At 39.9% G+C, this 100,978-nt stretch overlaps 1 protein-coding gene across 4 annotated transcripts; it reads left to right on the top strand.

Annotated features, from left to right (window-relative positions):
• Window positions 1-820: 820 nt before the first annotated feature.
• OTUD7A (OTU deubiquitinase 7A) lies at window positions 821-100,732 on the top strand. Of its 4 annotated transcripts, none has more exons than XM_088172430.1 (17): window positions 821-910; window positions 36,802-36,877; window positions 41,841-41,958; window positions 42,484-42,589; window positions 56,881-57,013; window positions 63,096-63,252; window positions 64,353-64,507; window positions 74,380-74,562; window positions 76,432-76,650; window positions 83,380-83,481; window positions 84,872-84,999; window positions 85,695-85,807; window positions 91,264-91,391; window positions 92,940-93,089; window positions 96,985-97,099; window positions 97,345-97,429; window positions 99,189-100,732. In XM_088172430.1, the coding sequence occupies exons 7-17, from the start codon at window positions 64,423-64,425 to the stop codon at window positions 100,620-100,622; spliced, it is 2,742 nt and encodes a 913-aa protein (XP_088028556.1). In that variant the 5' UTR covers window positions 821-910; window positions 36,802-36,877; window positions 41,841-41,958; window positions 42,484-42,589; window positions 56,881-57,013; window positions 63,096-63,252; window positions 64,353-64,422; the 3' UTR covers window positions 100,623-100,732. The 4 variants fall into 4 exon arrangements, with proteins under 4 accessions (XP_088028556.1, XP_088028558.1, XP_088028555.1 ...); XM_088172432.1 differs by having other exon boundaries at window positions 99,192-100,732; XM_088172429.1 differs by lacking the exon at window positions 821-910 and adding an exon at window positions 998-1,123.
• Window positions 100,733-100,978: the final 246 nt, after the last annotated feature.

Here is a 100,978-nt window from a genome sequence, read left to right on the forward strand (position 1 = left end):
ACTATCAACCCTCACTTGTTTATGTTTATGAAAATGTATATCTGCAAAACTGTCTTCACGTGTCACCAAATCTACTTATTCCGGTGTGATGGTGCACAATGTATTACATTGTTTACAGCTGGTGTTTCTTACTGATTTAGGATTGCTGTATCTGTCTCTGATTGCACATCATCTGTAGCAGGCTGATTCCAAGTGAGAATTCTTGGCGTTTCTAGATAACAGGTGTACCTGTTTCTTGAACAGGAACAGGTACAGCTGTGACTTTTTCCCATTCTATCCTACATATTTTGCTTTGTTCTCAGCCTTGGATGTTTCTGGTTTTGTCATAGTAAGTGGAAAAAATGGAGTGCTTAGTTCTAGTTAAGTTCTAGTCATAGTTCTTAATCCATTTCCTTTTCAACTCTAATGTTATTGGAAGAGTAGCAGTGAAAGGCTGCTTTGGTGTGGAGGAGGTAGATTTAACCGAGTGAGACAGAACGCACCTGTGTGCACACTGGAATAGCTGGAACCAGGTGAGTTGAGAAGTTACCGTAACCTGAGGTAGACTTTCACGTCGGAACAGAAGGCACATCCAAAGCAGTAACTCATTGTAGCGCACCCCACTTTGCAGCGGGCAAAACGAGGCGCGGTGATTTCCAGAAGGAGGATGGAGAGGCAAAGGAATCAAGGCTTCCCCTGTCCCGTGCGGCGGGGGCCGCTCCGGGCCGTGCTGTGCCGGGAGCCCGGGGAGCTCCAGGGCCGTGCGGATCCGGGGCGGGCGGCGGCCCCGGCAGGGCTGTGCCGGGGGCTCGGCGCCGCTGCCGTGGGGGCGGAGCGGGGCGGAGCGCGGCTCCCCGGGCCGCTGCGGGCAGCCGGGGGAGGGAGGCAGGGCCCTGCGGCCGGTGACTTCATGGGAAGGAGGCGGCGGGAGGTGGGTCTCGCTTTCCGCTCCCGGTGCCGTGTGCGGGGCGGGCGAGCGGCGGGCGCTGCGCCGGGCAGCGCGGGCGGGGGGACAGCGGGGACGGAGAGCGGCAGCCGGGGGGGGACGGCAGCGCTGGGTTGACTCCCTCCCCCCTTCCCCCTCCCGGCCGGAGGAAGATGGAGCTCGGTTAGCCGGGGCTTGCGGGAGGAGCGGCGGGAGCAGGTAAGAGCTGCCGCTCGCCCTCCCGAGCGGCGGGCGGGCCGGTGCCGCGGGCGCAGGTGGCCCGGGCGGGTCCGGGCGCTGCCGTGTCCTTGGCCGCGCCGCCCCGGCCGCGCGGGTCCCCGCTGTGCGGAGCTGCGGGCGGGCAGCCCGGGGGCAGCGCCCTCGGCCGCAGCCCCCGAGGGCACGGCCGGGCGTTCCGAAAGCCGCTGCCCCCAGCCTCGGGCTGCGGCGCCGGGGATGCGGGCACGGCTGTCGGCTCTGCCCCCGCCCCGTCTCCCCCGGCTCATTGATGAGCTCCGGGAAGCGCTTCTGCATTGCAGACTGCTCCGCTCCTGCATTCGCGGCTTCAGCCTGCACAAGGAGCCTCTTCCTGGCCGGGGGGTTCGGTGCTGCCTGGGCAAGAGGCCGATTCGGGCAGGTGGTACGTCCTTCTGTGTTTCTTGGACCATGCCAGGACATTTGGGGGGATTGACCTCATTTGATAACTATTAGATGCACGTATGATATTTGTTCTCCTTCTCAAACAGCTACAAAAGGGTATCTGCCTGGATTTGTGCGAATAACGCTCATTAGGAGTTGACAGGGTGCAACGTCGTGCAGTGAGATATAATGTGTATATAAAACATAATGCAGTGAGGCACACGACCTTACATAATCTAAATTGAGAAAGCTCACTACCCCTACGCTTACCCTGCAGGTTGTAGGAATATGTCTGTTCTAAGCTTTCTGGAGACTCGTTCGGTACCCATCTGACATAAAGATGCAGCATGCCCTGTGAGCCAGTGCTGAAAATAAAGGAATAAATTGCTGGCTACTTTGGCTGTAGTTGTGTCACAGTAAGTTCCTCGTTGCTGGTCAGTGTCTCACACACAGTGATATTTATTCATGGCTGCATGGGCATACACAGCTCCCACAGCCAGAGGGAATGGTCTCTTCTCTTGTCCCTTGCGTGTGCCTTTAAATTGACCAGCTAAAACACTGTCGTATTTTAATAAACTCTTGAGGCTTCTCTCCCTAGGCCTGAATAGTGCTGCATTTTCTAGCATATGGATATAAATTTACTGTAAACAGAAATAAATCTTTCACACTTTCCATTTAACCTTCACCATCTCAGACAAATACTCAAAGCTGATGATCAGGGGAAGTATTTTGGAAAGGCCTGGTTTAAAATATGTTGCTGGATGCAACATATGCGACTCATACCATATCTAGGATGACACAGAGTCAGTGTTCTGATCTCTATATCAAAGGGAACCAATGTCTGATAAATTTGGCCCACATTTTATTTTAACTCAGTCCTTACAGATGACATTGAATTTAATAAAGGTTGCTATGACACAGATTTAAAGCAAATTGTATTAAGCTTCTGGAATTGAAACTGCTGTTGATAGGAAGAGTGTTTTGTTATTGACAGTCTGTTATTAAAATATGAACGTGTTAGCTGTTGAGGTTGGATCTGGTTCTATTTTCTGCTGTTGGTGTGAATTGACTAAATGGTCTCCTTTCTATGGATGGAGGCCAGATTTTTCCCTGGTGTTACTGTGCTGCTCGCACAGGGGCAAGCTAGACTTTTCCCATTTGTATCTGGAATATAGATGAATATCAGTGCCTACCAGCCTCTGGAACACTTGCTATTACCAGCTGCATGCTTTTGCTGGAGCTGTACCCTTGGTGTGGAGGACAGAACCTGTGTGGGCTGTGTGTGCCCACACAGCAGCAGTCGTGGTGTGACATGGGGCAGCAATGGCACCTTGGAGAATCTGCTTCTTCTGTCGTACGACATGGTCATGTCTGTAGTTTTTACAAGAAACTCGGTTACCTTCAGGACAGCTTAATTCAGGTATAATATAACTGTTAGGGGGATGAGGCTGGGTAGGAATCAGGTCTTGTTTTTGTGGATGTATAGTGCAAAAGTAGCCGATTGTTTGCTTAATCATAATGTATCTGTTTTTGGAAAAGGTTGATTTGTTGGTTTGGGGTTTTTTTTACCAATGGATTCTAGAGGATTTTAGTCTTGGTTTAATCAATATAAATTCCTGTAGTGGTGATGGTGGCTGAATGTTACAGACTCCAAGGAAGTGTGTAATGAGCAGGTAGAAGGGTATTTAGTCCTTCCCTAGTAAGCCTAACTCTGCATCTTTCAGTGTCCTGGCACATCTCTCTTACTGTCATGCTGGCAGACTCAGCAAAAAAGCCATTCAGTGAATGGCCTCCAGGTAAGGAATTTCATAGAGCTGTGCACATGCAGCCTATGAACACTGACTGATGTTACCACTGCAACCATTATGCTAATTGTTGCCATAGTTGCCCTTCGTGTTACTTATTTTAAAATTAGGGATTCTATGTTTTAATCAGTACTATACGTAGTACATCTAATTTAAATTAAATCTGTATGTTTTAAATATAATCCCTGTGGTGTTTTCAAATCATTTAGAGTCTTGTATGAGTTCATTGGTATTATATCTGTGTTATTTGGGGGGAAAGATTTTTTTTTTTAATTTGTTATATACTGCATAAATTCAAGAACTTAAAAAATGTGTATATCATTGTGCTGTCACATACTGTTATTTTGCCTGTTATTGCCCTTAGACACAGTGACCCTCTGTAGTCTTCATGGGAGGAGAAGAACCTGGCAAGGCATAATTATATCTTGAGTTATACAGGAGAGAAAGTTGGACCTGAGAGAAGGAAAGGACTAAGGGAACTAGCAGAATGTTTGTTTACAGACAGTCTATACAGTTTTTAATGAAGTCTCCCTCTGTTTAATATTTTCTGCATTTCAAAAACATAATGAAATCTGATGCACCTTTTGACTCAAATTTTGTAACATATCTTGGGATTCATATTAAGCAAAAATTAAATATAAACTTTTAATTAAGCAAGTGGTAAACTTAAAATACAGGTGCAACTGTTATTAAATTGAGGACTGAAAATAGAAAAGGCTTTGTTGTTGACGCTTTTGTATTCTACTGATTCATTTATCATTGATATGACTATGCAAGCATTCATAGATATTTAGACTAAAGCATGGAGCTACATGCTATGTGGACCTTCTAAACAAATGAATCAGGTTGTGCTAATGAAAAAACTGGGAGATTAACCTGGCTGCTTAGATGGTCTGAAAATTCAGCTGTATAGACTTCTACAAAAGTGGTTTACCAGTGAGGTATAGTCCAACTATTGCATGGGTATTATATTGCATTTTCCTGTATTTCTTTATCATTGTTTTCCTAAGGCAAAACATACAAAGCAGAGAAGTTGAGTAAGATGGCAGAGCTGTTCTCAAATCCTAGGTGGAAATTGATTGGTTTTATTTTAAAGGCAGATTAATCAGTATATACATGTCAATGTAACAGTAGGACACTTTCACTGTAGAATATTTTCTAGAATTTTTGTTGTCCTTCCCTAACTACTGACCCAAGGGAGGAAAAGTTGTAAATCTGAAAGCATGGAGGTACTGGAGATAGAATAATTCTCCTAACATCACTGTTGCTGTGATGATTTCTGAGTTTAAGTAGTTTAAAAAGATAAAGCTAGTTGTGATGTATTTCAAGTCTCATTCTCAGTTTACTTAAGTTTCTTGCTCTTCTATTTGACGTTGGTGTTATACCAGTGATTTTTAGCCATAGTGCTTTGCTGTAGTGTTTTACTGTGGATTATTGGCATTATCTGTATTTATTTAATATGTCTTGAATGGACCCTTTGAAAAGCTTTAGGCTTGAAATAGAGAATTTTTTCAGCTTGCTTATTAGCTTTTATTATAAGGGTTTATAAATTCATTTATTTAGAGTATCTCAGCCTTTTGAAATACACTTTCAGTAAAAAAAACAAAACCCAAAAATCTCAGGACAAAAGTATTCATTTGCTCCAAGTTAGTTTGAAAATGTATTTTCTTATGTATTTTATGGATGACATGAAGGATTGCTGTTGCTGGAAGTATTTTTCAATACTTGCTGGGCATTTTTCAGACTGAGCATATTTGCAAATGCTTCATGATATATTTAGTAAAATTAGAATGGTTCCCGTTGTACATTGAAAATACCTTTGGTCAGAACCCTGAGTGTTGCTGCTCTCTGCTCATAATTTTAGTCTTGCATGCAATGCTTCAATTTAGCCTGTACACAGAACAAAGTATGGGGGTTTTGTACAAAGGGTAAAGTAACTATTTTTATCTGTCACTGTTTTGCAGATACTCTGTTCTCTGCAATGATTTTTTTTTTTTTCACTTGCACATTCTCTTAGGATCTGCTGAGTAATCATTTGCATTGAGTAGTTAATCAAAGAAGAGGTAAAACCCATGTAGAAACTGAGCAAGCTGTGGAAGAATTTTGATTCTCATTTTGGTCACAATGATTATATTTCCATTATTGTTTTCAGAATTAGAAGAAGGAACACTGAGAACTTGTTCTTTAATTAGATGCTGGAAATATCACATTTCTAATCTTGATGTCTGCTGACATGAGTGGCCTCTGTCCCATGGAAATGTACAAAGTGGTTACTGCTGCGTGTGACCAGGAGATGTAATACTGTGATGTTATCAGAAATGTGTTCAAATGCCTTTGATTAAAATGGCTAGCTGCCATGGTGATAGTGCCATAGAAACTGGTAAAATAATCAGTGCCTATTAGGAAATCTGAATGAAAAATTCTTCTCTAGTTTTCTGTCTTTTATATTTCAGCACCTAAACAGGAATGAAACTCTGCTGATGTTATACTTCTGACTGAAAAACATACTGAATGAATTCCTTTGTATTACACAGCAGACCAGGCTCAGGTTGTTGTATTGGTACTGCTGAAACATGAAATGCAAGAGTGACTGACAATTCAGTCATCCCACAGATGACTTCAGTCCCAGGAACAAGGGCACTGGGTAGGAGGCCTTTCTTAAATTGTTATTTGTTCTTAAGTCACTTAACTTTTTTCCATTATATTTACTTTCTAAATAGTCCAATAAGAATAATTTCCTTCTAAAACACTCTTCAAGCAAAGAAGGGCTGTGACTGTGTCCCATAGCCAGGGTCTACATAGACACAGCACAGGAGTGAAGAACTTTAATTTGGGAGCCTGACTTTGTACAGGGCTTTTCTGTCTCGATCTATGCAAATCTTGAGTACAAGAATGCCAAATAACATCATATAACACTAATATCTTTACTGGCTTAGCTTTTCTCATCTCTTTTGAGATCTATTGCAACAAGAAACAAAGTGCAAGGAACAGTGCCTGGCTAACATTGCTCTGTCTCTGGTTGGAATGAGTCATTTCACTATTACTAATTAGTGATTCTGTAGGGTACTTACACCCCGTTGGAAATTGCTAAGCAAGGACATGGAGGGATGAATCCAGATGTATCTGTCTAGCTATATACTGATTAAATTTCTGTGCAAACACTTATATTGCCTGCAAAGTTTCTGAGGTAGTGTGAATGAACTTTTATCCTGTGTTAAATGGTTTTCCCTCTTAGTGCTGAGATCAATGTAAAGGGCAATTCCTTGATGGTGGTGAACTTGAGTTTATTACCTAGATTCACCCTGTACTGAGCAGCAGACAGTAGAAGTAAACACAGACTATCAAGCTGTACACTTGGATACAGAGATGATAACTCACTTTTTCTAGTCAGGATAACATACCTGAGAACAGAACCCAGACCAAAGCATTGCAGATAGATGTGTCAGGAACAGTTTCAGACCTGCCATCCCTTAACATCTTCCCATCTCTTACCTGAGAATATTTAATATCCCAGTAGCTTCTATTTTAAGTCCTAGAGCTGTTCCATTGTCAATTCCCATGAAGAGGACATACAGGTGTATTAGATAACATTATGGTAATGAGTTAATGTCATGTTGCAGCTAGCCTAAAGCTGCAGGACCGAACTCAGCCAGCCTAGAAGTCAACAGGTGCCCAGGTGAGTGCTGGTAGGATAGGTCTGAACACATTCAAGGGATCCCAGCCAGTTCATTGACCCCTAGGTGCAGATGTGTCACTGGCCAGGGAATGGGCAGTCCCAGCTCCCAGCCCATAACTGTGATGAGCTGGGGAATTCAAACCCTCTCTATGAACAGTTCAGAACACACTAAAGCAAGATTTTGTCACGTGAAGAGAGTTGTGTCTCCATCTCCAACTATGACCCCGTTTAACTTTATAAGACTGGATTGTTTTAGTGTAAATAAAGCATTGATTTAGCAAGCTATAATTAGTGTGGTGCAATGAAATCACCTCCATGTCCTTCTAAGTAACTCTTTACATCTTTGTCGTCTTTGAAGAGTACAAGTGGTTTAAAGGAAAGGCAGATTTATGTAATATCAGTAGAAAGAATGACAGAAAATACAACCTGTAGATAAAGTTCACATGTAGGAAGGATTCAGATAGTAAGGTGTGTTCATCTGTTCTGCCAATTACAGCTGAGTTAAGAGCTGGAGACAAGCTTCCCATCACAACAAATTAAGAGAGTAACATCTAATGGAGAAAGCCACAAGGATAAGGTTAAATAAAATCAGGTTGATACACAGTTTGCACTTTGCTAAATTGAGGCTGTTTGCTGTTAAGAAATTGCCATTGAAAAATAATATCCTTTTTTGTTACCCTGAGTAACACGCATTTACAAAAAAGGCATTAAAATTGGAGATTGATATCAATCATTTCAGCTGTTGTGATTTTTCATTTAAATTCTGAATTTTCAGGTTAATTTCACAATGTTGATGTTTCATGTTTGGTTTTTCAGCAATCATAAAGAGCAAGGTTCAAAATAAAATTATGGGAAGGCATGCCAATGTTAAGTCGTTTAGGGTGGCAGTTCCAGGTTTTAGTGACAGTTTTCCACAGATATTTGAGGCCCTAATGAGCTGCTCTCACAGCTTCTTATCATGTATAGTTTTGATATCTCAGGATAAAAAAATCAGGTATTCTACTACTGGACTTTTTGCAGCGTCTCTTCCGTATTGAAAGTAGACCCATGTGAAAGAATGAATTTTTGAGCCTTGTAGTTTGGAGTGTCTTAGTGGCTGATGAGAACTGTAGAAGCCAAGTATTTCTTAGCAATAGACAGTTTATCCTTTCAGGTTTCTTTATATGAATGCATATGAACCTCAGATATACAGAACTCACATCTATGTTTATAATTGAAGTTTTGTTAGATGTGTTGAGGTTCAGTTCATTGCTCAGTTCTTCAAGACAGAGTTTCCAATAAAGTAGGAAAAGTTGCTTGCACTCATAGGAGTAATCCTCTTTCTCTGAGAGGCACCCAGAAGTGCTTTGCTGGTTTGCTCTTGCTCTCATATTTCTCTCACTGTGTATAGTCACACTTGAATCTCTGCTCTGGCATTCCAACCTGAGCGTGCTTAGTAGATAAGGACTGTATAACAGTTTTGGGCAGCAAATACAAAGATATTCATTAGTGTATAGTCAGGCTGTAAATGCTTAAAGCAGAATTGAATCAGGATTATTAAAAGGATGCCTTTTCTTGGCTGTGAAAAAATGTTATATGAAGGTTCTCTTGAAGAAACCCTGTATAGAGATCTGTATTGTCTCCTGGGCAACACAGTTTACATTTTTATAATTCTGGATTGTTCAAAATTTCTTCTGACATTGACAGATAAAAGCCCATGCAGAAGAAAGAGCAGCATGGTAAATCTAGAGCTGTGTTGTTTGTAACAATAAATCACTGTGTTGTCTCTCCCTGGGCTGCATCACCTTTGTAAGAGGAGATACCTGTTTCCTGTCCATCCCAAATACTGTTCTGAGTGCTTTTACCTTTCAAAGGGAAAATCCCTTTGATTGGCAGAGGAGGATGTGTCAAACTGTGGCTAGTAGCTGGAAATTGAATCTTGGTACTTGTGACTGGGAGAATTAGTAAGAATTTTGTAGTAGGGTCCAAGTCTATTTGAAATGGTTTTGTGGTTAAAAACAGATGCTACACACTATTAATTACTTGTTACACATGAGGGAATCTTTGAAGCAAGGCTGTGGCACTCACTGTCACGCCCTCACTGCTGTGATGTGTTGCTCATGAGGCTTGGTAGCACTCTGACTAAAAAAAGATGATATTCTCCTATCTGCAGCTAAGCATTGTGTACTCACCCTGGAAAACCTGATGCATCTGCTGAGGTATTGCTGCTGCTCCCCCTCAGAGCTAATGCAGATCAGGTGCTTGATTCTGAGCACACAGGGTAGACCTCAATTAGCACGGAAATACAAATCAGTGTCTTTTGCTGCCACCAGAGATGAATACTCACTCAGCCTGAGCAGCTCAGTTCTAAGTGTCTGGAGTTGATGACATGTTTGCATCTACCTGATAATCTCTTGATTTTCTTTGATACAGAATTTGAGAAACAGAGATGTTATCATTTTTCTTCCTCTGGTTTTGTCTCCTATAATACGCTTTACATGAGAAATGGGCCCTTCAAGAGCTGTTCAAAAGTTGTTAGGTTTCATTCCACATGCCTCTCATATTTAAGATAAAATATTTTCCTATCCAGTATAAATAGAGAGGTATGTACTCCTGAGAGAACATATCTCTGAAACCTTTTGGTTGTCGTTAAATGTATCTTTACAGAAAGAAGCATGAGAAATATCTTGCTAATAAAGTTTACTTCCATAAAAAGTTACTTTATTATTGTGAGATAATGACTGAGGGAACACATAATTTTACTGTATATTTTGAGTAGTAATAGTCCTATGACTAGCTTTACCCCAGTTATTTTCTTACAAAGATATAGTAACATGGCTATGTCTATTTTCTGTGCACCATTTTTCTTCTGGGTCTGAGACTTATCAATGGAGGAGAAAACAATTCTGTAACAAATTCCTTGAGAATCAATCTGCCATGGTCTTTAGGAACTGGAGAAAAAGACTTCTGGGGCTTTAAAAATGCAAAATCAATCTACCTCCTCCAGGCCACTGAAATGAGCCTTCTCTCCTAGCAGAATAAGGCCAGAAAAAAGCCTTTGTGGAGTTCTGGGTATCTCTGGCAGAAGATTACCTCAGAGGGAATCATTGTGGCAGTAAAATACATTTTGACCTGAAATACTCAAAGAGTGGATGGACAACAAGTGGGTTTAGTTTGCTGCTATTACCATTACTCTGTTCAAACACATATGACTCTCTTACTGTCAGAGAGCTGCAGATTAAGGCCCAGATATTTTAAAACATGTCTCATGACTAATATCTATGAAAAAGTCTATTCTGAGCTGTTTGAAACGATGCCATGTCAGTATATTCACTTTTAAAGTGGGGTGAAATGTAAATGGATAAAATAGTTTGCCACATAGGTGTGATTTCTGGTGATATTTTATCTCCAAGCCATATCTTCCTTGGATAGGGTTATGGAAAATACATTATCTTTAGGGAGAGGAAGAAAAAAAGAATAGATTTTCATGAAACCTGTAACTTCATCACTGTTGTGTATTTTGTGGTCTTAAGAGCAGCTAATTTTAAAAGTGATTCAATGCTGTAGAGTAAAATCCTGAGATCTAGGTGCAAAAATGTCTAGTAAGTCAAACTCTAATTATAGTATCTTGTAGTTATCTTATTTGTTTTTATTGCTATACCATGATAAATTTAACCTGGTGTTAATTGCAGTTTTGTTATTTGAGATAATGAGCACTGCAGACAAGGGTTCACCAAGTCTTGTGAAGGTGGAAATGCCAAAGTGGAACTTCCCTGTCTGCACAGCTGTTCATGCAAAATGTGACCCTTGTTTGGTCTTCTAGGTTAAGTTACAAAGCAAACGAAATGCAGTAGCTGTAGATATAAAACTATATGTTTATATCACAGTTATAAGGGGCTTTCACTACTTTTGAAAGAAAAGGCAGTTGAAGGTTTATGGATGTGTTCTAGAAGCATGAGTTGTTGTCAAATTGCAAAAATATTTCCTGTAAACCTGTAGAAATACTTAAGCATTGTAAAATTATTTTGAAGTAGGGAACTAGCTAATCCTCCAGTAATTTGCCAGGGAAGTTATGTGGGTTTTTTTTTTTTTTTTGGTTAGTTGGTTGATTGGGTTTTTTTATTTTAATTTTTAGAAATTCCTAAGCAGCCAAATAAGAAAAAGCTTATGGCCTGTTTAATAAAATATCTGGATGGAGAGAATTGCTAATAATTTGCAGCAGTCCTTCTGTGTTGCTTTTTCACATCCCCACTGCTTGCTGGGCTGGAATGTAGTAGTGTTACATATTTGTAGATCTAACAGCTCTTCTTCAAGCCTTGCACTGTAGAATTGGGTCACTGCATATAATGCATGTTAAATAAGACAAGAGGGCTTGTTGTATTTACAGAAAAAGTTAGCAGCAGGATCTCACAGTATTTACAGTAAACATATTTTGGTTAAGAATAAGCACATTTCCTTTAAATACATTACTAGCCCTTCACAAAGTGTATTCTTCTGGAATGTTCCTCTGTATGTAAATGGCTCAGGATTCAATCAAGTTGACCAAATGTAGCAAAAAGCAGACTATAGCTCTGAGATCCAGTGGTTTGATAGCTCTTTTGTTAGTGTTTTGCAATAGCACATTTAAGTTTTGTGTGGGAATAGTTGAGATAAATCTGGGGCTTTTTTTTCAGAGACAGATTAAAATGAATTATTCTATATCAGTAACCATACAGAGAAAATTGTTTTAAAAGTTTGCAATGCTCCTTGCCTCAGTTGAAAAGCTGACTACAGGTCTTTAAGAGACAACATGACTTCTTTTAATGGGATTTAAGCTTTCTAGGTTATATAAAGTACTTTTTTAAAGTTTATTATTGCCCTGGTGATTAAACTTCCAGTTAAAGTTGTAACTTCATTAATAACCAAGCTGTAAATTCAATTCAAAACACTGGTTCTGTGTCTGAAAAAGCGGAGTTACACCTAAGTCCCAAACATTTGTGTGTTGTCTGTTCTTCAGCACTGTGCAACAAGAAATGTTTTCCCAGCTCTTAGATATGCCTGTTTAGTACTGAACCTGTGGGTGTGTAGTTTTTGGGAAGCTGTGGCAGATGCTCCAGCATTCCCTTCCAACCTTTCCCTTTCTGGGATCTCCTAGAACTGCTCTAAATCCATGTTGTCCTATAAATCCCATGCTTGTCAATCGTAGGGCTTACACTGCTTTGTGAAGAATGATTAGTCATGTAACAAAGTTTCTAAAATATTAATTTTCAGTATCTCTTAAAAACCCCATGAAATGAAATGCCCAAAGAATGGGCAGATGTACTACTACTATTAAAATTTGCTGTAGTGTTAAGGGGACTAGGGCTTAAAAGTTGTCTCTTTTTATTTCAGAATGTAGTTTCTATGTACCAAAGGGTAAATTCTTCAGAGACTTTGCATCTGTTGTGGGGATTTAGTATTTTGATGGAGGGATGTCTAAGATGTGACTCCTTTTTCTGAGTTTTCTGAGGCTGGTGGGACATGTATGAGGTTTTATGGTCTGAGCTCCTGAAATCACTCTAGGTGTAGAACTCAGCAATGGAATTTCTTCTCAAAACTCTGTAGGTCTTGTTGAACTCTAGCATCCTTTTCAGAAAAGACTCCCACTCCTGATTTGTAGACTCTTAAGTCATTGGATGAATATCAGCAGCAGCCTGGGACACACGGGTTGTACCTTAGTTGTCCAAAGAAACCCTTTTGTATTGCCTTTTCTTATGACAAAGAGTGAAGTTGGATGAAGAGTCTGGGTTAAAACAACTAAAAGAAAAGGATTTCCTTTTGTATGCTAGCTAAGTTGGTGTTTCAATTAAGCAGTAAGTGTATGCAGATTTTAGAATTGTGGTGACTTATACAAAATAAACATCCTGTATTTGTAAAAGTGATCACAGAATGTGAAATGTTTTCTGCTAGGACTTGCTTTCTATTTACTTGCATTTCATAAATTTATCTTATGATGAAAATCTCCTGTTGGCTTTGCTGAGACCTTGGCTTGTATGCAAGGTCAGAATGCAGGGCAGGGTGGAGAAGCTGCTACTGCCACTGCACATGTTGGCACTCAGAGTATTTTACATGTCCAGAATAGTCCAGTGCCAGTAGCAAGTGTTTGGGGAAAAAAAGTCTTTATTTGCAGAATAAGCTAAGACAGCTGTTAAATTTCATGCTTAGCTGCAGAGCTCATATGTGATCACTGAAGATGAGTATCTGCCTTAAATAAAGGAGCAGGTCATTAATCTTTTGAGAGCTGTTCATGCAGTCTTTGCACATACAGAGACCTTGGGGATAACATAACTTCAGTGGCACAGCCTGCTAGCTCTTGTGTCTCAGGGTGGTGTTAATTGGGAGAGAATTAGAGTAAGCTTGCCTGCTTTCTAGCTGAATTGTCACCAATCTGTTTAAAATATTTTAGTTGCCTTTCTCAGATCTTTACTGTTAATGAAATTACCTCTAAGATTTTATGCATCTAAAAAGATGCAATAACAGTGCCAGAAATGAAATTAATATGCCATGGGAGCTTTCCTAATGAAATTAATATGGTATTTATAACCTTTTTAAAGAGGCTTTACACCAGTTACAGCATAAAATGAACTCCCAGGAGAATAAGATGCTCTTTCTTTATTCAGGCTTTTATACTCCTGCCTGCTTCTTTCCATGATACATGAAATAGAAATCTTGAAATAAAAATTAATTCTTTGATATCCTTAAATGGATTCCTAACCTTTTTATTATTAATTGTGAACTTCAGTTTTAGATTAGTGTTTATTTTTTAATCTGTTAGGCTTGTGTTTTCCATGAGGTAGCAGCAACTATCAGTATAAAATTATTTTTTCTTTGGTTTGGAGGAGTTAGATGTATATATTTTTTGCCTTTTTTTACTCTTTATGTTTTTATTTTGCAAATGAAAAATCAAATGTGCTTAAACATCTACAAAACAGGTAGTATTATTATTAAGGTAGGCCACAGCTTGCCGAGGAGAATGAAGAGGAAAGTGAGTATTGCTGCTGTCAAAGGTGAGGCAGAGCTAACACCAGCATGAAGTGGGTTTATTGTAGAGCCAACACGAGTTAGGCTTTTATAACATTGTGATATCCATCTGGGATAGCACTCAGCTGCTCTGCTGCCAGCACTTTGTTCAGTGGGTCACTGCTGGGTTGGTTAGAAAGTTACATTGATTTGTGCTGTGCCTCTCCTTGAAGTTACCAGTCTTGGAAAACACTGGCCGGGGTTCCTGGGCATGCCCTGCATTGATCTCCGTGGATCTCTGCTCTCTAGAGCAAAGATCATCATCTTGTCATGATCTTTGCTGCCTTCTTTCCTTGGCCTCTTCTTCATTCTGAGGCTGCTCCTCCTTTCAGGGAACCCTTATTTCCAGCACTCCCACTCCTGTTTTTCCCCGGTTGAAACAGTCAGTGTGCAGAAGCACAATGTGTGTGTGTGTGTGTGTGTGTGTGTGTGTGTGTGTGTGTCTGTGCTGGAGGCAGACTCAGGCTGTGACCCTGTCACACTGAGTAGGGCAGCTGGTCTGAAAGTGCAACCTGAAACCCAGCCAGCCTGGAAGCAGGCAGGTGCCTGGGTAAGCAGTGACAGGATGGATTTGAACAAACACAGAGAATCCCAGCCAATCGATTGGACCCTAGTGCAGATGTGTCACTGGCAAGGAAATGAGTGAGTGGGACCATAACCAATCACATGGGAGTGCCCAGAAAATTCAAGCTCTCTACCTAAGGAGAGTTCACAGGACTGAAGTGCTTTTGTCCCTTGTCACATGAACCACAGAGTGTCCTGTCACTGTCTCTGACCCAGCAGCAGTCAGTGTTACACCACCCTTCTGTTTAGTCCAGGTGTCACCGAAGTTTACAAGCTGCCTGAACAGACTTCAGGGAGCAAGTTCTGAGAGTTCAGAATCCATTGTCACTCAGCCCAGACCCACACACATCCCCTGCTCTGCTGCCTCAGCCTTTGCTATTGAGCTGCTCTCTTCCCTGATGCACTCATGCCAAAAGCTGTTTGCTGCCATTAGGAAAGCCTTCATTCACACTGTCACAGTGTCATCTTCACTAATGTCTTTGCAGCATACTTCTACACACGGAGTTTCTAAGTTAATTTGGTTCAAAAGGAATCCAAATGTGGATTGGTGCTAGAACAGGAGGGACAGCATATGACTGTCATTTTGCATCTCACACGACAATTTCAAGGTTTACTCTATGTGAAGACTTTATATAATGTGAGAACTTTCACATGCTGCAGTACTTGACAACTTGATATGATAAATTTCAGGTGGTGCTGTAGTCCTTTAATGATGCAAAAGACTCTTCTATTGACTGTGAGTGTAGAAACGTACAGGTAAAATTTTTAAAAATTAAGGTGACTTTGTTCGTATTGCAAATTTTGATTATTCCTTTCTATCTTTTCATCTGGCTTTGTGTTGATGGCCTTTTTCTCTGGTGCTTCCTACATGGTTAATGTGAGGGGGGATTGGGAGAGGGTCACATTTCCCCTCACTTTTCAGAGTCAGGAGCCCAGTGGATGCTCTCTCATGCCTGGAGGCAGTTGACCCCAGAAACAGAAAGTATTTGGGGGCAGTCAAGGTCAAAAGGCATCACTTGTACATCTAACTGTTGGCTGTCCAAAATTTTTTTCAATTACTAAGGTGCTTATAAATTTGAAAGAAGTGTTAATGGGCTTCCTTAAATTGTATTGTTAGAAGCAGCAGAGCACTTTCTCTGGCTGTTTTTTATTAATGCTTCAGGATATATTGGGGAGAAAGCATTTGGAATATGAAGAACAACTTCAGAGATGAGGAAACTTGTTATTTTCTCGTGCCATAGGCCTTTCAAGGAGCAGATACTCATCTCGTGTTCTTTCCTTGTAGTGTTCCTGTAGCTTTTGGTTCTGCTGATCTGTTTTAATGAGAGGGTTATTAGCACGTCCAGTGTTCCCAAGAGAAAACAATATGGAGCCTGATTGTTTTTTGTTGGTTTAGCATCCTTCCTGCTGCTGAGTATCAAATTTAATGGCAAGGTTTCAGCCAGCTCCAAGAGCTGTGCTGCTGACTGAAGCCAAGGAATAGTAGCAAAATGTGTGCTTGCCACTGTTCTAATCTAAAGCACTTCTGCTGTTTAACTTGGAAGGAAATTACAATGTACTTCTTGGGCAGTTTTCTCTACTTCTGTGGCAGAACTGAAAGAGATGTCTTAATATTTTTTAAGTTTATTTTTCATTTAATCAATTAGAGAAAAGGGCTGAGGAACACTTAGAGATGTAAAATATCAACCTTTATGCAAAGATAATACACATTCTAGATGGGAAGCCTTCCCTGTATTTGTGGTGGAGAAAGATGTTTGCCACACATAATCCCCTGTGTATTTATTCCACACTGTTAGGGTGGAATAAATATTTGTACATGTGTGTGTACATACATGTATTATGTGTGCATGTACATCTAGAACAGGATAGTTTCTGTTCCTGCTGGTCCCATGGTCTTTTCCTTTTTCTTTCACCTGTCTGTCCTAGGCTTGCAGCAGGGAATGCAGGGGATGTCGTGTGCAGTGGAGCTCTGGCCATGCTGGCTTCCCAAGGGAGATGATTTGGGGGGTAATGAGATTTTTACAGAGTGAATGATGCAGGATTTTTTTTATGCTTTTCAGTATGTGTTTTCTTTGAATTTGAGTTTGTTCTATTCTTGTCCTGGGGACATTTTTGATTTGGTTTTTTTTTTTCCTTCTCTCACATATGTGGCTTAATATAAAGATAATTTACAGTGAGGATTTGCAATGTAATTGACAGAGACACCACCTCATTATTTCGTTCATATATGACCTGGGATGAAAATAACCTCCCAGGTGCAAGACAAGATTGAACTGTCACAATCTCTGTTCCTACAGCACAGTGAATGTTATGTACAAACTGTGTGAGGTTTGTTGCTGCAAACCTGGCACTGAAAGGGCAGTTGTGTTCCTGCTGAGTGGCTGTGTGGTTATTGACTCATCAACTAAGATCTCTTGTTACTAAAACATTTCCTGCCCCATGAAGAGCATGTGCAAAATGATGTTATGATAATCACCATCTTGATGGCTGCATCAGGTGCTGAGGTGCAGACATGGAATATTAACAGCACATCTCTCCCCAGTCTGAGTTACAGTCAGGTGCTGTAGCCAGAAGATGTAATAGCCCACTCAGAAGTGTATGTATTTTGTGGTTCTCTTAAAAACTTCTCAAAGATGCAGAAGAAAGGATAGTTTTGTTTTTTGGTTTTTTTTTTAATGACCCTTTAAAATAAAATGCTTCTCAACTCCTATTAACCTGTCATTGCATCTTCTGGCAGCACATTTTTACCACTTCCAATCATTCTCAACTCCAGTTTACTAAATATTTGGAAGATTAGCACTCAGATTCTGAATTGTACTTTCTTCTTCCCTTGATAGATCACTTAATGGGGGTGGGGAAGTAAAGGAGTGTATAGAAGACAATTGCCAAATTTGTAAAAACTGAAGGGAACAGCTGATTAATACATGTGTTAATCAACTGTATTACTGCCCAATGCAAGTGAAGAGGGTGTTTGATATTCAGAATACTATAAGCCAAGAAGCCCTTGTGTCTCAGGCAAAAGCTTTAACTTTAGGGAAAATCAGTGCATAGAATACAGCAAATATGTTAAACCTGGGCCCTTGAACTTAGGGCATGAGCTTTGTGATTTGAGTCGGGTTTTTTCCTTCACACAATTGAGTAATTATACAGCTTCTTAAATAAACTGGAAGATACAGACTGTTGACCCCCTTAGGCCATTTTAATTTTAGACACCTAAATTTAGAGTTTGGACTCTGGTTTAGAGCACTGGATTTAAGAGATTTGGACTGGAACCCAAGAGTTTCATCCTGTCCCTACTTATATTAGTGTCATCTCTCTGAACCATTCCCTAATACTAAAATTCATAGAACTTCTTTCTTTCTTGAGACCTTCTCAAATTATTTTATTCATTTTTTTCACTCATTTTGCTTCAGAAGGTATGTATGTTGCAGTTCCTTTTATTAAAAGCAAAATGTGAAGCAGATATGGAATGTAACAAGTTTTTTCACTTACAATTAGAAATTTAGAACTGTCTGCTTTAGGTGAAGCTTACCGTGGAGCTCTACAAACAGCTGTGCTACTTGTTCTGTCATAAAATGAATTAATAGATTCTCCAAAAAAAGGTAGCTTATTATGGTTTATTAGAGTTAACTAATGTATTCCCATCATTGCCTGGATTGTAAAGTAAAAGTTACAATATATAGTGGATCTTTAGGATTTCATAATCAAGAAAGCATCTTCAAATAAAAAGAAGTTACTACATCTATATAGAAGAGAGACTGACAGAGATGCTTGTGTTTTGGAAGGGAAAATAGTCTTTGATATACTCAGCACAACTGCATATTCAATCTGTTACTGCAGCTCAGCACTGGAAGTCAGACCCAGCAGGTTCAGTGCTGGGAGGTGTTAAAATCAGATCAGTGCAGCTCTACTGAAACCATCTCCAACTCTACAAACACAGAACTCAAGTCTATCAGCCAGATTTCTGGCTTGGGCTGTATGGCAGACACACACTGCAGTTCCAGAATCTGTTAGGGATGCTAATCTATTATACTATACCACAGAACCAGTATTGGAAGTGACTCTGTATTCCTTTAATCACTCTCTTTTATTCTTAGCAGCTCAGTGGAATTAAGCTTTGGGCCAGACAGTGACAGCTAGAAGCCATTTATGTGAACTCTGCAGAAAGCTGCCATCATGAAGGGTTCTTTATTTTTATGTGTAATTTGGGAAGAGACTAGTGTTATTTTCCAGTGCTTTGGAGAAACTAATATACATTTCATGAACCATTTTTCTTTCATGCTTCAATGCTATCCAAGTGCAAATGTCAGCAAAATCTCTCATCTCCCACCTCTGTGAAGCCATAAACAACCTCAGTGGTGCCAGTTCTGAGATTTGTTACTAATGCAGTCTTTTTTTTTTTTTTTTAAGTTATACATATCAACAGCCGTACAACAATTCTGTATAGTCATTAAGGCACAAGATACAGAGATAAAAATGTGACTTTCATGAGCCCTGTTGTGGGCAAGGCCCCAGAAGAAAGCAGCAGTCTTGTGTCAGGAGGGTGAAAGGGTAAGGAAGCACAGCCAGAGAATCCCTTGAGGCATGTGCTGATGAACACAGTCACTACACATTTCCCAGATTAACAGAAGTTAGATAGTAAAAAACATGCTCACAGTTCATCAGGGGTAAAAGCTTGCTTTTTCCCTGAAATCACTGGTATAATTTTCATTTCTTCCAAATTATGAGAAGCAGTAGGGTTGTTAAAAGTTCCAGCATGCTGCCTTTCACACGACCTTTTTATCGTAGTTCTGATGAATGGTTTTTAGCAGCAATATTTCACTTTTCTACATGTTAGAAAGGCCAAAGCAGCTTGATGTGGATGATTTGATACAGCTTTATCTGAGGAATATGTATTTCTGTCTAATCAGAAATGCTGTTAATGGTCTACAGCTATTAGATGGCAGATGTGATATCCAGTTTGGGTTGTGTTCTACGTAACAGAATAAATAGACTATATAGAAAATTGTTTAGGACAAAATTAATGGTGTATGTTTCATAGATATTCCATATTTTGGGTGGCTACATTAAGACTCAGTTTGAATAGTTTATTTTTTTCCAATAGGCCAGATTATACAATCCAAAGGAATTTTCAAATACTGAAAACAATAGGCTTTCTAATTGTGTTGGTGTGTTTTTCCTTTAGAAAGAGCTGTTGAATTTGATGAGATGCCTTTCTGAAAGGCAATCAGCTTTGGTATAGGAGATTCCATGTATTGGAGAATGAAATGTGATAGTTAAGGCTAAGTGAGAATTGAATTCAACAGATATTCAAGGAAAAAAACTGAAAGTCAAAGCAGCTGCAGAATGCAAGCCCTAATACTGTAGCTTTCTGAAAGGATGCTGTACAAAAATAGTTGTAAAATATGTTTGTAACAGTGGGAAACAAATATTTTAAATAAACAACTATAAATTTATGACTGAGTCCTTTACTATCCCCTTTTCTGTGGAATTCAAAACTTTCCAGAAGGTTTTGAAAATAAATTCTGGTTTGGTATGTCATCCAGCTAATTTTAAAATTAATTTTATTATTCAAACAAGAATCATTTTGTAATGCAACACCTTAGGCTGGGAGTTTCAGACAGAATTTACTGAATTTTTCAATCTAGTGTACTACAGCAATCTGTGCAACTGTGTAGTTAAAGATGCTATACAAATTCAATAATTAAATGGTAACAGACTCATTTTACTAAAAAGCTTGCTCATCTGTCAGAAATCATTATTTTCCTTTTCTTGGTACACACATACATTTTGCCTACAGTGTGTGGGGGTGGTTTTGCTGTGGGTGTCTGAGAATGTGCTTTTGATTGATGAGCTGAGCTGTTTCTTCAGGTACTGAAGCAAATAACTTTGGATGCAGCACTCCAGAAAGTGCTGCTCCCAAAGAGAGAGGCAGAGAGAGATGCTGCTCCCACAGTGCTCCTGCTTTGCCTTGGGAGCTGGCATTGCAAAAATACCTGCAGCTTTCCACTGCAGCACTGTCTCCAAAACCTGAGCCATGGCTGTGATCAGTGAAAGGTGGATGTAATACAAAAGTAGTGATTCTGGGCTTTGGGGACTGTAAAATGGGATCTTTTAGAAGGATACCTAATAAAATACTCACATTACTGCAGTAGCTTTGATTTAGTAGCTGTTGTGTTTCAGGAAGTTTTTTTGCCTTGTTTTTCTCTAGGAATTGGATGGAGGATTTCCTATAAATAATAATGATATATCTGTTAACTTTCATAATTTGACATAATCTCCCCTTTCCTGTTCTTTTGTTTTCTGTGTCTCAGAAGGATTTCCTCAATAATTTGGTTGATGGAATGAAGGCCAACAAGCTTTTGGGACTGTACAATTGGTAACTTGGTTTACCAGTTTATCTTCAAGAAATATTTTCACCTCTGGCAGTATATTCCCTATTTCTGTCTGTGTTACTCGTTCACCAAGACAGCAACTTTATTTCTCTGGCTATTTTACTGTTAATTTTAGAAGGTGTTTTCTTCTCTTCAAGCTTGAAATATATTTTGGCAGCTAATATCACTCTAAAAGAGAAAGCAGGAAAAATTGGAACATGGCAGAGAACATAGCTGTAGCATGCTGTGTTAAGTTTTGGAATATCAGGAGTCCAAGCAGCTTTTGTCATGTTTGCTTCCTGAAGTTGAGATGAAAAGAGGCTTTTGGTAAGGGTGTGAAGAAATGAATGCTGTGTATTTCCAAGGTTTTCAGCAAAGGAGCACATAAAATATGTGAGGAGCCAGAAGACTCCTGGTTAATCCTTTTCCCACTATCCATTGTCTACAGGCTGGGGAGAGGGGCTTCATTTGGTGCAAATTTTAACAGAGCTGGTTTTCCTTGCATCAATATATTCCTATTTTTGGAATATTTGTCACATGGTCCTACTACCATTTAAAGGAAAAGAATTTCAATAATCGCTCCTATGAGCTATGATCATGAAATTAATTTTACACTAAATTATAAGTTTCCCTCCAGGCTTAGGAACAGTTGACTTTGCAGCTTTCCCAGACAATCTTGTCCACTGTTAGAGAGACAATTGAATCTGCCAGATACAGTACAGTATGCTAAATATTTTGTTATTTAGACACTGGAAAACTCCTGTTAAACTTTCCTAAGTTTACTAGAAGGATGTCTGCTTGCAAAAATCTCATCATTTCTAGTGTCTGTGGTATCACTAAAGTTGCAGTTATTTTGCTCCATCAGTCATTGAGTAAAAAGACCTCTGCAAAAGAGGCATAAACTGCTGTGCCTTTCATTTTGTCAATATCTGTGGGTGTTGGAGGGTTTGGGGGTGTTTTGTTTTGTTTTTAAATTTTATTTTATTTTTTCCAGAGAGGTGGATGCTTTAAAAAATAGCTGGGCTGGCTGTGATAGGGACTCCCTATTTTAGGTGTATATGCAGTGTCAGCATCTTCAGTGAGCAAAATCCTCCTTCTGTTCTTTTCATTTGTTAATATTTGGAAGCCAAGTTACCTGCAGAGCCTGGGTCTCACTCACATCCTCTGGGAGCCAAAGCCTTTCTTTGCAAGATCAGTATTGCAGCAGCCATGCAGCTGTCCAAAGAGCTTTGCCTCTGACATTGAAGTGTCTCATCTAATGAGTCCTCCAATTCTTCAGAGGAGTGGCCAGGAAATAAATAGATTTTTTTTCTAAAAGGAATCAGCATTTCTCTTCCTCTTTGCAGTAGATGGTAGACAAAACATGTAGGCTGATTTTGTGTGATGGGAAGATGTGTGTCTGCTGAGGTGCAGCTCTGCCAACAAACAGAACATAGCAGAGGGTTTTGTTGCCATTTTGACTTCAGAGAGAGAAAATTATACAAGGATCCATTTCATTGCTTGCTGGATACCAATGAACATATTAATCCTTTCTGGAATTAAAACCCACTAATTGTACTCCAATGTTGGGTTACCTGCTTTTATCAATAGTTCCTATTTATATATCAGTTTACATAAGACAAACTTTCTAGGGGTTTGCTAAAATCCTTTTTGAGATGATTTTTCATGCAGTTTTGTTGGGTTTTATTTCAGTAGCACAAAGAAATTGCATATTTTCAGAATATACTTGATAATGAAAATTCACCTTATATTTCCAGCAGTTTGACTGAAAACTGTGTCATGTGTGTTATGCACACAGCAAGGTAAAAACTGTTCTGAAAGTCTGCAGTTGATTTATTTGTACAAGAAGCAAACAATACAGAAATCCATACTGCAAGAGCTACTTTAGCAGAAGACTATGCTTGAAAACCCAAAGACTAAGAAATCAGGAAGTGATAAAAGAAAATTTATCTAGATTTGTAGCTCAGTGTCTTATGTTTACTTATTACAATGCAGCCTGGTAATAGTCACTTATTAGGTCTCAATTTCAAGGTTATAACTTGAGCGTTTCTGACATATCTAAAAAGAGTGACTCCAGAAGATTTTTCAAAATAGAAAAATGTTTTTAAAGATTAACTGACTTTGTTCATCAGTTCCTCTTCCATATCAGTAGATGTGGGGTTTTTTTCTGTTCTGCAGATACTCTTTAGAAGTTTTGCTGGTACTGGTTTAAATAGGAAGGCCCTTGACAATCTTGTTGGGGTTTGTTTAGGAAAGGTTTCTCTGGGGTCAGAGGTCTGTGAAGGCTCACAGCCCACCCACGCAAATGTGAGGGGCAACATTCTGCAGTTTAGAGAGCTCTGTATTTATAACTGGGCTGTTTTCTAGTCAGAAACCCTTTATGAATGAAAAGGAAATTTGTCTGACAGTCCACAGGCTAAAACAGGATGGGTGAATATGTTAAACTTCATTTAATGGTGTCAGTGTGCACACTGCCAGTGAACACTGGGGAATGGAAAAGGAGTGGCCCTGGCTGCCAGGTGTGACTACCAGGGTGTGGACATACACTTGAGAGAGTTAGAAAATTACAGCCTGAAAAATATTCCAGGCTGGAGCTCCTCAGCTCTGTTCCCAGCCTCATAAGCTGGTCCAGCTGAAGGTTAGGGAGAATTTCTCCCAGGGTGATAACTTGGTCAAAATAAAGAGGAATGAATAACAAAGATAGAACAGCTGTTGTGGTGTGTGACCAGGCCTGGGAAAGAGGTGTCTTCTCTGAACCACTCATCTCTGTTCTGCCCTTGGAGTTGCAAGTCATGCTATAAAAACAAGTGTATTTCTGAATAAAATCTGTCTCTCTTTCCTATCATGACAGAAGACCACGTAGCTGTGTTTTATTTCTGCTGCATCTAAAGGGTTAATGCCCCTTTCCACGGCTTCACCAGGGTCCCTGTCCTGACTGCTCCAATGTCCTGTACTGTCACACAGAATCCTGCAGCACCAACCTGAGGCTTTACTGAGCTTTGTAAGACACTTTGTAAAAGTGTATTTTTAAAGCCTAGGGGTAAATCTCATTTATTCTTTTGAACCTGGGTTTCAGTACTGTAGGAACACTGATCTGCCTATATGGGAGGTGAGAGCTGAAATTTCTATAATCTCTTCTTACAAGACAAGCTTTGCAAAAATCATAATTAACTATTGACTTGGTGGGGGGGGAAGGGTAAGAGGAAATTTAATTGTTGCCTAAAATTACCAGAACAGAGAAAAAGACTAATGATAGTAGGAATATCTTTTTAAGCATAGTCATGGTATAATGAGCTCCATGACTTAGAAAATGGAGCTAGATAAAGCAGAATGGAAGCAGATGATGAAATTCTCAGTGGCAAGTTCAATTAACCATCTGGAATCTGGGGAGTTTTCCATCAGCTGAAGTCTTTTAATCAGTGCTGGTTGCCTTCATAAAATCAATGTTGTAGCTGAAATGAATAGAATCATAGAAGTCTTAATGTTGGAAAAGTTAATCAAGTCCAACCTTTGACCAAACACCACCACTTTCATTAATTGTTTTGTGGAGTGCCACATCTGCTCATTTTCTGAACTCATGCAGGGATGGTGACTCCACCACTTCTCTGGGGAGCCTCTTCCCGTGCTTAACCACTCTGTCAGTGAAGAAATTCTTAAATTCTTCCTCATATCCAGCCTGAACCTCCACTGGCACAACCTGAGGCCATTTCCCCATGTCCTGCTGAGTGTTATTTGAAAGAAGAGGCCAGTTTGCTCCAGGGCCACAGTGTCCTTCTGGTGACACTGCCACCCAGCCTGGTGTCATCTGCACCTGGAGTGGCCCCGGAGCTGAGCCCTGGGGGACACCTCTTGTGACCTAGGGGACTGAGCTCCATTCAAACTGCAGCCGTGGGTGTCGTACAGAGAGGTCAGAATTAATTTCTTTGGCTTGTCTTGTGCAAGGGCTAGGCAGTCAGAGACCCCGAATTACATTACTAAATTACTACTTTAACTTCAATTTCATTCTCAAATTTATGAGGCTAAAATGCCAATTTTAAAAATTATATATTTGGAACAAACTTAATTAGTCAAAACTCTAGTAATAAAAATGTCTTGTTTCATTTTTTCCCTTTGTTCATTACAAAACTCTGATGAACCTTTTATTAATCGTTTTCCTTAAAATATTACATATTTATATCTCTAGTAAATGACAGAATCTACTTAGTTTTGAGAAAAATGCAGTGAAGTGGGAGGGAAAAACCCCAGTAAACATCTTTCTGTTGCATCTTTTCAGATGTCCAGGGTGTTGGACATCTACAAAATAAATATTTTGGTTTACTTATGATATGAGTCCAGCTGTAACTTTAATTGTTCTGGTTTATGTTCAGTGAAATTTCAAAATAACAATTCATTGTTAGTTCAGGTTAAAAAAGCAATGTTTGACCAAGTTTTCAGAGTGGGTTGACTGCAGTTCCCTACTTATGATTTTTTTTGTATTATAGATCTTGACAACTGAAAGAACAGTTTTGCTGTTTTCTGGAAACTTTGTATTCCTGTGGTCATTGCACTGAATGGAAGAATTAAGACAAAAGTTTTTTCAGCGTACACATCATTCCATGTGCCTAATTGGATGAGTAAGGAAATTTGTGGATGTTATTTTCAGAGGAAGTGTCTTATGGCATGAGTTTGTTGATGTTGTAAATCACAAACTATTGCCCTTCAAGGCAGCCCATGGACACAAAGCTGTGACCACTGGAGCCTCTTGCAGGACAATGTGGAGCCTTCTGGGCTGTGCAGCTCTGTAGTTGTTGACCCCTTTTCTTTTCTTCCTCATTTTTGCACAGCATTGTATGAATGTTTCTCCACTTGCATGTTTCACCTTCCTTATTCGTTGTGGCAAATTATGGCTGCAATTGAAGAGAACACAAGAAAGAAGAAAAATTCCTTCTCCTTCTGTGTAAGAAAAAAAAATTATTTATGAGAGTGTATGAGAATATGCTAATACATGCTTTCTTTATTTATCCATGCTTGTAAATAGACTTGATTTTTCTAAGAGCTCATTCTTGGCATAGACCTGGATACACTGGAAAAATATACAAGTTCCCTATCATGCAGCTGATCTGTGATTTTGTACCTTGCTGCCATCTGTCCACTGGCACACTGAATGGATAGAATAATAGGGGAAAATTCCAGTTAACTGTGAGCAGCATATAGCAGATATTGGTGGTTTTCTGGTCCATGGAACAGCATCAAGTGCTCTTTGACTTCTTAAAAAGCTCCTAAAAATCTTTTGAGCTTTTCTTCATATGATATTGTATTAGTTCTAAAATATGTTGCAATAACTAAACACAGTTTTAAACTGAATTTAAGAAATCTCGACTGAAATTTGGAGAAAATAATATAAAAATGTAAAGAATGTGTTACTTATCTATATATAGAGAGAAAGAGTATCTACATTTTGCCAATTATCTGGTTTTCTACACTAGTTCAAGGGTTCAGCAGTGATCATTGCTGAAAGCCTCACTCCAGCAGGACTCTTCCATAAGAAACTTTGTGTTTACAGTCAGCCAGCTGACTTGCACATCTGGCTGCAGCTCTCAGGAGCCTGCTCTGTGTGAGCTGTCCGAGTCAGGCAGCACTGCAGCATTTTTGGATGGGAGTGCTTACAGCCCTCAGCTGGGTGTGACAAATGCCTGCAAGGCCAAGAGGAGCTGTGCTCAGGTGGATTTTGGGTCTGCAAGCTGTTCCTTTTGGCTCCAATTGTCTGTGCATTTGGAATAGTCCATGGGGGACAGGATTACCAATGGAGTCAATCCTGGCCCTCTCCAAGTACAAATTTCCATGTTACTACTCTGTGCTGTCTTCATTCATTCAGCACAAGTGTCTTAACTGAGCTCCCAGACAGTTCTTTGCTTATTTTGTTTGGAAATAATTTGCAAACCTTTGTTAGGAAAGCAAACCAAGACAGGAAATGTAGCTAAAACCATGAGGGTGCATTAGTGGGGGGAGTTTGTAAAAACCCTGCTTAGACAGCTGCTCTGGTGGAAGTCCATAATAATCTGCACAAATTCAGCAAAAATCTTGTTTCAGAGTATAATTTTAAAGTTTTCTTTTTCTAGTCCTCTGGAGACATAAAAATACTTTAGGGAAGAATTGATTTCAGTTAAGTTCAGTTTGTCCCCAGACGTGTCTTCAGTGTTTATTCCTTAGATAACACCCCTCTGTTCAGTTCACACAGGGTGGTTTGGTGTCTTTGGCTAATATTATTTATAATGTTTTTCTCCCTATAAACAGGTCATAGAATTGAAATGATGATTTCTTCTGGATGTCTTAGATGGAACATGCAGTTATAGAAGCAGAATTTTGTTTTTACTGTGGCATTGACAGTATTCATAAAAGTCTGTGGTACACAGATGTACACCCTTAAGCTGACAACTTACAGACAAAAAAATCCCTTCTGAAAGATGGTAGGGTTTTCTCCCTTCTGCAAAAATTGCCTTCCTGTGGTTGGGAAATGTTTTTATAAGGGACATGGGGATAATCTGAATCGGGAGCTCACTCTGTCTTGGAATATTGGTCAACATCTGCTTCAGCAATAAAATAACATTTAGAGTGAGAATTTACAAAGGATCTGGAGAATACTGGCAGCCTTTTATTATTTATTTTTGAGGATGAAGCTATAGAGAAAAAGTGGTTTTATTTTCTTCTCTTGGTAAGCACACACAAAAACTTCTAAGTTTTAGGGAAATTAAAACCAATCAATTAGCATTGTAATACAGTGAATTTTTCCATCTGTGTTCTGAAGATTTTGATATCCTTAGAGTGATAATTCTTCCCTTCTGAAGCCATGCCAGAATGACCAGTGCTTTGGAAGCTCAGCCTCTGCCCAAGAAGGGCATTCTGTCCTGCTCCAGTGATTTGTTCTGTGGGTTTGTGTGTCTGGAACTCGTGTGAGCTTGGTTCTTATCTGGTGCTTTGTGAAGTCTTTGGTGAATTGCCTGGGAATTCCTGCCTGTAGTGACTCTAATGAAGCTCACTTGGAGGCACAGTTCCTCTAGAGATGCAGAGAAATCCTAGATGTGGCCAGCATATGCTCAGCTCAGATGTACCATGGATGTGCAGGAGGAGAGATTTGCACATGGAGAAATTGCCTGAGATGGGAACTTGGTGTCCTGTCTGACCTAAATATTCAGTCTGTTTTCTGACAGGACAATCATAAATGGCAATGGAAGTAATTAAAGCTTTCTTCCCATATTCAGTTTGCAGTGCATCAGGTTCTGGAGAACCTAGGTAGAGATAATGGGGTGGGGAAGGGACCACACTGCAGAAGGCAGCAGCTGGACCAAGCCAGTCTTTACCTGTTACCTGAGTAATTGCAGAGCCATGATTTAGAGATGAAAAAATTGCATGTTCATCTAGAAACCTCTTTTTCTGGAAAAAACTCCACAGATTCTTGAGAAGCACAGTGCAAATCATGAGGACAATTTGGGATCCCCATTCTAGGTTTTTTGTTCTGAACTACTTGGTCTGCCTTGAGCAGCATCAGACATCAGGAAAATCTGGCTATTCTATTCAAAGTTTATCTCAGCTGGCTCTTTGCTGAAGCTATTTATGACTTTTGTAAACGTTATTGCAATGATGATCTGCAGTGTGTCCTCACATCTGCTTGAGTGTTAATTAGTTTGTTGTTGTATGTAATGTATTAAAAGCTTTTCTGTTCCATTTAAAGTTTAAAGTGTAATTCAATTCTTATGATGCCCCACATGGAAGGCAGAGTTACAGAGCAGGAGGTTGGGATGTGCTATCCCTTTCCACTGTGTTGCTGCCTTGGCATATTTTCTATTTGACATCTTTGGTACATGAGTGTCAAAAAGAGATTGAAAGACGACAAAGAGATTTTGTTTTCTCATCTTCTGTATTAGGCATCCCACTCTCCTCTTATGGTGGGTTTTTCTGTTTCAGTTTGTGTCTCAGCAGGAAATATTCCAATTAACTTACATCACAGATGTACCTTGTTGAAGATGAGCGTTCATTTTGCCAGGCACTGATGCAGTTTTATGTTTAAGTTTTTTTAAAACAGCAATGCCCTCTCTTTTTTCAATTTAATGTAAAAATGCTGTAACTCTGTAGTAATTGAAACTGTTTATAGTCAGTTGTGGTGTTTCCAGCCTATTGCTCAATTCCCTTCCAGCTGTAACCCCATTGTATTTTCTGACTGCTGAAATTGGGGCTGGTTTTCTCCTGTGCTGCTCAGTGTCCTCCCAGTCAGTGACACAGTTGCTCAGTTGGAGGTTTAGGCAGGCACAGTTCTGTTCATGACTTGAACAGGTTTTTACTTCTGCAGGATGACAATCTTTCTATTGAATGTTGGCCTGTGTGCACAGTGCATGTGTTTCTGCTTTGTTCACATGTAAAGATGCTCTGCCAGTATCACTATGGAACATCTTGATTTTTTCTGGAAGAATATTTTGCTGATATTTACAAGTTATATTTAAGTTGCTGTATATGTGGTTCTTCAGTCAGCTGACAACAAAGTTTTAGTCTTTTAACTAACAGAAGATTATTTTTCTTTCAATGAAAGGTAGTGTTGATGAAACTTTGCCAGGTCAACCTTGGAAATGTTTTGTCCTGGAGTAGTATTCAGTCACTTGTAGTCAAGGTAAAGTTACTTTATATTCCCTAAAGACTATGGAAATATCTAGATTATGAGGCAATAGTGGTTTTATGTTGCACTTTCTGTTCTTTCTAAACAGCCCATAACTCATCATTCTCCAACTGTCTTGCTCACAATATGCATTTCAGACAAAATGCAGTCTAACAAACAAGTGCAAAAAGAGCTTAGCTTGAAAAGGTAATAGTAAACATCATACTCAGTTTAGTTTTTGATGGATTTCTGCTGTTGGCCAAGCTGTTATGTTGAAAAGTTGAGCTTCCTTAAATTACGTTACTTACATCTTGTCATTGTGTTTGAATCACTGTGATCTGTAGTTCTAGTGAGGATTTTGTTCTCTGCTTTGGTCTTTGTGCAGCAGTTCAGACTCTTTACTTTGTCTAACACTATAGCAAGTGAGTGTATTTTGAAATGTTGTCTTTGGTTATTTGACAGACTTCATGTGTAGAGTCTTGGGTACTTCCAAAGTGCCTCTGTAAATGGCTGCTTGCCCTGATAGTAATTGCACATATTTTGGGTGTGCAGCAGGAACAAACCTGAGTGGGGTGGAGTTCAAGACACCTGGCAGTGTTCCCTTTGTCACAGTGCCAAGGGGACAAGTGACAGGCTCACCTGGCCTGTCAGTGGAGCAGGGGAAGCTGTGGCTCTAAACACTCTGCCTTTTGTCATTTCCACCTCTGTCACTGTGTGTGTGGGCTGTCTGGGAAAAACCCTCTGAAGAGTTTCTCAAGATATTGCAGGTTAAATAAAGGCACAAAATCAATCCTTCTGGAAGGCTTGGGAAGTGAAATGGAACCTTACAATCATTTTAGGGATTATTGTAATTTTTTCTCATTGCATTTTGTTGTATACTGCTTCATGCATGGGATGTGACACTAGAAAGAGCTATTTGTCTTCTGTTGCATTTAATATTCTTTCTGCTAGAGGAGGAAGAATAGATAGATGATAAGTTCAGGGGGATAATATGGAATGTCCTCTGGAAAACTTCATATTGGTTTCTGCCACACATGGTGCCATAACACACACAATAATTTTAAAATAAAAAGAGAAAAGAGACAAACAGAGATACAAGAATGGTAGAAGTACTACTTAGGATATATATTTTTAATTAATGCCTCTTATTTTTTGATGGAAATTATTAAAGCAAGGGCTGTTTGTTATAAACAAATTTCCCATCCCCCACTGTAAAAATGTAGAATGTCTTTCTCTTTCTTCTGCTAAAATATCTGAGGCTCCGTGAAATCAGCCTGTGGAGAAATTAAATGAAATGTTACATTTCTGTCTTGTCAGATGTCTGTCAGCTGCTAGTAAGAAAAATATTGAATAAATCCTTTAGGCTCTAACTGCATGGTTTACCATAGGGTTAGGGATAAATGTGTGTCTAGTTCTCTGTTTTAAATTGACAGCTTCTCCCAAATGGGGAAAAAATGGTGGTAGGGATGTTAAGAAGAGATCTATATTATCTAGAGATAAAAGTATGTATATTTCTATCTATAAATATATCCATAATACACAGGCATATAGACAACATAGATGCAGTATAGATGTAATCTACTTATATGTTGTATATGGATTCTATAAACATGTGATATCTATATACATTTTAATGTGTACATAACATTTTCTTTCTGTCCATAAAAACTCACTCGTATTTTTTATATATATATAATGCCTTTAGTCTAATGCATTTGATTTCTACTTACTAAAATATTTGCTCATTTCTTTGCATGTTACTTGATAAGCTGCTCAAAAATTATAGCAGATGTGGGGGGGATTGTGCTCCTTTTTATTAATGGATAGAACAGTTGGCAAATAATCAGTTCTAGGGATTGAAGTAGGCAGTTCATCTACAGAAAATAATATTTTTCTTACTGTCTACATTTTCTAATGGAAAATATGGAAATAATTTCTCTGACTTGAGCTGAAGAATATATGAAGGAGATAACATAAGAAATCTGTGATAATCTTACGTACACAACTCTCTAACATGACATTTAATTTTTTCAGTTTATTGCAAGGTTACATTTCTTGCAGTTTGCATTAGGTGCTTCATAATATTGACTTCCTTAAATCTTGCAAAAGACTTAATTCAATGAAAAAGTAAAAAAAAAAATTTCTCTTTATTGGTTTCTCCTAATAGTTTAAAATATGAAAGAAGAAGTGGAGATTGGGGAATTGTTTGGTTAATAGGTTGGTTGGTTGGTTTGATGGTGGATGTTTTTTCATCTTTTTAAATGAGTTTTGATACCAACTACTGTGCCAATACATGTCTGTGGGCTATACAGCAGAGCAGATCCGAGGAAATTCTTAGTAGGAAAATTTACAAAATGTACTCTGTGTTTGCTGGTAGGCTTTAGTAACAGATCACATTTGTCACTAAGCTTTACAGTACTTTCCATGTGTAAATATATTTTCTTTAATGCATTCTGGCCTAGAAGTTGTGTCTCAGATGGGAGAATTAATTAGGTGGGGAATTCCAGGGCTGGAATAGCAATGTAATGTCAATGGCGAGTAAATCGACTTCTCTTCAGCTGACGTTAAGTTCTTTTTAAGATTAGTATAATTAGTCTCATTTTGTAGAAGCCGATTTGGAAAAGCAGAGTGGCTTGCATGGGTTTGTAGGAGCCTTTGGAAGCACACGTGGGCCGTGCTGGCAGCACCGGGCTGTGGGTGCCAGTGAAACCTCCCTTGCCATGGGGCAGCTCCGGGCGTGCCACTGTAGGAGCGCTTAACATAGGGATCCACGCCGTGAATTCATGGCCCCTTTACTGTGTTTAGATGTGCCTGGCATTTCTCTTTCCTTCCACTTTTTTTGATGTTGTCCTGGACAGCTGGAAGCATTGAGGAAAAGAGCGATTTGAGGCAAGTGTTGTTTTGTGTCCCATTGAAACGCAAGTGGCTCTTAATGTGTCAGATGTGCAAGCAGGAGGAAAAGAAGAGAGAAATGTGTGAGCAGAGGTGAAAAACTGTCATTGCTCTCCACTACTCAATAGGCAGAGTAGGCTGATATCATTGTGGCCACAGGGACAAAAAAACCCCAGAGAGATGCTAGGCTTGATTACATCACTTCATAAAATGGGCTTTGCTTTCCTCTCTGCACTACCAGCTTTGATGCAAACGCTGATGTAATGCAAGAACACTTAGCAGAAGTGCAAAACAACCATGTTGTAATTTTTTTAGCTTCAGAGAGGATTCTTTGTTATTGAAGGAACGGTGATTGTGTCACTCCTTTCAGTAAGTACCTTTTATAAGAGTTGACTCGATGACATTCAGCTGGACTGGCAGAGACATATTTTCATTCATTGATGCTGTTTCTAGCACAATCCGGAGTTGAAATAGAAAATTTTGCTTCTTCACCTTCTTTTACACATACACAGGAACTTGAATAGAGAGGAATGGATGTCCTGCATTATTTTAACGCACTGAAATATGCAAATAGACTTTCTTTTTTTGTTGTTGAACTTCGTGCTTATTCTGCCAATATATATGAGAATTTGAATGGGTCCTACTAAGAATGCTTATCGAAGCAGGGTTCCCATCTTGCTGCAGTGGATTTGGCTCAGTTAGAGCACCTAGATTGGCCAATGTTGAAAGAGCTGCCTTTGCAACTTGTTTCGGGAGCATGGGTAAATAAGGCTCTGTGCCCTTACTGAGATATTTGTAAAATGAGAGCTTAAATGTGTTTTGATGTAGATTAATGATACACAAGCACATAGATAGTGTAATGAACTTACCTTGCTGTTTAGTTAGCATGTTAATTGTGTTGCAGGACTCTTTACTGTCTTTGTAAATGGTAGCTGTCAGTGTAAAATTGGTTATCCTGTACATCACATCTGAATTTCATACTTTACCAGCATGGTTTGAGAAATGTTTAGAATGTGGTTTTCACAGGGACTGAGAAGATGTGTACTGGGGAATGCCCTTAATAAAAGGGAGCCATTAAGGGTGTTGTGAAAATAATATTGATTTAGCACGTGAGAAATAACAGTAACTATACTATTTAGCATAATAAAAAATGTGGAGGAGGAGTAGGAGGGTAATTTTTGGAGTAAATTTTTCTTCACATTGTGAAGAAGTGAGTGCATCCTGGGTCATTTTGCCAATTAAACCCTATAATTGTGTAAGCATAAAACATCAGCTTGGAACAGTTAATCTGAAATGTTGGGCATTTGTCCCTTAAAACTCTGTCTTGCCTGCTTTTGGAAAAGTAGAGTTAGGCAGTTTAAAATTTTGTTTCTTGTGCTATAAACATAGTTAAGGACTTTCTGTTAATATCGTACTAAAAATCATCAGACAGTTCTGTTGTTAACAAGATAAAATATTTTTTTTATGTATTTCATTCTCATATGAGGAAAAAGCTCACATCTGCCCACAAAATTTACGGTTTTCCAAAAGATATAGGAAAATGATATTAAGAAAAAAGAAAAGGAGGATGGGTGAGAAGCAAGCATTCAAATTTCCATGGAAGCTCTGTGTTTATGTAAAGTACAGCAGCTGCACTGCAAATTCCCCTCTCTGGATGACCTCAGTTCTGAACAAGACAGACTGTTCTGGGTGCAGGTGTGATTACTGAATTATTTGTTCTGTTTTAGTGTCAGTCAGTTACAGAGAAGTATTATGGGTAAAATTTGTATCCACTGAATAAAGTGAATTGGTAGATTTGGTATTCCACAGTTCACTATGTGCCTTCCTGCTATTGCAGAAATAGTTTATTTTATTCTGTTGAATTGCATTAGTTAAATAGGACAGACAAGAGGAAGTGACTCCAGCAACAACCTCTGAATACATCAGGCAGGCAGAAAGGCAGGATTGCACTGAAGATGGTGCTGGACATAAAAGACAGTTTTGACAGCTGAATTAGGATTTTTTTTTCAAGAGGTTTGTATATGTTGTTGGAATTGAGAATTTTAAGTTTCTTCTCCATGCTTCTTGAGAAGCAGAGCTGTGAGAAATGCTCACTCCTAACACATGCATCCATTCAGCCTTGGTTTGAATGTGATTATTCTTGTGAACTTGCCAGCAGTGTTCTGACCTACCTTAGATCACATTGGTCCTTGCCAGGTGTCTGTATTTATTTATGTTCTGTGTGCTTTTTATCTCTTACCAGTTTATGCAGTTTTATAGGAAAATCCTTTTCTTTCATTCGTGTTTGGTGTAGCCTGCCAGAGAACAGGACTAATGTACTGAAACAAGGCTGCTTTTCTCACCCTTGTCTCCAAGCAGACAGGTGCAGTCCGACTGGGGAACCTGGGTTCCTGCACTCCTAATGTGCAGCATGTCAGCTCTGCAGGGTCTTGGAAGGCTCAGCACAGATCTAGAACCCACAAAAGCGAGTCCTTGTAGAAAAATGGATGTAGTTTTCTCAAAAAAACTAGCAAATTCAGTCTCTGCTTTGGCAGCCATTTAAGAGAACTATTCCCTGTAAGATGTGTGACTTCAGCAGCCAAACTTGCACTTCTAGGAGGTTCTCCCTTTTGTTGCTGAAAGGGCAATAAAAGGACAGAGCATTTCAGGTGAGTGGTAATCCTGTAAGGGTTAAGGAGTGATGGCAACGGTGCCTTTATGCATCCACTCTTCTGATCCTGCTCTCTTCAAACATGGTCCTGACAGGGCTGGCTTCGTGTGGGGCACAGAACATTAGTACAGAAACGTGTGTGAGAATTTGGAAACGTTTTTTTGAAAGGAGAGGAGATTAAGATTCCTATGCAAAAAAAAAGTACTCATAAACACTTTTGTGTTGTGTTTAATGAGCTTGCCATTATGCTATGTGCTTTAAGTAAAAAATAGATGGAAAATGGAAGGACATTTGCTGAGACTGATTTTAGATACTGATCTTGTTTCTGATCCAGTGCAGTTTCTTTAAATGGTCTAATTGAAGGCATATAGAGAACCAGATCAGATATCTTTGAGGATTAACAAGGGTTTTAGGTGAGTAGTGAATGATAAAAAGGTCAAAGGAAGGTGTAATCCAGTGCACTCATGCTAAGCATGATTCACCTGAGCATGAGAATTGCCTATTTTTCTCTTAAACCATCTGAAGCAGATAGATCTTCCTCATGAAATTGGTAATGCATTCATGGTGGGACTTGGAAACACATCAACATTTCTAATGGTGGGAAGTAGTGGAAGAGGGATTTGGCAGGGTCGAGGACAGCTCAAACACCACCCACTGCTGTTGGTGTTGGGAGTAGTGAGACACTGTGGTAAACAGCTGGGATTTCTCTGAGTCATTCATTCTGCATTCCCACCTCATCCCTCTGTCTACCTGCGTGGGTGGCCAGGTACGTTTCTAGGCAAGAAAGTCATTAAAATTGATGTCACATCTGACAGTCACGTTATGGGGGAGAGGGGACATGATTGCATCTTTTTCTTACCTGTTTTGGAGCCATGTTGCACTCACCTGCATGTTGTACGTGACCATCAGTAAACAGGGTAGGGGAGCAACACAGAGATAGCCAATTATTGTCCCTTTTGGGGATACCATAGCTTCTATCTTCAGTCTCACCTGTCTGTGGCATACCAGGCACTAGGCTGCACATCCCTATTAAGGTGCAGGAAGGGTCTTTTTCAGAAACAGAACTGTGAGTATCTTTGTATCGTTGTATTCATTTGCCCACCTGCTTTCTGCGGGGTGGATGGTGGTTTTAGGTCCCCAGCAGTTGATCTGAGCAAGGATATAAAGATTAGGGGTGGTACAATTGGGGACATGTTAACTTGAGCAGGTAGGAGGGCTTGTGCTTGAATCAATTGTGCCTGCTGCTCAGAAAAACTGGTGCAATAATAAAGCGTCAAGGCTGGGTGTCTTGGAGCTTGATGAAGGTCACAAGTCAGAGTTCACAGTGTTCACTGACAGCCTGTGTCTGTTAACACCAGGGCTGGACATTTGCTTCAGAAAAGGCACCTCCATGTAGAAACTTAGGGCAAGGTTGCTAACCTGGAATAGTATTTTGTCTAAGTGTTCTTTTGTTAGATGGTGTAAGGAAGAGCAAAGGGTCATCCTGCTTCTATTAATAATAAAATCTGACTCATCTGAGCCCAGGAAGGCCAGCTGGAAGAAGATACTGAAACCCTCTATGTAGCATTCAAACAAGTTATATATAACTTGAGATAAATAAGAATTGTTTCTTTGTGATCCTTGAACTTGTTTGCATGTTTCTCATTTGTTCTTTCAGGTAAGACAGTGAAGTCTTTAACTGCTCCAGAAGAAGTGAGTCTTGAAAGAAAATGTCTCTGGCAAAAAAGTACCAGGTAACACTGGTAGTGGGGAAGCTTCTTTATTTTAAAAATATTTATCTGAACCAACCTTGATGAAATGAGTTACACCTGAATTTGAAGTTACAGGTTCAGAGGAAGGAAATCTTGAGCTCTTAGTCACTGAAACCAGAAAATTGCCTGCTTTTCGTTTTTATGTAAAGTGCTACTGCTTTTGATATGCAAATGGTGCACTGTACTCTGTAACCTCAGTCTTCTAGAGAGCAAAAGGAAGGGCAGAGAAAATGCGTGTGATGCAGGAATTCAAATTATATTGAGACAGGGTTCCTACTCTCTTTCACAATGCAGTCCTAAATTCCAATAAAGCACAAAGAGATCAAATCAGCTTGGATTCTGAGGGCAAGGATTGTCCTGTGTTTTAAGGGGCATTTGATAATTCCTGCGTGCCATGAGTATAAAAGGTAACTGACATGACTGAATGGTAAAGTAGCTGGAGCAAGCAGTAATAGATCTGAGTGGGTTGTAACCGAGTGACAGCTCATCATATAATCATCATGTTTTCCACTTAGAGCATCTCTGAAAAACAAGAAAGATGGTTTAATTCTTTTTGGTTTTCCTCTAAAAAGAGATTTTGAGTAATTGTCTTTTGGAAAACCTTCATTGACATCTGGGCTATAGGTACCTATTTTGAGTGATAGAAGAGTTATTGCCTGTGGTTCAAAATATATTCTCTCTCACACACACCCCCCTCATTAAATCATAGGGAGAATTTCCCTTAGTCATTTTTCTTTTTCCTTAATTGCCTTCTCTTGCACAGAGGTCAGGCTGGCTCTGCTGGCATTTCACAGTGCAGAAGCAATCACTGAGGAAAGCACAGATTTGTGCATGTTTTGGTGTTTTTGATGTGCCATTCTTCCTCCTGCCCATGTCTCACCCCTGAGGAGCTGCCAGAAGAATCCTAGGTGGGCACAGATGGAGCAGCTGAGTGGCTCTTTGAGGGCAGCACCCATGGCTCAGCTGTACCGTGGTGGGGAGCCCAGCCATTGTCTCCTCTTCTCCCTCCATCCTCAGTTCCAAGAAGCTGATTGAGAGAAACAATGGCTCTGTGATTATATATAAAGCAGTAGCAGGTTCCCAGTTTTTACAGGAAGCTCTCACTAACCTCTTAAGTCAGTCTTTTTTTAGTATTATCAGGAGAATGGCAACTGGGAAATGGCTTTATTAGGTGAAATAGGATTTAAAGGAAAATGGGTCTCATGAGATGAAGCGAAAATCAATAGGAGATTGCACTTTATGCTGTGAGTCTTTAGGAATCCATATGTCCTGTGTGGTCTGATTTTGGGTTGGGATCTTGTCAGATTTTGTATCCAGATGTGTGCTTTGCAGTTAACAAAATACGATTCTTTTAAAAGTGAAATTGCATTTATTATTTGTAAAGGTGAAGCTGTCCCTATGAACTTGACGAAGTGTTGTAAAAATGTCTTGAAGGGTGAAGCTATGGCTGTGTTTTCCTGTGAAGTCAGCAAACTGTGTGGTGGATGCAGTGTAAGAGAGCAACTTCAATTGTTTGCTTTTGTATTCTTTCAGAAGGGGTAGCTCTGTTAGCAGCAGTGCATTCCTCTGAATTGCTAAAGTTTGTGCAGCTCTCTAGCAATAGATTTTCCTACTGCAGCCCATCACTGAAGTGTCTGTATGACTGTAAATTGCTTTGTTGATGGCTTTCAGTGACTATTGAGAGGGTTGCTTGTGTATAAGATTCAGAAATTTAGGGCAGATAAGTTAGCTAGAAACCATCAGAAATTAGGAATATACATGTCAAAAGTCATTCATCTTCTGCCACTTAGGAATGAATGAATGAATGAAGGACATACATTCTCATTTAATGGAGAATTCTGAGCTCTCAGTGGCTAGGGGGGAAAAAAGATACTTATTTAATAGTGTTTTTAAAAGATGAATATGTTCAATAGAGTGTAGGTGTTCACAGTACTGGGGAGGCAAAAACAGGCTTTATGATCTTGTATTTATTTCTCAGTCATGTTTACAGACCACTCAGACAATCACCAGAGCAGTTATCACCAGGTGGCCCAAACCAGTGCAGAGAAGGAAGAGGAATCCACCTGTTCAGACCTTCTGGGTTTTAGCATCATCTTTGAGTCAGTGCAGATGACTTTTGCTGCGAAATTGCTATAAGGCAGATAGGTGGAGACTGGGAATAATACCCGTTGTTTGTTCAGTTCAGATTGTACCTATTTGATTTCAAAAGATCAATGTTTATCAATAATTGATAAACTTGAGATTTGATATCTTTCTAGCGTGGGCCTGGGAAAGTGCCTTTGCTTTTTGTGATAAAGATCTATGTGTAGTGTGCAAGGTCTTGATTAAAAAGAGAGTTTTCCCTTGTAAAAAGGTGTCTCTAGCTTTTGGCCAGTCAAACATTTGCTGTGTTTTCTGTGACTTGATGCTGTTACTACAGAGGCTGACACATAACCAGAGAGCTGCCTCGAAGTGACACATGTTCTGGGAGCTAAAGGGACTGTACAGAAAACTTCTCAATGTCTTGCTGATACTGCTTCTGTCACCAAAACCTTCATGAGTCATCAGCGATTGTCACATTTTGGTTATGCCATAAACAAGACGCAGGTTGAATTTTGAAAGTATTAATAGGAGCTTACGGTAAATGTTTCATGTTCTTTCCAGAAAAATATTCTTGTGATCGTTTCAGTTTGACTCCAGTGCCATTTGTTTTTCTTTCGTTATGGATGAATCATCAAATAGCTGAATGTAGAATTGAACACTGAGGTCAAATTCATTGCTTGTATTGGCAATTGCAATTCATTTAAATCTGCAGTTCACACTTGTAAGAAGCTGTGGCTTTTGCTCTAGCCTCTTCATTGAAAGACACGTTTTGTATCTCCATGCCCATTGTTTGTGCTGCCATGTGAATTAAACCCAATTAGGATCACACCAATATGCTTTCTCTCATTTTCCTGACCTCTGTTTTATTACCCAGTGGATGCATGCAAACATCCAGGGATGGTGTTAACAGGAGGCAGAGAAACTACAAAACACTTTTCCCTGCAAACCTTTATGTATTAATTTTTCCCTTCGGGTTTTCCTGGTATCTAGAGAGAGATTTGTTCTGGCTATCTTTTAACTTCTGCAATTGGAACAGCTGTTTTTATTGTGCCTGCAGGGAGACCAAGGGGCACTTTGGGGGACAGTGACACTCTGAGCAGACACTCCTTCCATGTGTGCTGTTTGTGACTGAGTGCTGTGAGTGTGCAGCAGCTGAGCAGGATGAGAGGGCACCAGCCCAGCATTACTGATGCACCACTTGCTCTCAGTGATGTGTGTAATGTGTGTGTGTGAAGGAAATGCTGCTGTTGCAAAGATGAATTCACAGATCTTGAGCACCATTTTTTCACTGATGAAAATTTTGGAATAATTCTGTATGCTTGTACAATCTGCACCTAACAATAAAAACACTACAGTGAAAGTGAGGTGAAGTTTGGGTAATGTTTCGGTCTAGAGGTTTGAAATAAAGACTTTGGCAAGAGTGAAAAAAGTATCTGCACCATCTCTTTAAAATGTCTAAGTTTTGCTTTTTTGATTAATTCCTGCAATGCTGAGAATTAAAGTTCTCTTTAATAAAAAATATCAGTAATATTTTGCACGTGAAATTCTGTACAAATTTGTTAAAACGTGCATGCAAGTTCCCAACAGCACGGAGTTGTATCTTCATTTTCTAGATCTTCAGTATGTTGCTTTTGTGACCACCACCTGGAAATACTCTGTGTATGAATATGGAGACTATTTAGCTCTTTCTGGTCAGGTTACCATGGCTGTTTTCCCTTTTCAGTGCAGTTCCACAGAATAGTGAACTTTTTACTCTAGGTGGCTGACATGAGTTCACCAGTGAGCTCTGCTCAGCTGTGGAGCAGGTAGTGTGTAAGGGCTTTAAAAATGTCCAACAAAGGTGTGTTATGTTGAAATAAATTCATGCAACAGCATATACTTGGAAAAAATACAGCTACGAGGGTGGAAAAGGAAAATAGAAAAGAGTTTGTTAGTCTTTTTATAAAAAAAGAAATACATTTAAACAAATATGTGCATTTTCTTACACAAATACATAATTTTGCTTTTTCCTTTTAATAAAGAAGAAAGTGTAACTAGGAGGTATATGACTTGAAAGAATTGTGTGAATTGACAATTCGTATTATTAGTATTTCAAAATTTTAAGAATGAAAGCCCCAAAAGCTTTAGATTATGTTTTCAGACTCTGATTAATGATGCACAGACTAAATAGAGAAACAATAGTCAGTCAGTGTCAAATTAAAAAATTATATTTGGTCACAATACTGCTAAACAGGCTGTAAAAGAAGAGAATGTGCAGGTCATTTTTGCTCTCTTATTAGGTAAAGCAGATTAAAGCTACATAAACTGCAGTGTGCTCACATATCCAGTCAGGATGCAAAACACTTGAGATAAAGCTCATTAAATCACTTGATTTATGCTTTATGGTTAGTTTAATTAATACTGAGAATTCTTTTAGATCAGTCTGCAGTGTTTGTTGGTTTTGGAGTTATTGTTTTTTTAAATCACATTGCTTGTTTGAACAAAATGAGTAGTTTTCAATCTGCAGGTGAACTTTTTATAAATAGAAAGGGACTAAATATAATATTGGATCTACTGGAATATTATACTCAGTTCTGCCACTGACAGAACTTGTCAAACTGGTAGAAAACCAACCCTCTCAACTGGATTTTGATGTGTGTTTCTTCTGTTTATCTAAGCCAAATGGGAAAGGGGCTGAATTCCTAAGAAACTGCCATCTGATGTAGACAGCACAGAATTTTTTTTTTCCATAATAGTGCTACAGAAAAGTATTCCAGGGTCAGAGTGTGTAGTGGGTATGAAGAATGGATGCAGAACAGTAAATTAGTGTCACTTTTGGAATAAAACAGTAAAACTTATTCTATTCTTTTTTCCATCCTCACAGGCACATGATACTGCAGAGACTCAAAATCAGAAGTAAATTAGCTGGACAGTTGCCTCCTGCCTTCCTAAATAGGCAAACATATTAGAAACAGCAAAAGGGGCCTACCTACCTCATTCCTGTGAGTACCTATAGACACTCCCTCCACCCCTCAAACCAGCATCTGCCACGTAGTTGTTTTGGAATGCTGAGCATAAGGATGTGGTGAAGAAAACAAAAATGTTAATTTCTTTTCTTGTTGACAACAGTGAAGTGTAGCCAACCAAAGAAACCAACTAAAATTATTAAAAGGCTACTAGCATGCCTATTGCCTGTGGCTACAATGAACCTTTATCTGTGCTTCCTAAAGCTTGGATGCTGCCTAACTTCCTAAAACCATCCATATCGTTGCCATGTAAAATGGATGCTGCAATTGCTGTGTCACTGCAGAAGCTGTTTGGGGCTTTTTTCTTTGCTGTTGTATTTCTTAGCAGTTCATTCTGTAATGACATGGTTTAACCCATTGTGAGGCTTGAACAGAAGATCCCCAGAGCGACCCCCTTGGTCAGGGCACTGAACAGAGCAATGTTTGCTGCAAGCTGCTGTGGATGGTATTTACCTGCTCTGAGCTGCCTTTGCCTTGCTGACTTCTCTGTCCTTTCTGCAGGGAGAAGGTGGGTTTGCTGGTGTGGATGCCTGCCTCATTTGCCTCACCAAAATGAGTTAGGGCATGCAGGAGAGAAGGGAGACTTTTGCAAGCAGAACCTATCATGGTGAGTCAGATTGTGTCACTGGTTTTGCTGTAGAGCTTCAGTGTCACCACATGGCTTAAACCAAACTGTTGACACAGAACATAACATTTCCTTGGTAGCAGTGCTGGATTGAGAGGTTCTTCCCTACTGCTTTTGCCTCCCCTGCCACATGAGGTCCACAAAAGTGCTTGGAGGGACCTTCAGCAATTAAAGCAGCAAATTGAATGGAGCTGAAAATAATTACTCTCTACCATGTACACATGAGAAGTATGAGAAACTGTGGTCTGTAGCTTTGATTTGGAACCACGGCATCTGTCTTGAACACTATCCTAAAATTAAGTATATGTGAAATGTATTTTTAATTTTGAGTTGCTAAACACCTTCTAAAATACCTCTTAGAGATTAATTCTCCACTACCACAGATTGTTTTCCATCGTTGTTCATTGTGATTGTGAGGGAGTCCCAGCAGAACTCCTGGAAGTCCATACCACTGCAGCATGGGCATTATATCTGCCCTGGTATCTTCATTTAATGGATTTGTTTCTAATTTAGAAGCTTAACCTTGGGTTTGATATTCACTGCAAAGAACTTTCTCAACAGCAACAGGGAGAAATGACACATAGTTTGCTATGGAAGCATTGCCCTTCTCCCTCCTCCTCACGATGATAATTCTGCCTCATGTCTTGCCTTCTTTATTGCCTTCATTTCTCCTGGTTTTCCCAGCTTCCCACTTCTGTGTTATCTCAGTTTTCACATCATCTCTGCACCTCGTACGGATGTGTCAGGTCAAGCTTCTGGGCAGAGGGTTCCCACATACTGCACTCAGATAGGCCTAAGCACTTGTGTGTCACAAATGTGACAGTTTTGAATTAATTCAGGATTAATTTGAACAAAAACAAATACAATATCTTCTGAAAAATGTTTACTTTCAAGCAAACCTTCATCCCAAATACGTGTAAATGGACTAGATTGTGTGTGGATAAGCAAAAAAGCAAAGTTAGAATTCACAAATCTTTCTTTCCTACTTTCAAGCATGAATTTCTCCAGTTCCTGTGTTGCTTTGGGGGCGATTTTTGTTTTTTATTCTGTTTTGTTTTTGTCTCTGACTGCCAGAAGTCTCTGCTTGAATGTAGATTCCATGTCTGTCTCTGCTTGAACACAGATTTTGTCTCTTCCTTTCCAAAGTGAGACTTTATGTTCCAAACTGTCTTAAGGCTCTTGAATTATTGCTGAGCTCATCACTTCTCTCTATAGCTGATGCACCATTTTTTCCCAAGCTCCACCCTCCTCTGTGCATGCTGGATTTTATTTAAGCTTTCGAGGATTAAGTATGGCATTAGTAAAACCTTTGGGATTCTTTCTGAGAATTGTATTAGTACCACTTTGATCACAGAGAAGCAGCTGTATCCATGTGTTGAATATAGAATTTTTCCTCTGGAACTGTTGTCACTTCAGAAGTCCTTGTGAGTTTGGACACTGCACTCAACATCTGCGAGTCCTTGTCTTTCTACTTGGGTGTCAGACTGCTTTGATTTGTCCTTGCCAGATCACCAGCACTGAGCAGATTGCATTGCTCTGTTCTGCTGGGACAAAGTCAATCCATGTTAATGGCTTCTTTAATCTTTAAAAGTGATTATTTTATTTGGGGCAGTGGCTCCAGCCAATTCCATTCTCTTGCTAGGGATAGTAGTCAAATAGAGATAAGCAGTGCCTGCATAAGACAAGTTAGACTCTAATCTTGCCTAATCTTGCCTTTTGTGCCTAATTTAACTGAAAAAATATCCTAAACTTGTTTCTCAGAAGTCGTAACATTGCATGGCTTGTGGTTTAACTTCTCCAACCTTGATTTCAGGTAATACTGTTAGCCCTGTATATACTATTAACTCTTATGTATCTAATCTAAACCACATTTATCCAGTGTGTCGTTTGTACATTTGAACTGTCTAATTCTACTATATAAATCTGTTCAGATTTGGTTTTCAATGTCCAGAAGAGGGAAAAATTAGAGTAGACAAAGGAACCCGCAGACTTGAAGAAAGTAGAGGAAATTCAATTATCTATTATTCCACCATGCATAATTTTTTTTTAATGGTATAAACTTCTTCTAAGCTATTGATTGTTCTTGTAAAAATAGTTCCTTCTTGGATATGCCTTTTACCAACTTCACAGAACTTATTTCTCTGTGTGTCCCCTGATGCCCTGGTTTAGATGGTTAAATCTTCAAGTCACAGGTGCTGTTGTGTTGCTGTCTTGAACTGTGGGAGCCCTTCAGGTCCTACCAAAGCTCAGTGTCTACTTGAGCAAGGTGGGGTTCTGGCTTGTAAATAAGACCAAGCATCTCTTACCCTTTCTCTCAGAGCTTCCTGGTTGCTCCTCCTTTGCAAAGGAATTTCCAGGTTCTGGTTTGTTTTACACATCTGCATTAGGCAGCTGCTTTTTCCAGCAGGGCTGGTGACAGCATCACCCAAAGCACAACAAGCTCCTGCCTACGAGTTGTTAGGAAACTGCCTTCTTTGGGATGTAGGCCATGTCCCAGAACTTTGCTGTAGTGAGGAGGTGGTTATCACTTTTAATTTTCTGATGCAGTTACTATAACTTGTAGTCAGAGTGGTAAGACACAAATGTTATTCCATTTTATTTAAGTGCCATCTTGGTTGTTGCTGTGGTAGTATTTTTATAGAAGCTGGCTTATTATAGAGTAGTGGCATTTGGTTTTGCAAGTAACTGGGACACATTACCTGCCACTACAGGCAGCTTACTCTTGAATTTATCATCTGGTGGTTACTGTTCATTTTAGGCTGATTTAAGATGATGTACCATCTGATTGTAGTCTGAATTTCAATATTGAATTTTTCCTAGGAATCCTCATTAAGATACAATTAATATAGATTAAGTGCTGCATTAGGATACTTGGGCAGCTCTGCCTAATGTGGGTGGAAGTAGAACTGTGTTGTAATTACAGGCAATGCTCTGTCATTTTGAGATTTAATTTCTAGTTGGATTGGTTATTTAATAGCTGTCTATTATCAGGCAATTATATTACCCAGTAACAACAATATTGTTATGGCATGAGGTACATACTCTGAGTGCAGCCCTGGAGATGTAGAAAACATAAACATTCCAGTTAGTGCTCTTTACCTCTGCTACATGCCTTTACAGCTTTCATCACTTATTTTGTCAGTGTAAACTAAACTAATTTACTCAGTTCTCATGAAAGCAAAATACTTTTGCTATATATTAGAAGTAGAGTAAAAACTTCTAAGTCCTATTCCAGAGTGAGAAATGAGAGGAATTCTCTTTTGCACCGTTAAAATCTGTTTCTTACCACTGAATCCATGTCTCTAAAGTGCAAACTTCAGAGCTTTTCAGGCCAGTGTATTTCTTCTCTTAGCCAGTACTGTCCAAGGTAGTTTCTCATGGAATTTCAGGAAGTCTTTGTTTGTCTTGAAGATTTCTTTTTCACAGGAAACCTATTTTTCCGAGATAGGTAGTTCTAGACCTGCGTGGAAAGAACGAAATGTATCTTTAAAAAAAAATGTTCTCACTGGACAATCTAACCATCAGTATATAATTTAATTTAAAAATATGAACTGGTCATTCAGAGCAAGATCCTATCATTCTACAGAAACATATCTTAATCCATGAAAATTACCAATATAGAACAGTAGAAGGATGCAGTTTAAATATTTGATGCAGTATACTTTAATAGTATTTATACACTCCTTTTATAGTTATTTAGCATGAAGTCCATGAGAGTTTGTAGTTCATTGGTTTACTGTTAATAATATGATGTGCATATCAGCATGGTGTCTGCAGACAAAAATAGAGACAGTGGCTGCATGATCAAAGTATGATCTTTGTCTCTCTTGCAGTATTATTATTGTAGATAGGGTGGTTAGAAACTCTTTAATTTCTAATGTGGTAAACCTTTAAAATCAGAATGGTTCAAAATAAATACGTCCATCTGTTCTAGATGCTGCATGGGTTCTGTAGTAGAGTTTTTGCATTGCACAACTAAATTATGGCCCAGCCCAAGCTTGTTCAGAGTCATATTTACAAGTAAATTCGTGTGGTTTTAAATTCTCTCCTGCAAAGCCAAAAAGGATTTCAGTAAGTTAGACAAAAGCTTTCCATACCTGATCTCTTGGTGTTTTTAAGGTACATAAGGGCAGAGTCTGGAGAAGCTGGCACTGTTTGTATTGGTAAAAGAAGAAAGGTCATAGAGAAGACTGGGGGATACCTTGTTTTCAAGTAGATTATCTCCTCTCACATTCTTTTGAGCTACCTCTGTATATTTAAAGCATGAAAAACTGACGTAATTTGTTTCACATGGATGTTTAAAATCTTTGGAAACCTTACACAGAAAGAATAAAGTTTTGAGTAACTACAATAAATTACAGTGTAAATGAGACCAGCAAGATTCTAAAAGCATCTCTTCATGGAGCAGTTAATTCTTTGCAGAGAACTAGAGGAGCCTTAACACTCTTATAAGCTGAAATGACATTTGGCAAATAGTGAATTTCAAGACTGAAAAGGGTCAAATAAATACTGTGGTAAGGTTCCAGATACTTATTTCCTGGTCACATTTTGCTAAATTTGGAACTGAGTCTACATCCTTTGCAAAATGTGTACTGCATGTAATTATATTCCAAATATTGTTTCACTGGAGGCTATGAGATTTGACTGTTTGATTTGTGTTTTTTATTGTTGCTGTGTTACAAAAATGAATTGTGCACTGTTGGTATAATAAACTACCAAATGTCTTATTTGTCTTATTAAACAGGCAGGGATTAAAAGGATGCCTCATAAAAATGTCTTGGTTGAAAAGTTATGTGAGTAATTGGATAAATTTTAATGTCGTTATATTTGGCATTAGATAGATGAAATATAGACTTCTTTAAGCAGTGAAAAAAGTCTGTTATCTATAGCTTTGCATTTATCAGGTTTTTCAGAAGTATTGTGTCTAGTTGTAATTGGTTGGTAACTAGCTGGTATCCTGTTTGATTGGTTAGTTTGCTAGAGGTGGTTATGGGTTTGTTAGTGTCTGTTTTTAGATATGTTTGCATTTTTCTCTTAACGATTTAGGATAGTTGTTACAGGTGCTGTTAACTGTTAGAGTTTTAGAATTCTTTCTCATGAGAATAAGTAGATTTTTACTGTTACAGGATTCCATTTTTCTGAAAGTTGGTAGGTTCTCACAGGAATTTATCAAGTTCGTTGTTAGCTTAACTGAAGTAATAAGGCCTGATTTTACAAGGCCTGTCTTTTATAAGGTTTTATTTATATGTAACATTTTTATGGTGAGGTATTTTATTTTGTGAAGGAATGACCTTTCCCTTTGTGGAGAAATTAAGGGAGTTTTACACTCTTTTCAGCCATTGTTGTTAACAGAGATTTTACTGCATATAAGAAATCGTTTCAGCATTTTTTCATTGATTCTGAAAGCATCTGCTGGATTTTTCAATGCTATGATGAAGCAATTAGATACAGTTTTGATTCCTGTGACAATTAAAACACTACTGAGAGGAGGTGCCCCCCAAGGGGAAGCCAATTGTCTCTTGTGTGAAAGTTTGGCTGCTGGAGGAAAAAATCCCTGAAATTAGCACAGTACTTCTTTTTTACACTGTTTGACAGAACTGCATACACGTGTCTAGGCTAACTCTGGTATGTGCTGGTGGCTGCACAAGTTGAGGGTATTAAAGGACAAAAACCCAAAGAAAATTATGCTTCCTTGTCTCTGCTGCTTGCAGAGCAATTTCCTGCAAAGCTGATAGGATTCCCAAGCAAGTTTTCTACACATGGAACTAGTGTTTCATTCTGTGAATTCATAGATATTAAGTGTGCTTAGATATTAAGTGCTTCAAGAAGCATGCTGATCCTTGTGTGTTGTTATTAACCCAAAGTAGATAGATGGGTCCAGATAAAACTGAAGAGATTGGCACCTTCAGCATTGAGATCTGCCTTCTATTTCTGAAAAAATGTTGGAGCTATTTATAAATTTGGAAGATCACAGGACTGTATGTGGCTTATCATGCTTATGCTTGTTAGTTCAGCTTCTGATGTACTATTGTAATTAACTTTATTCCTAGCTTTCACAATCACAAAGCTGTTTTTCTATTTTTAAGGCCTTCTGCAAGAATACTGGATATTTTATCTTCACTGAAGCACTGGGGCACATTGCAAATGATGTATAAGGCTTAAGTATTTCTCTTTATTTCTCTTCAGAGTACATAGTCTACACACTGTGCTGTTTGACATCATGGCTAGCTTAGTAATGCCCAGGAGAAAGTTTCCAAGGCCTAAGAAGGGAGAGCAAAAGTACAATAAAAGCTAAACGCCAAATTTCATCTTTACACCTCTACCTACAATGAGCAGGGAGCTGAAAAAGTTTTCAGTGGCTTTTTTCAGGCTGTTTAAAATAGACATGCAGGAGAAGGAAAAAGACTGCAGTTCCTCCCTGCTCCTCCTTTGCACGTTTTTCCTGCTCTGCCAAGGCATGGTGAGTCTGTCGACCTGTCTACAATCTTGCCATTACAATCATTGCTTCATTGCTGCTCTTCCATGTTAGCAAGGTCAAGTGATATAGTTCCAGCACTTCAGGTATGTTCTCAGCCAGGTTTCTCCTTTTTTGTCTCCACATAGAAAAAAAAAAAAGGCCTTTGCTGAAGCCTTTGCTCCCATAGATGTGTGTGCCTTCATCTCAGTGTTTAACAGATGGATTAGTTCATAGAAAGAGCTGAGAACAATGTGTGCAAATCCATCCCTTAGTAAATTCTTGTAGTGGTTTGTGGAAGGCCTGATAGGACAGGAAGATTCCCAAGGTCAGCTTTCAGGGGTGGCACTGGCTGGAGTGATGTTCTATGAAGTGTCTGACTTTCCAGAGGTACAGTATTATGGGAACATTTACTGCTTATCTCTGAGTAGCAACTGCAATTATAATATAAATTCTCTGTACATCTTTCTGTTTGAGAGCTTAAATTCTATCATCTGAATTACAGAGAAGGTACAGAGCCAGATTTTCAACCTCCTGCTGGAGATTGTTTTTATAACTTTGGGCCATTTGGCTGTGGCTTTACTTCAGGAGACTGACAGTATAATTTAATCAAGCAGATGTGGATTTGTATATGTGGAGTTGATATTCAGTCACATAAGCTGTGTAAAACTTGACAGGTCAGGTTCAGGACTGTTGAAGTTGCCCAATTGCCCAAGAAGTTTTTACAACTAAATCTCTTTTGGATGAAATCTATTTATGGGGGCCCTTTCCTTACTTTTATTTAGTCTCCAATCTATAGAGATCATAATCACAGAAAACGTTATTGTTATACATAAGAAAATAGTAGTTGCAGTGTAGTTTCTGGGTTGCATATATTACAATGCACATAAGCAGATCCATTTCTGTATTGATTAAAACACAAATGCTAGTGGCATGTGCTTAGTTCTGATCCAAGTTTAAATATTTGACGGTTTGGTGGTGGCTTCTTTTCTTGACACACCACTTTTACTTTAAAGCTAGTGCTTGAAAAAACAAATTATTATCAACTGGGTAAAGTTCAGCTTGTGCCTTTTTACATTTTCAAGTATCATGATCTCCCCACAGATCGTTTGCTTTTCAGTGTGTACTGACTGCAGCTCCCAGAAATGAGCTCATTCTGTCTGTCATGAAATGGAGAACAGTGCTGGTTAATCGACTGGTTCAGCAAACAGAAAAGCAAGAGGTTTTTCCCAAATATTTGTACATAAGGGAAAAGTTGACTTGAGTGAATATTGCATGTCTGCTGGTTTTGGCTGGGCTAGAGTTAATTTTTTCACACTGTCTGGTGTGGGGCTGTGTTTTGGATTCACGCTGAACACAGGGTTGATGACAGAAAGATGTTTTTGTCATTGCTGAGTGGGGCTCACACAGAGCCAAAGCCTTTCCTGCTTTTCCTTCTTCCAGGCTGGGCTGGGACCTGGGGGTGCACAGGAGGCTGTGAGGAGACACAGCCAAGACAGGTGACCCCACTGACCCCAGAGATATTCGAGACCCTGTGACATCGTGCCCAGTATAGAGTGGGGGAAGGAGGGGACATTTGGAGTGACAGTGTTTGTGTCCCCCAGTCACCTTTCTGTGTGATGGGGCCCTGATGGCTGAACACCTGCCCAGCCATGGGAAAGCACTGAATTGATTCTTTGTTTTGCTTTGCTCTCCCTGTCTTCATGTCAGCCCAGGAGTTTTCCAGCTTTTACCTTTACCAAATCTCACCTGGGTCCTGCTGGAGGGGGAGTGGCCAAGGAGCTGCGTGGGGCTGGGCTGCTGGCTGGGGTTAAACCACAATATTGCCTGTCTGACACACTGACTGATTGAGTGCAGAGTGACTGACGTAAAATATCAACCCATCATTTTTTTTTCAAATAGGTTTCTGCAAAGCTAAGCAGGGAAAGTGAGAATTCTGCTTCTTGCACTGTGGTTGGTCACTCCTTAAGCCACCAATTTGAAAAGCTCATATAGTTGGGTTTTTGCAGGTGATGGAAGAACATGGTTGCAAGCAAACTCCTTTTCATTTGTTTTGGTTCTTTTTTTTTTTTCTTGGTTGGGTTTTTTGTTTTGGGGGGCTTGAGGGGTTTGGGTTTTTTTGTGGGGTTTTGGTTGGTTTTGGTGGGATTTCTTGGGTTTTTTAAAACTCCTTTTGTGTGGTTTATAGTCTTGTCTATGTGTTGGGGCATCTGTCTTCCCTAACACTACTGATCTTTTGGTGTGGGACCAGCTCCCTGCATCACATCATCATTTTCTCTCTTTCCCTCCCTCCCATACAGCCATTGGTGCTTCCTATAAAACCTAAATGAACTTGAGGATCTTCATTGAAATCATTCCTGCTCGACATCCACAACTTTTTATTCTGAGCCAAAAGGAACAGAATTCTCTCTCTCCTCCTTGCATTTCTGGCTAATAAGCAGCCCTGCTAGTCAGGCAGAGCCATTTTCTCCATGAGTTTTTGAATAATTTCTAATAAATTGACAGTGGGTATTGTCCAAAGTGCTGAAACATTTGTTTCTAAAAATAATCAGCAACAACTCCCAATCAGCTCTGCTATGCATCTGGCTTCTGATCTGCAGCAAAGCAGAGGACTTTGATCAATGTCTTTAAAATAAAGAAAAAAAATTAAATGTTTAAAAGAGAATAGTTTTTTGGATAGCTTAAAGGATTTTTTTTTAATGTATCTGTCAACTTTCCAGGGCATTTATGACAAAATGCAGGGAAAAATACAGGTATTTCTGAAGTTCTTTCAGAATCCAATTTAAGATGTTTAAAAAATATAGAAATATTTTTCTCTGCAGCAGATTAAATTGAAAGATATTTATATGCTGAAGCTTGCAGTAAGCTCTACAAATATGTCCTAATTCCTTGGAGTGAGGTTGTCATCACGTTTGTCAGCTAAGGCTCAAGGAGACTGCAAATTCTTTTGTATTTTCCTCTCTCTTTTTCCTGTCTGGGAGTTCATGATGAGCTGTTTGTTTCAGAAGAGATTGTTCTTCATTCAGTTTATGGGTGCTCTTTTCATATGTGAATTTGGTACATAAGTTTAAAAAATGCAGACACAGTTGTTTTTTTTTTTTTTTTAAGCTGTTGCCTGTAGACATTAATATTCAGTGTAGTGAAGGGTTTTATTCTCCTACCCCCAGGCTCTATTTTGCAATCAATAGCCTTTTCCATATGTTTTTTCCTGGCATTATGAATTTCCTAGTTTGTACAGTGCTATTTAATTCCATGTCCTGCTTTTCTATAGAATGTAATAATAGATGATGACGACAGTGGCAATTAGAACTAATAGGCTACTTCTTTGAGATGCTGAATATCAATTAATCCTGTTGAACTTGGTCAGAAATTAGGCTATTTTAACATCAAACTTAGAATATCTGCTAGTTGCTGTTGCTTTTTTTGTGTGTACAATTCTGCTGCATGTTTCCTTATGACACTTTCCTTGATTCATCAGCTTTTAGTTCTACTTGTTTAGCCTGAGTATTTCCTATTAATTATTATTTTTCATATTGCCTGAATTATAGAAAAAATCCTAACTGTAGAGGTAGTTACAGTTTATTTATGGCTAGAGAAAGCTAAGTCTTTTTTACTAAATTGATTTGACTAAATGAAAGGGATTTTTCTTACTGTTTAGGGTATTTATGTAAAAAAAAATTGATGAACCATTCTTAATACTAGATAATTTCACATTCATTTCACTGAATGGCTTTCCTACTGCAGGACTTTTCAATTACTTACGTAGTCTAAGTGAAACACACAATTGCTGTACTTATGTATCTTCAAAATATTATGAAATTAATCATTCTAGAAGCCATGTCTCAAATCTTTATTTCCTCATTTGTATCTCTAGCTGTTTTAAAATCCTGGAGATGATATTAATTGATAGGGATTCTTTTAGGACAAAAAGGAATTAAGTCTTCTATTCTTCTTAGCTTCATTTTCTAAACTAAATGCAGTAACTAAATGCATGATGAGGAACATCATGTTTCACAGCAATAAGGGTGGGAGTCTCAGGGTTGGGGGGAAATTACCCAGTTCTGTTTTGCTGCATTGTGTGTGTGTGTGTGTTCTTCCCTGCTGGAGCTCATTTAGCTCAGCACATACCAAGCTGATATTCCAGCTTCTGCTGAATCCCAGCACATTACACCAATGCCCACTCTTAGCTTGCTATTCTTTCTATCTCATGTGCACCTAAGGACTTAGAAGGATTTGCTTTCTTGTAAATAATCTGAATTTCAGAAGTCCAATCCTGCTGCTATTTTTAGAGCTTTTAAGAGAGAGAACTTTCTCATCAGTCTGTCACTGAAGCTGTGGGATGAACCAATTGAGTGGATCAGTATTTTTAAGAGTAATGTGGAAAAATCACCATTGTATGCTTTGCCTTGATGTGAGGAGCAATGTAACGTGCAGAGTAACAGACAGTGAAGCCTTGTGTTTAAAAGAGCAGCTGAATTGTCTCTGTCAAGGCATGGATGTGCTGCAGACTCCATTTTTAAAGTCTATACTGAACCCTTAATCTCTGACTGTGCACTTGACATACAATTAAGCATTTGAGCTTTCCTCTAATCTCTGTGTACAAGAAGATAAAGGATGCTTGGAGACTTGTATCAGTAAGACTATTTATACAGAGCTCATACTGCTAACACTTTTGATGTCCTTTAAGCTTCTGCCTTCATATCCCTGTCAGCTCATTCCACTGCACACATTTTCTGAGTCCAAGTGGCATAAGCTGGGAAGGGGAGAAATGCGTTCACATGCAGGAACACTGGTCACAGTAAGACTTTTTTCTAGCGGGAGGAGAAATCCTTCCCTTCATCAGTAACCTGTGACAGACTCTACAGGCTTAGGACATAGATAAAGCAATAGGTGTTTCTCATGCAGTGATTATAAAGAGATTTCAAGTGATGAAGGTTCAGAAAAAAAAAGAAATTGAGTTTGTGCCAGCACTTCAGACTACACTCAAGAACTTTTCTTTGAAAAGTTAGATCACTGAGGTGCAGCCTTACTCTGGGGAATGACAACTGTCACAGGGATCTGCAAGAACATGAAACATTAGCTAGTCCTGGATCTCCTGTAGCTGAGCTGTAGAGAGATGCTATGTGTTAAATTTTGTATTCTTCCTCCCACAGTTTTCAACACAGACATCTGCAGGACACAGATAGACACAGTTCCATAGCTAGAATAGAATTATCATTTCTTTGGTACTTGTCCTGTGTCTTTAAGAAGATAAAAGTAAGTACCAATAGTGGCCATCTTTATCATGAAAACCCCTTCCTACTGGTGATCTTGTTATTATTTCTTTAATATGATTGCTTCCCTGTTATTAGAGATATCTTTTCCCTCATATGTTGCTTGAGCTAAATTAAATAATTGCAAAGAACCAACGATCAGTGGGCAAGGCCTTGTACTGAATGTAGAACTTGCACAGAAGAAGCCAAGTCTTGACAGAATCTAAGCACAAAGCTGATGTTACAGAAGGTGATGATTTATGTCTGGACTTGCAGCTACTTCAGTGTGCATGTATGTAACAAAAATAATGGAAGCAAGTACACACTTGAGATGTGCTCACACTTGGGGAGATGCTGATCCACAATCAAGAGAGTATTGGCAGAGGTTTTCAGCACTGAGCAGCTGTTCCTAAGCTGCTGAGAAAATTGTAGGAAGTATTTGAGTCCTGTGGCAGAAGCAGAAGTGGGAAATGGAACCCCTTTTGAGTTCAGAACAAGCAGTGCATGAGAGTCTTGGGAGAGAATTGAGGTATTTCTAGAAACTGAGTGGAGGAAGCTTCTTCAGCTCTTTGTGAGTGACTACTTTGAAATGTCAGATAAAAATAGGGGAAAATGAGAGTTACTGTGGATATTCATTTTCAACAAAACATCTCTGATCCCTGGCCTCAGCTGATTTTGTCTCAGATTCTTACCTTCAAAACACCTGTTGGAGATTGAGTTCTTTGGTTTGCAATATGTATGTAGCATCTTCAGCCTGCATTTCATTTTCTTTGCTAGCTTCACACAAAAGCTGTTGCAGGGACCATGCAAAGGTAAAAAGATAAATTCAAAAATTCTGCTCAGAACGATGAAAGAATTGCAACTGAAATTCCATCCTGAACCTTTTCGTGTCTCATGATAATTTTATTTTGAGCTGTTATGTCTTTGTGTATTTTTACAGACTAAGTTGGGATCATATAGGGAGCATTCTTCAGTTTCTTAGCCCACTGTACAGGGGAATACAGCAGAGTAAGCAGTATTTAGGGTTCATCTTAAGCTGCTGAAGTTCCAATGCATGTGTGAGAAAGGCTGAAAAGGGCTGAGCTATGTGCATGTCCTTGTGCCCTGGCCATTACAGCATTTACAACCACAAACTAAATGGAATAATTTTTATTTTAGTTTAAATGGTAAATTGTGATGTAATAAAAAAAATTACTGCAAGCTCATAAGTTGAGTCCTCTTTCAACAGAAGTGGACTGAGTGTTGGAAGTGTTTATTACTCTGTGCAGCAGATGTGTTGAACAAAACTATAAATATGTTTCAGTCATTGTTTGTTAGTGTATCTTGGAAAAAAGGAATATACTTTGCTTGTTTATTTCCAGGGCAATGATAAAAGTTACATCTCCTTAGAAGAAGCATCATCATTTGGTTTTGAGGGCTGGATATCAGAGTTTTTACTTATTTCCCAAGAGCTAACAGGAGTTTCATAATGTAAATATTTCACTTTGTTAATATTGTATAGCTGGAAATGTGGAGGCATATTCACACTCGATGATTATTTCTATCCCCTGCAGTGCAAGTACCCTTGAAAGTATTAAGAGTTATTAAAAGTTGCTTCTGAAAGTTGAGGATTTTACAGTTGTTTTTTTTAAAGTTCCCTGAGGGTGATAAAGAGAAGGTCAGAGGTGAATGTGGTTTGACTGCATTTCCTTTGCCATGTATGAAATTCAGCTTTCTGTGCTTTACAAACTTTGAAATAATCTGCTTCAGTATGAGGATATCTGTGGTGTGTTACATCCATAAGTGAGTTCCAAAAAAGAATTGAAGATAATACTTTGGTCAGATTTATAGTTCTTCCATGAAAATATGTCAGGGTGAAGAAAAAAAAAAAGGTAATCTTATTAACTCCTATATGTTAGTTCACACACAGCTGAGTTAGAGTTGGGTAAGTTAACACTTGTTAATTTAGGTACTTAACTCATGTTACAGTTGAGTTTTCACACAGACAGCTGGGAGTTTTTGCATAGGAACTATTATCTACTGAGATTTTGTTAGTTGTGTATGTATTTTAGGAAATAACAAGAAATAATGTTATGTTCTGTTTTCATATTCTAATTCTCACAAGTCCATAAAAATTGTGGCCCTTATTATAGTTTTGCCTGTTTCAAAAGCATTATCAGAAGAAATGTCTTCCATCATAAAAAGATTTGGGCTGATAAATCCTGATTTTGGTGGGGTTGTGCCCAGTTACAACTATTCATTGCTTCAGATTTTGGAAGCTTATGAGAACTTTCAAATCTGTATTTGATGAATCTTAGGACAAAGAACTGTTAAAGAAATTCCAAGTGTAAGTTGCCATTTTCATGTAGAAGAGCTATGAGGATATTTTTGTACAGTCATAATTCTTTTTTTATTAATTGTGTTGTCCCAAGTAATATTCTTAATGCAAATTACTGTATGTGGTAATTTATCTGTATTAAGAGTAGTATCTATAAGGCTTCTAAGGTAAAGTCTGTTTTGGCAGTTATTATTCAAATAGCAGAAGTGTAATGATTAATATACTACCACTTTTTCTTTTTTTCTTCCAGATTTCTCAGGGGACAAAACTTTGCTTATTCATACCTTCTACTGTGGCAAAAATGGATTATTTTCCTCACCAAAAACCAGCAGCATAACACCCATCCAACACCTGCCTCAAGGAATTCTTATTTAAAGTCTATTGTAAGTCAAATTAACCACTTGCTTACAGGCAGTTTTAATCAGCTGTGTGTCTGTTTACAGCTCCGGACCCAGCAGACTCCCCAGGAGCGCTAATCCGAGCTCCGCTGCAGGGCTTGGGCTGAGCCTGCCCGGGCTGCGGGGCTGAGCTTGGGCTGAACCTGCCCGTGCCTCCCTCTCGGCACCGAGCTGAGCTTGAGCTGGGCTTGGGCTGAGCTTGAGCCGAGCTTGAGCCGGGCCTGCCTGCGCGTCCCCCTCAGGACCAGGTTGAGCCCGGGCCGAGCCTGCCCGCTGTCCCCTCAGGAGCGGGCTGCGGGTGTGGCTTAGGCCGAGCCTGCCCGCTGTCCCCTCAGGCGCGGGCTGCGGGTGGGGTTTAGGCCGAGCCTGCCCGCTGTCCCCTCAGGAGCGGGCTGCGGGTGGGGTTTAGGCCGAGCCTGCCCGCTGTCCCCTCAGGCGCGGGCTGCGGGTGGGGTTTAGGCCGAGCCTGCCCGCTGTCCCCTCAGGAGCGGGCTGCGGGTGGGGTTTAGGCCGAGCCTGCCCGCTGTCCCCTCAGGAGCGGGCTGCGGGTGGGGTTTAGGCCGAGCCTGCCCGCTGTCCCCTCAGGCGCGGGCTGCGGGTGGGGTTTAGGCCGAGCCTGCCCGCTGTCCCCTCAGGAGCGGGCTGCGGGTGGGGTTTAGGCCGAGCCTGCCCGCTGTCCCCTCAGGAGCGGGCTGCGGGTGGGGTTTAGGCCGAGCCTGCCCGCTGTCCCCTCAGGCGCGGGCTGCGGGTGGGGTTTAGGCCGAGCCTGCCCGCGGCGCCGGTGTCGCTCAGTGTCCCCTCAGGGCCGGGCCCCGCTGATGTGCGGTGCGAATGAAGGCTCGGCCTCGTGTTGCTGTGACAATTGATTGCAGAGGTGGCAGCGGAGAAACAGGAGGGCCAAGAGCTCAAAATGTAGGGAGTGCAGGGGGCTCGGCTGTGGGGCTGGATGTGCGGCTGGAGGCTCCTCCTGGTGCCCGCAGGCCCAACTGGGTCACTCATCATGCGAGGCTGACGTGGAAAAAAGTAATGGAACTCCGTGTTATAAATACCCAAAAATGGCTGCTCAGGATTCATGCTTTTTGTGCGCTGGAGTTAATTTTATGCAGACAGAGTGCGTGATGGATGTTTTGGGAGAGAAAGCTGTGTTAAGAGTAGAGTTTTGGCCGGCATGCCTTCTGTATTATAAAGAAAAATGGCATTTGGAGGAAGATAGTCAATATTTTAGTATGAGATCTTCTTGCTGTATTGGGACAAATTCATAAATGAGGGGAAAAAAATTCCGAATGAGGAAGCAATCTAGTTTGTTCATGTTGCTTCTTTGGAGATGCATTCTAGTAAAGAACATTCATGTTACTTAATGAAACTGCATTTAATAAGAGGCCTCAGATTAACATCTGAAAGCCTAATTGTCATCTTTCCAGTGCAGTGTAATACTGCTTACTTCTTTATCACTCTCAAAGATAAAAGAATAATTAATACTTGAATTAATTTTAAAATCAAGGAATTTGTTTCAGAGAAATTCTGACTTTATCATGGCATTACATTTATCCTTTGCACAGCTGCTTTCTGTTGGAATACAATTACACTATGAGGGTCCTTGTGAATAAAATAAGAGAAACGTTGTAATTGACTTACACTCATTCTCCATATCTTGTTTTATTTTGTTATCTATGTCATGTTTTCTTTTTTGAAAAAAATTTACTATAGCAATGGTGGTGTTTTATCCTGAAAAAAATACTGATGCAGGGATGTAGGAGATCATTACCTGAAAAGTCTATGTCTCTTGTTTGATTTATTCCAGTTCAGGACCCCTGTTTCCATGGACTTCTTGTTTATCTGTGACATTTTTTCCTTCTGAGAACGTAATCACTCTTAAGTAAGAAAAATAGTGTTGTGAAAACCCTCTGAAGCTCCATGAAAATACAGTTGTAAAAATCTCATCTAAAGATAATTTAGTTGTGTCCTTCATTATAACTCTAGCTTGAAACAATTTAAATATGTAAGTGAATAGTAGACACTTTAAATAACATTTCTGAAAACTGAAATCTAGCTGCATTTTTAAAATACTTCCTGTTTGGTCCCTGGACCTTGATGGTATTTTTCCTAGAACTGGCTGGAAATACTTAAGCAGCTCTCTTGGACAGCTCTTCTTTGGTGGTTCTCACAGAGCTGAGGATTCTTCAGCATAGCTTCTTTCTTTCTCTATTTTTTCCACTTCTGTGTCTAATGTATCTGCTCAGGACTTGTCTATACAAGATACCAACGAAAATTGATGCAAATCAACTGAATGTAGGAATTAAAAGAGGGCAGCTTAAGTCCCACCGAGTCCCTGTGTGCACTATCCCATTCAGAATTAAAGTGGTCTCCAGTGAATTCAGTTTAACTCACTTCGAAGGCAAGTTGAGCTAAACCAAATTAAGGTCAGCATTTTATTTGCAAATGAAAGTGTTTGCAAAGGAATTTCATGGATATAGACAAATCCAATTAAATTAATAGGGTTAATTTTCTTGAGTTCCATTGTGTAGATAAAACCTTAGTAATAATGTCTGATTTGAGCTTTTACTTTTTGTCTTTTTTGTTCTTTTGTTCCAAAACTCTGATATTTTAGACTTGAAAAGGTAGATAGCCCTCACCAAATGCTGTCTTGTAATTTTACTGTGTTTTGAGAGTCCACATTTTAACATAAATGCCCCACTTGGCCATCAGGTCTAGTTCAAAGGAACCTTTTGTTCAGGTAATTGTCATCGATTTGGCTTCTTCAACTAATGCCTTTTAATCCAGTTAGCAGAAAAAATACTGTCTCCACTTTCTTAAGTGGCCTGCATTAACTACCCCTCCCCTTAAAGCTGCTCTTCTCTTAAACAAGTCTTCTCTACTGAATTTGATTCTTTAATTATAGATTTTTGCCTAATAGTTTAACCTAATAAAGAGTGCTTTAATTTAATAATATTAAGACTGTAGAATTAGAATGGCATTTCCCATCAGTTGTGGCCTGTCAGAAAGAATTACTTTCAAAGTCTCAAAGTGTGCACAAAGAGGATCTTTCAGCCTTCAGAGCCATTGCGAGCAGAGCAGCAGGAACATTCCGGGGAGGAGCCGACTGCACCCGTGCCCGAGCAGCGATGTCAGACGGGCCCGGAGCCCTGTCCCACTGCAGGGACACAAAAACAGCCCGCGGGAACTGGCTTAATGCAACTGCTGGGTGTCTCTGCACTGGTTTCCCAGAGCACCGAGATCTTATTGATGGTGCTCATTTCATCCTTTCTTTGCAAGTTAGGAAAGTGAAAAGTCTTAGTTGTTCTGTCTTCCTGAGGATTCATCCAGTGTGTGCTGTTTTCTCTCTGTTCCTCACTTTGGCTTTGTCAGCTCTGTCTGTTCTTGGATGCATGGGATGGGATCTGCTTTAACATGGTTGCTTTTACTTCATTAGTTAGCCCTGTGCATCTCTTGAAGCTTCTCTAGGAAAAAAAACCCCAAAGCTTTATATCATTTAACTGGGTGAAGCTATTTGATTTTGAAGAAGTTAAATTTAGATTCAGGTGAAGACTGTGTACTTCCAAGTATGGCTCAGCTTTGAGAGAGAGATACTTGAAGAAGAAAAGAAAAAATATAGCTGAGATTATACTAAATTGATTTCAAGTCCTATTTGCCCATTTTTAACATTTCAAATTAATCAGTATCTCCTCTTTAAATGCTTTTATAATTATTTTTCTTATAACATAAAACAAATTATCTAATTTCACTGCCTCTTGTATTTTTGCTGTAGAAATAAGAAATTTTTTTAGGGAAGAAGTTTGGCCAGAAAGTGAGTGAAAACCAAGGTCTTCTGTGTTTTGGTGGCCAAGATGTGCCAATTCCCATTTGGTTCAAAGTGACATTTGTGTATTGTGTGTGACCTATTTGAAATGAAAACTGCAGGTGTCTGTAGTGTTACCCAGGGGAGGAGTGGGGCTCATGGACAGGTGGTGTGAGGTGAATGATTGTCTTAGATCTGCTGTGTGTGTGCATTTCAAGTGTAAGTTGTGTTAATGCTTTGACAAGCCATTGAGAGCAAAGGTGGTTCCTTAGGTGAGGAGAGACCAAATCTGTCTGGGGAGAAGTAGGTCTGAGAGCCACCTGCCTTCTGAGTCACTGCCTCCTTTCGAATTTATAATTTATTTTCTTTTCTTGCTTGCTACTTACACTTCCATCTCTGTGGGTTTTCACAGCTGATAGCAGTTTTCTGGCAAAGATAATATTTTAAGACTTGTTCTGTTGGCTTTTGTTCTTTTTGTTTGGTTTGGATTTTTTAAAATCTAAATTCTAGAGAGCTGAGCAAACGACTTCCATGGGGAAAAAAATAGTTTTAATTCAAATGCAGAGAGGATCCTGCCAACTCTGCTCTTTTCTTCCAGGGTATAGATTCCATGTGGTAATTCTGAGGTGATGGCAACATCATAAATGCAGAGATTGGTCTTGTCTTTTTCTCTGAGAAGGATGTTTTTTTTATTGTTGAAAATACTGAAGTAATGCTGATTCTGAGACAACTCACGATTTGGCTTCTCCAAGCTGATATACACATCAGCTCCCCAAACTTATGACCACTCCAGCCCCCACACAGTGACTGTACTTGAGTGCCCAGCTGGTGCATTTTAAATTAACACTCATTATACTACTGAGTCACTTCTGGTAGTGATCTGAAATGCACCAATGCTTTGTATCATCTCTGGCAGGTTTCTTTAGTTTGATCCATATGTTTCCGTCCTGCTGGCTAAGGTTAATTTCATTCTTTCTTGTAGTCACTAAAGAAATTAGTTGTGTTCAGTTTCTGGTGGTCTTTTTGTACAGATTAGTGCTGTTAAATACAGTGCATCTATGTATGAGTGTTTGTTAAAAATAAAAGTACCATTTTTGTCCTGCATTTGCATTGGAACACATTCAGTTGAAACAGAGCTTAGATGTCAAATTTGGCCATAATCCATTAAGGTAGTTCTCTTTCCAAAATATCTGCATTCCTTTTCAGCTAGTCTTCTCAATATTTCCAGATTTCCTTCTGTTGTTCCATCTTCATTAGGATTACCTTTCAGAAGTGTTTCCCTTGCACAGAGGTGATCCACTGTAGTTTGTGGTCCTTCATGGGACTCACTCCAGTATGTCCATGGCATTCCTGTGTTGCAGATCCAGAAATGAACATAATACTGCAGATGAGTCTCACCAGGACTGAATAGAGGGGAGAAGATCACCTCCCCTGATATCTCCATGTGGCCCCAACATAATGATACACTTGTATAAATAGTATAAGAGATGTGAAACATGCAGTGTGGTACAGTGTAGAGGCCAAAAGAGTGTGAAGTGGGTAGAATTAACAACAGTCCTGAAAAACACGGAATTGGATCCACAAAGCACAGGTCTGATGAGGAGCTGTGAGGAAGCTTGAGTTGTTTAGCATGGAGAAAAAAGGGCTGAGGGTGACCTTATTGCTCTGGCCTGAAACAAGATTGTGGTGAGATGGGTGTCACTCCCAGGCAACAGTGACAGGATAAGAGCACATGGCATTAAGGTGTCCAGGGAAGGTTCTGGCTGGACATCAGGATGAATTTCTTGATGAAAATTGGCACGGGCTGCTGAGGGAGGAGATGGAGTCACTGTCCCTGGAGATGTTTAAGGAAAGACTGGACATAGCACTCTATTGCCATGGTCTAGTTAATAAGGTGGTGTCAGGTCATGAGTTGGATTTCATCATCTCAGAGCTCTTTTCCAGCCTCGTTGATTCTGTGACCTTAAAGTATCTTCCAACTTAGCAGTTCAATGATTCTGTGATTCTAAAACTTTTATTTTGTTGGACTAAGTCGGGTTTAGTGGCCAGTCCCCATGGATGAGGCTAAGAAGGACCCTGCCGTCCTGAGGCAGAAGGTAAATGATGTTTGCATTGTAGCAGGTATATGTACTTGCAGAAAAAGGCAATGTCTAAGAAAGCAAATACATCCCATTTTTCAGGCTAAGTATGACCAGTATGACACATACAGTAGGAAAGGACTGTTTCATGTGGGGGACAGTGAAATTAATTGATTTCCAATTTCCTTCACAGTTTATTTCCCTGTAGCTGTGGTGCAAGCAAGAGCCAACCAACATCATCTGCTGCTAAAAGAAAATCTCCATGCCAGTCCTTACCCTTGGCACGAGGTGAAGTTGCAACTGAGCCTGTGAGGAGGAATCAACAGGAAAAATATAATTCATGCCCAAAGGTAAACTATGACCAGTGAATAACAAGTACAAAAGTAAAATATGTGCTTTTCCTTACCTCGTGTATTGTTTAATTTCATCCTGTTTTCTTCGATTTGCACTATTTCAGCAGCAGTGCAGGCAGGGTTGAAGTATGGAAATATGTTTAGGATGATTGTGTTTTAAATTCCAGCTGTTTTTAATAGCTTGCCTAGCATGAGCTCCTCTTGGGGTGCTTGCTTTAATTTCTGTTTCATGTTTATAAAGAGCATTGCCTAGAAGGAGGAGGTTCTTGTTTTCAGGAATGAAAAACAGATGCAAAATGCAGTAGAGCAGATATTTTTGTTGTCCATGGATTTGGTAAAAAAACTTCCTATGTTAGACATTGTCACATTTCACTTGGGGCAAAACAGGATTTGCTTCCTAACAGGTCCCTGGGTGATTGTGCCCCCAGGAGAGCACCCTGGTAAGATTGTTCCCCACAGACTGCTCATAAACACAGTAAAAATTATTCAGCAGCTACGGCATTGGTCACCAATAAAAGGAAATAAAACAAATAAACCTCATAAATTACTGTAATATCAGCCATTATTAACACTGGTTTAGCCACAGTTCCAGAAGAGGAAAGAAGAAAATTAACTCCATCCCAGCCAGACCCAGCACAGTAGAGAATCAATAAATTACAGGAGCTGTATTGACAAGGTAAATAAAAATCCTAAGCCCTGCTCTGTGTGTGTTACTATTAGTAAGGTAAAAGAGCTCTAGACATTTAAATCCTTGCTAAACCTCAGTTTATGAGCAGTGACAATGATCTAGTGATTGTGCTTTTAATTAACTGATCTTATGTTTAGCTGAATTGGAGTCAAGTTGCAAAGCTATTTATGAACTGCACATAAGAAAAATCAATAAAAACATGAACTAATAAGATAGAGAAACCTTCCAATGTGAGTGATCAGCAGCTCTAGGCTAAGGCAGAGATGGATGACAAATGCATTTTGTTTTAATATGCTACAATTTGTATGTTGTAGCTTTTTAAATAGTCTTGTTTAGGGAATAGAGGAAAAATGTGGTTTACATCACCTGGGAGTATATTCTAAACCCTGTTTCTTTTTCTCCTTGGCAGATGGAGACCTTTTAGCCAGCCAGTGAATCCAACTGCTGCTGCATGTCTGGCAGCACCTCTGAATGATCACATGACTCTTGATATGGATGCAGTCCTGTCAGACTTTGTTCGGTCCACAGGGGCAGAACCAGGTCTGGCAAGAGACTTACTAGAAGGTAAACTTTTGGGACAGAACCATTTCCTGTGTTCAGTGCTTGCTTAAACCAAGAACCAGTCATAACAAGAGAGCTCTGGTCTATGGAGACAGATATTTCTTAGTATTTTTACCAACTCAACTCTTGTAATAAACTGATCCTAGATAATACTAAGGCAGGTGTTTTTGAGAAAACTCTTAAAAATTTCTTAGTATTGGACTGCTGTGTTTTAAGTCACTAAGAGTCAAGCCCTAAATGTTTATGTGCCAGTGAGAGAAGGGAGGAGACTTTAGCTGAATTTTCATATTCATCTGCCTGAAAGTGGTTGTAAAAGTTTCTCAGGTCACTGTGTTTAGTCTGAAGTTCAGTCTGAAAGGGATTTACTGTACAGTGATAAAGACACCAGAGGTATTTTTGGGTCCCAGTAGTTAATATGCATACCTGAACTTCACAGCATGGGAGCCAAGTGGCTAAGTTGAAAAACAACTAAGAAGCTGTATCAGAAAAATAGTTGTCTATTTATTCATCTTGTTGTAATTGTTTTAGGCTTATAGGCTTAAAAGTGGAAAGACACCATTGATATTTGAAAGTATTTCATAATAGTTGGGTTTGTTCATTTCTTCTCATGTGGGCTAACAATAATTGTGAAGATGGGAGGTTGGAAATGAGTAGATGATATCTGTAAATTGCAACGTGCTTCTGGGGACTTGAAACTTCCATACTGGACTTGTGCCTGAGAGATTAGGGGTTTGCTTTATATTTTTTATCTTAATGTGCTCTAAGAAATTGTGTTAAATCAAAGTAACTGAACAGCTACAGCAGATGTAAAAGTATACCTCATGTTATCTATCTCCTTTTTGCAAGAGCTGTTTTCACTTTATGTATGCTGAAAGTTTTTCTTTTTGTGATAAGTTGTTCTTTTACTCTGGGCTTTTCAGAAATAAGGCATGATAGATTATTAACACAGAGATGCACACAATTCTGCAGCATTTTCCAAGTCATCTGATACATGAAATAAAACCTTGGAATGCGTAGCAAGGAATATTAGCATAGGCTTGCTATATTTAAGAGCCCTCTGTTTTGTCTGACTGATTTGATCAGCCTGTCATTCTTGCCTAGAGTCTGTCTTAGTCTGATGGTCTTTTAGAAAAAGAACATGAGAAGATTTTTCTCAGCTATATCAGGACAGATTGTCAATTATTGCACTGAGAGAGCATTGCCAAAATTTCAAAGGGTTCCTACTTATCAGAGGTCTTTCAGAAGAGTTACTTACTTTGTTTTCCTCTGTCTAAAGAGCCATGCTTTCAAATAAATATCAAACAGTGTTTCTCTGTGTTGTACTTCACATTTCTGTAGATTAATAGATTCACATCGAACATACTAACAAAGAAATAAGCAATAAACTAATTATTCTGGCAGGCTAATAGACATATGCATCTGCCTCAAATAATTTCCTCCTACACAGGACTTTCTCAAAGTAGAAGGGATTGTTGCTAGTTCTGAACAAGATGTGCTCAGACAATTTCAGCACTTGTGGCTGTAGCTACATTTGGTGTGACAGCTTCTAACACTGGTCATATCTTGTGCTGGAAGACAGTAATTGATGGAGTGGTTTCTCATTTGTTTAAAAAAGATGCAACAGGGACTGCCACCCTCACAGCATTTTGAGCTTCACGGTGTGTCAGTTCTCTGTGAGCAGAACTGAAACCCATGGAGCAGCTTCTTAACAATAATATAAACAATATTCAGAAGAGAAACTCCCCACCCCATGGTGCCAATACCTTGTACTTGGCCTTGGAATGATGATGTCCATAGTTACAACCAAACTTCAAAAACAGGTATGCACTGATATTTCCCAGAGTTTTCAGTGTTTGGTTGTTCTTAGCCCTAAAAATGATGGTCATAGTGAACTTGGAGCCAAAAAAAGCTTGTGTAGACCCTCGTTTCCATGTAGTCACAAAATTTGGTCAGATCTTCTATGACCCCATAGTCCTTTGCTCTTTCCGACCCACTCAAAAATTCTATTTTTATAAGTTGCTCAGACTGAATTTTCACAGTGTGCTCCTATGGAGTAACACCTCCTTTTCAGAATCCGTGCTGTTTCTTTTGTTCATCCTTGAGGGAGATTTCTTCAATTTCACTATCCTGTAGATAATCAAGGATACAAATTTATGCTTCCTCATCCAGTTATTTTAACATAATAATTTTTTTGCTTTGATTATGTCCTGCTACATCCACAGCACAGTTGTGCACAATGTGTGTTGTTCGTCCTGGCAGCAAGTGGGTGAGTTAAACACACACTGACTGTTGTGCAAATAGCTAAAAATCTATACATTGCCTGTAGATTTTCTACATTGCCAGAAGCTGTCCTAAATGTTGGCTCACTTGATGTTTCTATTCTCTGCCTATCCTGCTGGTAAAATCCCTGCAGTTTTCTTCTGCTGAGCTTTTTATTGAGTGCAGCTGCTTGTCTCTCTATCTCAGAAAACATTCTGCTGGTTGTGCTTGACATGTATCTTTCAGAAAGTGTCCATTCTACTTTTGAAATGAAGAGGCCAAGAGAGTTAAAAAAATAATAGTTATATAACATTTTCATGGCTGGTATCTGGTATACAAGTCTAATATTGGACTTCCATATTTATTAAGATGCTTACAGCTATTTCAAATTAATTATAAATGAATGTTCATAAATTTCAGTTATGTATTATTAGCTGTACCAATTCTGTGTTAGTGGATTATACACACATGCTAAACCATCGGTTCCTTAGAAATGTCTTCGCTTTCATTTTTGGATGATTACTTACTGAGTCTTTCAGGTTTCGTTTCCTATCTCTGAGATGTTGTTTGCCCCTTTCTGAGGTTTTTACCTTGTTTATTTGCTTTCAAGAACTGAAAGCATTCTTGTGTATGTGAGGTGATGGAGAGTAGAAATTACATTTTGTGAACCTTCACTGCGTCTGCCTTTTCCACCTTTTATTCTCAGCCTTTACTGATTTCTATAATAACGACCTTTAAAAAAAGCCCTCACTTGACTGGTTAATATTGACAGAGCAATTTGACAATAAATGTGACAGAAACAACGGTCTCAGCAAAACAGTCTGAAAAGCAGCCCATGCTGGCAGACATGTGTATCACTGCTTTGGGCAGGAGTGAATTCAGAAATGGATCAGCCTTGTCACAGGGAAACGGGAAATCAGCTGCAAGACTCTGCAGATGTCACCTCTGTGTGTGCAAGGCACCTTCTAGTCACTGGGAAACCTTTGGCTCACTCAGCTTTGGGAACGTTCTGAAGCATAAACCAAGAGCTCTGCATGGTGGAGAATTCATTTCTCTTCAGCTGTGTGAGCTCCAACTTCTCCCATGTCCAGGAATGAGGAAAATCCCTTTTCTTCCTGGATAGTCTGGACTGGCACCTCGATTCTCTCACACACAGAATAACAGTAATGCTGGTGTGTTTATGTATAATCTACTTAAAATGTGGCCTAAGGCAGAAAGAAAACCATTAAAGAAAATAGGTTAATCTTTAAAACAAGTACTGTATGTGGTTCAGAGTGTCAGGGCTGTAGGTATGGATGAACTCAGAGATCACTGATAAATCAGGAGAAAGCAGCTCAGTTTTCAGGGAGCAGAAAGTGTGCAGGCAGTGACCCCTGAAACAGAGGGGGAAGGCATAGGATGAAATACTTTAAAATGACAGCAGTGTAGGCAATCATCAGGTACTGGAGGATTGGTGAAATAATAATAATAAGACAAAAAAATAAAAAAGAATATCTATAATTGAAAAGTTGCCCTTTGACTTGTATAAATGGTTTCATTTATTTATATAAATGATGTGATATTCTACCATTATATAAAAATAACTGCTGTCTATTTCCAGCTTCAAACAGCATTTAATTGAGGGATACATAGCTGAACATGAACTCAGAAGCTGGGAGATGAGCTTTGCAGTCGTGAAATGTGAGCAGGAAAGGTGGCTGACCCCATGGATCATGACACAACTGCAGTACAGAGACATCTCCTCAAAGAACAATGTACATGAGCAGAATTCAAAGAAAAGCATGTAATTCACAGAGAGGGAAAGAGACATTTACAGTGCTGTCATGTGATTGAGTGTACAAAACTAAATCCCCAAAAATAGTGTCTTATTCTCCTCTCCCTCAGATGGTTCCTTTTTTAGTTCTCTTGTGGATGGCTTGGCAATGGGAAGAGGAAGCTGAGCTGCTACCAATGTCTCATTAAACAGGGAGCAAAACTGTCATTTCCAGCTGCCTTTTCAGTTTGGAGTGACTTTGTATTCTAGCAGAAAACAAGGCATGTGTTAACAAAATGGCCTTGCTGCATTATTTTCCTTTGAGAACATTAACCAAAATAAAATCCTCTTTTAAAGCATATGGTCTAATTTTATCCTAATTTTTTGTATTAGTTTTTCAGAAGGAAAAAAGCTGGTCTGAAGTTCTTCCTACCTTTTGCCTCTAAATATTTGGTAAATCTACTTTATGCCAAACAGGAAGAAATGCCTGCATTTGAAGTGAACGTGAGGATTGCTTTATTAGCAGTTAGTTTGTAAGAACAGACTAATTTGCATTAGTCTGGAGTGTTGCTTTCAAGTTACACTTACAGGTGCATTTCATAGATACTGTCTTGATGCTCAGTGCCTTCCTCAGATTATTCTTCTCTAACTGAAAGTTTACTTGTTGCCCACTCAGTTGATGTTGTCCCATAATGGCTGTATCCCATTGGGTCCATTGGTCCTGTTTCACTCCAGGCAGCGTTTCCTGTCCCTGTGAACGTTTCCTCTGCTCAAGTCCTATCTGTACATTTTTGTCCCTACAAGTTGCCTTTCATTGTGGTTCTTATTATTTAAATCTTTCCTAGTTCCCCATCTCAAATTGCATCCTTTCCAGCATTTTATTTATCATTAAATTAAGAATTTCTGGTGCCCTTTTAAATGTTCTTTTTAACATAATGGAGTAGGTGGATATTTGAAAGCTTGGAGGGTGGGGAGACTGTATAATAGTTGCATGTTTGCTTTTCCTACTAATTAATGATAAAATCCTCTTGGTTGTCATTATACCTGATTTAAAAAGTGAAAAACAACAGATTTGTTAACTATTACAACCCCACTAAGCTATAAAGTTTTAGCCAAAACAAACAAAGCAAAAAACCCAAAGACTAAATAATACCATGTTGCTCTGGGGTTACAGCACTGGAGAATGCCCTTGTGACACCCCACCTGGAGTGCTGCCATCCAGCTCTGCTCCCCAGTGGACCTCTCAGGACATGTCCAGAGGAGGCCATGAAGATGCTCAGAGGACTGGAGCACCTTTGCTATGACACCCTTGAGCTGCTGGGGAAGAGAAGGCTCTGGGAGGACCCTAGAGCACCTTCCAATACCTAAAGAGAGCTGAAGAGGGACCTTTGACAAGATGACAATGAAATGATTTTTGAGGTCCCTTCCCACCTAAACCATTCTTTAGTCTATAATTTTATGCTTCTAAGGTGAATCCCAGTTGTGCTGCTCTTGAGCACTTTGTTTATTAACCCTCTGCCAATCTAGTTTGAGGTAAAATGCAAAAATGGTTAAGAGGCTTCTTAGACCATATATTGTTTTATCTAATCTTTGTTTTTTCTTCAGGCTCATAATGCCTCCTGTTGTTATTCAAGGAACCGTTATTTAGGGCAGAAACTTCACAGTGTAGCTGTGTTTATTTTTGAATTTCCCTTTTATGTAGGCGTCTTCTATCTCTGACATTAAAACAGCAGTACCAGCCTTCAGCCACAGTGTATTTTTTCTTCCTTACTCAGCTGCCTTTTTTTTTTTTTTTTCTTTTCCTTTTTTTTTTCTTTTGGTGTTTTGTTGGTTTTGGTCAAAACAAGAAGGGCTTGGTTTTAAAGAAGAGACCTTTGAGTGTTGTTAAATTGCACACCTTGCTAGCACATGTAGCTGTTCAGGAACTATTGCTCAGTAAGAGTGTTCTTTCTGTGCAGTCAGTGAGTTGATCTGGTTCCAGCACCCTGATCATTATTTCACTACCTGTGTTTTCTAATCAACTTTGTGCTCCTCCAGCTTTTTTGCTGACTGATGTTGTCTGACCATTCTAAACTGGAAGCCTTTCCTGCAAATCTACTGTGTTGGTGCTGGTTTGGAGCAATCAAATTGTTACTGCTACAGAGCTACCAGTGCCTTAACATCTGATGTGGTTGTTATGCCTCTGAAATGCCTTTTTAAATGCAATAATATGTCATATAAACAAAGAAGCAGTTGGTGAACTGGGTGCATCAGATAAGTAACAGTGAAAGAAAAATAGCAGGCAATCTAAAAAATAATCTTCTGTTGGTTTTGTCTGTCAAATTGTAACAAAAGCTTTTATTTGACTTAATTTAGTTGATGAAATTATGCAGAATAAATTATTTGCCTGTTAGTTGTCCTTCAGGCATAACCTCGGTGGGGTTAGGAAAGACTGGCCCTTTATCTTAGGTGCCTGTGCAGAAGATGAAAAGAAAATGAGAGCTGTGACAGAGAAGGGAATTGAGTGAGGACCAGGGTCTGGGATATGTCAGAGATAAAAACAAAACTTAGGAGTGGACTTCCTGTTTCCCTTTCCTAGGTGCTAGAGCGCCTCTGTGCAGTCTGCCCCAAACCAGGAGGCCAATGACACTTCTTGGACAAGGGGCAAGACTGGAAGGAGGGACATGTCCTGTGGGCTTTGGCTGGGAGGAGGTGTTCATTTTCCATGTTATGGAAATTTATTTTTGTCATTTCTAACGTAGCATAACTCAGGGTATTTTTGTATCTCAAAACTTGGTTTGTCATATAATAAGATACAGTTTTAGAAATTCGAAATCTTTTAGTATGCAAAGTTTAAAGGAGAAGAGATAGGCAGTTAGTTCTGTTAATCTCCACAACCACAAGCCCCACTAATATCATCAGTAACTTGCAGCTGAAACTTTCTCACCTACCTGTCACACTGATAGAAATCCTTGTTCAGACCATCTGCTCTGGACATTTCTGAATTTAATAATCTTTCTGATTGGTTCCCAGTTTTCCTCTTGCTTCTGCAGTCTCTTCCTGTGGTCCAAATTACATCATATTTTTAATTAGATTTATTAATTTTTTTAATATTTACTTTACACTGTATTAAATTTTTGTACCTATTTGTATTTTTTCTCTGTCTTTCATAAAACCCTTAGTTTGGTTCTCTCTTTCTTTTCTCTAGTTGTCTTTGTTGCCCCCAGTTTGCTTTACTTTCACTTAGGATTTTTCTTTGCTAATTCTCCTAAGCTGATTAATTCTCCTCTTTTTTTATGGGCAATGGGGAAAACAAAAGATTTGTCATTTGTATTTACTTGTGAAAGTGTAACCAAATGGAGAGGGGCAAAGGGGGAAACCTTCCACCTTCCCAGTGGAGAGGGTAGCTGGGAACACTTCACTGGTAAGTGAAGGTGGCTGATTTTCAAAAACACTATTTTATAGAGATGGAAAGGTGCTGAATATGTTCTTTAATTTCATTGAATGTTTTTCTTGCATTTCAATGCTTGGAAGCTCCAGCAAATTTAAGGAAAGTGAGTCCAATCATAATTTCCTGTGCTGGTTCTCTGAAGTTTAGGGCTTTGGTGCTTCGGTTCAGGAGATGGGGACAACCCCAGGGATATGAAGAGATTTGAAAATTCAATGTTTCTGTGTTAGATGTAGACATTTTAATTTTTGTAAGGTTTCAAGTCTATATTGGAAGTTCAGTTGCTACAATGTACCATGGAGCATAACTCAAGAGCCACTGTGCAATCCAGTTTTAAATGCAGCACACTGTGAGCCTGCCTTCTGAAGGCTCAGTGTAATTTTTATGACAGAGCTTTTATATAAGATGATTGCATTTGGCTTAAAACTGAGGCCAGCGGGATTTCTGTGAGTCTGCTGATTTTCTGCTTTCCTCTTACATACATCAAAGCCCTGCCACACAGCAGCCACTTACAGCACATGCACTGGGATTTTTGTTAGCTTCAGAATCTGAACATGAAGAAATTTTGAGCAGGAGAACTGCAGGGAATGCCCTAAGAAATGCTGTCTGTGTTCCACTGCTGGAGGTCTGATACTCAGGGGTCTGTACTCAGTGAATCCAGATCATTCCTGGGAGTCCTGGGTTTGTAGCATTGCCAATACTAGAATAAAAATGGTTTTTTTGAAAGCTACATTTCCTAGAGTTATAATTATTGTCACCTTCATTTTTTTTTTAAATTTACTTTATTGTTTTTATGGTTGAGAAGAATTTAAAAATGTGTTTCAAGTGCCTCTTAAAACCAGAACCAAAGAAAAGCATTTCTTACTCCAAACTCTGGATTTGGGCATGCACTCATGGCTCTGCCCATTTAAGTTGTGTAACCTGGTTGGGATGTGTGTAAGGTTAGAGCAGAGCCCTGACTGGATTACAGCCATTCACTCTACGTGGGATTTTTAGTGAACAAATGCTGGCAATAACTGAAGTTCTTGTACCACTATCTCTGACAATTTTCACTGTATTTACATTTTATCCTACAGACTTTCTAATAGGCAATTACAGCTTTACAGAACAGTTCTGTATGGCTCACATGGTGGTTTATAGTATAGTCTGCTCAGGAGCTAGATAACATTCTTGCTCAATGATACCAATTCTCCTTTCAGAATTTTGTTAGTACTTCAAAACCCAAGGTAGTTTTAGTTACCTCTAGGTACCAGCTGTTTGTGCTGGTTTTTTTCCTTCTTCAGTTGGCTTTTTGTTCTTCACAGATATGACTGTAAGAGTAAAAGGCTTTCTTTTATTTGTTTAAAACTGCTTTGTACTATACTTAGCTTGTCTCCTTGGTGTAAAGAAGTAAGTTATCTTTAACTGCTACTCAGGTAATGTAGCTTCTCAAAGTACATAAAATGATAACCTTCAGTGGTGTAATAAATCATGTATTAGTCAGAATCAGGTTAAGGATTAAGCACCAGGAAAAGTGCTTGTGGAATGCACTGAGTCTCATAACTTGTAGGGTCTGTCTTGTTACTAAATATTTTTTATTTTGCAATTAAAAACGAGCACTTGGAGAATGGTAGACATCTCTGTATCTTAACTTAGCAGGATTCTTTTGAAAATAGCAGGCAGACATCTCAACATGTTTTTTTGAGAATGGAAGTCTCATTTCATCACCTGTACTAAACAGACTTGTGCATCTCTGGATATTGGCCTGCATTCTGTGATTGCTGGTTATAGCAATATGCTCAAGTGGAAGGTGGAAGCAAATCCTTTAGAGGATTCTGTGCTGACAGATTCCACAAGCAGCTCCCACAGACATGGAACCACACTGAGTCTCTCACTGCAGGTTTTGTTACAGAACATTTTCATCTATTACCTGCTTTTTAAAAGGGTTTTAAAATCTCTAAGAGAGCAAATTCTCTCTCATGTATGAGATAAAGGGACCTAAAGTATTTTGTATTTGCATTCTAGCTATTCTGCAAATGAAAGATAAAAAAGTTTGTCACTCTTTTGTGCTATCACTCTTGTCTTTCCATCGTTGCTCCTAATTATTATTTATTATTGATATAACCACACAATTGCAAATTATTGCTCCTTCTCAGTGGGATTTAGAGTTCATCCTAAATTGCTGACTTCTGAAGCAAGCCATTTGATTGGAATCTGAGCAAGGGAAGTCCTGGCCTTGATCACCTCCTGTGATACAGTGTCATAGATTTTGAGTTCGTGGATGAGAGGAGGGCAGCGGATGGTGGCTTTTACTCAATGGTAGCCGGCTTTGACACTTCTTCCCACAGTGCTGCTGTGTTGGGATGCCACAGGCTGGGTGGGTGGGCCCCAGGAGGGTGCTGGGGGTAGCTGCTCCCCAGCCAGAGGTGAGCAGATGGTTCCTTTGCTGTTTTGCAGGCAAGAACTGGGACCTGACAGCAGCTTTGAATGACTATGAGCAGCTGCGGCAGGTGCACACGGCCAACCTGCCCCACGTGTTCAACGAGGGCAGGTTTTACAAGCAGCAGGAGCCAGAGCAGCCTCCCCAGGTGACCAAGGCCGAGAGGCCCTGCCTGCAAAGGCAGGATGACATAGCCCAAGGTAAGAGCTTTTGGGGGACAGGTGGGTCTCTAACCTGTCTGCCTGGGAGCTGTGCTTGGCTGCAGAGAGTGGGAGGCCGTGTGCCAGCAGTGTGTGAGCTGTGTCATTGTCACGAGGCTCAGAGCTGCTGCTAGACCCTATTTTTCATGTTTTGGAGGTTGTGAGCTCTGCCTCAGTTCTGCAAGTTGTTTTTTTGAATGTGTGATTAAAGTAAAATATGTTTTCCCCAAGCAGTCCTGTGGTACTCATGAAAGGAGTTAATTAGAGGATGTCACCGACCACTCTTGTATACAGTTTTCTATGCTTACTGAAACAAACAAGCAAAAAGGTTTAAAAATCTGTATGTCATACTCACAGTGTGTGAATAGGGTGTATGAAGACTATGAATAACTTTCAGCTTTAAAACTTCATTCTTTTATAGTACCACAGAAACTGCCTCCTATCCCCTGCTGAATAGAAATTGAAACCTTAAGAAAAATGAGTCAACTGCCTCTAACAGTTCATTTCCAGTACAAGATGATAAGCATTAGAATTTGCTTTTTTGTTTGCAGACCTCTTATGGGTTTTATTTCAGATCTCTTTCTCTCTGACTGTTGGGTTGCAATTTTTTTCTATTAATTGCTCAAGAAGCTGTAGTTTGCACCAAAATAAATCTGTAGGTCTGACAGCTTGTCATGTAGGCAGGTAATAGCAGAAGCCTAGTGATGGCTTTCTGTGCAGCCATTAAAAGGAACAGAAGGCCTTCCCTTCTCCTGCTGGCTCTTCTCTCCTATTAAAAAGGAAATAGCATCAGTACTAAGGAGTTTCAGTAAAGCTTTTTTAAAATTGCTGACTTCCATTAGAACAAAAGGAACTGTGGTGCTTCTTATGACTCCTTAAAGCACTGAAGGAAGGAAGAGCAGCACAGTTGATAAAACCATGTCCCTTCAGCCTCTTTGGAATACAGTTTGCACTGAAATGTCCATCTGATGTTTCTTGGGTGCAGTAGGTAGTGTGGGGTACATCTGACTTTGACCACCTGGACTGACAGGAATTTGGCTGCCAACTCGGTGTGTAGCTGAGGATCTCCTGGTCAGACAGCCCCCTCTGACTGACAGATGGACCTAGGGGTGTTCAGGGAGGAGCAGGGAAGGGAAAGAAGCACCTTGGTTTGCACCAAGGGGTGGAGAATGCAGCCAGCAGGGGGGAGCTGGGCTGTGCTGGGAGGGGGGATGGAGTGGCAGCGAGGGGGTGTCACATGGAGGTGCTGCCCTGCACTTCAGTCCCCCTGCTTAGGGGATTTAGCTGAGATGTACAGGGAGAAGAAAGAAATGCAAAATCAAACCTTCTACCCTCTCCCTCAATTTAGGATAATTTAGGGAGTGCAGTTTAACTCTCAGAATTAGAAAGACTTTGATCCATTAGAGGAAAAAAAGTTCACAAACTGCAAGAAAGTTAATTTTAAATAACAATTAGTCAGTTTGAGATGTCTTAAAAACACTGTTAGTGATAAGTTATTTAAAGTAAGCTTTAATAAGGAGTTCAAAACCTTAACTGATGATCATCTGTTTGTCAATAAATTCTTCCAATGAATCTTTGAAAACTTGAGATACATCAAGAAAAAATTTTATAGGAATATTTGTCTTTCATATTTCGTTACATTTACTGCTGGTCCTTTTTGCTAGAAGGAAAGTCAAGTTCCTCTGACTCGCCAAAGGGACCTGTAATAGGAACAAGCAATCTTTTACAGTAGGGAAATAACCTGAAAAAGGTAGCAAACAAGACATGGAATAAATTCCCAGTGAAAATGAATGTGCATTCACCAGCCCTGACATTGCTAGCCTTTTATGCAGTGTAACAGGCTGTAACTTGTCTTTGGTTTCTCTACAGAAAAGCGTCTTTCCAGGGGGATTTCCCATGCCAGCTCAGCCATAGTCTCCCTTGCTCGCTCCCATGTAGCAAATGACTGCAGCAATGAGCAGTTCCCTTTGGAGATGCCCATCTACACATTCCAGCTGCCAGACCTGAGCGTGTACAGCGAGGACTTCAGGAGCTTCATCGAGAGGGATTTAATCGAGCAGGCCACCATGGTTGCATTGGAGCAAGCAGGTGGGTGACATCTCAGGTGTCTGTCAGCAGCTGGGTGACACCATGGGTGTTATAGGTGCTAAATCCAACATTTGGGTTAGCATTTCTAATCCTGCTTCACATCTGGAGCTCGCACATCCTGCCTGGGAAATAAAAGCCAGAGAATAAATGCAACTGCTGTGTTCTTTGCCAAATGACTCATATCCCAATTCTCTGTTTCTTTTAAAAGGTTGTAGAAAAAATGGTCAAGTTTAGTTAATAAAACAAAGAAATTGGGAGAGGAAGGAAAGAACTGATGGGGAAGTCATGCAAGAGACAAGGACATGAGTCTGGATGGTCAGAGGGAGTTCTACTTCCAGTTCTCATGAGGAAATTACATTGCAGTGACCGTGAAAGGAAACATCTTCAAGTTCTGTTGCAGTTTGAGAAAATAGTTTTTAGATATGTATTTTCTGTATGTATTTTTTATAATGAGAAATAACATCATTTTAAAGTAATACTTCAGTATTGCTATGTGGAAAAAAGTGTAGATATTTATCAATGTTAATCCATATCTATTAGTAGTTGAAAGTTTTAAGTCAATTTTGAAGGATATGGAGAAATCTATTTAAAATTAGTATTGGTGCCTTATGAAACAGCAAGAGTGCTAATGAACCATGAAATTAATATATCTGTATAGTGAAATGCCCAACCCTCGTGATATAAAAGAGTTGTAAAATCAGATTTCATGGTTGCTTGTGGGATATAGAACAAACAGTTGATCTTTTTGTGTGTGTGTGAATTGCTCTACTGGCTTGTGTAACACTCTAGATTGATCTGAGATGCATTGTCCAACCCTGGTGCCCTATGTAAGCCCAAACTGAAAGTTCAGCTCCAGTTTGATGCAGGAGCTCTGCTAATCTGCTGTTCCACTGAGTACTTATGAGGTGTTGTCATGTGCTCGTTTTTGGCTTTGGTAATTGAAAAGCCAGACATACTTAGATAATACAGCCTCAAACAGTACACTCTTAAGGAAAAAGAAACAAAACCTACAAACAACCAAAAGAACCCCAAGCAGTGTTCAGAAGGCCTTTTTCTGGGAGAAATAGCAGGGTAAATAAGGTAGGAATGCTAGCAGGCAACTATGAAGCATGAAAACTGCAAGTCACCTATGAAGAAAATATATCCAATTTCTCTAAGAACTAGCTAACCCAAGGAGGACAGGGAAAAAGCAGGATGATTGTTCCTCTGGCAGCTCTGCCAAACCCTCCAAATTCCATAGGGATACCTTGGTACAGTACCATTGTTGACCTCCCTGCTTCAGTGCAATTACAGCCTTTAGAGTCCAGTATGAACTAGAGGATTACAGAGGCTTTCTGACCTTAAACTCAGGGAATATGTGAATTTAGAGCTGCCATCCTCTAATCCATACAGAGCTGGCTGGCTTTGAACCTGAAATGGCTGCAGAAACTACCGAATTTGCTGCCTCTTAACATTCCTCTCTCAAATCTCTGAAAATTAGAATAAATAATTTATTCTTTTCTTAACATTAATTAGGGCAGTAACTTGATGCACCCCAGAGCCTCTTGCATCCTGGGAAGGAGAGGATTTGACCATTTGAAGTATTCAGGGTTTTTGATCACAGGTGTCCTTGTAGCCTGCATAGACTTAGTTTACTTTGTGAGCATTTCATTCAAATAACCTGGCACTTCCTGGGGAATACTTCTGTATTTCAAGTCAATTAAATATATCAAACAGTTTGCTTAAGAAAATCATGTAATGCTTCATAGAAACTAACCTTTTGTCTTTGTTTTAGATGTAAAGATATTCAGTTTCCTGCCTATTTTATTTTATTTGTTGTACAAAATTAAGAGAATGAATTAATAGAAAATCCACATAGTATTAGACATTTTATTGTCTCCTACCAACAGTTTGACTACGGTTTGGTCAATGACATAAAAAAACTAAAAGATGAGGTGCATTTCCTGCAAAGAGCCTAAAATCTATTTCAAACCAGATCCCATGAAGGACAGTAGCTTTTGTAGCTGAGGTTGGGGATGTTGTTAAAGGAAGAGGAGAGTGTGCTTGGGTATAATGCCATGAATTTCAAGAGAAAAGCAATAGAAAAGAAGCTGATTAGGCCAAGGAGGAGGAAATTTGCTGGGCACTAACTGCTTACTACTCCCAAAGCCTGGGACTGGGAGAGCAGAATTGCCACTAACAAAGTCACACGTGGGTTCTGAAGTGGCCATATGAGCTAGGTGTCTGTAAAAGCCTGTAAGGTTTTTATGTTCTTTTTTTACGTGCTTAAACTCTTGCTACCTTGACATCTATATGTGACAGCATGTCCTGGTTACATCTTATTTGTATGGAAACTTGGAACAAAATTCACAATTTACTGCAAAGTGCTGTGTGAGATGATAAAGGAAAAGCCCAGAGAAAGGCAATGTGATTTACTCCCCACTGCTGCAGTGTATTATTTACTCCTTAATATGATTGCTTTCCAAATATTCCTCTGAAAGGATAGAATGCATCACATTCATAAAAACATTTTGAGTTTTTGTCCATCTTTTAAACTCAGCTGTTGATTATTGCCAGAATTGGAATCAGGTCAGCTTGTGAGTAATGGGCAGACTGATCTCTCTGAGCTCTGGCTGTGGTTCTTCAACAGAGGATGGCTCAAGGTACTGATAATATTAAATTATCAGTAATGAATCAATTATGAAGTCTATGTGAAAGCAATTTTATAACTCTAAGTATTTTGCTGCAGCAAGTTGATTTTCATTATGGACACGTGCTCCCCTGTGTGTTGTTAATGTGTGGGTTGACACAAAGAGAGATGCTATGAAAACTTCTGCTGTACTAAGTACTGTGTTTTAAAAAACAGTACAGGCAGAAGAATGGCTGGACTAACACAGTGTTTTTAACTGAAAGAAAAGCCAGTTCTATTGCAGTGCTGAAATATAATTCAATATAAATAGTACAACTATACTGTATGAAAGTCCAAGAACTGTTTTCCTCCACTTTTCTTTCCATGCTCATGTTTGTGTTTTCAGGAAGCTACAGCCAAAGTAAACAGTAATTTGCTGTTAAGCCTGGGCTTCATGATCCCCAAACCAATCCACCAAAATTGTGGAAATGTTTGATCTCAGTTCTTATTTAAACTCCATTTTCCTGTTTTTTTTTCCCTAAAGGGATCCACTATAACCACTAGATTTGAAAAATGAAAATGCACCATTTTCTTGTTATAATCCAATAATAAACCCATATTTTTTCAGTCAGCCATAAGCTTTGTGATGTTAACCAAGCCCCTAAATGCTTTTTGTGGAATGCACTTGGCAGAAGATCACTTTTATAGAAACCTCCTATTACTCAAAAGATTTATAAACACCAGACTTTCAAATTTCTTACCAATAAATGTTAGTTAATCTGCAAATCAATGCCACTCATTTCCTTAAGCCCTACCTAAGATCCATCTGTTTTTAGGTTTTCTAACTGGCCTTTATGTAGCACTTTGGTGTAACTTATTGCTGAATGTGATTCCATCAAAACATTCTGCTAAAAACAGGTGGCAAGTTGTTAGTTCACAGATGCAGGAGTTGCTAAAAATGATCTTGTTATTTCTAAAGGCTGTCTAATAATGCTTTAAATTAAGCTTCTTTATTGCATATTGTAATGGTTTGTATTAATTTCCTGAAATAATTCCCTGTTAGGACCTGGGCAGCTTCCTCTATGTCTGACAAAAAACAATCAGTGATTGGTTTTGAGAAAGAGACAACCTGTTAAACCAGTGAAAGAGATGGATGTGCCTCTGTGAAATTCATGCTTTAAAATTAACAAACCCTGGGACTCTCTCTTTCGTTTCTGGTCTCCTTTGGACCTGACAAAGACCAGTTGGTGTCTGATTTTTAATATTGACGCATAATTAATAATTATTACATTTGTAATAATTATTACATAATTCATTAATGTTACCTGTGGAGCAGGTAACCAGTGTGGCTGGGGGCCAGGCCCCTGTGTGGCTCACAGGGAGGGGAGGCCCTTTGGCTGCTTCCCACCCGTCCCCAGCGTGGGGCTCCACGGGGCCCCAGGAGCAGCTCCAGGCCAGGCCTGCCCCCCTCGGCTCCTGCAGCCCCGTGGGGTGGGGAGGGACCTGAGCTGGGCACCCTGGAGTGGAATTCAGCCAGAGCAACACATGTTTCTGGCTGGGCCCCTGCTAAGATCCTAGCTTGTCCCAAGTGTGGCTGCCAAAGAATGATCCATGGTAAACAGCTCCAGCCAGCACCCAGCAGGGATCACACGACCATCTGCAGGCCCAGGCAAGATATTAACTCTTGCACTGCCCAGAATGAGGCTTGGAGACATTGTTTTCTCTTCTGAGTGAAAGAAAAGGACTGAGCTGAAGATATGCACAGAATCAGCATGGAAACACAGAGGTCAGACACAAGGGAGAAGTCAGGTCTCAAATGGTAGGGATTGATGGAGATGCCTTGCTCTTGGACTGAAATTTCTCTTTTTTTTAAGCTGTGGAGAAGAGACTCTTGTTTCCCTATAACTCATTGAAATGCATTATGGAGTGGATGAAATGTTGTAGCTGTTGATATGAGCAGAGGCATTTGTGCTAAAGTAAGCAGATGTTGAAGTAGATGTGATCCCATGAGAAGTTTTAATAAAGAGGAGAGATGAAGATCTCTGCTGCCCAGGGAAGAGAAGAAGAAAGACCTCTGTTTTCAAAGACGAAGAGAGCTTTTGTTTGAACTGTTATAATCCTTAAAGTGTGCCCCCTAAGTTGACATGGTCCTCAATAATGACTGTGGGAAGACTGTAAGTCAAGGAAGGGATTTTTACACAGTGGTCAGATTTCCATTCTCCTGGGCAGCTGATTCACTGACATCGAGGCCACAAGAAAACTCTTTCTTGTGGAGAAGTCTCCATAGACTGAAGAGGAAGTCTCCTGTCCCAAGTAAATTGGTGAAAGACTGCTTTTAGAGATGGTAAACTGGCTGATTTATTTCTGTACATTGTCAATGTGAAAGAAAAGAAGTTGTGGGGGGAGAAGTGTTCTGAAAGTTTTATTCTGATTCTTATGATTTTTTCTTATAGTTTCTAGTAAGAAAGTTTTTCTTTGTACCTTTTAAAGTTTGAGCCTATTTTGCCTTCCTCCTAATCCTATCTCACAGCAGGAAATGAGTAAATAATTCCAGTGGATGCACTGGCAATTTGGCCAGCACTAGACCCACCACAATAATTGGTGTGTTGGCCAGGAAATTTCAAATTGGCAAATCATACCCACTACACAAAACTGGTGTTTCTGCCCAGTTTAACCAAAACTGTGACGTGTATTTAATTTAGAACTCAATAAGCCTAGTCTGAGGTGTTGTGCATTTATAAACCAGCTGCTAAAATCATTTGAGGATTATCAGATGTGCTTATTGATCTGCTATGCATCTTTATAGTGTGGTACTCTAACCCATTTGGACTAATTGCAATTTAATTCCATTGTTCTTAATACCCAGAACAAATAACTAGGGTTCATAATAAATATTGCTACATTATTTTTTCCCCCAATGTGTATTACCTGTAGTTACAACTAAACTTCATTATAATTTTGTAATGAAAACTTATTAATGGAGACACCTTTATTTGTTGTTTGAACTTGCTCCTGTTTTGGGGTTTAACCTTTAAGTGCAAGACTGCTCTTACAAATATACAGATGTTATTTTCTCCCAGCTTCCCAGTCAAGAAACTGGGAGAGAAAAAGTCTGCCTATTGCATTATTCATTCCATTATTCACCTGTGCATTACCCACAGACCTGCCAAGTCTTGGAAAATGTACCAGCTCTACTCATCCCTGTTACTCATCTGCTCTTCCTCATCCTCAGAGATGTTACACTATTACCCCCATTTGCTTTCTTTCTATTAGAAGTGCTCACATGACCTTTTAACCAAGACTTAACACTCCAGTTTGCTACCACATGGCAACCTGTGTGCCAGGAATTACCTGCTTTTAGTGTGGGCTTGGGCTGTGATAGTCTTCATGAATTTATTTCTTCATCAAATGTCTTTCCTTTTGCCAGGCTTTTCCAGAACCCATCTCTGGTTTATAATCTGTAAAACATGCTTCACATAGCAATTATGGATAAGTGATTCTCTAAGTATTCCCAGAAGAGACAGGCCACATTCTATACTGTACCTCAGGCTATGCTTTGGTGTCATTTTAATTCTTTGGTAGTGTAGTTGTTGGTTTTAGTAGATCTAATAATGATTTACACTCTGAGAAATGAGAGGAGAATCAGCTGTTGAAACAATCTATCTGATTTAAATAATTTACCTAATAAACTTACCTTTATATTAACATCTTGATTACCACATACTTTTGGGTTTTGATAAAAGAAAAATTCCTTTATTACCATAACGTAATCTGTCATGTGTGTGGGAGGCCAATGTCGATTATGTTTGGGAACTGACAGCAAGGCTTATCATGGTATTAAGGCAATAAACTCCTTGGAAATCCATCCCTGGATGCAGTGTATGAGACTGGAAGATGCAAATTAATTAAAAGTGCTCTTTTCTTTTCTAGATCCATGTAGAGAATCCATGTAGTTTGTCTGCCTCGTTTCTAATCTTTTCAGTTTTGATTTCTGTCGTTACATTTAAGCTTATTTGGTAAAGAGCATGTTGATGGTTACCCCTCCTGCTCTGTGTTTATGTGCACAGAGCAGTGCTCCTGTTCCAGGTCCCTGTCCCCAGGTAACAGTGTTTCCTTTGCAGGACGCCTCAACTGGTGGTCCACGGTGTGCACAAGCTGCAAGCGCCTGCTGCCCCTGGCCACAACGGGCGATGGAAACTGCCTCCTGCATGCTGCCTCCCTAGGTAAGGGCAGGCTGGGCAGGAAACCTTCTCCCACAGATACTCACTGCTCTCTGCTAGCCCCAGCCAAAACTCAGAAACACACGAGATGCAAAGATTTGCTTTCAAAGTCTGATTCTGGAGCAGTATGTCTTTCACATTTCACTCTAGTGTTATTTCCCTCGAGTGTACCTAAAGCAGGAAAGGAAGAGGTTTCTCAGGATATAAAAGTATAACTGGAACAGTAACCCATGTATCACAAACTCCAGTGCTCTGTATTTTCCTTATATTTTTTGTGTTCCTGGGCTGACAGGTCTGAAACAGGCAAATTCCAGGTGCTTCTGCAGGATTGTCTTCATTATATGCAAGGAATTTCATTCATTCTCTTGATTTTCTTCAAACAGCAGTGTCAAGCTGTTATCTCTGATAGTTCCTTGTAGGGTTTAAGCATATGTGAAACAGCATTTGGGGTGAATTAAAGTAATTTCCAATTGATAAATGAATGGTTTTGTACAGACTTTTTAAGCTTTTCTGCTAATCAGTATAAATCTGTGAAGCTGAAGGTCTTTGATGTGCTTTCTACATCCTAACCTATTATGAGGAACGTTAGATTTTTTGCAATTGTTAAAATCTTCACCAAAAGTACTCCAAAAAGTTACTTTTTACAAACATTGAGATTTTCAATATTTTGAAGAGACTCCTCTTGTTTGTTAAAAGATGTAGTAAGAAAAGAGTTTTTGCTGTTTCCAAGGATCTTTTTATCTTTGTCTACTTAATCTTTTATGCTAATTACCGCAGCTGTTTGGAGTATTTTGACCTGAACCCAGCAGCTGGCAATGTGGTGACTGACACATGGCTGTCTGTAGGCACAGGATTGGGGACAGCTCTGCTTTCTTGTGGTTTAGGTTACTATTCCCAACCATATAAAGATGTTTCATTATCTTAAAATGAACTTGAAAGCCTGTGGCTGCTTGTATTTTTAGACTTTATATCATCTTGAATGCTTGTTTCTTCATTTGGGTGTTGAAGCTAAAGGAAATTTCCTGCTCTGTAAGAGCTGGAGCCTTTGGGGGCCAGCACCGTCTGTGATTCTGAGAGGTGCCTGCAGTGCTCATTAACATCCTTGTGCCTGCTGGCAACTGCAGCTAAACCCAACCTGTGCACTGAATATTCCATGGCTTGCAGCAAAGTTGGAGTTGCCTGCAAGCAAACACTGAACCAGTTAAAATCCTTGGTCGTTACTTAATCAAAGTTTAAAATGTGTTAGCACTCCCTCTTGTTGTTTATTAGCTTATTTGCAATGGCTCTTTCTTTTGGAAACCTTAAAAATAGTGAGTGAAGTATTTGCTAGGGAGAATCTTCAATTATGTATTAGCTATTCTTTAAAACTGGATGTCATCTTGTGCTGTCTTAGGGATGTGGGGATTTCATGACCGTGACCTTGTGTTACGGAAAGCCCTCTATACTATGATGAGAAGTGGAGCTGAAAGGGAAGCACTGAAGAGAAGATGGAGATGGCAACAGACTCAGCAGAATAAGGAGGTCTGTATGGCTCTAAGACAGCCTTGTTAATATCATTTAGGGTTATAAGCATTTTTCTGAAGTTTGCTGTGAAAGTTTTAATTGCTATCAAATTCCTTGTGTTGCCATTTTGTATGGGGAAAGAGATACTTGTATTTGAAATTTTCATACCAGAATTAAAATGTGTTTGTAGCTTTGTGGGTATAACTATCCAGAGTTTTGTGCCTAAAAGGTCTAAGATGCTTTTGGAACTTGTAGAAAATGAAATGTGTAATTTAGTTATCAAAAGCATTTCAAAATGAGTGGATGAAATCCACAAAAGAGAGAGAACCCAGAATCGTGTATTAGGATTTTTAGAGCTGTGGCCAAATACTGAGTGGAAATGTTCTAACTAAAATAATCTGTAACTTTGGTTTGACTTTTGATAAAAGCTGTACCTTCAGCATATTGCTATTTCCTGAAGATGCCTGTGCCTCAGCCGTGGCTAGAAAAGCCAATTTCAGGAGTAGCCCTGAAGGCAAACAAGTGAATGTGCTAACTCTACAGTTGGTATTTTAGATCTTTTTAAATAAGTTAATATTCTTTCACCCGAGCAGAAATGTTGAGCTATTAACGGTCCAGGATACTGAACTGAGTCATGTGTGAAAGTCGAGTTAGTTGTAAACCCTGTTAGAGTGTGTGAGCAGAGTGGTGACAGCGTTTCCTTCTGCCCGCAGTCAGGTTTGGTATACACGGAAGAGGAGTGGGAGCGGGAGTGGAACGAGCTGCTCAAGCTGGCGTCGAGCGAGCCACGCACACATTTCAGCAAGAACGGGGGCACTGGTGGGGGGTAAGTGCACAACGTGACACAATGTCCCAGGCAGGAAAACAGCACTGCACAACCGAGTGAAGGTGTTCATAGCACCACCAAACTGCCTTTGCAACTGCTGTGCTCTTCTGGCATGTCAGAATTATCGAAATATCCCATGATAATATTTAGCGTTTTGGTGATGTTTTCTTGTACAGTTACCACACTAGCTTGAGGTTACTTTGCATCCAAAGGAGTCTGTGTTTAATAAATTGTAATTGCTTTGCTTGTGGAATGAGCATGTTGTCAGTATCATTTAGGTTTTTCTCAGGAATATATTTGTGAAAAGGTTTGGGATGAAACAGTATCTACAACATTTAAATACCCTGACCTACATAGAGAATCTGCTTTAAATAGCTGTGATAAACCATCCCTGGCTTTCAGTGCAGTTATCCCCAAAGGACAGGATTATTGACCAGCCTTCAGAAAGCAGAAGCTTTGGGTTTTGTGTCTAGTGTTTATCACTAAAAATATTTAATGTTTGCTCAGTGCATAATTTTCTCTACCTACTGTTTCCCTGGGAGAAAGTCATGTGTGGTGATAAGTAAATTGGCAAAAAAAGGCATACAGCACAATGAGAGTAACAAACTTTGTAGAAAATATTCTTTGGGCTCTGAAAGAATATTTTATTTTCCCTTTAACCTTGTGATATTAAGGTTAGGTAATTCTAGGAATTCAGGAAGATTTTGCTTAGAAAATTGTCATCCACAGTGTGTCTCATTTTCTTCTATTCTTAAGTGAAAAAAATTATTTTCATTTTAATCTCTAATTTGTTTCCTATGTTTATAGATATCTTCCTGTTGATACTTTACAGTTTTCTAATGCAGTTGAGTTCATATTTCTATTAAATCTGGTCATTCAGCCCAAATTTTCTCTGACCTGTTCAGTTTCATTCTATATGTTCCATGTACCACATATTTTCAGTACCTTCTAGTCAGAGATGCCCTCAAATGTTATCTTTGGCAGGGAGTCAACCTTCAGTTCCCAGGTACCTATACAGGGATTAGTACTAGTATATAAATAACCTTCTCATGATGGTTTGCATTTGTCTTTTTTTCAATCAAAATAAGGTAAATACAAACAGCCAACAATTAATTTTTCCTTTGAAACTGTGAAAGATGAATAGGCAATCCTTATCCTATTAAAGATGTGAATGTATATTTCTCTCTACATTCATTCCAAAGACAGAATGAATGTGGCAGAATGAATTATATTTTCAGTTTAATGAACATAGGTTCAAAGAAGGGCCCTTGACTAGGAAAAGGAATATCAAAATAGTATTTTCGAGATGGGGTATATTATGTCCTCTAGTTAGGTGCTATATTAAGCAAGCTTGCACATCAGCCTTTGAACTGTAGATGAGACGTTTTCCTTTGGTGTCAGAATAAGCTAAAGCATCAGAAGTTGTATCTGCTTCAAAAGAATTCAGTGATAGACCTAAGGCTGGAATTATGCTGCCTCATTCACCTGCAAACTTCTTCTAGTTGTTTTTCAGAGTGGACTACGTGCAAAGGAGATCAGCAATTGTTGCTAAATTTCCAAACATTTCTCCTTTGAGAGCACTCTCATTCTGAGGCTGGGAAGTTGGAAAAAGAGAAAAAGGAAACACAGAATAACCTGGTTCTTAAAATCTTGTTTCCAGCATGTAAAGCAGAGCAAACTTACAAAGCAGATTCTTGTTTTGAAACAGATTTGCAAATCTTCCTGTAAATGTAAAAAATGAATTCTAAATTGATATAATTGCTTTATTTATCTCCATTTACAAGCAAAAGCAGGGGCACCGAATTGAAGGAGCTGCATTGAAAAAAGGAAAATGTTTGGTACTCTGTTTTTTGCTAAGAACCTAACTATTGCCATCCTGCTGAAAAAAATTCCAACCCTTTCCTTCATTGTGCAATTGTCAGTCAGAGTCTGCTCTCATGTGAGAGTGAATATCACTGTTGTTATTCACTGTGGAAAAGCCAGGTGCTGTTGTGGTTTGAGCTCATACAGACCCTGGAAGTGGATGGTATTTGTACTTATTGTCACCTCCTAGCTGTGTCTGTGCTGTTGGCATTATCTTATTAATAAATTCAAAGGACTTTAAATGGGGAAGAAAGGAGGGAATACTGCTGTAATCTTCCTGTGTGTTGTTGGGATTGAATTTGAGGCAGAATCCCAGAACATTTAAACAGGAAGTACCTATCAAATGCAAGTGTCCTCTGAGGTTTTGGACTTGGTTTGGTATTCAGAGTGCATCAACAAACAGCTCTTCATATACAACTCCTGCAGCCGTGCAAGACACTCACCTTGTACAGAATTTAGTTTACACCATTTAACAAGGCATTGCCCTAAAATGATTTTTATTTGATCTTGAGTCTGTTTCAGGAGTGCTATTTCTTTTAAACTGTTCAATGTATTCAGCAATTATAGGGTGCAGATAGAAATGGTTCATTATAACACATTTATTGATTATTAGCTGTAGTTTCTAAAGGCTAATACCTCTTTTTATCTGGCCTATTTTCAGTTCACACAAAGTACTGAAGCCAAGCACAGCCAAATTGCTGTGGTGATTCAAATATGGAACCCAAAGCATCACATTCTGTGTTTCCTTTCCTTTAGTCAATTCAATATACCTTTTTTCCCTTGAAGAATGAAAGAGAATGTTCCACTACTGTGCAATTTCCTGTGTTTGAATTGAAGCCCGTTGCTGACAAACACTGTAAGGAAATCAAAGGAGAGGTTCCTACACCTACAGCTGCAGCTGTGGCTTGTGCTGCTTTTCATTTGGGGATTGTTAGTAGGAAAAGAAAGATGTCAGAAATGGAATGGAGGCAAACTGAGCCCTGAATTCAGATATCATTCTGATCTCCTGCTTCTGGCAAATCACCAGGTTGAAGAACTTTATCCCTGTCATGTAATTTCAGTGCATCTCAGCTGTCTGAGAGCATCGTGTGTGAATCCCAGAACAAGTCCTAAACTCAGAATAGCTGTTAGAGTCTGTTGGACTGAAAATCTGAAGCTGTGTGTGGGGAAGGAAGGCAAGGTTACCATAGGGAGCTGTTAGAAGGAAATCCAAGGACATGAGAACAGATCTTGCTCAGAGTTTACAGGCGAGAGAGCAGCAGCCAGCCAGGTGGAACAGCAGGGTAGGTGACTTTTCCCTTCCAGCTTTTTGAAAGAGGTTTTCTTTCATTCCTGGCTGCAGTACAAATTGGATTTTCCATAAGAGAAGGAGTCTTTTTGGAGTGCTGAGACGGTGTTTGCTGTGTTTGGACTGGAGGTACCAGTGGTCCTCTAGGTCAGACTGAGATTTTTATTTTTATTTGTTTTTCTTTTTATTAGTAATTTGCTCTTAGAATCCAGATAATTTATTTAGTCAGAGTGCTCTGGTTGAGCAGGATTCTGCAATGCAGACTTACATGCTCTTATATAAGTGGATTTCATTATTTTAAGTTAGTTTTACATGAACAGAGGAATTAATTTTAGTTTCTTAAATTTTCTTTGGTTCCGTGTTTTACTGACAAAATTATTTTGTCCACAATTTTCATGGTCATGTAGCCAGCATACATAAAAGATCCCTGAAAAAAAAGTGGAATGATCAGTGGATCAAAGGATGTGGCAGGTTGCTATGGATACTTGTTAATGATGATTTTTCATTCTCATTAATCTTTAGGAAAATTCATATGGAATCCTCAGCAAGTGGCACTGAAATAATATAAAATGGGCCACGTGAATTACTGGCAGTAATGGTAGAAAATTGAGCATTGAAAAGGTTTCTGGGTGAGGCTGTGAACTCCTTGGAGGTACCCAAAGGGTGTCTGGGCACAGTCCAGGGCTTGGGGTGGCCCTGATGGAGCAGGGGCTGAATAAGGGGTTCCCTAGAGCTCCCTTATGACCTCAGCCACTCTGATCCTGTGGCAGTGAGCAGTGCAATGTGCAATAGCAGAGAAGGGTTTGAAATGTGTGAATATGATCAGAGATAGTGAATCAAGCAACATGGGGATGTGATATGAAGGATGAAAAAAGCCCAGTGGAATTTTGGAGTTAGTGCAGTCAGGCATGGCATCAGCTGATCAAAGGGACAGAGATCCCTCTGATAACAGCTGTATCTGGAATATGCCTTTCACTTCTAGAAACCTCATTTACTAGGAGATGATGAATAATTAGAGGATGTGAAGGAAAAAATTAGGACTGATAAGCTGGAAATACTAATGTGAGAAGATAGCTGGAAAGCTTTCTGGCATATTTTCTTGCCGTGAACATAATTCCCCTGAGTTGCTTTTGGCTGACAGATTCCTCTGAGGTGACAGAATGGACTGCAAATGCTGAAAAGCTGTCACAGCCAGCTGTGGAGAAGAGTTCAGTAAGGAACAGGGGAAGAAATTGCAAAATGGGGAATTTGGTTTGCAATTTTTCCTGATGAGTCTGGGTAGTGGGAGAAGGGATGCAGGGGAGGAGAGGTGTCTCACTGCTGACCAGTGAATGTCCTGCAGCAGCCTGCTGGTGATCATTTCCACCCTGCTGTGCTCCTAAGCCAGGATGAAAGATTTGCAAGTGAAGTTGCAGGGATGGGCTGGATGCTGTCAGACCTCTGAGAGGTTGCTGTGTTTGTCCCACACACTCTGAAGCAGTGTCCAGACACTTCTGCTCTGTTACTGTTCTTCACATACACAGAAAATCACTGGCAGTCAGTTCTGGAGGTTCCCTGCACAGCTGGCAGGAAGAGGACACGTGCTGCCTCCATTTGAGAGTGTGCCTGTGTCACCTTGCCCACCTTTATTTGCCAGGACTCACAAAAGCTGGGCTCTAGGTGTATTATATTCTTAAGTGGCACTCAGCAATGAATTATCATCTTCACTTTTGTCTGCTTCCCACAACCCTACCATTTTTCAGTCTTATTCCATCTAGTTTGTTTTTGTTTTCCAGGCAGAGGCAAAGCTTTGAAATGTGATGCTGGCATTAAAGACATTAAACTGAAACGGAAAACAGGGCATAACTGAAACCAAAAATTCATTAAATTATTCATGCAGTCATAGAAGGGCTTAGAAATGGTCAGCTAGAGAAGTAGGGACTTTAACAGATTTATTCTTGCAGTCCAGATAAAAGAAAGACCTGTTTGGTAGAAAGTTGACTTTCTAGGTTGGCTTCCAAAGGTGCTTGGCATTTCCATCTCCTGGAAGATTGTGGGGCTGATCTAAAGCATAGTGACACTAGCTGGAAAACTTTTTTTTATTTTTTTTTTAAAGTTGCTGCTATTATTTTATTTACAAAAGTGTGGTTTCCTTTCCTTTTTTTTTTTTTTTTTTTTAGCTACTTCAGTGATTGAAATATGGGTTTCAGAAGAGTGGGGATATAAGGGACAGTGAAGAAGAAACAGCTGCTGGGGTGTGTTGATCCACCAAAGTCTCATGGTTGGTTCGAGCTGGTTCATTAAGTGTCAATGCTGTGTCTTCCAGAGTGGACAATGCAGAAGATCCAGTGTATGAGAGCTTGGAAGAATTCCATGTTTTTGTCTTAGCCCATATCTTGAGAAGACCAATTGTTGTAGTAGCAGACACGATGTTACGAGACTCAGGGGGAGAAGGTAAGAGCTTTTATTAGAGATCCATGCACCTCTGTAAATTGGATGAATTGTAAAGTGATACCAGCAAAAGAGCCAGCTGTAACATATCAGAGCTGCTGCCTTTTTCTGAAAGTAAAAAAAAAAAAGAAAATACAGAATGATGCTCAATCCATTTCTAAAAGTAAAAAAAAAAAAAATACAGAATAGTTATATAAGCCTTGCTGAAAACCTCTTTATCCTAGATATTTGCTATTAACTTAAATAACCACCAAATTACAGAGCACAATACATTTCTGACCAGTCTAAGTGAACAAAGCTCTAATTTTGCCATGTTATTTAGGTGCCCCTTAAAACTCTGCAGAAATCAATCTAATCTGACTTCGAAAAATTGAATTTTAAATTTGTGTATTTTTGTTTTTGATGACTCCTTTGCAGCTTCTCATTCAAAAGTTTCCAGAATGTTTTATTCAGTTTGCACATGTGAGCACACAAATATTAGAAAATGTGAGCACACAAAAATATGTGGAGCTAGCTGGATGCTGTCTGAGCAGGACTCAGTGTATTAAATTCATCTCACTTTCTAGCATGGACTAACAGAATTCTAATTCATGATAGGGTATTACTTAATTAAAGGGGGATGTTTTGTCTGATTAAAGGAGGATGTTAAACAGGTGATGGAACTTACAGAAATTTACTTCCACAGGAAAATACTGCATAATTTTCGTTTCCATTGCAAATTATGAACTACAAGTAATAGTTGTGAATTATTCTGTAAGTTATTGAAAAACACACCTGAAAGTGCAGTCATTGGTCACAGCCAGAACAAGAGGTTCATGAGGGGTACTCATCTTGCAAATATTTCAGCAATAAAGTCTCATATTTTTGTAGCAAAAGAAAAATAATTGTTTGGAAGCAAAAACATTGAGAGAGTTTTCCTGCCCAAACTTGCTGCTTCCCATAATTACATATATAAACAAGTATAGAATCTTTCCAAAGAAAATTTTGCCACTCCAGATGGAGCATCCCATTCAAATTCTACTTGTAGGGGTTTTTTGAGTCTTTCCTTAACTTTACCATAGATACATGTGTATGTACATTCAGATATATACAATGTATGTGATGAAATGTCTGAACTATAAACACATTTATAATGTTGCTTATAGAAATCTGTTAATGGAAGGGACAAGCACAACATGTTACCAAAAGATGTGACAGTATATTTACTGGTGATTATTAGAAAATAATTCTGCCTAGAAGCATTACAGGAGGGCAAAGCTCTGCTTACATGTGTGAATCATCAATATTTTGTTATAAGACCATAATATCTTTACTAATAAACAATTAAAACAAGGAATATTATGTAAGAGCAGAAGGTTTTCCTTACGGTTCTTCATATATTTTCTGACATTTTTATAATGAAATTTTACCTGTTGTTGTGACTGTTTTCTGCACTGATTACCCCACTTTAAGCTGCTCTCCTGGAGCTCTGATGATACTGCACCACAATTGTTTATACAACTCTTGTCTGTACTTTCACATAGTTGTAAAAATCTCCTTTTTTCTCTGCAGCATTTGCACCAATACCGTTTGGAGGAATTTATTTGCCACTTGAAGTTCTGCCCAACAGATGCCATTGCTCACCTCTTGTGCTGGCCTATGATCAGGCCCATTTCTCTGCTCTTGTCTCCATGGAACAAAAAGACCAACAGAGAGAACAAGGTATGCTTTAAACACAGCAACGCTGGCATATATATTGAATGCAGTGCACAAAGTACTTTCTTTTACCTCTAGATGTATTTATCTGCCAGAAAGGAAACAATGCTCACTAAATTTTATTGCTGCATGTTTAGAAATCTGAGTGGCCTAATCACAAGACAATGGCACAGTCCATTTCTTCCTTTCTACCAATTGGAATAATATCAGCAGGAATCTCATTTATCTCAGGCACATCTATCTGCCTCCAGTATCCCAGGTCTTACAAATGCAATAATGTTACAATAATGTTAAATGTCCTTATTGAGGTTAGCAGCTGCTTTTCTGTAGGATCTTCCTTCACCTGTATTCCCACAGGAAAGGTGCTGGGTGAAAAGCCCCTACCAGAACCAGATATCCAGCACAGCATCAGAAACATTAAATACTGACTTTCGTGTACAAGTCCATTCAGGTTAATTACAAGGGTTGGTGAATCAAAGTGGTGTTTGTTTTGTGTGATCTGATTGTACCTCTCTTACTTCAGGGCCTTGAATGCACAGGCTTCAGTTGAGTAGAGCAGCAGAGAGCATTTGGCTTTTATTTAGGGAAGAAGGGAATGCTGTAGCTGCAGCTGCCAAGCAGATTGCTGTTGGAGACTGCAGCAACCACAGCATTGCCATTGTCCTCCACTTGCTGTGACAGGAGGAAAATGGGCACAGGGATGCTCCAGCAGTGCCTGGGGTTTGCACCTTGTCAGCAGAGCAGCTCTGGCAGCTTTGCACGAGCCACAGTTGTCAAGTGTCAGCAGCAGTGGCACAGGGGCCTCAGCACATGAGCAGATTTTGGAGCTATCAGAATGCAGCTTAGAGCTGTGCCTTCTTAAAAGGAGCACCCTGGAGAGCCAGACCATTCATAACTTGTAGTATTTGTGCTCTAACCAAGTGTCAGGAGCAGCATTTGAAGGTGTCTGAATTACTGCAGGTACATACACACACGTTTAAGCAGCTGGTGTGCTCTCTAGTGGAGGAGACAGTGTGTCTGCATTTGAGAAATATGTGTAGTCAAATAAATGCTGATGTGAATGCTTGAAGTTCTGCTTTGGCATAGAGTCCTGTATCAGATCATTTAAAACACTACTGTAAATAGATATAAAGAGAAAACATACTAATATGCCCTTGTCTGGAGAAGATTTAAAACACATTTTTACATTTTTACACAGAGCACACAGCCCCTGGCATTCTGATGGTCGGCAGGGGCCCTCTTGTTTTGAAATGCAGTGTCTGATTAAAAACGGGTAAATGCTTTTCTATTAATTCAGGATCTACTGATACAGATGTTTTGTCTTTTTTTTTATGGAGAACACAGACTAGGTCTCAACTGTCCCTGAGATTACTTGCTTGGCACTGGAGCTTTCCTTGCTGTCATGCTCAGTCTGAGTAACACTGTGAGAGGTGTGGCAGTGGTGTTGAACAGCACCACGTCAGTCTCTGTGTCAGCATTTTATTGTACTGGCATGTTCAGAAAGAGTTAAAGTGTTGTTCTTTTTAGATGAATAGTGGCACTTGAGGTATGAGGATGAGAGCTGGGAAGTGCTGTGACTTCTTTGACAGCACAGAAGGCAGCACACCCAGCTAGGGAATGGCAGCAGAGTCCTTGCTGTGTATCTCGAACTGCCATGGACCAAACAGAGGCTGTTGCTTGTCTCTTATCCAATCTGCTGGAATTAGGGCTGGTAGTCTGTGCTTGGAGTACACACCAAGTAAACACCAGCCTCAGACTATACCTTAGAATGGGGATACAATCAGCACTCAACTCAGTGAACACATTTCTGACACTCAGGATGTGTACAGGAGTTAAGACAACAGTGACATGCTACAGACAATCAGCTCTAAGCTTTGTTTTTTACTTAACTTTGTGTTTTAATAACATGGAGTATCACTAAGCAGTTTTAATAGGTGTTTTCAGTATCAGTAGAAATTACAAGCTTTAAAAAGGATTCTTTAAAATTCATTAATTAAAAGAAATATTTATTTAGCTATATGAGAAATAGTTAGTTTCAAGCTGCCTATAGAGAAGAAAGTCACGTTTACTTCTTGAAGTTTCTATCCCAAAAAGAGACTGCTTCAATTCTCTAGCAGTTCTTTGCTCCAAGCTTTCCATCATCACCTGTCCTAGGATTACGTTCACAATTCTTTACCAGGCTGTACCTGTAAAACGAGGTGTTACCAGAAGGAAACTGCTGTGTTGTAAACTTACAACATTTCTCTTTCCTAAGTTGCTTTCTTCCTTTAAATGTTTTGAGGAGTTGTGCTGCCAGGTCAGATGTCAGTCCAGTCTGTGCCTGCAGGTAACTCAGTGAATTGGCAGAATATGCTTTTTCTTTGTGAAACTTTTCAGTTAATTGTTTTCTCAGTTTCTGCAGTAATTTCATTGACTGCATTAGGGGAAGCCCTCATATTCCACCAGGGAGTGTCAGAAGTGTATTCATCTGTCATACCTGCTGTACATTTGTGATGTCGCGGTGCCCCGGGACGTTGCAGTGCAGTGTATTCTGCTCTGCAGACTTGGGCTCCCTGCCCGTGGTCCCGGAGTTTCCCTGGGTCGCTGCAGTGCCGGGCAGTGTCGCTGTCCGTGTCGCCGCCTCCGGGGAGCGGCGCGGGCAGGGCCGGGTTTGCGGCTCCGCTCGGGCGGAGCGCGGCATTTCCCGGCGCGGCCGGCAGGGGGCGGCACCCGCGGGATTCGGGGCCTTTGCGGGCGGCCCCGGGAGCGGCCGCAGGAGCCGTGTGTGACCGACGTGCTGCGCCTCCGCTCCCACAGCCCGGGATGGCTGGACCGCAGAAAGGGTTACAAACTGCATAGAACCCCCAGTGCGGTCCGCTTTCAGTAACTGAGTGAGTGCCACGATGTTTGGGTGGCTTCTCCAGGTTTCTTTGCCCTTGGATTGTCTGGAATGAATACCCAGGGCAAATCCTGAAGGGTTCTAGTGCAGAAAGGTAAATGCCTCGGTTGGCTGTCAGAGGAGCAGCAGTGACCTGCCCCATGCTGAGGATCCTACCCAGGCCCTCAACAGCTTTTACTTGTTTTCTTAATCAAATGGAAGCAAATCGGCGGCTTTAATTAAAACTGACATTGCTTTACTTCTTAGTGTCTTGCTGGTGATGAATGATAGATACTCTATGGCATCTGAGTGTGGTCCCTGCATGCTGAGTATAAAGCAGAGTCATTAAGAGGTGGAGTCATTAGGGCAGAGCCTGAGCCGAGAGGGGAAAGAGCAGAAGAGCAAAACTGCTGGGCAGCAGTGCTGGGCTGTAAGAACAATAATGGCCTTTGCACTGCACTCACTCAGAGACCTCCAGCTGACCTCTTTTCCCATGTATATGTTGATCTCTGCTCTTCAATTATGTTCATTCAGTTTGAATCCAAAATCACTGTAGCTTCCTCTTGCTTAGTTTCTTGATGTTGATATCAATATATTTTTAGTTCTTTGACAGTACAAAGGTACTAAACTGAAAAGATAAAATAATTAACAAACATGTGAATCTCTGATTCTGAGAGATAGGCAGGAATATTGCAACATGTTACTGCTTTCTGCTATTCTAATGGCTCTGTCTCTAGGAAATGTTGATTGTACAGTACAAATGGCCATGTGGATCTCTCCAGAGGTCTCCCCTCCTCCACAGGTGACTGTCATTCACTCCAGAAGCAATCAGTGTATTAACCTCTCCCTGTTTTATTGCACAAACATGAAAACAGGCAGATGGAGCTCAGTATAAATCATTTGTGGTGCTTTGGATGAGTCAGTTCTGCAGCACAAATTCTGCCCTTCTTGAAGCAGTGATTCTGCTTTTCACAGCTGAGTCTTTTCTTGGTTTTATCATTTATGTTCCCCCCCACTCCAATCCTTGTTTCTTTTCTGCTTCAGCGGTGATCCCCCTGACTGACTCTGAACACAAGTTACTGCCTTTGCACTTTGCGGTTGATCCTGGGAAAGACTGGGAGTGGGGAAAAGATGACAATGATAACACCAGACTGGCCAAGTAAGACCTTTCTGTAACTTCAGTTTAAGCAGTAAAATGTCTTGAGCTGTACCTGGTTGGAGTGCTGGGAGAACTGCTAACAGGGAGGGCTTGGTTCATGTGCTCTGCTTACATGGCAGAAGACACTGGGGGGGTCTTCAGCTGACAATCACAGTCAGGCTGCTGTTAGATCTCTCCCTGTTATGAAGTATTGCTTTTTCTTTCAGGCTTTTTGACTGTTTTATTCCCTTCTTTTTTATTTTTAGTTTGATTCTGTCTCTTGAGGCAAAGCTTAATCTTCTGCACAGCTACATGAATGTAACCTGGATCCGCATCCCATCTGAGACACGGGTAAGGTAAACTTCCCCTTTGGTCCCAGAGCATGGGAGATACAAGGCACAGTAGGACAGGCTGCCTGCAAACACCTCAGTGTCCTGGCAGCAGGGACAGTCACTCATGGCTTGCTGATGCCAATTAGCCTTACAGATTTTTCTGGTTATTTGTATTAATAACACTGTTGCTTGTATATTTTTTGCTGAAATGCATCTTCTAGCTTAATTTTTCTGTTATATATTTCAGTCTTTTGTGTAATTTAAAGAAACCTTTTCTCACCATTGTTTTCTCAGAACTTTGTCTGGCTCTCCTGATGCCACTGTTAGGTCACCAGTTTCTTTCTGAGAGTGCATTTGCACCTATGGACAGCTCCCAGTTGAGAGTGGCTGACAAAAGGCCACAGACTGGCACTGAACTGGTGCCTGCCTCTTCCAGAGAGCTGTTTTAGAACCATGCCCAGCTGGCACTGAGTCAGCTACAAATTTCTCTGCAAATTGCATTGAATAAATGGAGGAGCTGGGCTGGAGGCAAAAGGTTGCTAGGAGAGGATGGAGGTGATTTATACAGCCTACACAGATGGCGTTTGAACAGAGAAACAGAACACAAAAGAAGAAAATATTTTAACAAGCTGCAAGGGGGAAAAATCCATTTTTCTGTAGTAGTAGCTACCACATCAGAAAAAGGAGAGTCAAAGTGGTGCTGCAGCTGTAAGTGGTGAGCCCATGTGGAGCCTGGAGCCTCTCCCTGTTCCCATTTGCTGCATGAGCACAGTCAGGTCACTGCAGCACTTTCCCCTCTGCTCCCAGCTGAGTGTTGGGGTGCTCGGGGCTTCCTGGGAGAGAAGATATGTAAGTACCCAGGGACAGAGGCAGGCAGGTATTTCTAGACCAGAAGTATACAGATGTACAGAGCTTACCCCTCCCCACGTCCTTGTAGTCAGTTGAGTGTTTCAGATTTATCTCTAGCCGATTTTACCTTCATGGTGCCTGGAAAGCAAGGCTGTTCTGCAGGAGTGAGCAATGTCCTGTTTTACCCTAGGATCCATGTTATTGCATTTTCAAGGAAGATGTTTTATCAAGTTACCTAAAATATAAAGTGGACCTCAGACTTGTGACCAATTTTATCTGCATTGTCTTTCCAATAAACATGAATACACATCATTTTATTCCTCAGCTTTCTTGCTTGAGTTTAATTTCTGATATTTCAGATGAGATGTTCAGCTCTGGTGCATCGTACCTTTGATTTTTCATGTACCAGAGACTTAAGTAAATAAAAAGTAATTTAAATAAGCTGGGTTTTGAACATAATCAATTTTGAAATACTGCTGCACACGGGTTTGTGTGCTGTATCCTCCTCACAGCTTTCAGCAGCAGCTCATTTCCCTTCCATTGCATCCTCCCTAGCTCTTTTCCTGAGGGCTGAGGGACAGAATGCACTGCTGATCCTCCCTGTCGTGGCTCACTGGGGCAGGAGGGGACTTGTCTCCCCCCCATGACTCAGGCACTGACCTTCACAGAGCAGAGACTGACCTCTGTTTTACAAATGTGCCTGAAATGAGCCAAAAGCTTCTATAGGAACAAGTAAAACACATAGTTAGCACCACCAGAAAAGTTTATTTAGTGATGAAACCAGTCAAAAATGTCAGTGCTTAAATTAAAAAATATATTTAAAATCAGTGTCAAAATCTGTATTGGATTTGGGGTGGGTATTTTTGTATGAAATGGATTCCTGTATGAAATGGATTTTGCTGTATCTAATTATAATTCCTTTTCCATAGCAGGCCCCTTTGGCTCAACCAGAATCCCCTACAGCTTCCGCTGGAGAAGACGTGCAGTCTTTGGCTGACTCAATGGACTCAGACCGAGATTCCATCTGTAGTAATTCCAATGGCAATAATGGCAAAAACGGTAAAGAAAAAGAAAAGGAGAAACAAAGGAAAGATAAAGACAAAACCAGGACAGATTCAGTTGCCAATAAAATAGGAAGCCTCAGTAAAACCCTGGGAATTAAACTGAAAAAGAACATGGGTGGTCTTGGAGGTCTGGTGCACGGGAAGATGAGCAGAGCCAATTCAGGGAATGGAAAAAATGGTGACACAGTAGAGAAAGTGAAAGAGAAGAAGTCCAAGTCTCGCAAAGGGAGCAAAGAGGAATCTGGACAGTCTGCGAGCACGTCTCCATCTGAAAAGACCACTCCATCTCCCACTGACAGAGCCAGCAGCTCCCCCACTGAAAAGGTGAACACTAAACCCTTCTCTGACAAGCAGTCTGACCCATGGAAGTACAGCACAGACGTGAAACTCAGCCTAAATATTTTGAGAGCTGCCATGCAGGGTGAACGAAAGTTTATTTTTGCTGGTCTTCTTTTGACCAGTCACAGGCACCAGTTCCACGAGGAGATGATTGGCTATTACCTGACCAGTGCCCAGGAGCGCTTCAATGCAGAACAGGAACAGAAAAGAAGGGAAGCTGAGAAAAAGGCTGTGCTGAATGGCTCCTCGAGTAGGAAACTGGAGCCAGAAACATTTTCAAAAGAAAAATTAGAACCATCTCCTCAGGATAGGGCATCACCTGTCTTGCCTCAAAGCCATACAACTCAACTGGTTTTAAAATTCAAAGACCGCACTAGTCCCACTCCCGGGTCCTTTTCTTCACCCAGCAACGGTGCCAAGAAAAGCGGCCCCGTCCCGGTGTCTGCCCACTATAGCCATACCCCCCCCATCCAGAGGCAAAGTGTCATCCATTTGCATGATGTCAACTCCAAGCCATCGAGCTTCCAGGACGATACCTACAAGCCAGTGGTCGGCACCCTGAAGACCTGTGCCACCTACCCGCAGCAGAACAGGTCTCTGTCCTCGCAGAGCTACAGCCCCGCGCGCCTGCCCGGGATGCGCACGGTGAACACGGTGGAGTCGCTGAGCTGCGCCAGGCCGGCCGAACACAAGTCCCAGACCTACACAAACGGCTTCGACACCGGCGACAGCAGAGACTGCCTCGAGTACGCCGACGAGGACCCGCCTCAGACCTGGCTCAACAGCGACAAAAACCAAGGCAGAAGCACAGTTTGCCCAATATATTCCATCCAGCAGAACCGCTGTAAGAAGGAGAACTGTTCCTTTTATGGTCGTCCCGAGACTGAAAATTACTGTTCCTACTGCTACAAAGAGGAGTTAAAGCGCAGGGAGAGGGACAGCAAGGGACACAGGCATTGAGGATTCTTCCATGACTACTTAGTTTTACCATTTTCTTACTTACAAAGTAAACAGTGTTGGATTGCAGTAAAAGGATTCCTTAAAAAAAGAATAAAGGATTGATGAGTAAATAGTGTCTAGCTCTTCGCTTTTCCGGGGCAATGAGGAAATAATAGGAATAATTTATCATAAAAAAAAATATTATTTTCCATTTTGTCAGTGTCTTTTTTACATGTACTGGTAAGCTGAAGGGTTGTTTACTCCTTTGTCACTGCTGTGTATATGTTTGGTCAAAAATTTACTAATGGTGCCTGAATTTACACTGACATCACTCAGGTAGTAGAATGATAGGGGAAAGTCATACTAGTGAAGATGCG

The sequence above is a fragment of the Sturnus vulgaris genome, chromosome 13, assembly GCF_052056855.1.
Source record: "Sturnus vulgaris isolate bStuVul1 chromosome 13, bStuVul1.hap1, whole genome shotgun sequence".
Lineage (NCBI taxonomy): Eukaryota > Metazoa > Chordata > Aves > Passeriformes > Sturnidae > Sturnus > Sturnus vulgaris.

Excerpts from the sequence above, each read along its gene's own strand:
- OTUD7A (XM_088172430.1), top strand. The coding sequence starts at position 64,423 with ATGACTCTTGATATGGATGCAGTCCTGTCAGACTTTGTTCGGTCCACA. Across the intron at positions 85,808-91,263 it reads AACGGGGGCACTGGTGGGGG|AGTGGACAATGCAGAAGATC; the intron begins GTAAGTGCACAA and ends TGTGTCTTCCAG. Across the intron at positions 91,392-92,939 it reads ACGAGACTCAGGGGGAGAAG|CATTTGCACCAATACCGTTT; the intron begins GTAAGAGCTTTT and ends TTTTCTCTGCAG.